This window comes from Paramisgurnus dabryanus, chromosome 16 (assembly GCF_030506205.2).
Source record: "Paramisgurnus dabryanus chromosome 16, PD_genome_1.1, whole genome shotgun sequence".
NCBI lineage: Eukaryota > Metazoa > Chordata > Actinopteri > Cypriniformes > Cobitidae > Paramisgurnus > Paramisgurnus dabryanus.
In genome coordinates, this window is record NC_133352.1 from 19,855,436 (window position 1) to 19,975,604 (window position 120,169).

At 38.0% G+C, this 120,169-nt stretch overlaps 1 protein-coding gene and 1 long non-coding RNA gene across 5 annotated transcripts; one reads left to right on the forward strand and one right to left on the reverse strand.

Moving 5' to 3' along the window:
* Positions 1–203: 203 nt before the first annotated feature.
* Positions 204–114,427, reverse strand: fgf13a (fibroblast growth factor 13a). 4 transcript variants are annotated; one of them, XM_065271883.2, is made up of 7 exons: positions 114,246–114,426; positions 113,831–114,011; positions 61,049–61,216; positions 34,854–34,964; positions 30,129–30,232; positions 6,293–6,491; positions 207–1,941 (listed from the first exon to the last, which is right to left on the reverse strand). In XM_065271883.2, exons 2-7 carry the CDS (start codon positions 113,877–113,879, stop codon positions 1,805–1,807), a joined length of 768 nt encoding a protein of 255 aa, XP_065127955.1. In that variant the 5' UTR covers positions 113,880–114,011; positions 114,246–114,426; the 3' UTR covers positions 207–1,804. The 4 variants fall into 4 exon arrangements, with proteins under 4 accessions (XP_065127956.1, XP_065127958.1, XP_065127957.1 ...); XM_065271885.2 differs by lacking the exon at positions 61,049–61,216 and having other exon boundaries at positions 206–1,941; positions 114,246–114,427; XM_065271884.2 differs by lacking the exons at positions 61,049–61,216; positions 113,831–114,011; positions 114,246–114,426 and adding an exon at positions 37,191–37,928 and having other exon boundaries at positions 204–1,941.
* LOC135752578 (uncharacterized) lies at positions 14,358–16,703 on the forward strand. The gene is made up of 3 exons (XR_010533183.2): positions 14,358–15,500; positions 15,613–15,662; positions 15,977–16,703. It is a non-coding gene; the product is annotated as an uncharacterized lncRNA (long non-coding RNA).
* Positions 114,428–120,169: the final 5,742 nt, after the last annotated feature.

Consider the following 120,169-nt stretch of genomic DNA (forward strand, 5'->3'; position numbering starts at 1 on the left):
TGGCCGAAAATTAAGCTGTATAATTTATTCAGTAATGTAATTTATCCCACTTTCAATTTAAAAGTACATCTGCTAGAACAGGGGTTTCCAACATTTTTGTGAGCAAGTGCTACCACAATGGATAAAACAATCCGCGGGCATCACGTTGGAGACCTCTGTGCTAGACAATAAGAGTTACTGGAGAAATCAATGCACAAATCAAACAAAGCAAGCAGACACATTTTAAAAGTATATCTTAATATAAACATTTTATTCAGTGCATTGTATGTACACAACAAATAAGAAACAACTTGAAGGTACCAGGCAGAGTGCCGGTCAGTACATACATGTTGTTTTTCAGTTTAATCCTGGTAGTTTGGAACACATGATCCAACAAAGAGTTAATACACATAACCTACATCATGCAGCTCTATTCGGCACCTGTCTGCAGTCTTCCATGCAACAGATACTGTATGTTCATCTAACATATGAAAATAACCCAGAATACTAAAGAAGAGAGAAGGACCCCCATAGCATGTATGAAGTTATGTTGCCAGAGGAAAAGAATACATACTGCAGCCTACAATTAAGGTCCTTATTGTACACAACCTGATGCCCTGTACAAGAGATATTTTTCACTTTTACAAAATTTCAGTCAACCTAAAATCCACAGTATCTTTTTTGCTTGCTTGTTGAAATAGAAAATGGTCACCACCGCAAAGTACTTATACACAAAAACAAAAGTCCAGGTGGGACCTCACTGTCATGTCTGCATTAACAGTTTTGACCAAAAGATAACAGACATGGACGGGAAAGGCAAAAAACACGCTCACAGACTAAAGGAACTTGGAGACAAAGGGACACAAAAGATACAGAAGGGGAAGACATTAAACAGCCTTCTCAAATCACAAAAACTGGCTAAAATACTGCCCACCCCTCACAACCCATACCACTTAACCCACTCCAAACCTCTTAATATCTCGCCCATTAAAAATGTACACAAAAACCACCCATCGTGAGTATGTATATATGGTCTGACATCTCGAGGGGAACTCTCGCAGTCTTTGGTGTGCTGGATTTTCAGTCACTCTTTGAACTTCAAAAACACTGATATGAGGGAAGAACAAGAGGAAGAAAAGTAAGGAAAGCTCACAGCTAATTGAATCAATTAGCAAGCAAGACGGATCCACGGCCTCTCAGATCCGAGAGGTTCGACGTCTCTCTTTTCGTGTGAGCAAAATGCAGGCTTTATATTCCAATGCTAGAGAGCACGCCCTCTTAGCGAGTGCACTAGAACGCAGGAGAGCTAGCGCCAGCCCCCCATACACGCTGGGGATGAAGGGGCTTCTCTATCACTTCACACTCAGGAAGCATGGAGGACAGGGGTACGTTTACTGTACCATCGCACCCGAGCAGCTAAACCCTCAGTTACTGCCCTGAATTCTTAACAAATGCATCAGGACCCGCAATGCTAGTCGATGAACCTCGATGATTTAAAGTTAAACCCAAAGACAATTTAGTGCCGACAGCTGAGAGGGACCTGAAAATAAATGTCCCATTGCATCAAAGGCTACAATTTTTGTGTTGCAGAAGGCTATTATAGTGGTGATCTATCGAAAAATCAAACAAGCGAAACAAACCAAAATGAGCTGACTGTAAAGAAGACCAATCAAACGTTACTCTAGTTTGGAAAGTGTCACGTTATGCTATGTTTCTTGTTTTACGTCGTCCTGAACCGCTGAGAGCTTTTGGAGAGAAGTCTGTGTGAAGTCACAAGCATTCAGAGGTTTTGGTGAAGGCGTAAGGTTGGGCCGGGATAGCCGGGCTACGTCGATTCGTTCTGACTCACAGCTTTGCCTCCGTTCAGCATAGCCGAGGCGCTCCGGCTTTTAGTGGGCGTGCCGCTGCCAGAGCGCGAGAATTCGGTCAGGTCGTGCAGAGAGGGCTCCCTGTACATGGCCACTGAAGAACAGAAAGAAAGAAAAAATGTGCGTTCGGTTAGCTGAAGCATCTCACATTTTATGCTAGATGGTAATTGAAAATGGTAATGGGATGCGAATACGCCTCTTTACTTAATGAAAGCCACTGAGGGGAAGTATTAAGCGTAAAGTATAGTCCATTTACACACACACAATACTTGGCGAAGATAACAAGTTATACATTTTGTTGCAGTTGTTGATTTTCACAAGCAGGGTCACATTTCATTTAATATTCCCAAAAATTGCAATAAAATAAGCAAATCTATTACATAGTAAAAGCATCAGCCATTTATTTCTATCTATGTTCATTAGAGACAGAAAATGGCAAGCGTTTTACACTATCACTCCAGAAATCCAATGTGCTAAAATCCTATGTGAAGCCTCAATGTACTAATTGTACGGGCTAGCAACACAAAGACTTCCTTTAACCTCACACAAAGCTTCTTCTGTCTGCAACAGGCAATCGATACAGCACTTAAGTGGAAAGCTCTAGGAATCAATACTTGATGTATCGGTTGTGCAACCGAGTGTTGAGCTTCTCACTAGAGGGATGCAGGAGACTCAACGACTGCCGTCTGTAAAGCTCTTTCTCTGGGATCGGTCATCTACCAACCATCATTAAAATCACATCTTCTCTGCCGATGTGCTATAAATGTGACCGCATTAATAAACAGTAACCACAATTTTAAATGCCACTTCAGAACGTTTTTATCTTATTACAATAATTGTATACAAATGAGTCTGCAATGTTTTATGTTTTAATAGGCTGACTTTAAATGTGTGCCCACTGTAGTCTAAAACTGTTTTGTGAGTTAAGAGTTGGAAGCTGAAGTTATGTTCACAAAGAGCAGACAGTTCTCTAATTGGACCTCAGCTTGAGAATCTCTGTAAGCCGGTGAGCAAACTTTCATTGCAAACTGCGATTTTTCTTTCTTTCACTTTTCATTATGCAACTGCACAGTAGTGCAAAAAGCTAAGCTTGTGACTGATCCAATTCCTGCATTTCTACATAAAAAATATACATGTATTTGAACATAAAATTGTCCAATACCAGTATGGAGCACTTTCAGAAAAAGGTACAAAGGTAGCCTACCTTTTGTCAGAGAGATGGTACCTTTTAAAAAGGTTCAAATATGTAACACCATAATGTACCTCTTCAGGGACCAGCGTGTACAAAATTGTACAATGTACAAAAGTGTACTTTTTGTAAAGGTACCACCTCAGGTGTCAAATTTATACCTTCATCATGTACCTTTTTTCTGAGTGTGGCATTTTTAATAGGCTTTATGGCAAACCAAATCACCACATATGCAAATGATCAGTCAACACCAATGCAGAGTGAAAAAAACACAGGATAAAAAACTGTCTTTTTTCTACGTCACAAGCAAGTCCTAACCTATCACGTTAAAACATATTAGTTTGATTAAGTGGAGGCAGGGGCTAATTTGCATATTTATAACTTTACATATACTAAATACAGGGTTCTCACACCTTAGTTAACTTCAAATTCAAGGACCTTTCAAGGACTTCCAGGTCCAATACCCTTAAATTCCAAGACTAAATGTGGGGACACATTTCAAGTGAGAGCAAGGTTACATCGTGTTAACTTTTAAGATAGACTGTTACAGTTCCTCTAAGAAGGAACTTGCGCAGCGTCACTGCATTGACACTTTGGGGATGACTCCAGGGGTAAGTGCATCTGGATGTGTATATCAAATTCAACCAATGGTGAGGCTTAACAACAAAGACAGGGTGACGCGGGAGCCAGGAAGTATATCGCTATCTGAAATATTGTCAAAGATGGCGTTACAGGGATGCAGGAAGTATGGCAAGGTTACATAACCCGAGACGTTTTTATGTGTCAAACACAACTAATGCAAAAAAGCATTTTGGTATGAATCAACATTCGCTTACAGAATATAAGCATTTAAAGCGAACAGTTTAGCACGTGTGCTTAAAAGGCTAGAATTTTAATGATATTATCCTACACTACACTATTTTTTTTCCAGAAAACTTCATGCATAAAATAGATTTAAGCACTTTCAATGACCTGTATCTATGTATGTATGTTTTCAAAAACGTCCAAGGGCCTTGAATTTTTTCCCTCAGATTCACAAACTTTCAAGGATTTCAAGGAGCCTTGGGAACCCTGTAAATAAGAAAGGTTGTAGAGTTGTATTCAAACTTTTATAAAGAAATTATTTCCAGGTAAAACATTTAAATGTTATTTTGATGCTCAAAGATGAATTTTAAGTAATATAATTATCAACTATGGGGGATTTTAAATTATTCTTCACTATTATTCAATTATATTTTTGCTCTAATAAAAACACATTCTACATACAAAGTTGAAAAGGATGAATCTAAGTGTTTCTGTCATTTATATTACCTGACTAAAACGATAAACCTAACTATAATGGCTCCTGACAATGCTACATCTCTGAATATAGTTTGAACTATGATGCAACACACCCACTGTCTCCTTATTACATTACAAGCACAGATCATCATTATCCTCTCAAATACATTTACAGAGGCTTAAAGCTCAGAGAAGAAAATGTTTTCCAGATACAAACACTTCAAATTAGAATCAAATAAAAAACTAATCTGAGAAAATGAAAAGTGTTATTGCTTTCTGTAAGCTGTACATATTTAGACATTAACTTATTTGCATACCTCAAGTAATTTGATGAGCGACTCCTTTACAAACAAAAGCAAAGCACCGCATGTCACCTCCCTCATTAACAAACAATTCCAATTATGCCTCTTTACTCAATTAAAACTAATAACATTAGTGTTCACATTTAAATAGAGCCATTTTTGACTCCCAGAAATAAATGTAATATTTATGCATAAAGTATGCTGCAACATTCCCATTTCAATGAAGTTCTGTTATCTTCTGCTTTGGGATGGCTCCATTGGTCTGAATGGAAGTTCTGCATTGTGTGCTGTCAAAAGCCCAGATAGTCAGTTTTATCTTTCTGGAGCTTTCTGCTATAGACAAATCCTGCTTAAACTGCCTGATAGTGCTGGCGTCTGCAGCGCTCCTCAAAGACGCCACAGCTCTGTCTACACCTCAACACTTCAGCACACAGGGACCGGTGATTCCCTCAGGCACATACAGAAAACAGGGCATCACACTAAATACAGGTGGAGAGACAGTTTTTCTTTTTTCTTGAGATAATGGAAGTGCAGATTGTGCTCACAGTTCCAGAGCCCATTATCAGAATATTCATAAGGACAGTGCTGCACATCTAATGGAATTTCATTTTCAAGAAGAAAAAAACAAAAACACACAATAACAAGAAGAAATGGCTTTTTGTCATTTCCTGTCCAGTGAATTAAACGCCAGGGCAACTTCTGACAATGAATTTCCATTACCACGGTTTTACATTAAAACCGCTTAACAGAGATTGTGCTCACAAAGAGGATTTTTAAGCCCATAAAATGTTTGAGAGCCAAGCTAGAAACATTCATATTTGCTATTTAAATATGCAGGACTTTTATATGAGTATAGTTTCCATGAATTTTTCAGAATCCTCAGCATTATTTATTTTGAAATTACATTACAATAGTGTAGATCTCATCCCATTTACACTGCAAAAAAATGACTTTCTTACTCAGTATTTTTGTCTTGTTTTCAGTAGAAATAAACCAAGATGTATTTTCTTGCACTGCAAAAAATAAGGTAAGCCAATGGGGTAAGCAAAAAAATCTTGAACTATACTAAATTCTTAAACACTAAATTAAAAAAAAATAATTTACCCCATTGGCAGATTTTTTTTGCTGGTTTTATGCACAAAATCACCTAAATGTGACTTTTTTTGTTGGGCAGTTTTGCTCATTAAGAAAAAGTGTCTTAATTTAAGAATTTTTTTTATATTTTTACTGAAAACAAGACAAAAATACTAAGATTTTTTTTTCTTGAAAATCTTTTTTTGCATGTGTGATGAGCAAAATGACTTTAGTCTAAAATCTAACTTAACTTAAACAAAATTTAAGTGAATTTGTGTTTAAAACAAGCAAAAATATCTGCCAATGGGGTGAGGAATTTATTCTTGAATTAAGTGTTAAAGAAAAAAGTTAACTTCAACTCAGCCCATTGGCAGATATTTTTTTATATTATACTTTTTAATTAGGTCACTTTGCTCATCAAAAAAATACATCATGTTTTAAGAATTTTTAGATATTTCTACTGAAAACAAGACAAAAATACTAAGAAAGAAAGTCATTTTTTGCAGTGTATCATTTGATTCAACTTTCCTATAGCTTTATTTTCATAAAGCTTTAACATCAGTCATGACAAGAAGGTCAGGACAGGTGTGAGGACTCACCTTTCAAAGGCTTGGGAAGGAAGTGTGCAGCAGGTTTGTTCTTCTTCACATGGTTGCCTTTCATGATCTCTCCTTCCTTGTTTAGGCCCAGGTACCAGCCCCTGCCTGACTGCTGCTGCCGATAGATCATGGAGGAGTACGTCACATAGTAGTTCTCAAACACCGACTCTTTAAACTTACACTCTGGTGTGAAGTGTTCCTAGGGAGGAGAGAAATGATACAAGATGAGCACCTTTGATTGGTCAGAAATTTAGAGTACCTTACTTTAAGCAAAGCAGAAAGTAAGTGCACTTATGTTGTTTGTGTAACAGTACAGTGGCAGAAGCAATGTGTGTGTAAGGAGCTCAGATGCAAAGCCGCTAAACGCCACCTCCATACAAAAATGAGATAGTGATATTAAACGAATGCTCTTGGCACGTATTATATGCTCATCAAATACGTTCGCTTTAAATCTGCTTAATCCCAGCCTCAGGACATTCAGAAATACCTCTTTGTTTAAGAATCCACAAAACAACTGATCGCATTCAAACTTGTATCCCTTGTAAGTACTTGGACCTAAATAAATTGGTTAAATACCAATGAAATGACTAAAGTGATATTTGTGAACAAAAGGCATTTTAATTACCGACTAATAAAGTTTCATTGCCATTAACCCTTGTGCATTGTTTAAATTCACTACCCTTTTGTGTTGTTGATGGATGAAAACATCCACTAAATTAAATGGCTGTAAAAATATATAAGATTAATATTTTAATTATAAATCGATTAATCAACTTCATTTCTGCTCAAAACTACCAACTGTGTATACAAAAATTTCATGATTTTAACTCTTTAATTGCCAAGTTCACACATGATGTCACTGATTTGGGGGGGAAACACTAAATTACTAATTTTCATTATAAAAAGTGATTGTGGAGTGTGGACTGGATTTTCTTTGTTTCTACTGTACGTGGCTGTTTTTGCCCCATTGACTTCCATTGTAACGACATTTTAGCACACACAAATGCTGTTAAACTCCACATAACTAAATGTACAAGCCAGAAATTAAGCTCTGTATTTGCACAGGCCTACTAAAGGGTTAATGGTGCCAACATGGTGATCAACAGTAAAAATTACAAATTTTGCCTCTTAGCAAAAGTAAAAACCACCAACAATCAAGAATGCAAGAAACTTTATGATGTCATTGCTTTGCAATCAAAAAAATGTCGTTATAATGAAAGTCAATGGTGCAAAAACAGCCACTAACAATAAATGAGGGAGAAAAAAATAAAATTCTGCATAAAAACTAAAAATGCATCAAAGCAAATATTTTTACTAATCTTTGACATGCCTAAAACTTTATAAAAAATTCAGTCCACAATCACTTTTTATATTGAAAATCAGTCATTTTGTGTTTCTTTTTCTCCGAATCAGTGACATGAACTTAACCATTAAAGAATTAAATCATGGATTTTCTTTAAACATTTTGTAGTTATGATCAGTACGGAGGTTGATTAACAGATTTACAAAGAAAATCACCTTGTACCTTTTTTACAGCAGTTTAATTTAGTAGATGTTTTTATCCACAAACAACATGAAAGGCTAGTAAATTTGCCCAAGGTGTACTGAGATTTTGTAAAATTACAAAGCATTTTCCCAAAATATGTGTCAATATAACATTTTTCACCAAAAATCATTCCATTTGCTGAACACTAAATTTGTGGCCAAATTAAGACAAAAAAAACCCATAGTGGATGAAAACATCCCCAACAACACATAAGGGTTAAAGGGGACAGAGAATGAAAAACCATTTTTACCTTGTCTTTGTTGAATAATGGTAGTCTACCTGCATTCACAAACATACAAAAAGTGCTAGACATGCTAAACATCTCAGTCTCATAGTAATTCCTCTTTTAGAAATGTCAGCCAGAAAACGGCCCAATCTGAAAAACTGATGCTTATGACATCACAGGCATCTAAGGCTACGTTTACATGGAAACGATCTGAAAAGAAACCGCAAAAGTGGTGTTGCGTTATCACTTTTTATTCCGCGTTTATACGAGCATTTTGAGGGGGAAATCTGCGTGCATATGGTGACGCAAAAGTGTGTGATATTCGATGTAGTATGCACTCCAGGCGGCTAGGTGGCAATGTGAAGCACTGACACACAACAACACCAAGTCCGTGAGCCTGCGTACAACCTTCTTCCCGGTTCTCCCAGGTCTCATTCAAAGCCGTCTGGTTTGCCTCCGACGAATTGGCGCATCAACAGTTTCACTGAGGTAATTAATGTGCCTTCTCTGATCAGTAATACTTGCTGTGAATAATTCGTACAACTGCTGGAAAGACTTGTATATTTATCAGAGCTGCTATGGCAACTTGAAGGTCCGACGTATGGAAATAATCTGACATGTTTGTTGTTATTTTCCTGAACTGGCGCATGCCTGTGACGTAAACGCGTGCGCGACGAGAGCCACTGTGAGCAGACTTTTGCGTTTTTACTCTTTAGACGAGAACGCGACGGTAGATCGTTTTTAAGATTTCCACTCTGAAGGGTGGTTTCACTTTTTTGCGTTTTTAAGCCCCCAAAACGTCATCGCCGTGTAAACGAAAGGCACATCCGATAAAATATTTTTACGTTTTTACCCTTGAGCGTTCTCGTGTAAACAGGCCCTAACTGCCACTCTACTTTAAAATAATTGGCTACATTTTTTGAGTGGCAGCAAAGTCAGCCAATCAGTAATGAGATTGCAAGTTAAGCCAGTAGAGGGAGCCAAATAGGTGCAAAACCACTTGTTTAAAATCCCTCACCCTAATAGAGCTATCTGAGAGAGGTTTTTAGGAAGCTTCTAAGGCATTACAGACCCAAACAAAAAAATTTGTCTACATGTCACATCACAGAACAAGGATAAATACCCCGTTCAATCATTCTATATCACCTTTAAAGTGAAATCACTGAAACCTAAACATAACAGCCTGATAAAAAATGCTTATTCACAAGCAAAACAAGTCAGACCAGCCTGATCTCATGGAAATTTATACGTATTTTACCAGTTGGCGAATTCGTATGAACTAAATCGTACAAAAACGTATGACCTGCATAACAAAACAGTAATAAAACCCTGCCCCTAACCCCAATGTCACATGGGCGAAAGCAAAACGTTAAAAAAATTATGAATGTGTTCTTCAGAATAAATACGAATTTATTTGCCATTAAAAATTGCCATTAGATAGCGTTGTTCAGATGCACTTAGAGGGTTTTGCATTTAAACTCATCATGCGATCTCAGACACATCCGGACATACTGAAAGTCATTATATTGAATATTTGTAGTAATTCACAAAAAGAGTTTTCAGCAGTCTTAATTGGTCCCAGTGTACTAAATGGTAGTTTTTGCACCATCCTTTTAAAATCACTACTTATTGACTTTCTTTTCTAATAACCCTTCCTTTTCCTTGCTCGGTCTATTGCACACACTATCTCTCATTAGCACTTCCAAACCAATCTGTGGAGTTGCATAAACATGCTAATAGGTTCAGGTTTGAATCTTTACTAGCTCAGTCTATGGATTCGGCAGTATTGAATGGGTGAGCACTTCATTGAGTCATTATAAAAGCTCGCCTCCCACTGGGCTTGATCCAATATTGACTGTGTGCTTCATTAGGATTTTGCAAACAGTGTAAGTGGGTACGAAGACGAGAGACTGTGCATGCAGTAACTGCAAATGTCATTACTTCACATGTTATCTGGCCAATTGCATTTCAGTAGGTGTCAAACTCATCCGCCTGACCAATAAAGATTTCAAAACAGATCAATGCCTATGCAAAGTCCCAGTAACACATTTTTCCAATGAGCCAGATATTTAATGCTTTTAAACACATATCACTATGAAGGAATGGTTGTACAGTAAAAGTCCTCTTGATTATAACATTTGAATGTTCATACCATATCCATCTCCTTAAACGTGGGAGTGAAGTAAATTCAAACAGAAAGTCATTAGAAGAGGTTAGATTAATATCCACATCGAGCCTTCGGGCCGCTGTTGCAGTAAGAGAACGACTCGGTTAAAATGAATTACAGTACCTCAGGGTCCTGTGGCTGTAATCTTCAGTGTTTGAGTACAGCAAATGATGTGGAAATATTACATAGAGAGCTGTAAATCAAATGATGTGGTTCATCTTAGCCGAGGGAAGAAAGAAACTGTAAATAATCTTTGTGTCATTCGTTACAGATCACTAAAGGAAGAATTACTTCAAAGCTTGATGCAAAGTCCTGAGATTTATTGAGCAAACAGTGCATGAAGCAACAGCAAATTGTTATTTCACACTGCTTCCTGCATGAATTACATAAGTACGCTTGCACATACATGTTTTTTTGTATGAAATGGCAAACATGCATAATGCGTGTCCAAACCGGGCACAATTTAATAAGGCGTAAAGCATGCAACACATTACATCAGTTGCTTGCTTTTTATTTATGTGGGTTTTTTTTGTGGTTGCTTGGTTTTTATTTTGCTATTATCAGTAGCCTGCATTGGGTAGCTATGTGCACACAATAAAATGTGAATGTAAATCTATACACTATGACATAACATTTACATTTTGTCGAATCAACATATACTGTAAATGCTGAATATCATAGCAATTTAAATGCAGAGAATGTCCCTTCATGTGTCCATAAAGTGCTTAGGGTCATCCAACTCGCAACATTAGGTGTACTGTTTTCCGTGCCTTGAACTAAAAGAGGTGCCCAAATCCTTGGCACACAGACCCGAGTCGTCCCCTAACACCCAACTGACTCACGCAGACATTGAACACCCACACATACTAACAGGAACATTCATGATGTCACAGAGAAACCGTGACATGTTTGCACTTCCTTTGGGACAGGCTGTCAGCTCTGTGCCAGGCTACATCTCATAAACACGGAGAGCATGATTGGGAAATGTCAATGTGTTGAATGCACTGACCCTCTGCGGATCTATGGTCAGCTCAGCGAGACAATGGACAGATCTGCGATCGATATACTTCGCATGTGATAAACATCACCAAAATCGATTCACACACACAAGATGGTCAGATGCAACTTTAGCCAGCCTGAGACACCCAGCACAACTTAGCACCAATACAGGAAAACAGTTTGGTTCGAACTTTAAGTAAGGCACCATCTGATTTCATCCATCCATTCGGTTCCAGTCAGAAGAAAACACTTCCTCTCAGACATTCCAGACATCCTGCTCAGTTTAAATAGATTACCATGAAGTTCTCTGCCACTTACACAGCTATTCTGTTGCCACAGACAACTCTTAATGTCTCACATGAAGGTCATAATAATTACCAGCAACTGGGGTACAAAAGCATTACGCAGAAAAGCAGCTGTACTAAAGCCTATCCCATTGCAAATAATTCATCACAATTATGTTAATAGCATAAACAGAAACAAAAGAGCAAAGTGTTGGGAGTGTGAGAGCAGGAAACAGGGTGATGTTATAAGTGGCACATGTGATCCATAAATCATAGTAATGTGATGTTTACAGGGTCGTTGACAAAAACAATTAGTAACATTACTTACGGTAAATGATCATGCATCATGTACATTTTTTTTATGCTAAAATAAAAGGGTTGTCTTTCTCACATTTTAAAATCTAATTTGTCCAAACTCCCACTTCAAACGCCTATTCAACATCATATGTTTACATAGGAGTTTTGCAAGGACACTTGTTACATAATACACAATTAGGATATAGAGTTACTTTAAACTACACAATTAACAATTAATTGAACAATGTAGTCATATGATGTTGTTATTGGTCTATTAAGCATCTATAAAGAAGTGCACTGCATTGCCCCAATAACATTGGTTTATTGAGCAAAGTGCATTTTAAGAGCTCAGATGCAAAAGCCGCATTGTTTGCAGAATCACTTAAACACCACAATGATTTTCAGCAAAGTCCTCTAAGTGCACGGAAAAAGAATTGAATGCTCGACAGCTTGCATACGTTACGGTGCAAGAGGTTTTTTACTGAAAGGAGGTTTACCGAGTATATAAGGAGCCTTTTACCTTTATTCAGAAAAGAAAGTGAAGAGTGACTGGAGACTTTTTAAAGTGGAGAGTTTTGTATGTATTTAGAGGGTTTTGCCTACCAATCAAATTACTAAATGTGACCTTTATGAAAATAAGGTATTTCAATTACTGCTTAATAATATTTTCGTTACCATCAAAGTGAAATTAAAGAGCTCAGATGCAAAAGAAATTGCTTTTGACATGTTTTCTTATAAACAAGCATTTTTTAAATCAGATTTAGGGCGCACTTATACCTAATCCAACTGCAGCGTGCCCAAGCATGACTGCCCCCCCACTCCCCCAGAAGCACAAACTTACACTGTACTTTGACCGATCCGAGTCCGGGCACGCTTTCGTCATTAGGATGAGATTATTTTGAAGAAAACAGGAAGTAAAGTGCTCTCCTAACACTGGAACTCCTCGTAATGTTAAGTCTGTGTCATTTGGGGCACGATGACACACAGCCCTCTCACATGCCTATCATATTGCTTAGTTTATCTGTCGTGTGTGCAGCTCAGACATTTACGTAACCCTGCTGCGCTCATCAAAAGGTTTTTACGAAGGGAGATGAAGGTGAATGATCATGCAATTGATGTATCTCCTTTTAAATCACACTCTGGCATTCGGCACTTCAGCCCAGGTGAGCTGCGCTCGAGCCCACCTCTGCAAGCTGGCCAGGGCTAGATAAACCAAATCACTTGGGTCTGGATTGGTTGAAATAATGTGAGTGCGCCTTTAATGGATTCTGCCAACAAAGCAGCATTTCAGAATGGCCTGAAGCTGGGATTAAGCGGATTTGAAGCTAAAGTATTTGATGAACATATAATACGTGCTGAGAACATTCAGTTAATATTATTATCTAATTTTTGACGGAGGTGGCAATAATCTAAACATAAAAGCCTGATAAAAATTCTCAGTTACAAGAAAAAATATCAGACGGTGATGCTCTTCAATTAAAATTCAGAAATAACGTTTCCCTTTCATCGCTCATTGTACTTTCCCGTATACTACAGAACAATGTGTAATAATGTACTACAGAACTCTTTTACTGAACAGACACAGAAGGAATTGACAAAAGACTAAGATTAAAATGCACAATGAAATCACCCAGAAAAGTTGTACTTGTCTATTGTAACTACTGTCTATTAATATGCAGTCTGAGAGAATGGTAATCTTTGTGCCATTACTATAAACTACAGTACGGCTTCCAGATGAAGGGTGTTAGATGTGCACTGTGGAGAAATGGCAATCGCATTTTCCTAATTGTCTGTTTCATTTTATCACAGACACTGATGAAAATTGCAGCAACCAGTGGCAAGTGCTATAGAACAGTTATCTACTTCAATATATGGCAGAAAGACTTGTAGACACAGGCCACACAATGAGATAAAAAAACGTTGGGCTTTTCTCTGTCTGTACAGTCTCCACCTTATTCCTAAACAATACATTTTCCAATTATTCATACTAGACGTTTATTATCAAGATACAGTCATTGTTTTTGTTAATGCTAATGAAAAAAAAAATTACTGTATCTTGATAAGAAACGTCTGGTAGCCCTAAACGAACAAACTGTTCTACAGAGTGTGTTTCATCCCTAAGTTGTCTCAGACAACTATGCTTGTTGTAGCTTTTCATTGCGTATCAAAATTAAGGTTGTTGCAATTCAAAATCTCACCTCTAGATGCTGCTAAAAACCCATACACATTTAACCCCCTGGGGTCCAAAAACGCGGGGCCGCGTTTTGACGTGTTTTTCCCTTATCATGGCAGAATCAACTTAAAATACTCCATCATTAAAAATCATACACTTACGTACCAGATAGTATATGAATGTTACTTATATAACTGATGGGTAAATATCACTGATACTAAGTAAGGGTATTTCTGTGCACTGTAAAAAGTCATTCTGCAGGCTTGTAGATTTGATGAAATTGAATATGTAAACTTTATTTAATACAATTAATTTCATGTAGTTTGGTAATTTTTTTGTGTTAAAATTCTTTAAAAAAAACTGAAATAAAAACAACTTATTGTTTTTGTGAAGGATTTAGCTATTCTTATTGTGCATCTGCGCATGTAGCGAATACTGAATAAATCCAACGTAATACAAATGAGCTGTTTTAAATTAAAAACCAGTTCAGGTTAATATGCAGGTCGTGAGCGCTGAGCAGACGGATTTAGGAAATATTTCTGTTATTGTGCCAAAAATCAAAGTTTTGAAAGCATTTCAGTCGAGAATGTATGTTTTTTAAACAAGAAAATGCAGTTGGTTCATAAAGATATCGCCTATTTAAGCATTTCCTTCGAGTTTTTGGCGATGGGAGCTCCAGATAATCAACCGGTGCTTAGGGCTCATATATACCGGACAACAGCGCCTCACCTCGGCCAGTCTTGCTGAAAATCACAGTAGTGTTTGTAGTGTTTAAACTGTGGATAAAATTCATTTCGGGTCCATTTAAAAGGCAATCTTTGGTCTTATAAGTATGTAAGCAGTGTTTCTTTGTATAATTTATTTGTAATTCGTAAATATTAATTACAGTAAGGATTAATACGAACTGGGTTTGGACGTAACTTCAGCTTTAGGACCTTAGGAGGTCGCATATCTAGGATGCATTTGTCATCAAGACTGTCTTATTTCAGCATATTAACAAGTTGACTTTTATTCTTAGTTAATCGTAAATTGTTGTAATATGCGTATGACTTGCGAATGTTATACTTAGTTAACTTAAACAAACCAGGCTTAATGGAGAATGCAGTCTGCACAGTCTGAACCTTCGAACTCAGAAACGGGCTGCAATTGGTTGTCCAGCTGTAACTCATTTTAAGTGACAGAAAAACTGACCAATCATATTGTTCATCTGAATGGGTGGGTTCTCTTAATCCACTCGCTCGCTCTGAGGACTTTCGTGTTTTAAAGATAAGTGTGAGTTTACTGCGGTCTTTTTCGGTTTATTTAGTTTCGTGTTAGTTATATACACAAAGTATTCGATTAAAATGTTAATGTAAAACTATTATCCGCTGTAAATTAATTGTGTGTTCAATTGCGAAGTTCGCGTGGCTGACTGAATTGTTTGACAAAGGCGTCTTACTGGAGTTATCTGCTGCCCTCCGAAACTTGAAGCAAAACTGAAGGGAAATGTAACGTTATTCATTTAATTCCACAAAAGGTGAGGAAGATATTCGTTATCTTTTTAAAATGTTTAAGCTTTCTACATAATGTAAAATTAACATTATTAATTTTGCGACCTATTAACTATATTGTACTGCAATTTCCTGCAGGCAACGTGAAACATTGCTGAGGGAGAACTAACGTATATTCATAACAAAAGGTGAGTAATATTATTAAAAATATATATTGTATATATTATATTGTGTATATAGTGTATGTGTTTGTATATACACATGAGTAACTTGGTTAACAAATAAATATGTGACTGCATCCTATGGTGTGACAGAAAAAATGTAGGGAAAAGATTTGCCCTTTTCAAACATGTTTTGATATTATTTGTAATTCTAATGAGAATTTATTATCAGTTTTCTTCAAAACATTTTAATATACAAGTTTAATGTGTTGATTATTTCAGTATTCAGGCTGTATAAATGTATAAAGGTTTTAAGAAATAATTGCTGTTTAATGTTGCAGGATAATGATGAAGAGGCGGGACTTGGGCAGCTTGTGATGGCTGTAATTGTAAAGAATGGATCTTCTAGGAGTGGAAGCCCAAGGGATGCTGGAATTGTTATCGAGGCCTTAAAGTTGTTCCCAGGGCAGGCTTTATCCTCATTGGATTGGATCGTTGCATTGAATCTCCAGTATCCCAGGCATCTTTTCAGGTGTTTCAGAAACTTTTCTTGGAGCTGGATTCTTCAACGTTTATAAACTGATTACAGTACAGTAAGTCTAAACTGCTGTCTGATTTTCTGGGTGTGAATCAATGTAACAGAACACAAACATGGAACCTTTCGACGGGAAATGTGGACAGTTTTCTCTAAAGACTGTAAAATACTTTTTGAAGTTTACACTGTTACAAATACACCATTAAAAATGAGATGCTTTCCTGTTCTTTTGACTGCAATAAAATAAGAATTGATTCATCTTTGTCTGTCATTCTGAAATTAGATATAATACTCATTACTAATAATATTATTAATGGATGATGTTAAATTAAAATAGTATAATTGAATAGTATTTATTGTATAGTGCTAGGTCTTTGTCCTGTATACCCAATATTTTGTTTAAATTTAAATTAATTTCTAATTGCAAATTGCAGTTAACCTATTTGAATGGGTTACTATTAAAGACTTTATGGTATGATTCTAACTCAATTTTTATTTGTTGAATTTAAATAATGATATTGCTTGTAATCTGTTGCCACACTTTTATTGAGTAGATTTGGCATAATATTTTTTATTGTATAGTGCTAGATCTTTGTCTAGTATACCCAATATTTTTGTTTAAATTTTAATAAAATTTTTAATTGCAAATTGCAGTTTGGCTTTTTGAATATGTTAATATTAAAGAGTTTATAGAGTAAATCTAAATCAATTTAGATTTGTTGAATGTAATTAATGATATTGCTTGTAATCTGTTGCCACAATTTTATTGAGTAGATGGGGCATATTATTTTTTACAGTGTGGACAATTTATGCTAACAGCTGTTTATAACTCTCTTAGAGGTCTGCATCTCTCATCAGTACAAAACTATGAAGTGGAAAAACACTTTTTGGACATGGGGCCCTATTTTAACGATCTGAAACGCAAGTGCGAAGCGCAACGCGCAAGTGAGTTTGTGGGCGGATCTTGGGCGCTGTTGCTATTTTCCCAGCGTGAGAAATAACTCTTGCGCCGGGCGCAAATCAATAAGGGGTTGGTCTGAAGTAGGTTCATTATTCATAGGTGTGGTTTGGGCGTAACGTCAAATAAACCAATCAGAACGCTATCCAACATTCCCTTTAAACGCAAGGGCGCAAGTTCCATGGCGGGTTGCTATTATTATGACGGATTTACCAGGCGTACGCCAGGAGCGGTTTAAAGCCGAGGAGACCCACGTTCTTGTAAGAGCAGTCAAAGAAAGAGAAGTTGTTTTGTATGGGGATAGGAGAAACCCGCCCAAATCAGCGTAGGTTAAACAGGCGTGAGAGGAAATAGCCACAGTCTCATCAGCTGCCATCCCCATTGTTGTGCCAGGCGCTAAAATGATGTCAGGAGACGGGGGAATACCAAGCTTGCCAGCATAAATCGGGCACGCCGTGTAACGGGAGGTGGATCTGCCTCAACCCCAAAGTACAAATCAAGTTCATATACATTAAGGTTTCTTATGAAAACATTTTAATTATTATTTACATAAAATAAATGTAATACAGCCACACAACAAACTTATGAAAATATTTTAATCGTTATTTGCATGAGAATTTTTTAACGCAGCCACACAATAAATAAAAACTATCACCACAATGCTCACCACTATGATTCCCCTTATCTCGTGTATTAATATTTTTTAGTGTAACAATGTAGATTAGATAAGCAAAGTGTATGCGCGTTGTGCACGCTATACATTATGGTCAAGCATGCGCCCTTAAAATAGCATAATGAACAACGCGCCACTGACTTTAAACTTTTTTTTTCTGGTCAGTGGCGCAATTGTTTTTTGAAACTGCAAAATAGCATCAGGGATGGTTTGCTCCGGAACACGCCTCTTTTTTTGCGCTGAACCACCCAGGGAGCGCAAGTTCATTCCCTAGTTTGCCGACGTGCTTCTGTGGAGGGAAAAACCCGCTGTGCGCCGGTGCAAAATACGAATGATACATGCGTCACTGACAAAGTCAATTGCGCTGGGTGCAAGATAGGGCCCATAAAGTTATATGGTAACATGAGCCATGTGAAGTTTACAGCTCTGTTGTGTATCAGTTTCTTAGTTTATACAAAGTTTTTAAATTGGGTTTGTTTCCAAATAAACTTAAAATGTCCTACTGACCATCATTTCTATTTTGATTATATTGTTAACTTAATAAACCTCAAACAAACATGTATACATTTGTCCTCAGATTCTTTACTGTAGTTCACTCTCAGATTCCTGCCTAAAGGCTCATTATGCAGCTCATTATGCAAGCCTTTGTTTGCTTGCTGTCAATCAATCCTTCTCGCATACGGCCCCTCTAAACAAAAAGTGTCGTACAATTTCTAAATCAATACATGTCAGGATCCTGTCAGAATCATGTCTTATATTATAGTCTTTGTGGCAGGGTTCTGACAGTATCATGTTTTGTGTGGGAACACGTGGCATCAAGTATTTTTACCCAGCCACGTGTTTCTCTTGTCTTGTCACTTTTTACCCGCTCCCTTACTTGTCATTGATTTCAGCTGTGTCCCTCATTAGTTCTCCCTATTTATTGTCCTTGTGTTTGCTGTTCTGTGCACGTTCGTCTTGTCTTATTCCCTGTCGGTTCCTGTAAGTTTTTGATATATCCAAGTCTTGATCTGTTTATGTGTTGGAAGTTTATTGTTAGTTTTTGTTAAGTTTAGTGTTAGTTTAGTATTGTTTTCCCTTGTCTTGTTTTGCCCCCTCGTGGGTTTTGTTTTTCTGTTTTCCCCGGTTTTGTTAATAAATTCCTTTGTTATTTATGTCTGCATCTGGGTTCGTGTTTTGAGTGTTCCAAACCCTGACAGAACGAACGTGCCAAATTAGAACCCAGCAGACATGCATAGCCGTCTTGCACGGAGAGGTCGGAGCTATCGCCTGGAGTGTGAACCGGGTCCTATCTGGTTTGATCCTCTTGTGTATGGACCCGGGATTAACTCCAGGCAGAACCAGACCAGAACCGCCGAGCCCCGTCCTCTTTCATCTATCCAAGAGGGACGTACCTTGGGAATGTTGGGGCTCGGCGACCCAGAACTTTCTTCTCCGGCTCCAGAGAGCCATTCCCCACCTGTATCCCTTCGAGGGAAGCGTGAGAGGAGGATCTCCTGGGAGTCTTCGTCCGGGGGTCCTCCTCCGACTTGGTTACACCATTACATCCACTCTCTGCTCCACGACCTCGAAGGAAGAAGAGCAGGAGGGGAACTTGTGTCCAGCCGCAGCCAGAATCTGCGCAGCCAGCCCAGCCGCAGCCAGAATCTGCGCAGCCAGCCCAGCCGCAGCCAGAATCTGCGCAGCCAGCCCAGCCGCAGCCAGAATCTGCGCAGCCAGCCCAGCCGCAGCCAGAATCTGCGCAGCCAGCCCAGCCACAGCCAGAATCTGCGCAGCCAGCCCAGCCGCAGCCAGAATCTGCGCAGCCAGCCCAGCCGCAGCCAGAATCTGCGCAGCCAGCCCAGCCGCAGCCAAAATCTGCGCAGCCAGCCCAGCCGCAGCCGTGTGCGCAGCCAGCGCAACCCCAGCCGTGTGCGCAGCCAGCGCAACCCCAGCCAGAATCTGCATCTTCCTGTCATGTCTTTCACAAGTCCTCCACAAGACCTCCCCGGACTCCCTCTGCTTCACCCAGAAAACCAAGGACTTCTTCCTCGCCCAGTCCCACCCCATCTGGACCTCCCCCTGTGAACTTTCTTGTTCCCCCACCCCCCCCTCCCTTGTTTGTTATTTTTATTATCCCACCCCAACCCATTTGTCATTATTGCTTGTTTACCGTTGTTACTATTTGTAATGTTTTCTTGGGTTTTGTCTGTGTGTCAGTCTGTTATGTCCCGTGTTTAGTGTTCCCCTGAGGAGCGTCTGGTAGTCGCTCCTTAAGGGGGGGTACTGTCAGGATCCTGTCAGAATCATGTCTTATATTATAGTCTTTGTGGCAGGGTTCTGACAGTATCATGTTTTGTGTGGGAACACGTGGCATCAAGTGTTTTTACCCAGCCACGTGTTTCTCTTGTCTTGTCACTTTTTACCCGCTCCCTTACTTGTCATTGATTTCAGCTGTGTCCCTCATTAGTTCTCCCTATTTATTGTCCTTGTGTTTGCTGTTCTGTGCACGTTCGTCTTGTCTTATTCCCTGTCGGTTCCTGTAAGTTTTTGATATATCCAAGTCTTGATCTGTTTATGTGTTGGAAGTTTATTGTTAGTTTTTTTTAAGTTTAGTGTTAGTTTAGTATTGTTTTCCCTTGTCTTGTTTTGCCCCCTCGTGGGTTTTGTTTTTCTGTTTTCCCCGGTTTTGTTAATAAATTCCTTTGTTATTTATGTCTGCATCTGGGTTCGTGTTTTGAGTGTTCCAAACCCTGACAAATACATTGTTTTATGTGAATAAGTAGGCAGGGTGATTGTCACATCATTTTAAAGAAAAACTCTAGACTACTAGATTCTGTTTAGGAAAGTCTTGTTAAAACATGTTTAGTATGGGTTTTGTGGACTTATATCAGTGACTTAAAAATTTAGCTTTTTTAAAAACCACGCATAAACATTTTTCTCTCAAAAATACAAACATGTACATACATGTAGCTCATATAATATTTTAGCCCAGTTTGTGCTGAACGCGGTGGTATGAGACACTTGCCATTATTATGTTTTAAAGCAACTGAAAAAATACCAAATGTAAGAGCATGTCAGAACCTCTGAGAGTGTCCCAAAATGGTCAGACCCCAGAGGGTTAATGTCTTTTTACAATAACACTGCATTATGATTAGCGATATAAACCTATTATTTCTTATTATCATCTTTGTTCTACACTATAGGAGATAAAATACAGACCTTGCATGACAATTGGCTAACATGACGAGTGCATGCATAATTACAATAAGTTATGCAGAATTGAACAGAATGTAGTCTCTTCTACCGATGCCTCCATCCTGATTATAATTGTACATGTTTGTGTGTGCCATTGATATTAAATATAAGCAACTAATTCAAAATCCTGCTGATAAATTGGTTTTTACTTGGTTTGCTCTCACTGTCAGGTTTGAATGTTTATGTAGCATTGTTTTATTTATTTTTTGACTGTATAACAAAACAGGCTGGAAGGCAGAGAAAAAAAACAACATACCTCCTGTTCACCCCTCTGATCAGGGGAGATAATTGTTATGTAATATGGACCGAAATATTGGCTATATGAAGCAGATATTGATGTGCTTTGTGCTGAAGTTGATTCTATCTCCAAGTTTAATTGTATCTGCAGTCATACCGTTGCCAGCTCACTGATTCGTATCTGATATCTTTTCCAGGGGAAATCCCGCATTGCCCCTCCCTTTTCCCAAAGGGCTTCCCCTCCCATACAGAGAAGCACAGTGTTTTTATGTTCCTACTAGCTTCATGTGGATAGCGCAGCTTCATGTGGTTTTCGAGTGAAAAAGCAGGAAGCCAATATATACCCTTAACCTTACTCTATCTAATGCTTTTCTCTCTCCTCTCTTTTATATCTTTTTTAACCCCTAAAACAATTTATTTTCTCTCTCATCTCTCCATCTTCTCCATTTCCCCTTTAAGATCCATCTCTTTGGTCTCCGTATATCTCCTCTTCTCTATCATTCCTGGCTTGTTCCATCTATCTCGTTACATCATCCACACACTCCAATTCCATTTAAGAAAAAAAAGAAATAAATGGGAAAACTGACAGAATCCATTCAATTCTTTCTGCTCTCTACAACATAACACCTCTCTAAACCAGGTCGCTTTACTTGCACTTAATCCTACCTTTTGTCTCAACCACCCATGTGTAAAATTTAATTACTGAAGCTCAAGATATCTGAAATGAGAGGTCTGCCTATAAACTAGAGAAGATAATAAGAGCACTATTATTTTTTTCTGCTTTAACATGGACTGCATTTTTAAAGAAAAATATTACTGTATTATTTTGGAAATATTTTGACCCTGTCTGTAAAATCCAGGCTTGAAGGGGACAGAGAATGAAAAACCATTTTTACCATCTCTTTGTTGAATAATTGTAGTCTACCCGGATTCACAAACATACAAAAAGTGCTAGACATGCTAAACATCTCAGTCTCATAGAAATTCCTCTTTTAGAAATGTCAGCCAAACGGCCCAATCTGAAAAACTGATGCTTATGACATCACTGGCATCTCCCTGCCCCTCCACTTTAAAATAATTGGCTACATTTTTAGAGTGGCAGCAAAGTCAGCCAATCAGTAATGAGATTGCAAGTTAAGCCAGTAGGGGGAGCCAAATAGGTGCAAAACCACTTGTTTAAAATCCCCCACCCTAATAGAGCTATCTGAGAGAGGTTTTTAGGAAGCTTCTAAGACATTACAGACCCAAACAAAAACATTTTTGTCTACATGTCACATCACAGAACAAGGATAAATACCCCGTTCAATCATTCTATGTCACCTTTAAGTCTCATCCTGTAACCTAACTGCGATTAGGAGCATTAAAGTTTGATTTCACTCATTGATTTTAATATGTGACATGGCCAAGTATACTCAATCAATATTAAAGATATCAAAGTTATATTTTCACAGAATGTTCTTTGCATATATGATGATTTTAAGATGAAAACATTACTTTAGCTGGACTTTTACAGACTGGGTCACATATTTAAGATTATGTGCTTTTCTAACTTACTACAGTAATTACATAAACGTCCATATTTTAATTGTGTCATGTGTTTATAATGTTTTGAGTTATTTTTATAGCCAAGACTTTTAGGTGTATACCTAAGAAACTGACATATTAACTAGAACATAATGAGCCTCACTGCTTTGCCAATTTTTTTTTCCTCATTCACAAACCACACACATTTCTAAAACAACAATGTACAGAAACTGTACCGTGTGGATTTCCCGCTGCAGAGTGGTCTCTACGGCCCCTGCTGAGAACTACAGTGTCTGTGTACAATCTCTGTGGGGAGTGTTAAATATTGATGCGCCTGTCTCTCCCCGCTCCTAATGACCCACCGCTAAACTGATTTTCAACTTCAAATACACCCACAGAGCTGCTCACAGGACAGCCTGCACGTCGCCTTCATTCTGCATGACTGTTATATGATTAACTGTTCATTTGTAATACGTGATTAAATCATTTTTCCCCATGCACAGATGTTTTAACATGTGATATGTTTACAGATCAGAGCAGTTTGCATTATAATTTAACACGCACACACACACACACGATGACATGGCAGCACATGGCTTTGCATAAAGTATTCTTGAAAAATATAAAAGCATAGAGAGAGAGGAATAGATAGAATATATATTTAATTGGTTCTCGCTCTCCCACTCGCTGTCACACTGACAGATGAATGCATCTGCACTGATATGTGCAGATCTTCTCATGCATGTATTCTGTATTCTTTTTTTTAAACTATACGAAAATATAATCAAGACAGAAGATGATAAGACCTGGTCTATCATATGTGACCCTGGACCAAAAAAACAGTCATAAGTCGCACAGGTATATTTATAGCAATATCCAAAAATACACTTTATGGGTTAACATTATCGATTATCAAAATATCATAAGGATATTAAGTGAAGATCATGTTCCTTAAAGATATTTTGTAAATCTCCTATCGTTAATGTATAAAATATATTTATCATTAGTAATGTGTTGCTTATAAACCATACATCAATGGAAAGCTTATTTATTCAGCTTTCAGATGATGTATACATTGACATTTTTGAGGCATTACCAATGTAATGTTTTAGTTTGATCCAACACTTACTTTACAGTGTATGAATATAACAAAACAATAACCATGAAAACTACAAACAAATAAAGCTCACAGGCAGCAACCCACACCTCAGAACAGAAATACAGTGACCAGCATTAAACCCCTTACACAGTACATCAACACAGTGCCTACTATTCATTGATTGGGGAATTCCCAACACTACTGACGTGCAATTGGCTGGCTGCGGGGTAGCAGCATACTGTCATACTTTGGCAGTGCGTTACTCCATAACAGCAGACAAAAAGAGCCAATAGGGGATCAGAAACCCCCTTAAGCACACAAACATAAAAAGTAGTAGTACAACAATGTACTGTAAAACACGGACACAGAAAACAGAAAAAGGCTTCCGAATGCAATTTGTGTTGACGTCGCACAAATATAGAAGCACACAGCCAGATGAAATGAACAGTATCATTCACTCATAATCATCATCCACTTAAGCTGCCTGAAAGCTCTCCATCAGTAAAAGCAATGTATCGTTTCATCACAAGCTACAGTATACTTGAAAACAACGCCACTCTAAACCCCCCTCATTTACAGTACAACACCACTCATGCACATATAAAATAAAGCAAGTAATTAAGACAATTACAGAGCTTATCATCAGAGAGGATGTGACTACGGATGAAGCTTTTAAAATGAAACTAAATGAATGGTATACTAAAACACCTGTGAGTATTATCCATACTCCAATCTGATGCTTAATACACATCCTCATTGTGCCGTCATTCAGAGTAAAAGTTAAATATATATACGACTTCAGCAGTAACAACATAAACAAACAGCTTTCGTGAAACAAACGTAACTTACGGTAAATTTGCGCAAAGAATCAATAACAACAGAGTCCTTTTAGAGTAGGTTATTTCTGATGACAAGCAAAATAAATAAGTAGATTACCTAAGTTCAAATCATAGCTTAAGCGTATCAAAAACTACACTGAGCTAACATTACTAATGTATACAATGTTAAATACAGTTTTTTCGACAAGATATTTGTTCCAGAGTTTAGTTTAGCCACAAGTCAGACCATAAAACAAACAGAGACCGGATGATAAGTTTTGTCAAGATGCGTAACCGCGACATCGTGTTTGTGTCCGATGAAAGCATCTATAGGCTCTTTTCTTTCACTGTCAAATAAGATGACACAGTTTAACACTGTTACTGTTGTGCAGAACAGAGATTTAATTTAATGAGCATCACAGCTCATATGTTTTAATTACAGACGCAGAGGCACACATCATTAAAATCACTGAGTGGGAACAGAGAACTGCCAGTGAGTATATGCAAAGGTATAAATCCTAAAGTAAGCAATAATGCAAGTTATCGTCTCCAGCGTAAATTTCTTTTCTTAGACTACAACAAACACACAAATTGTAGGCAAAAGTTTACTTCCTGGGTCAGTTGACGTGGACACGATGGTCATAATCATAATCCCGCCCGTTCTAACTCATAGATATGTACACTAGATGTCACCTTGGATACGCAGTTCATTGGACCGAATGCGTCAACTAGAGCCGCCATCTTGAAACAGGGGAGCCCCGCATCACATCATTGTAGGCCATGGTGTAACGGAAATAAAATCACCATAAATCGTCATTAATGCAATTTTCTTGGTTTTCTTTTGGTTCGTTTCAACAGTCAGACATGTATTTAGCATTGAGTCCAAAAAAATTAAGTTTTGTTATTATGAAAATGTCCTTTTTCTAACTATAATGCATAGTGCTAGTAGGCCTAACATCCATATGCAGCACAAAAGTCCAGCATTGTCCATGAATTCAAAGTACAGGCAGAGATAGCAGCTTTACCTAGCTACTTCCTTTATGACAAGGCCCCCTGTTCTAAGATGGCGGCGGTTTTGACGCATGCTTAGAACCCCATGGGGGACATCCAGTGTCTATCCAATTCTTTATCAGTGCACTTAGGTATTACTTAATGTCCTGAGGCTGGAATTTAGGGGATTTGAAGCGAAAGTATTTGGTGAATGTATCCTTCATGCCGAGAGCAGTCAATATCATTATCTTATTTTTGACGGAGGTTGTATTTAGTGACTTTTGTATCTTATATGTATTAACCAATAAAGAAAGTCGTGCCACAGACACAAAAAACTGTTTCTAGAAATTCGTGCTGTGTGACACGAAAAAGAATAAATTTATTTTGTGACTATAACACGACTTGCCGTGAGATAGTGTAGCAACCCACATATATATTTTTTTTATTAAAGTAAAAAATAATATAACAGTTTAGATTTATTTTGGATCTTTTGGTTAAAGATACAGTATTTTTTAGAATAACAAGTGACCCTAAACTTTTGAATAGTACTGTATAGTAGGTAGTAGTAGTGTTTTTATTATTAATGTTAGAATAAATGAGTGAACTGACAATAAATATTATTATAGTAATTTTTAGGCTATTATAGAATTGGTTAATTATTTTATTTTCAACAAAAATTGTGTGTTGTAGCTTGATCTGGAATTGCTGCCTCCAAAAAGCTGCAAATCAATGTGTAATCAAAGCTTATGTAAAAGTTGCTCATTATACTGTAGCTGCCCGCTGGCTTGTTTGTCTTCCACCTGTCTCCAGTGACTGCCCAAAGCTCCCTGAATACAGCAGATGAGATGACAAAAGGTTTGTTGCAGCAAGAATGGCCTAGTTGCTATTTACTGTATAAACTATTCCTCGATCAGGCCAACGGTTTGTTCTTATATGCATACTTCATTAGTCGCATTCTCCTTTGACACCATTCCATAGTTATTCATGAGCAGAATTTCATCATTTTAAGAGTGTGTGAGTGTGTTGAGAGAATGTGCATTTCTCTGCACCCACATTCTCCTGTCACACAGCACAGACTCTGACATTTGTGTTGCAGCAGGAGTACTGCATTATTCAGGTCTCCATGCAGTCAATCAATCAATGATGAAGAGTAAGCTGTCCGTTCAGCACATTTCATGGGATTTATTTTTCCAAATGCTATTAAATATAACAAATTTTTATAAGGATTGCATACATGCAATGAAAATCCAATCCTCTTTTTTCATGAAAAGACTAAGAAGAAACTTCTCTGCAAAGAACTCCTACACAGTCAGCTGGTCATTATCACAAATCTACAGCTTAAAGGTGCAATGTGGGACTTTTAGAGAGATCTCTTTACAGAAATGCAATATAATATACATAACTATATTATTAGTTGTGTATAAAGACCTTTCATAATGAGCTGTATTGATTTTATTACCTCAGAACAGTTTCCCAATCCTGGTCCTCAAGTACCCCCTCCCAGAAAGTTTTAGATGTCTCCTTATTTAACACACCTGATTTAACTCATTAGCTTGTTAGGGAGACATGTCTACCATTCTGGAAGGAGGCTGATGAGTTGAATCAGGTGTTTTAAATAAGTAAACATCTAAAACGTTCTGGTAGGGGGTACTGGAGGACCAGGATTGGAAACACTGCTTAATGCTGAGTTTACACCAACCGCGTTTCAGGCGTCAAAATCGCGTCTACCGCTCGTGGTTTGCCGCTTGAACAGTTTGAATGCATTTGCGCGTGTAGAGCGGAGTAGGGGCGCGGAAAAAGCAAGCATTTGACACGCGTCAGAGGCAAACTCCGCTTCTTGCGGTTGTCTGTTTGCAAGATGACTGATGTTGATTGTGCATTTATCGAGAAAGTTACCAGTTTGTATTTGGTAACCTTACTATGGGGGAAAGTAAACGGTGCGGGTCAATAAATGTCACATGACTCAAAAGTGAAGTGTGTATTACAACTTACCAGGTTGCCCAATGTCCTCACTGACACTCTTCCAAGCGAGGTCCTTTTTATTCCTGTCTCCTCTATAGAAATAAGAACTTGTGTCGTATAGCTCCGGGTGACTGCTTATGGACAATATCAAGTGTTGGTTGAATGAGTGACTTCGGGCGGGGCTGCCACCACAGCAGCAAGCAGGCTCCTGATTGGTTAACGAGGCGCGAAATTCCGCCAAAGTTCAAATTTTTCAACTCAGGCGTCAGCCGCAAATTTGCGTGAACTGCAAAATGCACAAAAAGCACCAACGAACAACAGCTTCACCCGCGAAAGAGGCGGAAACGCGTCTTCCGCGCCGTGCCGAACGCGTCTTCCATGCCGCGGGACCTCCTGAGGCGCGTCAACGCGTCTTCACATTGACTTAACATTGAAATCACTCTCGCTTCACGCCTCTACCACGGTTGGTGTAAACGCAGCATTAGAATGAGCCATTTTATCTACATACACAGCGGGTCCCTTACATGAAGTCGCCGCCATGTTTCTACAGTAGCCCAAAATGGACAAACTCTTATACAAAGCGTGTTTCATCCCTATGTTGTCTCAGACGACGCTGTTTCCTGTTGCTGCTACCGTAGCTTCTCATTGCGTTTTGAAATTGAGGTTGGTTGCAATTTGCAATCTCACCACTAGATGTCGCATTGACCCACATTGCATCTTTAACGGTAATTAAACTAAAATATTTGACACTAGAATGTCAAGTCCACCAAACCAGAATATAATAACAACAATTTATCAACAACCACATCATATAAAAGCCTAATCAAAAAAGCACACCCTTAATAGGGTTGCCGCAGTGACGTAATTTTCCCACCGGTTAATCGGCGTGGCACAAACTCGGTGATCCCGGTATCACCGGATGGGAGGGGCTTATAAATGCGCATGCAGATGTGCACATTTTACTTTCACTTTTGAATTACGCAACTGTTTAAATGCAGCGCTTGCGTAAGCTGCGTTAAATCGCGTATGAATTTGCGTGCAATGCGAGTGCAACAGCTGGTTTACTTAAGTGCTTGAGTCAATGTGCGCAGGTAATTCTCACAGAACCCGCCAGTCCCAAGCAGAGCAACCGGCTACTTATCCATAAAAGCGCTGCTTGAATGATTGGTTTAATATTTTTCTTGATGAAAAACACAACAACAAAACGATCTCGCTAATATCTAACATCATATATGTATATTATAACAAAAACGAGTAAGCACGCGGCTTCTGTCATCATCTGGTCAGTCAGCTCGCCTCGCAAACTCTGACAGAAATAAATGAAATCTGACACTGGCTACTCTGTGACTTGACGCACGTTCAGCTCCGCTAAATTCAGTCAGCAGACACATTCAGTTGTAAGTGTTTGCTCTCTCTAACGAAACTAAATTATTTAATTAGACGAAAATAACAAAACGACGTTGAAAGACGGTGTCGCGGTGGGCAAGTGATCTAACCGGTGAGAGGCTGAAGCACCGGTTATCACCGTTTCACCGACTATCGCGGCAAGCCTAACCCTTAATTAATAAAACTTTTTCAACTTACAGCAATTATAAATATATCACATTGAGCATTTGCTGCTCAAAATGGATGATTTTACAATCAGATACATGCTGGAGGGAAAACTGTACAGCCGTAGTGTCTTATCTATCTGTTGCTGAAGCAAATGATTGGGACTGGTGTCCATTCGCTCAACCCACATACAGTCTTGCCTGCATCACTATAGTAACCAAGACCATTGCCAGAGTGCCGATATTTCGTCTGGTACAGGCAGGCGGAAGGTCAGGTCCATGAGGGGGTGAGGGGGCAAAAGGCGGCCTAACAACAGCCTATAAACAAACAATCTAAACTGTGTGCAGCTGAGGTTATAAAACATCTTGTTGTAAAATGTGTCACAAAATGCAACCACAGCTGTACTTTACTGACAGCGTGCCATATGGAGAGATGGTGTGTGAGGTACCCTCATCTGTTTATGTAGATAAATCTTGGTAATGTCTATGAGATAGTGTGACGCTCTTGTGTTGAGTTTTTTTAGACATGGAGTTTTGTGTGTAAAGTCACATGTTGTGTTGGTGAAGTGTTTAATTAGTGGAGCTCAGGTGTTCGTCTGGACAGAAGAGACAAATCCTGCAGTTTTTTTTACGTGTGAGCGAACGCACGTGCACGGTTGAATGCACATCCTTGGAAAGTACATACCATACATAATACATTCTCCTGGAGGAGCATTGGGATTCAAAAATTTGAAGGTGCACGTACAGTACACTCTTCTGATTACAAACATTGTGTCATGCACACTGTACGCGGGCCATCACGTATGCCTAAAAAGTGGACAATACTTAGGCCTTATCCTCTTGATTCAAATATCAGAAAGGGGGAAATACACATACACAAATGTTTTTATGTACAGAGGCTGTTACTTACTGATGTATACAGGTAGCCCTCACTGTTCATGGCCAGATAGAGTTTGGTCTGAACTCCCTGGATGGCCACCACTCGCAGACCCACTGGGATGAGGTTGAACATGGCTGTAAAGGAAACAAAGGAAAGTCATAATTAGATTTTTGAACGACTTATGTCCAATATATCTATGATATGGCTTTGAGATGGTCTAAGTTCGTTCGGATTGTTCGGGATTGATGTAAACTCGAGTGGTTTGTGACTATAAAAATATTTATACAAAATTAATTTATTTCACTGCATTTTACTTGTTTTTTTAACCCTGGTATAGATTAGATTTCTACGTGAGGCAGCATTTCACCTGCCTAGTCTCTGAAGTGCCACCTCTTTAACATAGTTCCTGTTTCTTTCACACACCACACACACACACACACACACACACTTCTTCTCTCTGTCTCTTTCACACTCTTCTCTCTGTCTCTTTCACACTTTCTCTCTCTCGCTGTTGAACAGAGTAGTGAGTTGTGTGAGGCTCTGTCTGCTTGCTATCACTGGCTGTGCCAACTCGCCTCACACCTTTGTCCCCCTGTCACCATGCAAGGATCTCTTCCATAAGTATCTGAGGAACATAAGCTTTTGTAAAAAGCACAAGCTTTTTGAAAGAAAAACATGTGAATCATTTCACCGGTTATGTAACTATGCTCGATTCTAAAACAAAGGAAATAAACTTGTTAATTAAAAAGTCTGCATCTTATTTTTTTTTTAAAAATCTTCTGTTGTCCTTTAAAGGGACAGTTCACCCACAAATGTAAATGTTGTATTTATTACTCAAGCTGATGTTCTTTGATACCCTCCTAATATTTTTATTGCATGTTGCACCAAATGATATATTTGCTATTGTCAATATAATTTTTTTCATACAGTGGAAGTGAATGGGGACCTGGACAGCTGTTAAAATTCCCTTTTTGGTGCTCCAGTCAAAGTAGTTTGATTAACCCTTTAACACCCTGTTCTCGCACTCTCCAGAAAAAACAGTAGACCATGTAGGCTAATCATAAACATGCAACGTCTTGCTTAAAGGGATAATTCACCCAAAAAATGAAAATTGTTTCCTGATTAACTCTGCCTTAGGTTGTCCAAAACCTGTATGAGTTTCTTTACTTTGTTGAACACAAAGATATTTTGATGAATGACGGTAAGCACACAGTTTACGGTACCCATTGTCTTCCATAGTATTTGTTTCTCCTATGGAAGTTAAATGCAGGGTGCGTGATTTTTGGATTTGGAAAAGGGAGTCGGGCCAACTACCATAACACACTTGTAGCCAATCAGCAGTAAGGGACATGTCTACTTACCGACATCGTTGCCTGGGTTGCGTATGTGTGGGGCAGGTCTATCAAATGAAGGTCCAGATTTTATTGGAGTAGGGGCGTGTTTGTTTAGGTGATTTCAAATATCAACATTGGCTTTAGAGTTCACACACCTTGCCTTTAATGGGTACCATCAACTTTGTGTAACCCATCATTTATCAAAATAACTTTCTTTGTGTTCAACAGAACAAAGAAGCCCATCCAAGTTTAGAACATGAGAGTCAATAATGACAGAATTTTCAATTTTGGGTGAACTATCTCTTGTTTCCTACAGAGAAAAAAGTCCAAAGAGTTTGCCTCGTTCCTTTCTAAATACTAATATTACATCAAGGCTCTTCCTCTCCTCTGAAACCATATGACACCTGCCAGGTCCACCTGCAGAGATCAGGCCTCCTCCTGCTCTGTGCTTCACGGCCGCTGAAGAGGGAAAACACTAAAATTAAAGGTTTCTTGGCACCAAATGCAGGTGATTTAACAATGTTGTAAATATATCTGGGTAACACTTTCAATAAAGGTTTTGTTAACAATAGTAAATGCTTTAGCTAACATAAACTAACAATGAACAATATTTCTACAGCATTTATTATTAATGTTAACTAACTTCATGTTATTTTCAGCATTTACTAATATATTAATAAGATTAAAAGTTGTAACTGTTGACATTAGTTAATGCATGAACTAACACAAATAAATGTACTGGCATTAACAAAGATTAGTAAATGCTGAAAAACTGTAGGCATATTGATCATTGTTAGTTCATGTTAGCTAAGGCATTTACTAATGTTAACAAATACAACCTTACTGTAAAGTGTTACCTATATTTTATGTTAATAGTATTATGTTTTAATATCCTCCCTTTATTGTTTGTGGCACACACAAGAGCGGCACGCATAAACACACACACAGTGATGGCGGACCTCATTTCAGAGGGATTACCAGGGCTTGGCCGGTGGGAGTTGTGGAGAGCAAACTCAATTACTCACACCTACAAGAGCACCTGAGCACAGAATCTGAGAGATCTGAGAAGATCAAGAGGGCAAGATAATCACTGCTGCAAAGAGAGCAATATATCACAACTATCCGTCACAAGACCTTGAATGTAATTCTACAGTATTTAAATCATTTAGCTTATCATTTATCATACACATACAGAAACGCTCCACATAAATCTAATGCTTACTAAAGAATCTAAGATGTTCTACTTCTGGTGCTTGCTTTGAAAAGCATCTTTGCATATCACTTTGAATAATAATTATTTGTTTAATTTAAATGGACATCTTACAGATTACAAGACAAGACAAAAACTGACTGAAAAACACATCAGATCACTTTATAAATGCAAGATTTTGATGGAAAAAAGGCCTCCTGCCAAGATACATTGATTATAATTGAATAAGACTCTAAAACTCTGCAAAAGGAGAAATAATCCAATTTAGCAGGTACACTTGACATTTACTGCGCAGAATGGGTTTTTGTTTTTCCTGCATCACAGTTGAACTTCAAAGACAAGGGTCTATAGTCAAATGTTGTGCTGGACATCATTTAATAAAATGAATTTAAATCCATTTATAGATTTTAGCACTGTAAGACTTATGTCTTCTGTGATTGCAATTAAGAGTATAAGATAGTGACTGTAAATAAGATCAATACCTAAGTCACTCTAGTATCTCCATTGTAGCAGTTCATGTAAACAGACACTAGATTGAATATTACATCAAGCTATGGAATCTGTACGTGAACAAAAACTAAATGATCCTCAGGTTACATGCAAGGCGGATTTACTGTATCTTCATTCCCCTCTGGCAGACTAATGTCAACAAAATACAAATCTTGACATCATATTTTAAAGAAAACAATGACATAACATTAGAAACATTATTACATTACTCGGCACATGATCAGTAGTCCATTGAGCTGCATTTAAAAAGCACTAATGCTGATGAGATAAGCCACAAATCTAGAAAGTAAATAGTACATTGGAGCCGATCCGCATCCCTATCACAACACTCTCTACACACCATCTCTCACAGACACACAAACCAAGAGGAGAGCCAAGAGGACTGCACTGCCGTCGCTATGGAGACAAGGGCACCATGCTCCTAACAATTCTATTTTGGTAGTGTGAGAGATAGAAGCTCCCTGTTTTCCCACTTCTCCTCTCCAGCAACAGCTTTCCATTCTCTCCACAAAATAAGGGATTGAGGTGGGAAAAGCAGGTCAGCTATTATGTAATCTCACTTCTATACAACTAATTCAGCTTTGCAGTCAATCACGCAGGGGGAGAATACGGCGAGAGAGCGAAATGGCAAAATAAACAAGCACATAATTACACAAGAGGTGGCCAATCATCAGTGTCGCAGATCCAATTCCAGATTACCATAACCAAGCGTGTTTACTTTAGTGAAATAAAAATTTTTTTGGTTTCAATTAGTGGGTGTTACTTTAATTATCACAAAATGTATGCATCTAAAAGTTATATTCATTGTTTGCAGTACATGCATTAGTTACAAACGTGCGATAATTTCCACAAATTTGTCTTGTGTTTTTGTCCATGAAGGATTTAGAGACCGATTACAGTTCCAAACGAATTGGATAACAGCACACGTTCAGCTCACGGGCCATGCTTATTTGCTTGATATGAGCATCATCTTGGCCCAATGACTAATTGAATAGAGTCAAGCTAATTTACAGGCCCCAGAATGCCACAGGCACTTAGCGTCAGTGAGATATGACACATATTAAATGAAAACCCTGCCAACCAGCCAGCCGGCTCTGTCCCCACACATAGACACATACACTGGGTAACACTTGCCTACAGACTAAATAATTCACAGCAAGATGACTTCAAAAGCTAATGACACAAAATCATATTTAGTTACCTTTAAGGGTTATTTTTTTCTGACGTAAACGTAAAACATGTTTTTTTGTACTCTGTGTGCTTCTTGACATTTTTGACCAATATAATGAAAAAAGTTTTAAACTTAAGCTATAATTAAGCAATAAGCGAAAAAGAGATATACTCATGGGTAAAGGCTGTTGTTAGGCATGATGGGAAGCCGATATAAGTCCCTTATTGCTTTTATGGAGTTGATCTTGCATAATAAACACATTTTTTTATTGTTTTTTATTGTAATAAAAGTAATTGCAGTCCCTGACATAACCAGCAATGGGTGCTGCACAGTCATGTGTTAATGTATTTGTTGTGCTAGTGTAGAAAGCAGAATTATAATATATACTTCAGAGAAAGAATAGCAACAATAGCTGTCAATTAAAAAATGCAAAGACATATAAAAGCACATTTGTTCCACTCATCTTTTCTTTAAGTTACTTTTGGGAAATGTGGGAATGAGAAACATGGAGCAAGCTCCAGCCCACTTACTGAAACCACTGTCCTCCTCTTTGGTGCCATCAATGGTTCCATCTGCTTGGAGCTGCAAATGAAAGCCCTGTCGACTGTACAGCTTTGTTATGATCCCTTTCAGCTGGGGCTCTGCAAAGGGTGAAACAGAAAAGTGAGATGGTTAAAGAGGTATTGCCACAGTGACAGTGTTACGGGCTTTAAAGCTCCAGGCTTAGCAGAGCTCTGCATGGTCTACAAATTTGAGCTTGCATTAAAAAACAAGAGTTCCGACCACATTGTCAGAGAAACAAGGAGGAAAAACTAAACATGTGTAAACGGCTAACAGAACAACCACATAGCAGATTTTTGACAGATGCATTTTGTAAGCCACTCTTCAATTCATGCAAAATATGTAGATGCTGTCACATTTACAGTAATGCAAATCAAACCTGTGCACAAAGAAGTGCATCTATGTTGAAGGCCGCATCTAAAACAGCTCCCCTGTGCAAAATACCAGATTGCATTAGCAGGTCTGTGGTTAATAGGGCTTAGTGAGTTGGTGGATCCTACTATTAGCACTGATTAACTTTTATTTATCACAGGAGATTAAAAAATATGTGTGGCTGTTAGGTTACATCTAATTTAAATTACAATCATAAGTCATAAGAACGAAAATGCATCTAAATACTTTACTAATAATTTAACTTGAATTCCAATTCAGAATAAACATTTTTTAAATGTCTATAAGCTATGGTGTAGTGTGCAGGTAATGTGCAGTTTGCCTGGCTTAAAGGGAGAGTTCACCCAAAAATGAAAATGTTGCCATCATTTACTCACCTTCACTTTGTTTTAAACCTATATGAGTTTCTTTTCTCTGACGAACACAAAATAAGTTATAATAAGACTTAGTAGGGGAAACGAATACTCACTCTAAAAATGGCGGGGTTATTTTTGACCCATAATGGGTAAATATTGGACAGCACAGGTGCTGGGTTAAAATGACCCAATGTTGGGTTTGACGTATGCAACCATGGGGTATAATAACCCAGCAGTTGGGTTAAAATTAAATAACCCAGCCTTTAGTCAATTTTTAACCCAGCACGTGTTCTGTCCAATATTTACCCATTATTGGTCAAAAATAACCCAGCCATTTTTAGAGTGCTATTGAAGTCAATGGGTACGGTCAACTGTGTGCTCAACATCATTTTCAAAATATCTTCTTTTGTGTTCAACAGAATAAAAATAAACTCATACAGGTTAAGAACAACATGAGAGTGAGTAAATAATGAAAAAATTTTCATTCTTTTTAAAGGATGTGAATGTAAAGTTAATTTATAGAGAAACTCTGTTAGTTTAAAAAATAAACATATCAAATATGGATAAGGAAACATGCTTGAAAAGTTGCCAAATGCACATTATCTCCAAGACAAATCACGTGTTTCTCCGTGTATAACTGCAAGCAGGAACTTAAACATGTGACATGAAAATTTAAGTTTTTATGTAAAAGAAAGACAAACAAACAACAGCCACTTGAAGATCTGCACGCACAAACTTCCACACTTTCACTCAGGTGTCTTGTAAGGATTATGTAAGATGCTCTGAAGAGGGAGATGAGGCTGTGACATGCCTGTACTAAACAAAGTGGTCCTGTATGCATATTGTATGTGTGTGCATCTACAAATGACAAATAATTGAACTTCATAATCTCTAAAAACAAATGCAGAAGCATCTGGTCACCACATCTTGTTTTACGGCAGACACTGATGCATTTTAAAATTCATTCAGAAGACAGCTACTGTAAATGCACGCAGCACATTTTGCTGCAGAATGTACCTGTATGACCCAATATGTGTGACTAAATCCCCAGGGACACATGCAGCTTGCAGGTTATCTGCAGCAATCAAGCCACATTGCTTATTTTACTTTCTATTGTCCCTCTATCTCTCCAGGGATTAAACACACTAGATAGATGATGGTGAGAGTGATCTAAATGTCACAGCATCATCTCTACTGAAAACCACTTTATCAGTAAGGAAGACTGATTAAAAAGTTATATACAGTAATACTAGCTGCGGAAAACGGAAAAGTGCTGTAAAGTTAAATAACTCAGGTTGAATAGTGTGTGAAACTACATCCTGCCTGAATTTCAAAGCCAATAAAACTATAGTAGACTAGTCCATTACAATGTGACATGGTGGACATTGCTAAATACTAAATAATAAAACATCAAATGCAACATACTAGGAAAGTACAGACTCAAATAGTATGAAGATGATGGTTGCAATGATGATGATGATGATGATGAAGATGATGATATTAGAGTTACAATGTCCGTAGTGTTAGGACAAGATCCTAAAAATACAGGTAACATCAGACCTGGACGTCTTCTCCTGCGCTTCTTGGAGCCGAAAAGCTTGACTCTGGAGAAAACACTGAGTCGACTGGGTTTCTCGCATGTTCCTTTGGTTTTATTGGGACTGCTCACGCAGCGGCAGGCGTTTGATTTCTCACGCTCCCTCGCCTGCCTCTTCTGCCGGATCAGGGAGCTGGCGATCGCCGCAGCCATGGCCAGTTTGACGGCGCGACACCCAAAACTTTCAGCGGACACAGTTCCTCACTTCCTCCACAACAGATTTGTCAGGGAAAACTTACACTTAAAAGCTCACATTCAAGTCCTCATTTACTATTAACCGCCATTTGTCGTACGTCAGAAAGACAGAAAACCCACGAAGAGAGTAAACTAATACAGAGTCAAAACAAAATTACGTGGGTAATAGTACACGCATCTCTCAAACGTTGCGGCTATATTCTTCGGAAAGAAAGTAACCCTAAACTGGTTTACAGTAGGCAACATTCAAATGGCTGCGATCTAACCGCGTCTGTAATGCCACTATCTGACCAATAACGTAGAAAATGCTACCCGCGTTTTGCAGCATCCCAAGAAACGGTCGGTCACAGCACACAGGACAGCCGTGTGTGTCAAACACCTGTTAGCGAGCGCAGACTCGCTTTTCAGCGTGCGCGCGCTTTGTGTGAGGGGGTGTGCACGAGACAGTTGATGCTTCAAGTTAATCTCCTTAGTCCATTTGTAATATAGATTACAACTCCAAGTTAATCCAAGATCTTAATATGATGATATTATAACAGTAGCCTAGTAGTCAATTTCCTACTGGGGTATCCTGTAAGAAACGCGTGGCGTTTGTGATCGCTTCTTACACGTAAGACAGGGCGGAGGGTGATGGCTGATGTAAAACAATATCACAAGCCTAGACTACAAGTAATGTGAACAAACCATGTCATTTCAATACTGTAGCAAAGTATAGGCTACAGTTAGCTGCGAAGCTTGGGTCGTGTAAAAAGCGCGGCAAATCAATATATTTTGCAAGGAGACAAATCGATTGCGCTGCATCTTCGCAATGAAGAGTATGGGAGACGACTGCTGTACGCGCAAATGTGAGCGCGGATTTGTGTGGCCGGGTCTTAAATCCTGAAAAGATGTATAAAATGTTGACATTCGTCTGAATATTATTCACCAGTTGTGTTTTATGGGCTATTTCTTTCCAACAACATATAAAGGCTCGCGTGGAAACAACGCAGTTGCGATGTCCTGATTGGACGGGTGTCTGGTTGCCATGGTAGTGATGTTCCTGCATGTGTGGTAAAAACACAACTCTTCTGAATCACTCAAAACAAAAATTAATATGCATGCCATTATGCACTTCTTTACGTTTTTCATGTTTTTATACTTAAACGTTTATAATACATTTTTAATATTTTAATACATTCGTAATACATCACAGTAGACCTACTTAAAAGTATAACAAATATTCTGAAATTAAGGTATTTAAATATTATTACTCATGTAGACTATTATGATTTTTTTAGCCTACTTGACAGGATAAATATTCCTATAAATATAAAAAAGATAGGTTATGCTATTTTTAAAACAAAAGGCTTGTGTTTTGAATTAGATCTATAAACGTGTGTTGCAATTTTAAAATTATTGCGTTTACTGTTGAACAAAAACAAAAAATGCCCCCAACGTTTCAGCCCTACTGCTTTCTGTCCTCCTCATCTAAACATCTCATATTGCTTTACATGTTAGCGCCATCTACCGTAAAATCAGTGAACGAAACAAAAACAAAATCGATCAGACATTTGGACAGGAACCAGATCTGCTTGTAAATGTCTTAAAAACAAGTTGTCCAGATTCCACATACCAGAGGTTAAATGGGGCATAATCATATTCATTCAGTAATACAATGTTACACTTTAAATGAAATATGAAGCACCACCGGCTCTAGCCAAAGGTCTGTAACAGGAATTTTTGGAGTCACTGTTGATTTAGCTAAATAGACTATATTATTTATCCGCAAATGTGATTTATAGCATTACAAAATCCATTTAGGTGACTCGATTAATCAAATCATATTTAATAGAAAGAAATATTTTAACTAGAAATACAAAGAAGATCGTACGAAGGAAGTTAATTGGTAAAACACAAACTAAATAAAGACGACAATAAGGACTATGCGCAGTTTTGACATCAGCATCAGTTGTTCAGCACCACGGACAGCACCGTCAATCAGACCGCCGCCCGTCCTAAACAATGCGCTCCCAGCTTAACTTCCGCCAAAAAAAAAACAAAAAAAAAAAACACATAACCTAGTCATGTACAACAAAAAACAAAAAAACAAGCCAAACGCATTTTAAACATTTCAATAAATAAACATTTCAATAAATAATCTGAACGTTTTCTCAATGTTTACAATTCTGAATAGTTTAAACCATGAAAAGCTATGCCTTACCTGACGTTGATTTTCTAAGAGGAAAAGTCATGTTTAGCAGTTAAAACGCTCTGAAATAATAAAGCTTAAAGCCAGTGATGATTCAATGCGAGCAGAAGGACGTTTTCAAAGTTTTAACCAAAGAAATCCTAATGGAACTGACGAGAGGTCAATCAAGGCGGGGCCAGCAGCATTCAGAAATCATTAATGGGCATTAGTGACTAGCCATTACGACTTTTAAAGCGGTCATTAAAGATTCATTGGCAAGCGCTGTTGATCCGGCAAACACTGGGCGTGTGTTCACTAAACTGCAGAGCTCTGGGTCAAAATTGCAGGGAGCTAATCGAACAGTGTACTTCCTAGTAGAGCAGAGCTTCAGTTCCTCTCAAGTTACAAAGAAACGACTGTAAAGTGATCCTTTAATGCGTCGCGTAAACCAGTTATACCAGACTTTCCATTCTCCACTCAGAATCATCACCGAGCATCTGCAGATACTACAGCAAACAGCAGCAGTGCTTTCATTTCTACTGTTTTTAACGAGTGTGATCCGAGCAGAAAATCACAGATTATTGTAAAAAAAAAAAAAAATGCCTGAAGTCAAAGTATTTTTTATGTGAAATGCTCACCGTAGCTAAATTAATTTCAGCATCAGTTCAATAACATTGAATTCCTCGAACCAACCAAATGTTTTCCTATTTACTGTAAATGTATTAGCTATTTAAAATAGTCAATCCTATAGTTAGACAGATTAAATAAAGTGGTAATAAATAACTTGGCCGTGAATGTCAAGTCAAATAGTGCCCAGTATACCTGTAACAATCAATGCGTTCATGGCTGCAGCAATGAATGTTAAATGAGGCAAAGATCAGCTCAGTCTCTTAAACCTCTTTGGAAGTCAGACTCAGAACCTTGTGACTTTCCACCAAACCTTTATACAGAGTATCAATAAAGACATCTGTCAATTAATGCTACAGCAGATTTTAGTTCAAAAAGTGGCCTATAAAGCATTTTGTAACATTACAAGAATTTGACTACCCACAACGTTTTGCCACATGATGGATGAAACAGGTGACAAATGGTTCAGTTTACTTCCAAACCAGTAAACTGAAGATCTGCAGCACAAAAACACAACTATTTTCCAAACCAGTAAACTCATATAACATTGACTGTTCCTCAAACAAATGTATTAGGCACATTGATTATCTCATTATGGACTGTTTTTTTCCTTACTGCTCTTATTACACTGCAGGTAAGTAATATGGTATGCACAACAAAATCACCAGTGTTAAATGTACACTGCTGGTGTATATATTGGTACTACCAGGTCTGGTACACCAGTGTACAGTTAACACTGGTTATTTTGCTGTGAAAAGTTCTTTGTAAATTGTAAACAAGAGAAAACATAAATCACGGTCCATGAGTAGTTTGACCACTAGATGGAGCAATGCAACTACATTAATGAATCTGTGCCATCTTATCACTTATCACTTTTCAGTGAAGAATATAACCTTACTCAGCTAAACCAAGATAGAAGAGTATTTTTGTAACTTTGAAAAATCTAACTTTAGGTTTACAACTAGCTTTGATATATACACTCTAAATCCTGCTGGGTTATTTTTAACCCAATGCTGGGTAAATATGGGACAGAACATATGTTGGATTATAAATGTGTGTTGTTGCTTGGTTGTTGTTATTATTATATTAATAATCATATAAATAAACTAAATAATCATATAAATCAAACTATTTAATCCTTAGACGCTTTTTGATGTTGTTCCCATCTATGTTTGACTCCTATTATTGGCTTATTTTCTTACAAATATTCCAAACAAACAGAAACTAACTATCTACCAAAATGTAGAATTGTTGAGATCCTAAGAAAATAGATACTGTAGGCTACTTGGTACAGTGGTTCTGAAACTTTTTCAGCGTGCGGCGCCCCTTGTGTACGTGCATTCCTTCGCAGCCCCCCAAAGAAAATTTATGACAAAAACTAGTTCTAAAATGTAACATTTAATTTAAACAAAATATATTAAATTATAAAAAGTAGTGTTGTTGGTTAGTAGGCTTATTTTTTGATTTAATTACACAGAATTCATGATAAATTAATGTATTTTATAAAATGTCATAAAACTGGGGCCCCCCTGGCACCATCTCGCCCCGGCCCCCAGTTTGAGAACCACTGACAAAAGTTGATCTATTAATATTAACAGTTCTTCCACATTTTCACAGCCTTGACCCTAATGTTATTGTCTGACCTTTCACTTTACTTAAAACAAAACAAACAAGATCTGGTGGATTTTTACATTTGATAAGTTTAAGGTTAGGAATAAAGACAGAAAAGACATTGCTGATCTAATATGAACCATGACATACAGACAAAAGGCATCATAATGTCTGATCAGACAGACTAACCAGATTATCTGTGGCAGGAAATGATGGCTCAATGTAATCAGACAATAAGATGGAAGGAATACAGTCAATCATGTATCATTCAGCAGCTCTGATGAAACCATAGAGCAATGATTCACAGGAAGTAGGGGCAGCACTACTCTACTGTACTGAACATGCAAAACCGCACAATAAACTGCTGCTATTACCAGATCTATATGCTTATAACTACATCCTTAGATGGTCCAAAATGCTCCATCTACCTAAAGTTGTACCTTAAATTGATATTTGTTCTGCAAGTTTGAACTACAGAAACAGCCCACATAAAAAAACATGAGAGACATATGCTCCAAAATTAATCCAATTGTTGTGGTGATAAGCATCTCAACAGGATTAATACAACGAAGCATATGCAATACCACATTCACTTACTGTTAATGCTAGTGATGCACCGATGTATCGGCCGCCGATATTTATCGGCTGATTTTTGATGAATTTGAAACCATCTGCATATAGGCAATAGCAGAGAGAAAGGCCGATACTGATTGTTTATTAATTAACTGCATAAAGAAATCCATTATATGTAAAAATTGAGTTAATGTTGTTAATAAAATAAATGCTTAATAGCAAAAACCACCTTTGAAGATTGTCATGCTGTCTTATTATATTTGTTTTAGCTTAATTTGTGCCTCTCTTATTATGTTGGTCAGTTGAATGTTAATAAGATCCAATCCATGTTCAGTAAAAATTATTTGATGCAGAAATAAACTAGCTAATAGACCAACTGTATAGTATTGTATACAAGTGTTTAATATCGGTATCGGCATCGGTCAGAAGTTGTCTGTTTAAATCTATATCGGTATCGGCCCAAAAAATCCTATCGGTGCATCCCTAGTTAATGCTATCATTGGGTTTCACAAACACACACAAAACACAAATACACACTCTTTCACAAGTGATAATGGTGCAAGGTTTGCGAGCTTCCTGCTGACACACACAAGCACACAGATGGTTGTACTGATCCTCTCTTTTGCCTGGGAACACTCAGATATCAGCAACATTCAGCCTTCTCTCCATAAGCCACAAAGCATGACATCATTTCTTAGAGCTGCGCAGAAATCAAGGCTGTGATCTCAATGAATGGCCACTAGATGACGTTGTTGTTCATGGACTTTGAGATGCATAGAGATTGTGCATCTCTACAGATTGATTTGACCTCTGAATTAAAGACACTCATATTTAATCATATTATATAGAAAATCTCAGTGAATCTCTGTGATTGTTGAAAAAAATGTAAGAGTAAAGATGATGTATTTTGTATTATATGACCCCATTAGGAGTTCACAGCATCATGTTGACGCTAAAAACGGGAGGGCCTTCTGCTAAGCGCTGGCCACTAGCGCTGTGGCAATGGCAGCCGTTGTCATGGAGACAATGTCTATATGAGAGAACATGTGTGAGTGAACATGGTAGATGGGGGAGGGAAAGTACAAACCTTAAACCCCATATCCCTCTCTCTCCTCAATAACAAATCATGTACACATCCAGGTTAGCTGTCACATTGAGTCTATTTTGATCCACTGATGTAATAGGTGTTAGACTGAGAAATACAATAAAGAGTAATTGGAAGAAATGAAAGGAAGAGATTGGAAAAATGAAAAAAAAAAAAGCGTGAATGAGAGATGGGAATATTTGTGCTCATTGAAAGAAAATGGGGATAAGATTCATGCAAAGTCAGTGAGTGAAAGACAAAGAGGGAATTAAAACCATTAGGAAGTCTTTTCAACCTAAGTCTATACGAAATGATTATAATACACTTTAATTTGTTTTGCAATTTGCACATGTTAAACAGCAACAATGGGAAAGATAACAGTGCTGAGCAATTATGTACACCATAATGTTAAAACAACCTCAATTATCAGATGCTTGTGTGCTCATAAAAAAACCAGACACATTCTGTCATCAGAACGGGTCAGCAAGAGTCTATAAGCAAAGCTAACCATGGTGATTTTTCTATACATAAATTACACAACAATGTCTATTTTCAATCTGGACCTCTGTGGATTCCAATTACCCTGAAGAAAAACTCAATTTACAATCTCATCTTCAGTGCACTATGAATGGTTATCGTGGGTCATATCTTAAAAAAAAGATGTATGACTAATTTGAGAAATAAGTACTGTCCTTCATCAGTTTTAATGTAGTTGATTTGTTTTTGTGGATTAATTTATAAAGCATTGCATTGGCAGCACATAGGAGATCAAATTCCCATACAACACAATAAATAAAAATACTCTGTCAAATGCATAAAATGTAATTCACGAGTTCGCCCTTACATCTAATCTGATTGCGAACGTAAGCATATTTTGGCGTGCTATCCTGTGGGAGGGCTCCGGATGCGGAGTGAAGCTCGAACTCCGAATCCGGGGTCTGGCCTGAACCCTGAGAACTCCCCCATCCCTGAAGTGGGATAAAAACAGATTAGAGTGGGGAGCTGGGGAGATCTCAGGACTGAGGTAGGTAGGATTCATGTTTATGTAGTGTTTAGGCCGATTACCTTATGAGTAGCACCTGAATAGTTAATAATCTGATCGTACTCCTCCTGAACCTTGTTAATAAAACATATCATATGTAAAAAAAAAGGTTTTCTGACAAGCTGTCATATGATACATGAGTTGCACATACAGGATCTACAAAAAGTAAAGTGTTTACAATGTCATAACAGCATCAAATCTGCCATTTCCTGCATTGAGCGTACATTTATAAAGCTTTTGGAACAGCCGAAAAGCTTGCGCTCTTTGAATATTGGGAGAAGTTTCAATCTGCAGGACCAAATGAGCTGTAAAACCTCACACAGGAGTGGAGCTCTGCGCTAGGGCCCATCTGACCTGAATGAGTAATCTGGGAGTTGCTTTCATTTGTATGAGATCCACAGAACCTGAGAGAGTGAGAGAGCTGTCCCAGGTGATCTTACACACCAAAGAAACAGCAGCCACAGGTTTTGCCGCACACACTTCTGAGACACAGCAGAATCAACCTGAATCATTGCTCATCCCGAGCCTGTTTGTAATTCAACACCGGTAGGGTGGCTTACAGCCAAAGATCAGATGAAAAAATTGATAAACAATAAATATACTTTAAATATGTTTATGTACACCTATAATCTTTTGCGCCGCTAATGCAATGCTTTACCAGTTAAGGTACAGAAATCTGCACTGCAGAAGTTTAGGATGCCATCACGTAGCATCAGGAATGTCTGAGAATGAGGCCATGGATGCCCTGCATAGTGAAGATAGCCCATATTACTGCTGTTTCTGGGTTGCTGGAAGATTGTACCCTACTTCGTCATCATGGGACTAAGTGAGCGAAGATCAAAAAAGACACAGAACACAACAAGTGGCCCAATTAGAAAAAGTTTTAAGAAATTGTAATTCCACCTGTAAAGCAACCTGTAAAGTTTCATAAAAAAACATGGTTGTAAATGAAAATGTATATTGTAAATGTAATTGATTAGTGTGAGCAATTACATCAGAGTATTTACTGCTATAACTAGCTCAATAATGTTTATACAGCACCTCTGCTCTCTGTAAATCCCATTCACAATTTATTAAAGCGCTGTCATCCTGCCAACCTCCAGCACACTGGCCAGCAGCACTAAGTCTATTTCAATAGAAAGTGAACCATTAATGTCATTTGAAGTGAAGAAAGAAATCGGATTTTGCAAACTAGAATGATACCTTGTACAGGCAGATCTCAAATTCTGTCTGATTACAGTATGCATACTTCACATAGTGGTTTATAATGGCACTGCATGTAAGAGGTTATAAAACCACTTATTGCTTTTATATGACCAGCTAACACTTCAAAGACCCTCAGCCTCCAGCCCAGTCAAGTTAATAACCAAGGTGAGAATAAAAATCACTTAATGTCTGCAAACCCCACACACGTTTCCTTTAGGATTTCCTCACGAGCCCCTGAATTACACACTACCTGAGCGTATTAATAACTCATTTTATATTTTCATCCTGGCGGGTCGTGCCAGAGCAGAGGTTGTGTAAGGGGCCGCTGACCTATATCGAATCCCAGTCAGAAAGATATAAATGGAAATGGTTGGAAATGAGGGTCAGATGACCCCACTAATGCTAATTCAAGGGACTGAAAATGAGTTACAAGATAACGGAGAGGAACAAAGCCAGATCTGGGCTTGATGGGCTAGCAAATTACACCGTCTCCCACCTCGGAGGTTACGGCCGTATCACAGCCAGCTGTCATAACTCTGGCCCTCAATAAAACTGATTCTAGAAAGTGTGATGCTAAATTTAGCAACCACAGTGTCATATGCTTCAGAATAGCACTTATGACATCCGCTTTGCTTCTGGTGCAGAAAAACAGACAAGCTGTCTGGTTTGCTAGGTTTCTTCAGATGATCAGTACGCAAAATCCATTACGCGTGACATGCGATTTTTATTTACCATACCGTGCTTCCTCCAGGATGTATCTGATGTCTCTTGGAAGAATTGCATAAAGGCCTGGCATAACTTTCTAGTGATGACTGTCATGACTGCAAACTGACCACCATGGTAACAGGCGTGTATAAAAGGCAGGCTTGCACTTGCCAAAACACTGGCAGGGTTACACCCAACACAAACCTATATAAATACATAAAAAGGGGGCCACAAAGAGCAAAATATGAGCCAGGCTGATAAGGTTGTGAAAGAACTATATGCAAAGAATGAACAAATGTCTCTAGCAAACACCTTTAACCTGGCCTAAGGTAAAACAGCCACGAGCATTTGGGACATCCCAGTAAAAAAATACCTCCTTGCACCGCTCTTAATATGGAGGACTGATTTCCTGTTATGAATCTGAACTGCAGTTGGCTTTGATTTGAGCAGTACAGCTAAAGTAGATCTGACCTTTTGCATTATTAATGGACCTCTTTTTTCCAAACACTTACTGTTTTTTCTACCCAGAAACAAGTATTCAGGACAGATCCTAGGCATGGCAATGCTTCTACACAGTCTGAGATGTCTGCTTGGCATGCTGATGTTCTCAAAACTTTATTTGATTTGTCTTTGTTCTCTCTCACAGACCGTAGCTCAGACTGCAACACCTGCAACATCAGAAACCTTTGGGAGTTTGGTGCAGGCTACAGAGCAGTTCCTGCTTTGCATGAATAAATTGTTGCCTGTTTCTCTTTTCATAACTCTCATCTCACTGTTAAAATGGAAAGGAAGATCCAGAGTGTGAGATGCGATTTGTTGCATTACAGCAACCCAGACAGCAGACGACTCCGGGCCGGATCCACACACTGGATCTGTTCCTGTGTTGTCTGCCGTCTACATGCGCATCTCCTTTCTCTCTTTGGAGAGCCAAGCAAATGCATTATACAAAGCTTTCTTTTATTCCTTCATTCCCTTCTCTTTTCATCTTTTCACATTCTTTCATTTTATTCCACCCTGCGTATTCTGTGATCTGAGCAGAGGCGCGCGCAATGCGAGCTGTCGGAGTATGAGGTCGAAGAGTAAATGGCAATTGAAATTCCTTTGATTTTGCAATTCTGTGCTCTCATCTACTGCCTTATGAAAATACATCCGTCCTTTAGCTGCAAGCAGTCGCATTTCTGAAAGCCAGAATAATAATAATAATAATTCTGACATTAATGAAGCAAGAATAGTAAGACTCTTTGGCAAGACTCTTTCTGGTTTGAGACAGCAATATCTCACAATGTGCACCTTGTGAAGCTCCCGGGTGTATTCTCAGCCTGGTGATGTTTTTGACTTATCGTAATTCTTTTCATGAGTGTGTTTCATTCTCCGTCACCCTCTTGGTAGGGTATGTTTATGCTGAAGTCATGTTTAAGAAATACGACAAAACACTTCAGGGTAAAACCAGGACTAATCACTGTGTTTGGACTAATTTGCGATAATGATGTGAGCAAAACCTTTTATTACATCGCTATTTGTCCAAAAATACATTTTGAAGAATGCCAAACTTGACCAAGTAGAATCAAGCACTTAAACTTAAACGGAAGTCCTGATTTTCCTACCGTGTTGTGAAATATTTTGGACTGAACATAAATATCACGCATGGAAAATAGTGGCCATGGTTTGTGCATTCCACTGTGCTTTGATTGGATATGAAAAAAGTGGGATTTTCATTCAAAAATGGAACTTGCAGCAGACTGACGATTGGAGGGGCGGGGTTAACAAATGCTCCCACCAGAGCCGTTTAGCTGACATCATCAGTGAATGATCGTCACAGGAAAGGACATTTTCAGATTTTAATTGAAGTTTATGAAAGCACATGCATTTTTTTTAAATAATGACCTATACGGATAAATTGTTTATAATGAACTTTAAAAAAAAAAAAAGTCTGATTGGGACTTTATGAAAGCCATATAAAAAGCCCAATCTGATTTTGAAACTATGCTGAGCTCTTGAAATGACTGATGGATAAGCAATTAGGCCCTATCCTTAAGCACATCATTACCACGATTTGGGTATCTTTTGGATAGTAAGCAGCCATCTGATCCAATTTTTAAAACATCTGCTATCACAAGCACTCACTGCAAAAGAAGTCAAGCTCAGCCTGCTTTAATATCAGTAAAGGGTTAAGTCTGGACCATCAAACAAAGCCACAGAGTTGTCCAGTGGTCTCTGCTAATCAGCCAATAAAACACACGGCCACCTCCAGAGAGATAACATTAATCAGACCTTTATCAGTGCTGGCACTGGCAACCATCATCAGCCCTGCTATTTGCATGCGAGTCCTGCGACAGCAGGGTCGCTCGGTTGCTGTGTGTTACATCATTCAAAACATGCGTCTGAACGGTATGACGGCTGATCATTTTCGTTTAAAAAAGACATTTGAAAAAAGGCTGAAAGAGTCCTATGTACGCACACATTTACCAGACAGTTAGCTTAATTTGTAGAGCACTGTCTTCGCAACAAAGGTTGTGGGTTTGATTACCAGAAAACACAGGACTGATAAAGAAATGTCACTTTGGATAATAGCATCTGCCAAATGCATAAATGTTAGTTTATTAAAGTTACTTATTGATTTACCAGCTAGTTTTATAGCAGCCTTCCCAAAGCCAGTCACAACATACTCCTGCTTATGTTATTTCTCCAGAAGCAATTACAGATGACAAGCGACTATACAATTACATTTCTGCAAATGCATGGTCAGGGTGCTTCTGACTCCATGATTGTGTGCATACGATGGGTGGGTGGATGTGTACACTTGAGTTTTGCAGACTCAGCCTCAGGCCCATGTGAGTGTGTGTCATCACTCATGGTCTTCTGTCAGGCACGTGTTCGCTCTCTCCCACTCTCCGGTTGGGCCTGTGTATCCTGATATCGTTCATTCATTCTTCCTCTACACGCTCAATCTTTCACGCACAAATCTGATTTCTGTTTTATAAAACTTCCTTCCTGTGCTCTTGTGCCCTGCATTCTGATTTAAGGGATGCAGTGCAGGCACGGGCAACAAACGTTGTATTAATCAGGTCAAGCTCAACTGGTGGAGCACTGCATTAGCAGCACAAAAGGTCATGGTTTCAATCCCAGTTAAACACAAGGCTACTGATAAAGTGTAATAGGCACTGTTTGTCTTTTCCTGATAAAAGTACCTAGCTAATATCTGGCTAAACCTGCTTCCATGTTTCAAAACACATATACTGACTTTAAGCTGGATTTATAGCAGGATATTAAAAGCAATGAAACAGAGAGCATATTCATCCATTAAACCAAACACATACTACAAGACTAAAGCCCATCACCAGTTACATAAGTATGCAACTAGTCCGTATAGAAGTCCCAGATGTAGCCACCTCACAGCCCATTCCCATTACTAATCCCTATCACTCGGCTAGCATACTTTAGTCTCCCTGTAGTCAAAAAGTTTAAAAGTTTTTTTAAAGTTTTACATGTCACAGTAATTTCTTCATGCTTTAAAACTGCTTGATTGTAACTACACCCTTGCCCATTTGGTACACACAGATCTATGAATATGTGAATTAGTCGCCTCAACTCAATCACACAGCTCGAACCATAGATATAATATGTAAATAGATGCTACATTTGGCGGTTTAGATACATAACTTCTAAGTTTGGTTTTCACACAATGTATATGTGAACTAGGGCTGAACGATACATCGAATTTTCATCGTCATTGCGATATGAACTCACGCGATAAACACATCGCAACAGACAGCCTTGACGCGATGAATGAAGGGAAAATGGTAAGCGCATGTAATAAACGTTTGACCTATAACGTTTAGTCCTGAACACATGGTTTGCGTGTTCATGCTATTAGCCCAATCAGGGGAACCCCCAAGTCACCTACGCTCAGATTGATTTGTGAGGTGTCAGTTGCGACGCTGTGCCTGTTAGCAAAAACGATGGCGGAGGAAGGAGAGAAGAGTGAGGAAAATGTGTTGTCAGACGAAGATCTTGTGGTGAAAAGGAACAGCACTTCAGCTATATCATGGAATTATTTTGGATTTAGGAGAGATGACGCCGCAAACACAGGTACTGTGGAGGCGGTGATTCACATATTGCGTCTATTGCGCGCTCAAGTTCATTATTTCAAATGTATGTGCGCTCTGGAAGCGCCACGGACGCGACTCGAACACGGTCGCGACTCGCATACGGTCGCGACTCGCACACAGTCGCGACTCGCACACGGTCGCGACTCGCACACGGTGCAACGCGCTCGTTTTTTCCAGGTATTTCAAAAACATTTTAACTTTTCAGAATGACACAAGCGCAGCGTGCAGGTCATGTGACAATAACCTACGTGTCTAGCGTTTTCCACGCTTTTTTAGGCGCGACATGTGAATGGCCCCTAAAACATGAAAAAATATAAAAAATTATTGCAACTCACATCGTCATCGCAACATTAAACAATGTCATCGCACATCGCAACTTTTCCTCACATCATGCAGCCCTAATGTGAACTGTGCATTTGCAGCACTAATCTTTAGGGGGTGTGCACACCAAAGCTTTTAAACGCAACTGAAAATGCCAGGCGGACGCCTTTGGTTGCTATGATACTTCTGCTTTGTTTCTCAGTTGTTGAACAATTTGCCGGTTGGTTGTTGTGATATTTGTCCCGCCCCTCCTCCACTGTAAATCAGTGCTGCCAATTTACCAGTAAGAGAGGTTATAAGATTACCAGTTATTTACTGGTAAGTGCTATGTGTGAACAAAAAATATAGGATTACCGGCATTTAGAACGGACGACTTCAGACTGCGCTGACAGCTTCGGGCCAATCATAACTTTTTTATACAGATGAAGCGTTTACCCCCACACTGTTTACGGACGTTTCCACACACATGCTGCTTAAAAGTCGAGCACACCTGAAGTTAACATCCACATTTCTTTACCAAAGTAGTTTAAAACAGCTTACCATCTATTTGCCGAATTGCCTTAGCACATTCTCTGTGAAGCCTAATGTGCAAACGCAGGTTCCGTTTGACGTCGCCGAACACAATGTTGTTTGGTCACGAGCAACTTCGCGACCATCAGCATTTGCCATAGATGTGAAAGCAACAAAAAATGGACCGTGGATATCATTGGTTACAAATTGTAAACACTGAGCTCGCCAGCCGTGCACCACAGCTAACTTCCGCTTTCTCTCCGAGTTTTCCTGTATTTTTATACTGATGTGTGAATGATGTCTTACTGGTAATTCATGGTAATTTACCAGAATTACTGTGTGAAAGAGGCTATTGACAAGCTGAGCTATTCACCCAAAGTTGAATATTGTTCAACTCTCGGCTCTGAGTGCTGAAAAAACGCTGAACGGCGGCGCTCACTGTGGACAAAATCCGCCAGCTGCTGGCTTTTTTGAAAAGCGCCACACTTCTATTGGAAACAACTGAAAACATACGGCGGTGTAAATGCTTTGGTGTGCACGCTACCCAAGCGTTAATGTTAACAGGTTACCGCACTCACCCTGCATGTGTGAGCATCACAGACGCAGAGCTGAAGTTGCAGTGCTCTAATTGTTTCAGCGCCAAGTCTAGGAGGCATCTATACATAACATCTATAACCCGAACCACTGATTCACGCGTTCAACTGTGTTGATTTGATTGGTTACATTTTTGTGACAATGTAAATCAAGTCGATTTTAATCTGCGGAAATGAGGCTGTCTCCAATTTTATAGACAAAATACTCAGCAATGGTAAGTACAAAAAACAAAGTCAAACTGTTAAGAAATAATCATAATGGTTGAAAACAATTCCAGAGAAATTTAGACAGCATGTGCCACCTTTCTCCATAAAGCCCATGGAGATGGCCTAGCATTGGATAGTAGGTCAGTATCCTTGTACATATCTTCCTGATATGCCTTGCAATAGTTTATTTCTATCCTCTTTTCACTGCATCTGGGTCTATGTCTCAGAACACTGCCTTACCCCCTCTTCCCAGTCACTTAAGGATTAGCTATAAATAGCTCCACGCCTGGAGTGGTTAAATACTGGCCCATTGAGAGGGGTTATTGCTTAAACCTACAGCAGTGCACACACTTTATCACAGAGTACAACAGGCACTGTGTATGGATGTGGTACGTTAAGAGGTCTCTGCTTGTCACAAACATAAATTTATCCTTTGTCTAAGCATAGCCTATATTTTCTATCTGACAGTGTATTTTAACCAATGAGCTATAAAAGCAAGGCGAAAAGTTCATTTGTTTAAAAATGAGGGCAGTGTAAATATAACTAACGCAGAAATGGGATTATGGTACACATCACAGTCTTATTCTCGGTCAGATGCTAACAGGCCAAGAAAACATTTACAATCCTTAAATAACTGTAGACTTGTAGTATTGTACACTTTAGCATTAGACCATGTGGCTTAAAGAAATAGTTCACCCAAAATTTTTTTACTCACTCTCATGTTACAAATACATTTCTTTGTTTTGATGAATACAAAGGAAAATATTTTGAGGAATTCTTATAAATACCATTCTTATATAATCAAAGACAAATGCTTCTAAGATTATATTTTATATCATGTTGGCGAGTATGAAAGTAAAAGTCTTGCTGGCAGACATTAATGCTGTTTTTCTATCCAGTCTAACAGTCAGATCTTTACCAGCACTGGCAGCAGAGACGATGCTTCAAATTGGTTGTCTGTGTGAATCAGTGCCGACAAGACCACAGCCTGCATTATCCTCTATGGGAAAAGCTTAGGAGTCTTACGTAATTGCCCCTTGCCATTTTGTCCTACAAGCCCATGGGACAGGACCATCACACGGCGAGGGCACACAGTTCAACTCACCGCTGTTTGCATTTGCACTCAGCATTCATGTGCCGCCCCATCCTTTACAGTTCTGACAGAAGGTAATGAAACTTTCCTGCCATTTCCCTGGAAATGGGGGCATCACCCAGCTGTAAAGTGGCACAGCTTTGACAAGAGCACAAATGACTTTTAAATGTGAGCTGAGTGCTCAGCTATTGATCTCCACTCTGACGGGGTGAAACATTTCCATTCAGTGCACCTGATGCTGGAAAAGCACCTGACCAGGTTTCAGCATCCCAGGTCTTTTTTTTGGGAGCTGTTCGCTGAGAGAGTGGGACAGCAGTTGCCCACACCTTCTCTGCTCTACTGAGCAGTAGGAATAGAGAATGTGTGAAACAGGTTGATGAACGATGTAAAGAGGTGAGATTGTGTGGGGAGATGACTCATAACTACCCGTCTAAACAGGCAGCTGGAATACACTTGTGTGGGCGAGTGGAAAAGACCAAGCGTGTGTGGGGAATCAGGCAAACTGGGATCCTGGTGCTGAGGCAGACCTTTCCTGCGTTTTTTCTTACCATTCACACATTTGCTGTTCTTTAACAAATACTCATACAGCATTTTTATCGCAGTGCATCAGAGCCTCACCTGAGGCTTACTGGACCAAAAGCAACATCATGTTAGAATTTCAAAACACAAACAGGGGAGTCTATTTGAGGACAAAGGTTATATGAGTCTAAAGATAGTTTAGTTCTTGAGGGCTTAATGCAGTGTGTGTGATACCGCCTCACAGTGGGTCAATGACATGACATGCATATTTGGGGGCATTATGTATAATAAAAAAAAAACTTAAAACATGTATTTTAAAAAATAACATTGATGACATGTGTCACTTTAGTCTATAAAACCTATTTAGTTTAAATTTTCAGTATTTTGAAAAATAAACACTAACTTTTGCTTTGGTATCTCAAACTTGTAGAATTTGAGCAAATGTCCATACAAATGATCAGTTTAAGGCAAAAAATTGTGTTCAAATTATTAAAATTTAAATGATTCTTAGGCTTATTTTATGTCCGAAACCTTTCCTATAAACACATTTCACAAATATCAGTAACTGTAGGGAAGTAAGGAGGGTAACTGAAAAACTATTGTCCAACAATGTGGATGTTTTTAAATGTCAAGGTAGTACAAACTCAATCGTGAGCTTTTTATTAAGCAGTTAACATGTATAAAGATCATCCATCGAAACCCATGTGGTCTTTATGGCTGAATTAAAAGTTGGTAGATTTCTCTCAAATACTGAAAAAATAGCCACTTTAAAGTAATGAATATGCTGGTACACTTTCTATGTCAGGTGGTACAACCAATGTCAAAATAGGAAAAAATGCAATTTTATCAAACACATTGTGTTTAAAAAGTATTTTCATGAATTTGATATCACAGGCAAGTTTCCAAGCAAATATCTGTTAAAGGTAAATTCACTGCAGTGGTCAGATGGTGCAACCAGAAGGTCAAGGGTAATAATTTAGCTAATAATTTTAGTTTTAATAAATACAAGCTAAGGTTGTCTGTAATTGTTATTATAATTCTGTTTTAAATTATTGTTCTTAAATTTATAATTCTCAAATGATCGGTTTATGGTAAAGTTGTTTTACAGTTTTAAACTATTTCAGGAATATAATTTTAAATGTCACTATCAAATAAACAACTATCAACATGACACAGTGAACACATTAAAATTTATCTGCCAAATAGACAGTGTCTGGTTATACAACATGACATTTATTTAACTGGAAATATCACAATAAACTATTGTGAAAAAAATCATTAAAATGTACTGAAATGTTGCTCAATAAAAAAAACTTTTTGAATGCATTGTTCCTGAATCATTATTTAAAAAAATACAGTAAGCATTAAATTTTTTATATTTTAAAAATACGTTTTTAGGAGCATGTTTTAACCCTCATACATCCAGTATTCTTAAGGTTCTTGTAAAAATAATGGTAACACTTTATTTTACGGTGTCTTTGTTACACATGATACATGGTAATTATAATAGTAATAACAGTTAATTATGCATAATTACATGCAACTAACCCTAAACCAAACCCTGATCCTAACCCCAACCCTATAGTAAGTACATGTTGTTAATGATTATTACTTGGTACTTAAATGTATAATTACACTGTAACAGTGATACCGTAAAATTAAGTGTGACCAAATAAACTCATGGTTTACTTATGTATTAACTAATAATTTGGTTTTCACTGGTTTATGTTCAGGGTTGAGAATATGAAATATGATATAATTTTTATAAGGTATGAACACACAATAGAAGTCTGTGATATCCTCGTACTATTGTAACACTGTACAGTGATACAGAACAAACTGTATGTGTGCCAGTAGCCTGTCACAATGTGATTTGTAAACACTGTCAAAGTGCTGACTGCACATCCCTGTCTAGCTGTTTACACTTCAGATAACGTACAGTACACACTATGGAGTAATCCTTCGTCACTGAATACAGATTAGAAATCTGAAACTGTTGTATAACTGAACGGTTTTAATGAAAATCTGGTATGCAATCTTACTCAATTTGACTAAAACTAAGCCAGGTAAGTTTTGTACACTGTGAGTGTCATGATGGCATCTTAACATAGGCCATACAAGGTCTTAGATGTTTAGAGGAAAAGAAAAAGAGTTGCATCTGTTCTGTGTGTAAAAGCCACTTTAAATAAATCCATGAGAAATGGTGGCCTGATGGTTCGGGAATGTGTGCTGTGTCTTGGGACTAAAACAGGTTCTGAGATGACAATCTTGTTTATTACAGTGCGCTATTAACCAAGGTAATTTGGCTCCAAAGAGACTGTCTCTCCAATGACTTTACTGTGAGTTATTTCAGATGAAAAGCCAAAAGGGAAGTTACTCTGATCAGTGTGTGTATTTTCAGGCGTGAGGTCAACTAAAGGATAATTACCTTGTCTGTTAGAAAAGAGGTTGCAGGTTTAGTCCCAGAAGAAACAGAGTCAACACTATTATGTTGCTTCAGTGGGACTTTCAGTCCTTACTGTATGTGTACTTAAAGGAATAGTTCACCCAAATATGAAAATTCTCTTATAATTGTGTAAACATTTTTAATTTCTGGTGCATTTCCGAATATCTCACGTAGCTAGTGCTGAGCCTGGTTATGTGCCATTCCGATGTGATATTCCCACGGTTCCACCTAAATTAATCCCCCAATGACTCTCACCAATTTGCATAACCATGACTTATTCATGCCTGTTCTATTCACACAACTACTTGCATAAAATTATTGAGCCTGATCCTAAAAATCCAATGCAAAAAGAGTCCAGTTTGTAAGTGTGGTTAGTGTTGAAAGTGTTGAGTTGAGTTGTTTGAAAGCAGCAGGTGAAATGAGAATCAGGGGTCAGCTGTAATGTAATTTCAGAGCTCACCACTCTTACTAATGCTGTTTACACAGGTGGGAGAGTGAGTGAAGGTGCAAAGTACTTTATTGTGATATACTGTAAACAAGCGAGCCATCATTTTAAATTCTACTACGCAGAGTTACACTACAGAAGTAGCCCTGATGTTTACCAATTATACATGCATTATGTTAAAGCATTTGATAAAAACTGGCATAAAAATGCACTTGACTGTATAACTGGATAATGGTGAGGTATGCTCATACTGTATAAAGTAGAGAGAAATAGGAAAATGACAACAAGAACAAGTAGCACATTTCCTGGTAAGCATATTATGCTTTTCATTCATAAAATACCACTTTTTTAACTGTAACATAACCTAAATTGTTGATAACATAGTGGCTTTATATTGGCTTTTCAGTAAAAAATAACTATATTTGAGTTTCACTGTGATTTCAAAATACTGATACCGTGTTTTAATCTGGATAATTTTCAACAAACCGCTTAGCCTTGGTGAGGACATTTCATCACTTGAGAAAGTTTAAAAAAAGTCCTCCATGAAAGTCTGGCCTATAAAGAGCTTTGAACACTTGTGCTATTTAGGATAAATACAGAAAGTCCAACTTGTTCTCAACTATTGATTAAATATGAGAAAGAAACAGGGCTCTTGGGCACATTCCATCATTTACGCTTTAAAATTGAGAAAGACAGAGTTAAAACAAAATAGAAAGAGCAGACAGGTTAAGACAGAGAACAGACAAAGTGGGGGATGAATTTTGATAAGAGAGAGTCAAAAAGGTAAAGGATGTTGAGAGCATGCAGCCTGACGACAGAGGAAGAGAGAGGTTGTGAGTGTTGGACAGTAAGGGGCTGATCACACCAAAGCGATTATGGTAGTTGCAGGCCCCTTTTTTTAAATGATTTTCTGTGGGCAGTGTGCATTATGCGTGCAGTTTATGCATTTTTTGCTTTTGAAGAAGCGCTGAGAGCAGAAAAGCACCCAACGTCATTCATGTCTTTCCATTGTCCAATCGAATGAGGTGAGAGACCGGCCTTTCCTTGTGGTGACGGAAGTTTACAGTAATTTGGAACACTGGGACTCCATTCACTCTCTCCTGCGTGTTCACCCTTACAAAAAGTAACCACAAAATAACCATGGTTTTGACAACCATGGTTTTCAAAAACCATAATTAAACCATGGTTAGTGTAGTAAAACCATGGTTTTGCTCATAGTAATCAATACACCAAAAAACTATGGTTACTACACTTTTACCACAATAAAACCATGGTTAATTTTCGTAAGGATATGCACCTCTCAACCTCGATCAATGTCAGAGCAAGCGCCCTATTTTCAAAGTTTCGGCTAATTTGACAGTTAACAGCAAAAGGGCGTTCACGCTTCAATATTTGATTGACAAGACACCTGACTCCATGGTTGCATAGCAATATAAAAAGAGTTGCCACACTGCTCTTTTTTAAAGTGACAAAAAAGTCAATGCGATGCGCCTTGCATTTCCAAGCGCTTAAAACACCTTTGGTGTGATTGGCCTTTAAAGGGATAGTTCGGCCAAAAACGATATTAAACCCATGATTTACTCACCCCCAAGCTGTCCGAGTTGCATATGTCCATCGTTTTTCAGACAAACACATTTTCGGATATTTTAGAAAATATTTTAGATCTTTCAGTTGATTAAATGTAATGTTACGGGGTCCACCCATAGTCCACGACCTTCAAGTCCAAAAAAAGTCCAGGATGATTAACAAAGGTCTTCTGAGGGTAATCCGTGCGGTGTTGTTGTAGAAATATATATATTTAAAGTTTTATTAACGTAATTAACTACCTTCCGGTAGCGCCGCCATCTTAGACTCCTCTGTATTCAGGAGAGAGTATTAGCGTAGTGTACGCACTTTTCTTAGTGACGTCTGACAAATTCGGAAGGCGGGGGCACAGAGAGTAGCCTCCGTAGGCTGTGTAAGCTCTCATCCTGAATGCGGACGCGACTAAGATGGCGGCGTTACCGGAAGGTATTTATTTACGTTAATAAAACTTTAAATATGTATATTTCTACAACAACACCGCACGGATTACCCTCAGAAGACCTTTGTTTATCATCCTGGACTTTTTTTGGACTTGAAGGTCGTGGACTATGGGTGGACCCCGTAACATTACATTTAATCAACTGAAAGATCTAAAACATTTTCTAAAATATCCGAAAATGTGTTTGTATGAAAAACGATGGACATATGCAACTCGGACAGCTTGGGGGTGAGTAAATCATGGGTTTAATATCGTTTTTGGCCGAACTATCCCTTTAAGACAGAGAACATGGGGGAGAGAGAGAGAGAGAGAAAGAGAGAGAGAGAGAGAGAGAGAGAGAGAGAGAGAGAGAGAGAAAGGGTGAGTCTGGTCCTGATGGACTTTTGAAGCAATAGAGATTTGTATTACAGACAGCAGTATTAATCCGAGTTGTGTGTGTGTGTTTCCCAATTCTGGTGAGGAAATTTGTTTTTTTTTAGGAATAAACATCAGTATTCCAGCTTGTATATACACTGATCGACTTTTCATTGTATTTTTATAGTAACTTACTGGCAGCACTTTCGCTTACTGTAGCTTAGTTATCTTAGGTCATGGGTACGATTTCCAGGGAACACATGTATAGTTTGAATGCAATGTAAGTTGCTTTGGAAAAAGCAAAAAATGTAAATTATGACAAAATATTACATTTCTAGGTGAACTATTCCTTTAACCTTGATTAAATCCTTTCATAAGAAACCTATGATTTTCAAATTCAGTCACGTCCACGCAGAGCTTCAGTGAGACTGAATAATAGATCTGTGGTTATTCAGTTTCTCCTTTATCAGCCTTTTCCTCTTCCTATATTCACACTCTTGTCCTGTTGTTTGCCGCATGATCCCGACAAATTAAATGTACTGCACAAACACTTAAGAAATCAAACATGTAGAGCTTTCCTGGACCTCAGAGACACAGTACAACTCTATATCACCCTGAAATGAGCTTGTAATGACCATGAAAATAAACCATTACTGAATAATTGATTAGCCACATGTTTGTCAGCAGCGATGGCATTGTAACTATGACAACTAAATTATCCATCAATCTAGAGCTGCATTCCAGTGATGCATGAACAATCCATGTGTCATCTAACAAAGTGACTGATGAACACTTCTGTGTGTTTAACTTTATTTATGAGGTGACTTCTGATGGCTTACCCAATGATCTGACAGCCTGCAATGACAAACACTTTTAAAGTCACACTTATTCTTAGCACCCTAAAGAGCACTAAAAAAACCAACATAAAGACAATACAGCAACATGCAGGACTCCATAAAGACGTCCTGTGTGTAGACATCAGCAAAACCCATGCATCCATAAGAGGCAGAAATATCAGGGAAAGAGCCAATAACCTTTTGTGCCCTGTAAAAGAGGCCTGGTGTGTTTGTGTTTCTGGAGGTAGGAAATAGATACAGTATGAAATTTGTGTAAGGCGAGGGAGGGATAAAAGGGGAGGAGCTTATGGGAAGGGTCAAATGGAAGGGGTTATATAGAGATATGATTTCTTTTTATACTCATTTAAGGAAAAGAATGACTTTCTTATTGATTTTACTCAGTTTTATGTTGAAAACAAAATATAGCAGCATCCATCCATACACTGGTAAAATTGTAAATAAATGGTCTCAAGCTGTCACTGGATCAGTACCCCTTCAAAAAGTTCCTAAAATGTAATTTTTAGGTACATATGAGTATACATTTGGTACCAATATGGTACCTTTTACTTTGAGGTATTAAAATGTACCTTTGAGTTACTAATATATACTTTCTGGTACCAATATGTACTTCTGGGGTACTAAAAATTACCTATTTAGGTGTTAAGTTGTACTTTTTGAAAGGGTACCGCTCAAGTGACAACTAGGGACCATTTTTGTTATTGTTTCTGTAGTAAAACATTAATTTGGGAAGGATATTAACCTTTTGTGTATATGTGTGTCACTTTAAAGTCAGCTAAAATCTGTGTTAGGCTCTACTCCGTAATTTTGAGATAATAATTGGTCAATACAGCACTAAAAAACCATAAGGTCTGCATTCAATACAGAAAAAAATATTTCAGAGAGACGCCACACTTCAATACATAACAGAAGGATAGCCTGTCCTTAGGGTATTCATCATTGCAGGCAATTTATGCAGTTTATACACACACACACACACACACACACACACACACACACACACACACACACACACACACACACAGGCTCACAAACAAAGACACACAAAAGCCAGATGCTTTAAAGAAAAGGCAAAAACAAGAAGTTGAAATGAAACTTAAAAATAAGAAAGAGACCGCATCAGCAATGCACACAAACCTTCGGACTCTGAGCTCTCTTTGAGGACGACTTGCTTCAGTGGACAGCAGAAGATTTCGTGACACTTAGCACGAAACGGGGAGCCTTTCCCCCTTATATCCGCAGAATGGATGGAATCCTGCCGCAACATAATGTACTCCTGGGTACCTGGGGCAGCGTCATCCTGGACTGCGGTCAGGCCATAACAAAATGAACGAAGGATTAGAAAGGGAGAGAGAGCGCTCAAAGCAACAGAAATATTTCAACACAATGAGAGAAATATGCAAAGTAAAGAAACATAAGCATAAATAACAACAACAAGGTCATAATAAGCAACAACAGTAATAAGATTAGCAGAACACATGTAATAGTTCATAGATGAAAGCTGAATAAGAAAGAGAAGGAGAGGCCGATACTGGGGCTGGGTGATATATACATGTGTTCAATTTACAATGAATATTGTGGTTTTATTGGGACTTTTAACTGGCCATTAAATTTTTAAAGAGATCGGCACTTAACTTTTGGTTAAGACAGAGATTTCTGTTCCCCTATAAAACAATTCAAATTGCCAAAAAATCAATACAATTTTAAAAGGTCTGTTTAAAAAGCATTTTAAGTAAACACATACAGATATGTGTCAAATACTCCCCAAAAAAATCTGAAAAGCAACAATATGTTATTTGTTTTGTAATCTATATCACCCATCCCTAATACACGTCACAAATGATTGAAAACTATATAACAGCAGAAAACTGGGCTGTAGGGTAGTAAACTCTGTAAACAACTATAATCCAGTATTTCAGAGGGTAATGACCATTGTCAACTGTGTGTATAGACAAAATACCCATGCAAATATACTTTATTGGATTAAGGCATATCAGCGAACATTCCTAAATGTTTTCATTTTTGGTAAAGTCATGCATCATTTCCAGCAAGGCATCTTTGCATCTCAACATGCATAGAGGAAGCAGATCAAATTGTATTTTAACAGTACAGTATATTTACATACAACATGCACATAGTGTATGAACAGCTGTCATTGTTCCGATAATAAGCCAACCGTTTCTACACCTTTCTGAAGGTACTGACATTGTAAAAGCAATGCCTATTTGACCACTGAAATTTAAAGTGTAGGCTGATGCTCACTGTATTAATTCAAGCTCGCACTGTACAATAAAGCTTGCACTGTGTACTTTTCTCTGAGATATAACATTATTATAGCTCCAAACTTCTGTTTTAAAGTCTATTTTTGCCTTAATCGTGATTTGAGGCCAAACTGGTATTGTAACTCTTACAGCACCCTGCTATTATCGTTCTCTTTCTCACACGTTAATAAAGACAAAAACCTAATAAAAAGGAACACAATGTAATTTGACCTTACTTTTAACTTCCCTGGCTCTCACAGAAACACTCTGAGAGATCACTTTGACTGCCACTGTCTATTTTAAGCCATGACACGTTTTATATTGGAGTCTGGAGTGAGTTTTTAAGGTCCTAGTCCAACAACGTTTATAAATGGTTACCCTCATAAACTTAAATTAAAATGGGCAGAATATTTAGTGCTAGAAGAGTTTTTTTACGATGTGGCGCAACACAATGTGACAAAGCGTGATGGAGAGTGCATGGCCAGGTCACTAGAAGCCTGATGGATGTGCTGAAGCTCCATCTTTTCCATCAGCCGTGGCTTCAAAATGAGCTGTCAGTCCTGTGGCCTGATGTGAGATGATCTATAGCTCATGGTTCTGCCACCATATCAGCTGTGAGTGATCTATGTCCCTGTCCATGGTGCTGAGAGTCAATCCCTGACACTCCAGAGAGGAGATGAATGAGTTGAAGGGTTTAATGATGCAAGGTATACAACCTTCCCATGTATCACCTCACCACCTCTGTCCCTGGAGTGAAGGTACTGAGCGCCACAAGTCAGATGCAAATGCACCCTTAATCAAGAAAAGCAATAAAAATCAAGAACTGAATGATTTGTGATCACGTGATCCGTAATTACCCAAAACTGTACATGGGTTACAGATACGCTGGATGTTCAGAACAGTTCATTAGCAATGGCCTCAATCTACAAAGATTTCAAGGACAGTAGTGACGCCATCACCAGCAAAGATGTCAGACCTAAATTATGATCCTGCTGCAGTTCACATTTAACACAGTTAAGGTATCAAAGTTCAGAGACTGATTTAGGGGTGGACTGTCTCAAATAAAAGAGGGTCAGAACCAGTTTTGATCACCCATTTTGCATGAAATGTCAGTGTGATAAAACGAATAAAAGAACGTTGCCATTTTAAGCACAGCCCTGCGGGAGCATGTGCTTAAAATATCAGCACTTGAAATATCACTTGTATCTGAGTCAAGACTACTTTTCGGATAAGAAAATGGATGACACATTTTTATTGCTGTGTCACTGTGAAACTTCAGGAGTGAAGGTGAAATTGAGCTTTTCTTACCACTAAATGAAATTGAAATAAAATGTATTTTATTCTCTTCTTAGACTCATGCTGGTAAACTTTATGGAAGGGAAAACTAAGTATGAGTTCTTCATAATTATCTGCATGATCTTATTTAATTTAAAACTAAATTTAAACACCCAAATGAAAATTCTGTCATTATTTACTTATGTATTTACTTTTATATTGAATTAGACGAGGCATATTTTTTAAATTAACTAAAAGGAATAGTCAATTTTCTTAAAAGAAAAATCCAGATAATTTACTCACCGCCATGTCATCCAAAATGTTGATGTCTTTTTTTGTTCAGTCGAGAAGAAATTATGTTTTTTTAGGAAAACATTGCAGGATTTTTCTTATTTTAATGGACTTTAATGGACACCAACACTTAACACTTAACTCAACACGTAACAGTTTTTTTCAACGTAGTTTCAAAGGACTATAAACGATCCCAAACGAGGCATAAGGGTCTTATCTAGCAAAACGATTGTCATCTTTGACAAGAAAAATAACAAATATACACTTTTAAACCACGTTTTCTCGTCTAGATCCGGTCCAGCACGACCTAACATAAATGCGTAGTGACGTAGGGAGGTCACGTGTTACATATATAAAACGCACATTTGCGGACCATTGTAAACAATAAACTGACACAAAGACATTAATTATTATCAGTTGACATACAACAACGTAGGAACGGTCCTCTTCCAACACACTTGTAAACACTGGGGCGGAGTTTTGCGTTCGTCCTCTGTGACCTCTTGACGTCATGACGTATTGCGTGAAGTAACGCTGACGCTTTCAGGACTGGATCTAGATGAGAAATTGTGGTTTAAAAGTTTATATTTGTTATTTTTCTTGTCAAAAATGACAATCGTTTTGCTAGATAAGACCCTTATGCCTCGTTTGGGATCGTGTATAGTCCTTTGAAACTACGTTGAAAAAAACTGTTAAGTGTTGAGTTAAGTGTTAATTGTTCGTGTCCATTAAAGTCCATTAAAATGAGAAAAATCCTGCACTGTTTTCCTCAAAAAACATAATTTCTTCTCGACTGAACAAAGAAAGACATCAACATTTTGGATGACATGGTGGTGAGTAAATTATCTGGATTTTTCTTTTAAGAAAATGGAATATTCCTTTAAGAATATATAACCAGCTTCTGTATTTTTCATGCTAGATGCTACATTATGCAAAAATGACCTTTTTTAGCCTATAAGTTTCTGCTTTAATAATATAATGCACAGTGGCGGCTTGGGACTGCTCATCCGAGGGGCGCTAATTCAAAATAAGTGTTCGGAGTGTCATGTGTGTTGCTTGCGTTTTCAAAATATGTGTTTGTTGCGTCATGTGAACCATGTGCATCACATGTTTTGTCAAAATAAGTGCCTGCTGCAGACGCGTCAAAAGACACTCATGTTGAAAAAATACATCTAAGACACTCCCTTAACAGTAAACTCTGATTATGCATGAGATTATGCGAGTATCTGGTAAACGAGAGTGTTTCTTTTATCATAAACCCTTTAGACGCGTCTGCAGCAGGCACTTATTTTAACAAGACACGTGATGCACACAGGATCACTCGACGCGCAGAACACATATTTTGAAAAAGGAACCATACACATGACGGGCTACATACATGTTGTGACGAACTTCGCATTGAGCGCCCTTGAAAAAAGAAGTCACCGGCCGCCACTGATAATGCATACTTTTTCACCATAACAACTCTGTATCATCTAAGCAACACCAAACTCCCTCTAAACACATCAACACAAGAGCATGTAACAGTTTCATCTCACACCCCTCTTTATCACTCCCACCTCGATCTCAAATCAGTCCATTTAACGACACAGACCACCTGATGCCTCCCTCCCACATCAGGAAAACACAGATGACGCACAGGCCGTGCCTGAATCTCCCCATGCCTCATACAGCCCTTCTCATCCCCATTTAACCAGTGACTCATGGCTAATCAGAGTCTACTGAATAGAGGCTTTTACAGTATGACCCCCACCATCTCCTCTGGCAAATGGGTGGAAAAGTGAGCTAACATCACTTGCCCGTATGTGGAAGACACTGTGCCGTGCATATGAAGTCAAGGATGCTCTCAAATATCAGTGACAGAAGACAAATCCCTGTTGAGTGCTGCATTATTAGCTGATATTTAAATGTAACTGTAAAGTAGTTCTGTCACACCTTCATGATTCATGTTACACCTCCAGCAGGGGCGTAGTTTGTAGGGGGATGTAGCCCCCCAATATTCAAATCCGTCAGTTACAACCCCCCCCCAATATTTCAACATGAAAATCACAGTAGATCAAATGAAAAATTTGTAGAATTTGTTTGTTTAGTAACAACAATTTCCTAATCAAATATGAGTTTGTCATCATAAATCAGACAAAAAAAATACTACCCCTCCATTGAACCGATTGGTGACGCACAATAAATAGACCTTGACGTCAAAATCCAACGTTGGACCTTGACGTCGGATCAACGTTGGACCTTGACGTCGGATCAACGTTGGACCTTGACGTCGGGTCAACGTTGGACCTTGACGTCGGATCAACCTTGGACCTTGACGTCGGATCAACGTTGGACCTTGACGTCGGTTCAACGTTGGACCTTGACTTCGGATCAGCGTTGGACCTTGACGTCGGATCAACGTTGGACCTTGACGTCGGATCAACGTTGGATCTTGACGTCGGATCAACTTTGGACCTTGACGTCGGACCAACGTTGGACCTTGACGTCTACGTCGGATCAGGCTTCACGTAAAAATGGAAACAAGCATGAAGATGCAACAGTGACCAAGTAACAAGTACACCAGTAGTCATTTAGAGAACAACAGCATCAAGTTCTTACTGTACTTTACCACAACCCGAGAAAGATTCAACCTTGTAACTAAAAATACTAATAAAAGGACAGTTAATAATGTCAGTTCTCTACCAGCAAGCCACGCAGTTAACTCACTGTAATAGATACAGCTCTGTATATTCACTCAGCAAAACATAAAAAACGGGTTTCCAATGTGTGACTTAACAAGGTTGGGTGTTTAGATCAGCCCTTTTTCCTTCAAGGCTTAAACATTAATTTAGATTTAGAGATAGATCTAATTTAAATGCAAGCATAAAAGTGCATATGCCTTTACAGTGTGACCTTACGTCTGCCCACATTAATTTATCATCATGAGTCACCTTGGCTTACAGCTTTTATATAAACACCCACCCTCAGGCTTTAATGAATATAATGGGATGGCAGGTTTGCTTACTTGTGTATTTAGGGAGTTTAAACATAAAATGCTGTTTAATAAAATTGATGTTGTATATATGCTAACAGGTCTCAATATGTCTTTTAAAATTAATTATAACAATTTAATTAGTCTAGTTATACACTAAATACATTGTTCTTTAGGATATTTCCACCTCAAAACCATAAATAATGTCTGGATTAAGTAAACTTAAACATTCATTAAAATATTTAAAGTAATGATTTAACCGGCACCATTCCAAACATTATTTCTGTGTTGAAGTGGGAAATATCCTAAATCCGAGTCTGGAATGCAGCATTAGTCACAACTCAAGCTTTAAAGGTCGACAGGATCAAACGCTGAGGTGGACAAAATCTTTCTATTGCCCAGAGACTGTGTGACATGACGTCTGACCATAAATCACTCTACTGACACTATCACACGTCTTTAAAAATCAGACAAAGACCAGCTTAGACCAACATGAATAGTGTTGTTTTGGATACGTCACTGGTTATTATTAGCTTACAGCCATTGTCTAAAAAGGCCATTAAAAGCATCTAATGTCTTCACAAATCATGGACTGCAGGACAATCTCCACCAAAGTAACAAATTATTACCATCTTTCATTCATACATTGCAGAGCTTGTACAGAACACAAACACACAGAGACACTGAGTGCTGCAGACTGTGCAGAGTTGGCTGCTATACCCCCTGTGTTGGGGTGCATTTACAGATGGCATAGCCTGAAGAAACCACACTGACTGACTGCTCTCTACCTCAACTTCACATTCAGCAAGACTCCTCTTCACAGGAAAGTCTGATAGAGTACAATACCGTTCTCGCTGTCTGTTCAACTGTGTGTGTGCGTGCACGTGTGTGTAGGTAGAGCGTAGAACGTATTCCCCTCTGGCTGAAAACCTGCCGACCTGCTCTCAGATTTAAGGTAACAACATAAACACAGGGCTTTTTGTGCATGGCTGCACACATTTCATGGAACAGCCTGACACAGCTGTGCTTCTGTCAACCTAACACACATCATAAAGAAAGCAACAGCCCACTAAAAACATGAGCAGCAAACATTAACCTTATGTAGAAGTGTAGATATAGGCCTCAGACACACTGCAAAATTTCGGGAGTGACAACCGCATGTAAATGCGGGAGTGAATCCCCTAAATGTTTGTTTCATGTCTGTACGGAACAAGACTCACTCCCAAAAATGTGATGATTGACAAAGAGTGCTTATCAGCTTTTCCCAAAATAATTTAACAGCGTTATGTTTTGCAATAAACCTCCGTCTTGGCATTGTGTATTGTACGCATTTGTGAGGCTGCTTCACAGCGCAGTGTCTTGCAGTGTTGCCAGGTCCTCGTCTTTTTTGTACTCCTATACTGTTTTGGCGCTTAATCGATCAAGTTTTTGTTGTTATTAAAGTGTGAAGATTCCTGTTCCATTATTTTGATCTTTGAGGTAAAGCAATTGGATGTATTCCGGTTTATTATTGGATTTTTCTTGTTAGCTGTTTTTTCTTGCAAGATCTGGCAACACTAGTCAGCAAACGCTCGTGCCTCTGTAATTTTCTGGACCGCGCATACAGAAGACTTTTCCCCTTCTAGGCATTTATTTTTCAGAAGAAAGACCTGTCATGTCCATGATGCACATTTAAACACTTTATTAACTACAAGTTGTTCAGTTCAGTTATGTACACACTATGCAGAGTTTTGTCACTACCTGTATTTCGCAGGAGTTAATTCGGTTGTAGAATGCGGGTGGCAGTCCCGTAAGTTACTAAACTGTGTGTGTGTACAGAACAGGATTAAGCATTAAAAGGTGAAGTGACAACCGAATTAATATGCAGTGTGTACGGGACCATATTATTATTAGCGTAAAGTATTAGTACTGTATCAGTATTTAACTAAAAGTACCTTAACCCCTTTGAGTTAAAGTAAAACAACTGTTCACATTACACTCTCTGAATTTTTTTTTTACAAAAGCAGTCATTGTGGTGGTACCCTTTCAAAAAGTACGGGTTTGTACCTAAAGAGTGCATATTAGTACCTCAAAAGTACATGCCGGTATGTATTGGTTCCAAATGTGTGTTTTTCATGATGCAGAAACTTTGTAAGCAACCTCACAACCTGATTAATCTCATGTGGTGAAGATAATACAACCTCAATGTTAGTACAAATCTCAGAGGTTAAGGACTACACAATCCTATTGAAAGGTTAAATGTAAAACCATATTAATGGCATTATAAGATAAAAACCCACTAGAGCTGCACACACAAAAAAAAAACAGCAGATGGATTGCTGCCCATATCCTGCTCGTATACTGAAGAACAATTCAGATATTTCATACTAAACAAAAACAATTCACAAACAATTGTTCCCTAAAAAAACTATTGCCTTTATTTGAATGAATATGCATTTTTATTCATTTATTAATGCCATTCCAGCATCAATTACTATATTCATGGTGAGAAGTGGCTAATCTAACAAAGTCAATCCACACAAGATGATCTATACACAAGTTCGGGGAAAGGGCAATTTGGCATCTCCAATTCACATACCTGCGTGTTTGTGGGCTATGGGGGGAAACTGGAGTATGAAACTGGGGTATCCGAAATAAACCAACGCTGACACAGGAGGAACATGCAAACTTCACAAGACCTCCCGACCCAGCAGAGGGTCAAACCGAGGACCTTCTTGCTGTGGGGCAACAGTGCTAAATATGAATTATCAGAGATGTGAGTGAAGCCAATGCTTACTTCCAACCTCATCTCTATTTTTACCTGCATTAAACCACAGGAAGTCTTTAATCAGACACTTCCCAGTGTTGCTCTCAGCAGAACGCTGGAATAATTAAACATTAAACTGTATTTGATATGGTTGTGTCTGAGATTCAGAGCAGGTGAATGAAACACTGAGATCATATGCAAGAAATCTGGCTTCAAATTGTATACTGCTTAAAAATGTCTTGATGTTGCATTAGTTGCATTGTATTATTTGCAACCTGTAACCATACTATATTTTGGTCCTGACGCAGTAGATAAGAACAACTTCACTAGTTAATTATTGAGACGTTTTGCTGAAGATAACGCTAATGCATGTAAAGTTTACTAGTTACTAATAACGCACTTACATTTTAGTAACATCAAACATTACATTGCAAGTAAACACAGCTTGCAATTGTAATGAGTTTCCATAAAGACTTTGTTTTCTCTGTGTGTGTGAACTCTAGCATGTGCAGAGCTGATGAGATTCCTCTGTGTGTTTCTCCCAGTCAGAGCTGAGTCATACGCATTAATGAAACTTCAGCGTGTCCTCCTTTCACAAGCCGAGAGGAAAGACTCAAACGATCAGGTGTAAATCACAAGGGTCCTTCAGACGGTTCTGACACGGCACTCTGACAGGTCCTTACAGTGGTGCCATTGACTGAACACCTCAGGATATTTTGAGTCTTTCTTCTCAGGTGAATGAGAGACTCTGTTTTCTCCATCTCTCTCTCTCATACACCACCCCTGGCACTAAAGCTGAGAGCAAACAGATGCAAGAATTAAGTAGGATTAATGTTTTGCATTATATTTACTGCAGCTAACAGCTGACAGAAGCTAATGAAATTCAGCACAATACTGGGTCAGTCGGAGTCTGATTAATATTTTCATTATGCCAATTTAAGAGATCAAAACATGACATCATGCAAAATATGGATGAATATGTTGTTTATAAATCTGGAGAAGATTTTAGGGATGCATTTCTCTATTTTGTCAGGTAACCTAAAATTGTGCATCATTTCATTACATTAATGCATTTGGCAGATGCATTTATACGAAGCAACAAGTGCATTCAGGGTATACGTTTCATTGGTATGTGTGCTTCCAATGTGGGCTAACAAGGCAACAATGTACAGTACCAACTAGCAAGAGGAACATCTACAATAATCTACATTTGAAACTAGAAATCTTTTAATATCAATCCAAACAATTTGTTCTCATTTTTATATTTAATAAAACATTTTATGAGGTACATCTTAGAGACAGTTAAGACTTTAATGAAACATAAATGAGACCTCCATTAATTTTCCTGAGCCAGGCTGTAAAGAGATCTTATTCCTCAGAGCCTTTTTCAGCTTAATCTGATTGTTTTTTCCTTTTTTATTCCCAACACATAGAGAAAAATCTAACTAAAAGTCCAAATGACAAATAAATGCAGTTGTCCCTTAAGTCGAAACTTAACCGTTCCCATAATGCACTACCTTTGTCTTCTTTTCTATCCATCTGCTCATGGTTTCCTCCTACTTTTAAGAGGCTTTCCTCAAAATCTTATGCGACTCTGTGCTGAAAATGTGGGATTTATCACAACCTCCACACACAGTCAGTAACCATCTACCCAGGGCCGGCGTCAAGGGGGGACATTCGCGGGCAGTGCCCCCCAAACAGGTTGTTTTATGAATTAAAATAGACCAGTTTCTCTGATTGGATGTATTGCCGCGTCTCACCCGTCTTACGTCTTTAGCATATTTGTGACTTAATACTAGCAACGTGTTTTTTTGCGGCATTTTATGGATTGTGTAAAATATGGATATTAGAACATTTAGAACAAACCAGCACGCCTGCTTCATCTGACTTCATGCAAACACAGACTAGAGGTTAGAGGTCGGGGTGGAATTTACATATCTACAGGACACTGTTTTAAGGAAGTTTAATGTTTGTACACGCCGTCTTCAGCTATTTTAACCTGATAGCCTGCGCGAGGACGTGGATGTACTGAAGAGCTATTTATTTACATAATTTAAATTACTGTTAGTTTAAATGTACTTACATTAAACAACTATACATCATTAAAAAGGTTTTTGATATAAGATTTAGTTTTTGACCTTTATTTTAATCTGAGAATCCTAGTAACAGTAATTTCTTCATTTTTGTCAGGCGTTATGAAAATGAAAAACGGTACATACCTTTAATTTGAAATATAACCCTCAGCCGCACTCATTGATAAAAATACTCCTCCGTGATCGTCATGAAAGCACTCGATAAAACAACATCCATCGGGGCTTTTAATTCAAAGTATGCATATTTGGAGAAATATTACTTCAATTTTATATGTTTATTTCAAATTTCTGCAGGGGGGGGGTAATATTTCACCCATTTTTATTCCAAACATGGCGATATGAGCAAGCTGAAGTCTGCAGTCATTCACACTCAGTTTGTTTCATTCATACGTGAAGCCGGAGGGCGCTAAAGTCTGAAACTCTCAATATGAAAACTTTCATAGAATAAGACGTTAGAGCTCAGCTCAGCTATCAGACGTGAACTTGAACAGTGACGTGCAACGATCGATCGCTGTTTTTATAATAACATGCAAATAAAGATGTTTTGATGTTTTAAAACCATGGAGACAATAAACACGATTAAAATTATATATATGGTTTGTCTGTATTTTTAACGCTATGTCTGTTATTTTCATAACAGTACTGTATATTATAATGCTATGCTAATCGAGCAAAGCTAACAGCATAAATAACATAAAATTGTTTATTTTCGGTCTTATTTTATGATTCAAAGCCACATCAGATCACGCATGATTGTTTAGGCACTCGACTTTTGATGTTATAATGTGAGTTTTATTATAAATGCTTTTATTTGTAGTGTTTTGATGGTATGCTAAGCTAACGTACTAGCTGTTCTGTAAACATCTGCTGTCTGGAGATATGAGATATGTGTTTCTAGGAATAATTTTGACTGGTAAAGCTTCTTTAAGGTAAGTTTCTTTTTGTAAGAAAGGACTTTAATAAAAAGAAAGTGAATTGAGACAAAAGGAGGAAATAAAACACTAAATAGAAATTATGAGCAATTATTAATAATAATAATAAAATAAACATTTAGACAGCCATATCCCGGATTAAAAGTTGTTAATGACTCATCCGGATGCTTATTTAATGAGTCTGTTTTAAACCCGGAGCAATAGGACAATAAACTGAAAGGATGTTGTGAGATATAAATAAACAAACATTAGCTTAGCATTTTTGCTGTTTTCTCTAAATAAATTTACCTGACATGGGTCTAAAAAACATTTCATAAAATACAGAGTTTTAGAGGTATCATCTTCAGATTTAAAACAGAACATGGTCAGACCTGTGGCTTTATCTGCAGAGCATTTCTAGATTGCTCCAAGGCCAATTTCATTTAGATTTTCATAACAATATTTCATACATGTTTGGTGGAGTTAATAAAAAAGTATAATTTAAGCTCTCTATAACAACTTTTTTCATTTTAACAGTAACTAATGTTCACCTCTTAATAAACTTCCAAGTGTCTGCTTTCAAATGAGACCAAACTTATGCTTTTAGTGCAAAGACTTCATAAACTGTATCTATTTTAGTTTGGCTATGACAGTTTTTGTGGGGGGGTTCGGAAAATGGAAAGAGGGCTAACAAAAGGTAAGTTAGCGTTGTTTTAAATTACATAAGCTTAAATGTGAAGTGTGGCTATAGACCGTTAACAACATTAAGACGTGATTATGGTAAAGTGGCTTTTTTAAAGCTAGGATGCGGTGTGCGCTGCGTTATGAAACGCTGTCAATAAGGACATCAGTACAAAGTGTGTTTAAGTTTGTTTGTCAAATAGATACAGCATGTAAAAAATTTTAAAAGTATTATAGCAAAAACTTGGATAAACCAGTATGGCTAATAATGTAACAGTACTGTAAATAAAGAAATGCACAGTCAATTTCTTGCAGTCATTTCAGCAACATTCAATGTCAGGCCTCTAGAGTCTGTGAGAACAGTTAAACAGACTTCATGTATAAAGAAGAAAAAACTCACAGGCTGCATCCGAAACCACCTACTTCCATACTACAGTATATAGTAGGCGAAAAGCAGTGGGCAAGGCGAGTAGTACGTCCAAATTCATAGTAGTATTTCAAAAACAGTAGGCGAAAAGTACCTGGTTGACCTACTATTTCAGGCAAGATCCCGAAGTTTTCTTTCGATGGACCCTTTACTATCCCATGAGCCCCCGGGAGAGGAGTTAACCAATGAAGAACAAGAAAGGAATGCGTGCGTTTTTTTTTTATTCAAAAATGTCCAAAAGCGGTAACAACTCTGTTTAAATGTAAATACATATATATTAAATGGCTGTCTGTTTTACATCATTCCAGTATCGACTAACAACATGGCGGGGATGTTGTACGTCCGAATTAATTCATACTATAGACCGTTTCAGCAGTAACAACATAAACAAGCGGCTGTCGCGGTCCGCACGTAACTTCCGGGAAGCTCCGCTAAGAATAAACAACAACAAAGTTCTTTAAACGTAGTTTATTTATATAACAAGAAAAAAAACAACACATAGATTACCTAGGAAACCAAAATATTTGTTATTTTCGAGGAGGCATTTGTTCAAGATCTTTAGCAACTAGTCAGACCATTAAAAAAACGAAACCGGAAGTAAAGTTCGGATCCAGACGTGTAACACGTGCGTCCGATGAAACCGTTTATACATATTCATACAAAATGACATAATTTTTTTGTCATACAGCATATAACAGAGTAAACAAAACTTGAAAGATTTATTATCATTCGTCATAACATTCTTCCTTACATTAGAGGAATATTTCAAATGTGCTGGAATATGACGTTATAAAAACACCAACTGGATACTTCATCTTATTTACTTACATGCCAAAGACAACTCACATTTGGTACTTGGGGATCATTAACCTTTTATTTTTGTACTGCAAAGCACACCCTATGCCATAGCCTGATGCGTACCCCCACAAAAAAGTAAAAACGCACCAATTCTATTCAGAACGAAGCGCTGTGATTTGTCTCTGCAATCTGCAATATATAGCATGTCATTTTCTCATACAATTACCACCTGCAACGGTAAAACTAAAGACGGACCAAGCTAAGGAGCAATATTTAACAACTCAAGCTGTAACAAAAGTCTATTTGCAGCCATCATTGGTGATGGTTACTCGATAACATCCCCTTCGACACCGCCTAATAGCGAGCTGCATGTCGACACGAACAACACCGCAGATGTGTAAATGAAAACTAAGATGTAGCCTACTGTGTAAAGGGAATAGCATAGATCATATGCACAAGTATAAATCAGGCTTTATAATCTGCATTAAATGTCATTTAACATGAATCCATTTAATCTAGATATCTGTTCTGAGTTGTGCGGTTGAAACAAGACACTTAAAGATTACATTATTACTAAAAGATTTATACCCTATGAAACTGTATAGTCCCAGGGGACACAAGGCACTTCCAACATAAATTTTATATGTATACTCTCACTCGCTAAAATCTTCTTTGCTATTTCTGGATGAAACTCAATATACTACTTCCACGGAGTGCATGTTTGCTGCTCTTAAAACACCAATATCCTGTGTTTGCTTTTTGTGGCAAATCTCGCATTAATAAGGAATAAACAAGCCACTACAAAGTTTCTCCTCTTGCTGTATAAGATTTTAACAAAGGAATATGTGTTTCTGCTTTATAATGTCAGTTTGGTTTGCTTTTCCATCTTTTGCAAGCTGAGAGACCGAGCTGAGAGACTAGAATCTATCGTGTCAGGAGGTAACAGAGAGTAAATGGATATTGAAATGTACAAAGAGAAGTTTAGGAGAAAATTGATTTCCTGCCGCAAAGGAGGTAATGAGTTAACATCTCCTATTGTCGCCTGAGATCCACATACACCAAAGTTTTCCAAAGAACCATGAGTCTCCTGATCCGAACCATTTGACCGCAAGCAATCCTGTACACAACAATGGTCGGCTCTATCTGAAGGCGCAGTTTGCACGCATAAAACGACAGCAGTGTTTCACAAGCAGGCAGTTGTTGCTTCCCAGAGGCCATGAAATCTTGCTAACTTAAAGTTCTGTCTCATTGTGCCGGGAAATAAGCTCATGTTGAGGTCTTACACTTGAAGTACACACAGACTAGAGAGTACAAGTGTTCGTTCATGTGACTCACTCCATAGAGCATCGCGTTGACTGCAGAAAGGTCATGGATTTGGTTTCCAGGGAACATCATACTACTATAATGTATGATCTAAATGCTTTTTAAGTCCATTTAGACAAAAGCGTTTGCCAAATGTATTGTAACACACATTCACAGTTTTATTGGGCGTTTTTGCGGACAATATTAAAAAGTGTTTTCTTTTACGGTTACACGAACATACAATGTATGCCAAATTTCAAATTGAAAAGCAAAGTCCATTTGCAATTAAATTTCCCATGTCTTTCAAGTTATGACCTTGCCATATTTTAATCTCTATTGTAATTAACCTTTGCTGTTTCAATTCCTCTGGCGTCGCATACAGAGCCTGCCAAAACTCAAATGAAATCGCAATCCTCTTTCCATTTGCGTTTCCAATGCCTGCAAATAAGCTTGTCAATCAAAGTGTTGGGGGTGGGATTATGTTATAGGGCATGTTTGTATTTGGATGTGACGTCATTTACAGTTGACCACATTGTACGTTCTTTTTTACACCCAGTAGTAGAAAATGCACTTGCAAATACAATTTGAAATTCCTTTTTAATATTCCTTAAATAAAATGCCAAAGATATGGTTAGGCTATAATTAGATTTTGCATACAGTTGCTGGGTTTCCATCGAAACGTAAAGCGTATCTTTTTAAAATGTGCAAAAAAAAGAGAAAAACAAACAAATATAAATTACTGTAGGTTGCGTTTCCATCAGGTTGTTTGAACGAATGACGATGGTATTGGTAACCTAGTAATCACAGTCAATAAAACAAGGCACGCTTTGAAAATGGAGACAGGAGTGCATTTAGTTACGATTTGGCAAGTTATGAAATTTACTAGCAGTTTAGCTTGTAACTGCTAAACTAAATGCTGTGCATAGAAAAAGAAATGCAGCATTTTTGATGAAGGCACTAGCAGCAAGGGCATTGCAATGACATTGAGCTGATACAACTAGACAATCAGTCAAATGAGTTTAATGTTCGCTACATCAGAATTTATTCGGCAAATGCTCTCTCTCTCTCATTATTCGCATTTACACTCAAAAAAAACATCAAGGGTACGTTAAAACCTTTTTGCAAATAAAATTATTTTTATTTGAAAATTGGCTTTTCCATCACTCGTTTCTTATGTGGTACTTCAAAATGCGCATAAAATCAGTGTGATGGAAACCCAGCTAGTATGATGGTGTCTCAGGCCCAAGAAGAATGTTCATCTACAAACAGGTCCTATAAAAATAAATTGTATGTGATAACAAACCATGTGGGTGGCCTACACAAAGCACCCAAACGGTAACACGTTCATAAATCTCTGCTTCTGTAAAGCTTGTGTTTTTCAGACACATTGCATTTCATTGGCTGTGCTAGAGCCACAAAACGAAATCAGCCAGAGGACAACAGAGCTTCCCTGCAGTCACACCGAGTCATAAAGGCTGTAATAAAAGGCAAGCAGTGGAAAACAAACACGGCAGGGCATAGTTGCCTCAGATATTGTAGCCTTGTGTTTATTGCCTTCATGAAAGCCCTGCCATTCTTTCTCACTCTCTGCATATTATCATCTATACAGCTGTTACCTAAGTAATATTTCACCCATTGATAAAAATTCTGTGATCTTATGAGCAAAATGAGGGTGTATAAAAATGACACTTTTGGATGAGCAATCATGTTCCTCCTCAAGACTGGTGCTTTGAATAAACACACAAACTGCATAAACTGAAACATAGAGCTGCCTAATGATTAGTCGCGACTTATCGTTTGTAGAATAATTTTTTTTTGTTTACATATTAAATATATGTGTAATGTATATAATAATTGTGTATATATAAATGCACACACATGCATGTATATATTTAAGAAATATTTGCATTTGTATAAACATTTGTGACTCGTCACGGAAACCAGTGACACAAGTCGGCAGCACAAGTTTAGAGAAAATGAGAAACAAAGTTTTTTTTCTCAAAATTTTTGATTTTCAATTTATTGCAGAATCTGTTAGTTGAGATCACGAAGAAGCCTCTCCATGTTTGAGATTGCAGTTTTTGTACATTTAAAAGCGTACATTTTGCAGTTGAAATCGGCATGTTTTTCCGGAGATTCTAGCGTGCAGCGGGGGCGTCATTGTATATTTACATACTGGATAAGCTTGTGTTTTCGCCCCCGCCCCCAAAGGGAACAGCGTGACTACTAAATAAGGATAGTTCGCCCAAAAATGAAAGTAATATCATTAATGACTCACCCATATGTCGTTCTAAACTAAGAAGACCTCCGTTCATCTTCGTAACACAGTTTAAGATGTTTTGGCGTTAGATTTAGTCCGAGAGCTTTCTGTCTCCTCCATTGAAAATCTATGTACGGTTTCCATGTCCAGAAAGGTAATAAAAACATCATCAAAGTAGTCAATGTGACATCAGTGGGTCAGCTTGAATGTGTTGAAGCATCGAAATACATTTTGGTCCAAAAATAGCAAGAATTACGACTTTATTCAGCATTGTCTTCTCTTCCAGCTCTGTTGTGAACCGCGTGAAGTCACGTGATTGTAGTGACGCGGCTGCCCTGTCCCTCAAACATGTTTGCTAAGTTTTTTTTGTTTTTTTCAAATTTATAACGTGCGTTGACCCCAGGTACTGACTTTATGCGGCGCCGCAGTCGGATGACGTCAAAGTAACGTGAGAGCTCTTCAAGAAATCTTACGGAGTAGTTTAATTTCGACTCGTTCTCGTGGTACTTTGACGTCACCTGTCTCTTAGTTCTTCCAGCGCAGCATGAAGTCAAACACACACACAAAACGTCACACAGAGATCGTTGAATTCTTTATATAATTGGCTACATGTTTTGTCTATCAATATTTTCCATGAAGTAATTGGCTGATGGAGGAACGAGCGAGCGATTGGTAACATCTCTAAATAACGTCACGTTTTCGACGGCGCTGTTTGGATTACCTATTATACTACCGCCCTATTTTAAATTCAAACTTTGAAGGCGGGTTCATGTGTTTAACAGAACGTAAATTACCGGAGTGTAATGGCATATACCCTTACTTGTTACAATGTAAATAGTCCTCAGATTGTATATTATATTATTTTACCAGAAGTTTATGCAAAATCTGATGTAAACAATAGACTCAATAGTTATTTCATGGATTATACGCATTTGTGGACAAAACTGGTCATTGGATGATTCACACATCTGAAACAGACTGGATTCGACTTGTGATCCCCACAAAGGTAAAAAGTTCTGTTTATTTTTGCATGTTGTCATTCGGACTTCTGTCATAAAATACTACATATGATGCTAGAACATCTGTATCTCAAAACGGCTTTACAGGGGGTATGGCTTAGCTAAATGAGATGTAAATGAGCCCTATTGTCTCTCCAGGTAGGGAAAAGTGTTAACTCTTCTTTCTCAAATTTCTCGACATTCTCTTTCTTGAATGTGTTGTATTCAAATGGCCACAACTTCTCCAAATCAGTTTCAGAATCTGTGAATAACTCAGAATGCCCCAGATCCGACTTGTGTCACTACTTTCCGTGACTGGTCACATTTGTATATTTACATATCATTTATATCATATATAAATATAAATATTTATTATATCATCTTTTTTCCTTAAAAATATACATACATGTGGTTGTATTTATATAATATTTGTTGATGTACTGTGTATAATAATTATGTAAAAAAAATATTCTGAAAACGAATAGTCGTGTTTTGGATAAGACAAAATTAAAAGCAAAATAAAAAATAAAAAATATTTCATTATAGCATAGCAGATATTTTAAACAGGTATTTTTTATCCTTTTCTTTTGGTTGTTTCAGTAGTAAAGAATCACTGCCATTGAGATGAATTGAAGGACTAACAGATACTGTAGCTTCCCTCAGGTATTATAGATTTCTTGCTTGGGGCTGCCTCCGGTGTCAAGTGAATGGGGTCAAATTGCCCACAGGGTTTGTCAGTGTGACCGGCATCGCCAAGAGACTTTCTGCTGGCCAGACCTTTGCATAACAGTGGCTGAAGTATCAATGATTGAATATTGTTCAAAATACACTTGCCACTCCAAAGCTATAAAGTCTAAACATTTCAACCCAGCAGGTCTAAAACTCAAACCTTAATACAGCACAACCTGCAACAGAGAAGGTTCACCTTAGGGCAACCATCTGACCTTTTGCTTTTCTTCCATTTGCAGGTTTTGGTAATGGGTTTTGCGGCAGCTATTGATTAACCGTCTGGGTGGCATTAATCCGGAGCAGGAATATAAATAAAACATAGGGCTTTGTGTTGTGTCCAACTCTTTGAGTTGAACAACTCCCATTTCAAACTAGGGCTCTAGAGAAATAAAGAAATGAGATAATGATCCCTTTCATACACCATCTTACTTTCATAACCTGTGTGAAGAGTTAAGTAACAAAATCTGTCACATCCAGAATAAATTCTTCCATTTCATCATACAAACCTTTCACCCATTAGAAAGATAAGTGATAGCAATTATAGTGTGATATTTCAGATGAAACAGCGAAATTTGCTATTTGTCAGTAATGTGAAGACACCTTAAAAGCCCTAAAATAAATCTACAAACTTTGTTCTCATCATGGCAACCCTATTCTGTCAAACACTCTAAACTTTTTTTAAATGACTAAGTGAGATAGGGGCAGACAAACACACTCATTCTTCAGTTTATGAACAATCTGATGACGAATTCATCTTTCAAAACTAATAAAAGTGAAACAATAGGGCAAAAAAAAAAAAATTTAAAGGGATTATTCTAATTAACACAAAATAAGAAATTTTAAGAAATAAGAAAATAATACAATGGAAGTCAAAAGGTCACTACTGCTCATCGGAAAGATCAAAACCGTACCGAAGCATAAATAAACTGCAGTGCTATTCGCAAAGGTACAGATGGGGGAAGAAAGACATATTCATGCACAATGTCCTCCTTTAGATGTGACCTTCAGGTCCAGCATCAGCTGTGTTCTGGTACAGTAGGGGCTGATGGTTGGAATAGCTTCATGAATAATTCGTGTTGACAGAAAAGGTGGCCTGGGAGAAGAGCACAGCCTCAGCTCAGCACGGCACAGATTGCCAGACACTATGCTGTTCAATACAAGACTACTGAAATAATGATTACTGACTCCCAAGTCAGCAAAAACAAGCTTAAGACCAATGATACGGAGACGGAGTTGCACGAGATCTGCAGGATAGATTTGTAAGCTTGCTGGACCTTTGTCTTCTATTATGAATGCTGTTCAAATCTGTGATATCTCAGTAAAATAAAGGAGATTGTACAGACACAGGGAGATTGGAGGACATAAAAATAAGAGAACATCACACATTTAAGACAGGGAGTGTCATAAGTATGCAAAACAATATTTCTGAATGACCTGAGGTCGGGATTAAACATTCGGTTAGTATCATTGTCTAATTTTTGACAGAGGTGGTTTAGAGGATTTTGCATCTGAGCTGCTCAACTATAGCTGTAAATAGTTTTAACAGTAAACTCTACATAAGGGTAAAATCAGGTGTACAAAAAGGCCTAAATTTCCTCAAAAAGCAATTTATTCTGTTATCTGTTATATACTGTCTTCTTTAATTTGATAAACTGTGCTTTATACGTGACCTATACAGCTTTTTACGACCTTGACTGCTCAAAGCATCGTCGTGGGAACTGTTGCCAAGACATATTTGACAGGAATATAAAGCCCTAACCCAATAATCTTAAAAAACTGTCTTCTCGCAGTTTCTGCACAGATATCCAGCTGCCATAATCCAGTCACACTGATTTAAAGCCAAGCTAAGTTAAAGGTGAACAGATTGTGTTCCGCCTAAAAAAGTCAAGTGGCCGACGGCTTAACATCAGGGATATCGGAGAGGTCAAATGGGGAGAGTTTGTGTGAAAGTGAACACCTGCTGGCAAAAGACCTGAGAGCTCAGCGTCTGCGCTAACTGTGAGAAACTGGGAATTGACACCCCGCCTGTACCGACAAACTTCTTAAGAAGTCTCTAGAACAAACTGTCACCCAACACCAAAGCCAGGGAGATATTTATGAGAGAATCTATTATAGTCACGCATAAATAAATAATCAGTTTAAATAATCAACACTGTTAAAAATAAATCTGTTTAAAATAAACACATTAAAAAGATTTGTCTTTTAACCTTCTGATAAAAAATATAATTTACAAGAAAACATGTCAGATGCACCGGGATTTGCATCTGAGGTCTTTATATAGATAGAAAAGGGTCCCTGAGCAAAATCTGTTATGATGACATCACAGAGAGCAGCTGTCTGAAGCGATCAATATCCATTTAATGAAGAGGAAATGCATCAATTCTTTAATAAATTGCTACATCACGGGGATTTGCCGGAGTTTCCGGCGGATGACTGTAGAGCAGGCTACAGTATATGGAGAAGCTTACATTTACACTGATGAATGAAGAAAAAGAGGAATAATGACTACAGGTTTTTTCTCTGTAAGATTGGAGTCAGAGAAAGAAATATGCTTTTCACACGGCGCTTAACCCCGGGTTATTTTCGTTCTAAACCCTGCTTTAAACCTTAAGCGTTTCACACTTGCAATTTTGAAACGAGATTATCCTTGAAAATAATCTAGGGTTATAAAACCCTGCTCTGAAAACCCTGCATTGCGGTGCCAAACGCATGCAGTGTGAAACAAAGCAGGGTTATGCCGGTTATGACTCGATGCTTAGCAACAGACAGTCAGTCAGAAACTGAAGGGCAGGTACCTGAACTAAAAACACACAAATTGGAGTAGAAATGACATTCAAGGATGCTTAAAACAGCAAGAGAGATTTACATTGCGACCTGTTGTGTCACTGATGTAGAACTTAACGGAAGCACAAGACAAGCAGTTATTTAAAGGGGACATTTCACAAGACTTTAAGATGTAAAATAAATCTTTGGTGTCCCCAGAGTATGTATGTGAAGTTTTAGCTTAAAATACCAAAAAGATAATTTATCATTGCATGTTAAAATTGCCACTTTTTTTTACTTGAGTTTTTGTGTGTGTCCTTTTAAATGCAAATGAGCTGACCTCTGCACTAAAGACAGTGGCGTGGTTGGATAGTGCAGATTAAGGGGCGGTATTATCCGCTTCTGACATCACAAGGGGAGCCAAATTTCAATGACCTATTTTTTACATGCTTGCAGTGAATGATTTACCAAAACACAAATTTATCAATTTTTAATTGTCCATTAACAATCCCCAAACAATTGATTATTCCTCAAATTTCTTGTCTTTGTCCGATACAGGCTTAAATATAAGGTCTGTTTGACACACACACGGCTATTCTAAAGACCTGCTCTAACAAACAGCCAATCAGAGCAGAGATCAACATTATTATTCATGACCCTTTCAAATAAGGTCATAATAGACAAATTCATTCTAAGGGCAAATGTAAAACCGTCTCTGGATATTTTTTGCACTTAATTAAGCCACATACCTTCTATATAGATATCAGTGAACAATTTGACATATTATTTCAATGCATTCTTTGGCACCTTTAAAGAACAATTTCTGTCATACATTTTTATAATCAAGAACCTTTTTGACCTTAAAGAACCTTTTGTGAAACAGAAAGGTTTTTTAGATGTTACAGGTGCTTTTAAGAACCATTTAGACAGAAAAGTTTCTTCTTTGCCATCGTGAGGCACCTTTATTTTTAAGAGTGTATGCGGCTCTGCGTCATCTTAATGCCCTTTTTGCTTGATGGAAACGCACCTAATTCGCATGTGTTATTTTTTTAATGAAACCTTAATGCATGATCAATTTTGTGACCCCATACCCACAAGTCTAAATGTTGCACCACAGAATTCAGCTTCCCTGGAAGTATCCTATTGTTTTTAATAGATGGGCTGTGGTGGGCAATATTATAGCCCCCCGTGAGGATACATCTAGTGTCATTTTAGACTGCTACAAAGTAATGACTCATTGCACTGGGAGAAAACTGAATCAAGAGGAAAGCACATAGCTCATCTTTCATGCGGTCGCCTCCGCCTTACACACTGAAACCTGGAGATCACTCAGAGTTTCACATGCTGTGGGATTCAGCTTCAGTCATATCCTACAAATATTCAAGGTACTGTTTTGAGTATTAAAATAGTTGGCCGTTAACATCATCGCTCCTGTAATAACATCCCTGCCCTTTTGGTTATCGAGCAATGAGATACAAATTAAATGAAATAGCAACACATTCTTTGAGTCAGATGTCAATGCAAACAACACATTACATTTACAGTAATAGCAAATCATTAGCTGTTTGTAAAGGTAAAGTGTGTAATTTCTGCATCACTAGTGGCATGAAACAGAATGGCTAAAGAAAATGCTCCTTGGTTAAAACAAAAAGGTAGCCCTGACCCAAAGATAAATGATTGGTCTAGACAGGTATTTAAATCCATGTTTTAAAGGTGCCAGCATCATGCTCTTCAGTAAATCAAAAAAGTGTACAAATAATTTAATAATGTTCATATGTCTCACATTAAACTGGAAGAGCTAGAAGCTTTTTAACATTGACAAATTATACACTTAAACTCTATAACGGTGACATTTCAAAATAATCAAATCAGCCTGAAGCAGATGAACATGATAAATGAATGTGATTAAAATGAAGCCCACTCACATGACATGAATATCAGTCTGATCACTGGCCTAGAATAACCTGTTTAAGTTCATGTAGAGCGCTACCACAATGCTAACACCTCATGACAAGATGTGTCTGGTAGTTAACACTACAACTAATGTTTTTAACAGTACTTTCCAATGCTCAAAGCACTTTACAACAAAGAAATACTGTATTACAGACAGATTTACTGTTTTATATTGTACCTATGCCGTAGCCTCTGTCGTTAGGCTATGCGTCAGTTTTCATTTATACTTCTGCGTCATTGTTCATGTCAACTTGGAACTACACATGAAGATTGTGAATAGTAGGCAATGTTCACGAGCATGTTACAGTATAAAGGCAAAAGCTGAAGAATGAACAGCTTGTTGTGTACGTTGTTGGAGAAGCATCAGCAGTGATAGAGGTAAATACAGAGCGAGTCAAGTAAACCTCCTCAACTTGGTCCATCTTTGTTTTTATGGTTACAAGCGGAAATGCGTATCAGGAAACGCAATGCAGTGAAGAGGTCCTAGTGCTTGCAGTCCACCTACAATAGACATTTTGTTATATTTTTGGAGAGGTGCGGGTAAGATATATGGTGTAGGGTACACATCTATGCATAGGTTACCCTGTACACTCAACGTACTTGTACTTAAGTCAGCAAGAGAAGTCATCAAAAAGATACAAAAGTTGTCACTGGGACGGTACCTCTTCTAAAAGACCTAATACAGGTATGTACACTTTTGAGACAAATATGTAAATCTGAGGTACCAATATGCACCTTTTAGTTCAAAAGTGTATTTATTGAAAAGGTACCGGCCCAGTGACTTTTGTACGTTTTTGTACCTTTTTTAGTGCTGTGTTCAAAATATCGATACGACGATACATCGTCATGGACGCCTGCCGATGCGCGCATCGATACAGCACCTTCGGTATCGATTCGGATGTACTTTTGAAAGTAACGTGACGAATTGCTGTTGATCCGTGATCCATATGGAAAGGACGCATGTGTCCCGCGGAGTACGTAGAGTTAAAGGTGGCGGGGTATACTTTCACTTTGCGTGTCTGTCTTGCTGGCGCACGTGTCTGCATAGTGAGCCGCGTACTCGCGCTCTCTCTGTCTCGCGCGCGCGCGCACTAAAGTCAGTGAGTTCAGTATGAAAGCGCAGATATCTTAGCCTATACTACTGCAAAGGGTTTTATTAGCCATGCTCTTATAAAACAGTACTAATGTATTTGAGAAGAAACACGACAAAGATTTGCATGTGAAAAGTGTATGTCTAGAGAAGAGAGACAGAGCTACTTCAAACTATAACTGTCACATTAATAATCTGATTTCTATTAAATAGTATTAAGCCTGACTGAATATCATATATTCATAGATGTAGAATAATGAGAGACAAGAGTAAGGCACCATCTTTGTAAAACTGCTTTTAAAAAAACATAAGTTAGGTACTAACTCTGGGATTTTAAATATTTCTAATAGCTAATAAATGAATGGCAAAAACACAACTGTTACAACACTGCTTATTCAATGTACAATAAACAAATAATAATAAAAATAATAATAATAATGTTACTAAATTCTGAACAAAAATGTAATTCAAAATAGTCTTGTATCGTGATGCGCATCGTATCGGGACCCTTGTATCGGGATACGTATCGTATCGGGGAATTGTTGGCGATACACAGCCTAACCTTTTTCTGAGAGTGTATGGGTGAACTAAACAATCCACCAGTATAAAGACCACTAAAAGAATTAGAGCTAATAAAACAAAGTAAGTCCCAGTGCTACAGTTTCTTGTCCCAGTAAAGGTCATGAGACTAAAGCTTTGTCATTTAAGGTTTCACACCGTGAATTCTTTGCTTCAAAGGTGTGACAAAAACTTTTCTGACGCAAGGCCAAAATCATACTCTGTGTAAACCTTCAAATCTTCTGCCTTCAGGTAAACAATCATATATTGTGGATAGAGCTTAAATTCTAAACTTAACCCCACATCAAACAACAAACCAGCCAAAACAACAGAACGGGTTGGTCAGCAAGCAATCGTCCATTAATCAAACCCATCTCCAGTCCCTGTCCTGTATGATACACATGGCTGGACTCTCACAGATCTGAAAATGCAAGAGAAAACTGGCAAGGTCTTTTCACGTGACTCCCGCCTCTGGCGCAGACGGTGCAGGGAGGCATTAAATTGTTTTTCAGCCACTTGTTTCCCCGCCTTTCCCTCCAGATGTATGTCAAGGTTTTACATCACTACCCTTATTAATGTCAGTGCTCTGAACTCGAGGTCACCTGAGGAGGATGCACGCAGTCAGAGAGAGAAAGAGAGAGCAGCAGACAATATTGCTTGAAACAAATACTACACATGATCCAAAAAAAGGGATTTGTATTCTGTAAGCAAAATTATTAAATGAATGGCATGGCAATTGACTGATTGAGTTATGTAATGAGACAGGAATGCACAATTTTTTTGTGACTGTGTGATTGTCAAGGTGATGAAATGCACGATTTCACCTGGATTAAGGTGTTGCAAGCACATTTTTTATATAAATTGCTTAAACAGTTTTTGTGTAAACAGACAGCATGATCTCATGGGAATTTGCAATAATTTTTCCAGATGGCTAATTCATACGCTGTCAAAAAAACTGGTCGGAAAATGGTCCCTAGCTGTCACTGGGGCAGTGCCCTTTCAAAAAGTGGCATAAAATGTGCCATTTAATATATGTCCTTTTAAAGGGGTACTGACCCAGTGACAGCTTTGGACCACTTTTTGACTATTTTTTCTGACAGTGTATAATTTTGCCAGAAAATTAATTGTACAAAAAGGAAAATTGATTAGAAAAAAGCATACTAAAACACAAGTTTATATAAACTAATTCATAAAAATTAACCACCTTGTAAAATAGTAATGAATTGCCATGAAAAAAATATTTTAGCATTAGCTGAAAACCTGACGTGTATTCTGGTTTCATTACTTTGTTAATTTCATAGTTTAAGAAATTTGCTTAATGCTTTTACCTACCTACTGTTAGCTTGGTTTAAAACTTCTTAACAATCCCCAAAATGTAACAGATTTTCCTCAAAAATCAGCACTCAGTTAATGTTAGAAAAGTCCATTTGGGCTTAATCTTGAGTCGGCATTGATTAATGCTCATGGCCAGGCAGACAGGCCCTTAAAAAGAGAGATTGCTTGATGAGAACTCAGGTTGTGCGGCTTCAGCGAGCACATCACTTCAGTAGCAGCCTATAAGGCACCTCAGTTTGTCTCATAATTTCTCAGCTGTCAGCCAAAAGCAGCCAAGCCTTTGCAGAAAGCAGGAATGAGCGGCAACGAAAAAAAATAATCAAATTAACAGCCATCAGCATGCTACCTCCTCATTCCTGTCGTACCTCTCAGCTTCTGACCTCTGACCCCCCTCATAAACATGCATAGCGACATCCTATGTCTGAGACCCAATGACCTAAGGTCACAATCAGCAGCTGTTTACTAATGTTCGCACATTCTTACTGTAAAATGCTTCACACATTGACCTGCCCCACCTTGAGCCACATTACATATTTTTAACATACAGTATGAGGAGCTTAGATACAAAATCTGCTAAATGCTGCCTCAGTCAAAAATTAGATAATAATGTTATCTGAATGCTTATGGCATGTATTATATTATATTCAGCAAATATTTTCGCTTTAAATTCACTTAATCCCAACCTTAGACCATTCAGCAATACCAATTCGCTGAAGTGCACTTAGAGGGTTTTGCATCTGAGCTCTTCATATGCAAACAACTTCTACATCCCATATAATGTACTATAAGTGGAGCCTGTGATACAGTCTTTACCACTAGACACAAATAAAAATCGGAAGTGGAATGACAATATCCTCTGGCTTTGATATTCTTAGTGTTGAAGATAAACCGGAAAAATGAGAAATGCAAATTGCATGGAGATATTGGGAAAAAAGTACTGAAATGAAGATGCCAGTGAGTGGTACATCACAGCAGATGACATGCAGCTTTAACAGTTGTCATCCATGAATTTGATTTTCAAGCAAACATTTTTAATGCATCTGCAATGGAGGATTTGTGTCCTTTACAGGAGCTTCAATGCAACCAGCACCCTGTATGCTCACCACTTTTCACACTGCAAAATAATGCCAAACTCAAAGGCTTAGTAGATTTAAGGAAGAATACACTGAGCATAAAGGTTTAGCTTATACAGATTTATGCTGTATAGAGAATGTGATTACCAAAGAATACCAACAAATGCAAAATATAGTCAATGCTGATATGATCACTCATACTGTATTTATACACTCAATTAAAGGATTATTAGGAACACCTGTTCAGTTTCTCATTATTGCAATAATCTAATCAACCAATTACATGGCAGTTGCTTCAATGCATTTAGGGGTGTGGTCCTGGTCAAGACAATCTCCTGAACTCCAAACTGAATGTCAGAATGGGAAAAAAGGGTGATTTAAGCAATTTTGAGCGTGGCATGATTGTTGGTGCCAGACGGACCGGTCTGAGTATTTCACAATCTGCTCAGTTACTGGGATTTTCATGCACAACCCTTTCTAGGGTTTACAAAGAATGGTGTGAACAGGGAAAAACATCCTGTATGCGGCAGTCCTGTGGGGGCGAAAATGGCTTGTTGATGCTAGAGGTCAGAGGAGAATGGGCCAAGTGAATAGAAGCTTCAAGCTTATAGAAGAGCAACTTTGACTGAAATAACCACTCATTGCAACCGAGGTATGCAGCAAAGCATTTGTGAAGCCACAACACGCCCAACCTTGAGGCGGATGGGCTACAACAGCAGAAGACCCCACCGGGTACGACTCATCTACATTACAAATAGGAAAAAGAGGCTACAGTTTGCACAAGCTCACCAAAATTGGACAGTTGAAGACTGGAAAAATGTTGCCTGGTCTGATGAAGCAAAAAATCTGCCAATGGGGAAAGCAAATTTTTCTTGAATTTAATGTTTAAGAAAAAGGTTCAAGATTTTTTTTGTTTAACCCATTGGCAGATTTTTTTGCCTGTCTTATTCACAAAATCACTTATATTTTGGTCTAAAAACTAGACGTATTTTCTTGGGTAGTTTTGCTCATCAAGAAAAAGGATCTTAATTTAAGAATTTTTAGATATTTTTACTGAAAACAAGACAAAAATACTGAGAACAGTTTATTCAGGTTTGGCATATGATGTTGGCATTGTTTAAGCATTGTTTAAGTTTCTCCCAATGACAATTTTTCTAATTTTATTACTAAATAGTGAGAGTGGATGGCAAGCATTGGAAAGACAGTTCAGATTAAATGGTTAAGTTGATTTTAGCTCTTTAGTGGTTGTTCACTTTTATTTGCTTATAGACAAAGATAAATTCCCACATATCTGCAATGCCTTTGATTATTTTATCAACTTATCTGATGGCACACACACACACATGCACACACACACACACACACACACACACACACGCACACACACAGACAAGAAGTGCCTAATCATATGCATATTCCACATTTTATCATAAGTGTTTTAATGCAGTGACTTGCAATGGTCTTGGTCTTGTCTTGGTCTCGGCCTGTCTTGGTCTTGGTCATGACTAGGTCTCGGTTTAGGTGGTCTTGACTACAACACTAGTGTGGGGATTGTTTTCTTGGCACACTTTAGACCCCTTTAGTGCCAATTGGGCATCGTTTAAATGCCATGGCTTACCTGATCATTGTTTCTGACCAACCCTTTATGACCACCATGTACTCATCCTCTCATGGCTACTTTCAGCAGGATAATGCACCATGTCACAAAGCTTGAATCATTTCAAATTGTTTTTTTCAACATGACAATGAGTTCACTGTACTAAATGGGGCCCACAGTCACCAGATCTCAACCCAATAGAGCATCTTTGGGATGTGGTGGAATGGGAGCTTCGTGTCCTGGATGTGCATCCCACAAATCTCCATCAACTGCAAGATGCTATCCTATCAATATGGGCCAACATTTCTAAAGAATGCTTTCAGCACCTTGTTGAATCAATGTCACGTAGAATTAAAGCATTTCTGAAGGCGAAAGAGGGTCAAACACAGTATTAGTTTGGTGTTCCTAATAATCCTTTAGGTGAGTGTATAACTTACATCTACATTTCAACACCTTAATTAAATAAATTTTTTATCATTTGTGCCTTCAGACAGCAAACATATCTGTCTCCTATAAGGATACACCTAAAGCATGCCCATGATGCCATAAAATGCTGAGCGTTAAAAATGAGAACTGAGAATTTTGAAATTAAGCATTTGTCTGAATTAACTTCAGCAATGCTCATCACTATGCCCTCACAGTCCAGCTAAAGGACAAATGGAGGTTATGTAACATGCAGATGAGACACTTAGAGGATCATAAACCTCACATCATCTTTATTTAAAAGAAAATGTAACATAATGTTCATGTAATAGTTACTGTAGCTTCCATATTTAGATCTTAGCTCATGAGTAATGCAGCAGCGAGATTATAGGTGTGATTAACATCAGCTCACCTGCATTAAAAGCACAGTAAGTTACATTGACTGAAACCTCTGACCCCTAAACATCTGCCACAAAGGTTTATCAAGCATTAAGTTCAAATCAGACATGATTTTCAAGAGATTACAGCATCTAATTGGTGATACAGAAGTGGAGGGGTTCAAGAAGAGACATTTCCAGAGATGTCTATTGAAGACACCCACAGGGTCCGTGGTATTCTTAGAATAAGCAGCCATGACAACCTCATAACTGTTATAATCAACTTAAGGCTCTTCAGAGATTAAATTAGAGATGGCATCAGTGTACAACAACCTCTTTGCATGCAGCAGAGCACCGCAGTGTGTCTGTGAACCTCTGGAGGTCAATTCCAGTACAGCAAGCAAGATGATGCATTTGATATACACTGATGGGAGAATTCACTGAGAATACATTTCATACACTGATAACTTTGTTTATTTGCACATACAGTGTTATTTTAGCACCCCATTTATGAAATGAATTATGCATATCAAATAATACTGAAAAGGCGCCATTTTTAAATAAGCTTTAACGCAGTGTAGGTTGGAGAAGACTACTTACAAATACAGCATACTTGTTGAAAAATAACACATCTGTCCAATGAATTCATCCCAAAGAAAGAAAGAAAGAAAGAAAAATTCACATACACACAACCATGCCTTCAAAAAAGATCTGCGTTTATACAGATCCGCGAAAGTTAGTATTATGCATGCCAGTAGATAATGACGTTACTTTGTTAAAAAAAACAACACTACCAAATTCATATGCAGTGTCATCTCATACGAAGACATAAATACAAATTATCAGGATGGCAAAGCATCAAGCAGTTGTGTTTAGATAGACGATAAGGTCAGTTTTTTACTACAGGTTACCCTGGACTATAATGCAGCAAAATATGGTAAATAAACTCAACCTTGACCTGTAGGCCATCATTGTTGGTTGGATTAGGGCCGATTCACACCGGCTGCGTGGCGTGTCCGTTTTTATTTAGGCTCCCATGTTAGCAGGTTTGACCGTGCACACCGCCTGCATGACATGCACGTCTCAGACGCGGCCCGAGCTGCACCGAAAACGCATGCATGCTAGGAATGGGACGACGCCTATTTTTCACACCACACGCAAGCGTCTTGGAAGCGTCAGGTAAGTTTATCAATAGGAAACATACATAGGCCAGCAGCGCCGCGTAAGAAACGCTTCTGGTAAGCAAGGGCATAGAAAACACCACGTCTCTTTATCATAAACGGTTTTAATGCGTGTGCAGCAGGCACTTATTTTAACAAAACACGTGATGCACATAGGATCACTCGACGCGCAGAACACATATTTTGAATTTGCGCCCCTCGGATGAGCAGTCAAGAGCTGCCACGTCTATGTATTTCTTTAAATAGGTGTGATGTCTGCCTGCCACCTCATGACTTTGGCTTCCCACAGTATTACGGCCCATCAACTATCTGCAGCCTCATAAACTGACATGCCGCTTTAATGATGACCTCAATGTTACCTCATATCTCTGTTCTCATGTGGTTACACTTGACAATGTTCATTGTAAATACTGGTGCTGACTGGTGGGTCTGTAAATCAGGTACATTTTATAGCCTCGACCCCTCAGTATACTGTAGGTTCAACTGGTCAGCATGGTCCAGTTAACACATTGGCTAGTACTATGTTCTGGCTCCAGCATATAAATCACAAATATTTCATTATACTATAGTAGATGTTTGCCATTGATGCTTTTCTTTGGAATTTGCATATACAATGTGGGAAATGATTAGAAACAGCATTATTTATTTACCACATACAGTCAAAAAATATGCAAATCAAAGGTAACTGGAAACGGATTGTTGTGTAATATCTAAAGCAACATGTGTTGTGTTTCTCTTCAGGACACTTGCATGCGTGCCTGCCAGCTGCAGTGTGTACACAGGGTCTGCTATCTGAAAAGACAGCTCACACACACTCTCTCTATCTCTCCTTCTGTCTCACATGCACACAACAATGATTAAGAGTGCACAAAACACAAAGAGAGCAGATCAAACACATTCAGTGTTTACACAAGCAGTTATGCAAAGTACTGACTAGATGACACAGTGCGCACTCTCATCTGCAACCAACAAACCCATCTGAACACCAGGCTATGACAGAAAATGAAAAGAAATTAATGAATCCAAGAAATTAAATATTTTTACCATCCCCTTTAAGTTTTGTTGGGTGGCCACCAGTTATGATGGTTGTTACTGTTAGTATTTGTTGCTGAAATGTCAGAGTCTCCACAATAGAATTAGAAGAACTCTTCGGTCAGCTCAAAGCCATTGAGTTAAGAAATGCTGAGGAGCGGCAGAAGAGGCTTAAGGTCAGCTCTTAAAGATACGTCTTCACTAAGCTCTCCTCGTTTTGACACAACACTCTCTGTATAATCCATCAGATGAAGCCTCATTAAAGCCTCAATTATCTTCACGAGACAGCTCTGTTCATTTATAAATATTAAACTCCCTTGACATTTAGGCTTTAAAAGAAATAACCAGAAATGCACTTGCTTAAAGGAACAGAACCCCCCCAAACAACGTAGTCTTGTAATTTTTTTCTCTCATTTTGTTTAAACCTGTATGACTTTCTTCTGTGAAACACCGGAAAAAATAAATAAAGAACACATAGATAATTCTTTTCCATGCTATTATAAAGTAATGATGCTCCGTAAAAAAAGTTTTAACAATTTAATAATGCAAGTCAATTCAACTTACTTTAAGTTTTGACTTTTTAAAGTAACAAAAAATATATGTTGATATGATATAATTTTTTACAGTCTAAGTAACCCATATAACTTTTGTGCTAGACTTCAAGTCTTTTGAAGTTTTATGAAAGTAGGTTTGAAGTGAAAAAAAAAAACTGACAAAATGTGACCTTACCGAGGGGCAACCTTCCGATCCCTCTGATGAAACAATACGGAAGTGACTTAAACTGCAATTTATTGACGGGCCGCTAGAGACTGGCTCTAAAAGGGAGTCAATTCCCATAGACCTCCATGTTAAAATGGCCACCTTTACAGTAGAAAATTTACAGCCTGGTACAAAAATTATTTTTGGTCTATAGAGCTAATTTTGCTCTTCATGACAACTGTGAGGGGGGTGAATTGTTTTGTAACTCCTCTGTTTATTAACTCTTTCACCGCCAGCGTTTTTAAAAAAAGTTGCCAGCCAGCGCCAGCGTTTTTCATGATTTTCACCAAAGTTTAATGCCTTCCAGAAAATGTTCTTCTTTAAATATATAAACATACAATATACCAAATGAAAGAACAGACCCTCTGCTTTCAAACAAAAAAAAACCGTTTCATCCTACCTTTAGTGGTTCTTTTGCAATCAGCTTTTGAATATGGGTAGGTTTTTGCAAAAACACCATATTTTGAGCAAAAAGCAAAAATAATTCCATTTTTGTGACGGAATTTTCATAGAGATCCCATTCAGAGCGATCTTTAAAACAGACACGGACATGCAGAAGCTTGCCATAGGGCAATACTTCCGGTTTTAAAAAGTTGCGGAAGGGCGCCACCTGGTGGATAATAGCGGTATTGCGGAAAGACGGAAAATCTCGTCATTGGCGGGGAAGCGTTTTCTCTTAATTGACGAGATATCTCGTCAATGGCGGGGAAAGAGTTAAATTAAGCCTTAAAGTTCTGTACAATTAAGGGTGTGGCCACTTGAGTAAGGTGTGAACTGCCACTGCTGTCACTAGAATTGAGCTGGCGATGGCAGGCACTGCCTACTTTAAGCTTTAAAAAAGCTCTTTACAAACCTAAGGGTGACGTCACGGACACTACGTCCATATTTTTTTTACAGTCTATGGACCTTACCTGTAAAATGCAATCTATAATTTTAGTCAAAGTCATACTACATAATGTGTCTTTGAAAATATAACCTTGATATCTTTAATATTGATAGAATAAGGCCATGTCAAAGATATGTGAAATTAATGTGACATCAATAATAAAATCAAACTTTGGTGCTCCAAATCTTATACTTAAATTATAAAACTTTAGCCTGGTTTTCACAAGCAGGGTCACAAATGATAAATTATTAAAGGTATAGCGGAAGATTTTCTTTTTCCGGTTGGATCATCAAGACTATTGGTCATCCCGGTTGTCAATCATTCTGATGATATGTTGACGTAAGGCCGTCGTATGTGTTCGTCCCTAGGTTTGCTTTTTGCACATGCGCACTTTCACTTGGTTTGTTAACACAGCACAGAATTAAGTGTTCAGATGAACAAACTTACCATAAAAAAGCGAGTGGCCCGACAGACGTTATTACTGCCCCATTTGTCCACGACACTGTTGTCATGTGGTTTTTACGTCAGTAAAGGCGGTAACAAAGGGTAACGTAGATATTAACGTAATTTACAGGAGACTGCACTGCCCCGTGTCACTGTTTAGGGCAGAAATGTTCTGATAATTTACAAGTAGTTGAAAACATTATAGATATTGTTTGTAATCAGCTGAACAAAATATATAACACCAGACTTGTGGTTTTTGGATATTTTACTGCAAATATCTTACAAATTGTACCTTTAAATGTAAACATCAAGTAGTTTTGCCATCAAACAAACAAATGCCAAACCATTCTGACAGTGACAGACATGATGTTCAATGTTGCTCTAAAAAATTCTCCTCACTCTGATGCAGCACGTCGCCCTTCAGCCCAGAGTCTCTTACCATGAATCATCCAGCAATCACACTTTACTCAAACACACTTATTCCTCCCCCATAAATCTGCTCTTGCAAAGACCTCAAGAAACCATAGTACGCAAGGTGACCTCAGCAAGACTTCTGGCACAGAGGTTCTCCAGCGATCTTCCAGCGTGGCATGGAAAAAGCTCAACATCTCATTAGCACATGGAAGTAGGTGGAGATAATGCATTTCAAAAGACAAACAACTTAATTAACTTCATCTCTGAATAGTGGAGAACATGCAGCCTAGTGCGTAACAGTAGCAATTGTGTAATTACGGCCTGCTCAAATTTCAGCTCTCACTTCTTCTCAGGGGGAGACATAATTAAACCCACCTCTATGAAACATGTACATCATCATTACAAATGCCTACAAGGCTTTTGGTCACTACTGTAAAGCCATCATTAGATAGATTACCAGAACTATCTATAGGGGAAATGAATCATTTATTAAAGGGAAAACAAATTACAAGGTGACCTTTGACATAACAATCCATTCCATAGAGGGATGAAATCTCAGAGGTTATGACGCGAGTGTATAGTGCAACAAACACATACACGTATCACACGTTCACAGTCACATACAACAGATGTTATGAAAGATGTTATGAAAAAGACACATGAGTATGTTAGCTGCATGGCATGCCATCACTCTCCCTCTCTCTCCGTGTGCTGTACTGCCAGCGCCCGAGGTTTCATTGACTGCAGTGAGCACGTGCAAAAAGTCATCAATTTCTCTGCAGGCTGAAAAAATAACCTTTCCCGCTCAATCCCGACCCGCACACCAGCCACTGAATAAATCATAACCCCTTCGTCTCTGCATAAGTGATCCTGTATTGCCTCACTACATCTACATGTCATAGGCTGACATTCATGCTAAGCTAAAGTCTTGTTCAAGGGGGATACAATTAAGACAAGAATGCGCTAAAACAGTAGCCTGTCAGGGCGATTAGTGTAATGTCCGGTCTGTTAAAATAGGCCAAGTCACCTGGAGAGCCAGAACTGGTGTGAAGGCAGCGTAAAGCCATGGGCGAAATAAGAGCCTGAATCGGTTATAAATATAGAAGAGTGTGCCAGGGCCAAAGAGTGCGACTCTTACTGTGTGCCAGGACAGGATGAGAACATACACATGGAGCGTAGCAAAGCGGAAAGGCAGCAAAATGGCCATCTGTCCCTAGAGCAAGGCAAACACAGATTTGATCTACATGTGCATCTATGAGATGATATGCATGTTAGTCCAGATTCACATTCAGATTTCCCTTAAAGGCGGGGAGCACTGAAAGCCAATGTTGACATTTGAAATCACCTAAACAAACACGCCGTACCCCAATAGAATCTGGACCTACTTTTGATAGACCTGCCCCACACATAAGCAACCCAGGCAACAATGTCGGTTAGTAGACATGACCCTTACTGCTGATTGGCTACAAGTGTGTTTTGGTACTCAGCCCGACTCCCTTTCCCAAAGTGTTTTACGAGTTCGCCTCACTGACAATTGGGACTGCTGATATGCGTGTTTGGCGTGCTGTCCCGGGGCAAGAGTTTCCGAGCCGGGGAAATACCCCGGAGTTCGGAACGCTTGTCCCTTGACCGGGGAAGGAGCCCCAGACCTGGGTTAACCCCCCGGTTGCTGAGCTAAATGTACATAGTGAGGTGAAGGGGTGGATGTGGGTTGCAATAATTCCGGAGAATGAGGGTAAGGAGTCTTGATTATTTATAGAGTTGGTGCCGAGTTGTTATGGTGATTAGTAATCGAGAGCCAGCCGTGTTAATTGCCCGATCGGCTCCCCAAAACCTTGTTTATAAAACATAATTTCTCAAAAATCGTGCACCCCTCCTTTAAATAAAAAAAATAAAAAAAATTGAGTTTACTTCAAAACATCAAAACCATTGTCACTGCTAGTCATTAAAGGGCTAGTTTCCCCAAAAATAAAAATGCTGTCATTATTTACAAACCTGTTTAAATGTCTTTGTTTTGATGAAAACGAAGCAAGATATTTTGAGGAATAATTGCAAACTGATCAGAGACCCCACTGATTCCATAGTTTTCTTTTTTCCTACTTTGAAAGTCAATGGGGCCTCGGTTTAGTTACAAACATTCCTCCAAATATATTCCCTCGTGTTCATCAGAACAAAGAAATGTATACAGGTTAGTAACAACATTAGTGTAAGTAAATGATAAAAGTATTTAAATGTTTAGGTGCTAGGAACTATCCCTTTAATTGCACCAAATTGTTTTACCTCAACAGTCATGTGACTTTTTACTCACAAGTAGTATTTTCAAATTGTAAATGAAAATACATCCAACAAAAGCACGCCCATTATCCAAAAACTCCCATACATCAAAAAAGTTTTAATGCTCACATGAAGTAGTTTTTCGATCAAATAGAAAAAGGTATATATTGAAAAAATTGCAATGAAAACGTGAAAATGTTTTTTTTTACAGGTCACTTGACACGTACAAGTCACACGATTATTCTTTAAAGATGCTAAATTGTGCAATACAACCTTGTAGAAACACCCCCTATGTGGCCACTCCCAAGTGTGAGGGGCTTTCCTTGCCATTAATGCTTTGATAACATTCCTGCATCTCCTTCGATTAAAAATAACACTGTGTTTTCGAATTAAAAAAATTCCTCTTGCAGTAAGTCCTTCCAAAAGTCATGATGCTGGATGTTGGTAGAATAACATTTCGCAGCCAACTTACTAGCCATTAGGTGCTTTCCACTTAATATGGAGCCACATAGACCAACAGTTGGATGACATCGAAGTACTGCATGATTTGAGAGCAAACTGCTCCATATGATTTCTCTAATCACTCTAGCGGTATGTTGATGTCATCCGCCTAATCTAAGGACTTCATTACTTTAATCCCCTTAAAAGAGTTCAAATGCTTATAGTGGCGTGTGTGTGTATTGGTATGTGTGGTTTACGAAGACAAATGTGTATAATAGCACAGAAACATGGTTTACGAGGAGGACACTTCCTGTGCCCTGGTAAACCAAATGGCTTAAATACTTAATAAATGGTGTATTTTTATGAATTAAAAATGAAAAAAGTTTTCTATAAGAGGTCAAAAATCATTACGTCAATGGGAACAAGTGTATACAAGTATGTGTGTGTGTGTGTGTGTGTGTGTGTTCCTGGTAATTATCACGTTGTGGGGACCAATTGTCCCCACAAAGATAGGAATACCAGTGTTTTTGTGACCTTGTGGGGACATTTTGATGTCCCCATGAGGAAACAAGCTTATAAATCAAACATGATGATGTTTATTGAAAATCTAAGGTACAAGAAAGGTTTTTGTGATGGTTGGGGTTAGGGAATGGGGCAGATAAGGGGAATAGAATATACAGTTTGTATGGTATAAAATGCATTACGTCTATGGAATGTCCCCACAAAACATGGAAACCAGAATGTGTGCGTGTGTGTGTGTGTGTGTGTGTGTGTGTGTGTGTGTGTGTGTGCGCGTGTGCGTGTGTGTGTGTGTTTGTATTGAGTTGGTGGGATGTTAATGAGGAGCTTCAATACTGTCAGGTGGAGTCCTGTGGTGTGGCTTCACTGCTTTGACACTGGAGGAGGTCTTTAGTCATTAAACGCCAAACAGACTTAGACCAACACTGGCATTTCACAACACAATGTACTGGGACTGTACAAACAACAGTTTAACACCCTTCTCCTTCTGTGTCATTTCATTATCTGTATATAGTACAAAATGTGCTAAAACGTGATGAATGTGCTAAAGTGTTCCACTAAAAGATGTGCAGACAGTGATAGCAGAAAAAGATGGGAAATGGAAGTTCTTGTTTTAGATTAAAGCAACATGGACTGTTAATTTTAAATAAAACAAAACAATGTATCCAATCCCCCACATTGACAAGATTTTCTGACATCATCCAGGATTGAGAGAGAGAAATGAGTCGAGAGATCTTGAACATAGCAAATGCGCAATTACGTGGATGCCTGGGAGGTTAACACATTGCTTTGAAAGCTCCATTGCTTCTGTGACATAAGTTGCCTCACTCAACTAGTACTACAAATGTATACACATACAGTAGGTGAACCTAACCACTTCATATCATATTTACTTCACCAGTGCCAAACACTTTTCATTTGAAGGGAGGTGTCAGAGACAGCTGTCAGAGGTTGCTTTTGGACATCCGTGACGTTTAGCCCAGAAGGATTGAGGTAATGGATTTCATGACATAAATAAACGAAGACAAGATCTGATGTAAATGCAAACACAGTTTCGAAGACACTACTACTACAAACAGCAGGAAACAATAACGAAGCACGGTTCTTCCTTTTTTTAAGGTCAAAAAACGTAACATCCAATGTCGTTTATTCACATCAGATTTTGGAAATATGCAAATCGGGAAATGTCAACAACACAACAAAATTTCTGTGCATTCTGCAAAGTGCAATTGCCCATCTGGCAGGTTTTGGAGGTGCCAGTGAACTACTGCGATCTGGCATACAGTACTGTGCTGGCATCACTTCACATTACATCCCAAGCCCATTTGCATCAGTTGTTAAAAATGCTGAAAGTGCGTCTTTCTACACAGCAAGTCTATATATATATAGCCAGTCATAACTCTTCATCATTTTTCATCATCTGATAAATCACTGCTGCCATGACTGCTTGAAAACATACACTATTTAGATAGCGTTTACATTGATTAATTGCATTTACCCCATGGTTCTGCAGGCATCAATGGCGCAACGTGAATTGCATCACACAAACAGTGCAAAGGTCTATAAATAAGGCAAAATCTAAAACATACCTAATTTATACAAAAATGCAAGACAGATAGTGTGACTTACAACCTGGTTAAACCAGATTAGCTAAAAAAAAAAAAAACGCAGATTGTTCCACCGAACAGCAGCACACAACTATTTAGTGAATCGTGACACAGACTTCATTGATTTCTGTCTGTCCAACTTCTTCATGCTTACATGCACTCCAGCATTTCAAATGCTGCACTTCATTACAAGCAAATGGGCCTGACTTAATGACATCAGCTGGCCCTGTGTCTGTCATTGGCTATTCACTGACATGCGTCTAAACGTTAATGACAGTCACAGCATCTTTTACAAATATAGAATCTGTTTTGTGCCTGATTTAAGTTTGCTTTGCTTTTCTGAATTCACAGGTGCCTGGTTGGTCACTGGCACAGTTTAGTCAGAGCGGTAAGTGATTTCTATGAGAGATTTACAGATGACAGAGCAGAAAAATTCAGTTTTGCAGTGGCTCTTCTGATAGAGCTTTGATCTATTAAAAGCTAGTGCTTTGGAGGGGCTAAGAAAGCCTAAGTATATGACATTTCTTATCCTAAAACCACATTAGATTTTTAAATTACATTTATGCATTTGACAGAAATGTATCCATCCAAAGTGACTTACAGTGCATTACAAGGTATACATTTTATTATCAGCATGTGTGTTCCCTGAGATAACTAACTTCAGTGTAACCAACTTTCAAAGTTTTAATTTGAGCATCTAGGAAAATATGAACAATTGCATATGTGATATTGAGTTGATACTAATATAAAAAGAATTTAAATGACTGGACAGATGATGTTTTCCTTAAATGATGTCTGATGCTTGATGCAGCATATTTAAAAGTCTGCAAAGACAAATGAGACTTAAAGAGCACCTATGTCATTGCTAAAAAAACAACAGTATTTTGTGTATTTGGTGTAATACAATGTGTTTGCGTAGTTTATGGTTAAAAAACACATCATTTTCCACATACCGTACATTTTTGTAGCTCCAGATATACTGTCTTCCTGAAACGCACTGATTTTGTACAAAACTCAACAATTTGAAAAGCGATGTGTCCTTGATTGGCCAGCTAATCTGTACAATGTGATTGGCCTGAATACCTCTGACATCACCTGGAAATGTGACGCTCCTTACCATGTTTAAAAGATTCGCTCACAATGCAATGCTAACAGGAGTCAACTTAGGCCCTGTTTACATGAGAACACTCGAGGGTGAAAACGTACAAATATTTTATCGGATGTGCCTTTCATTTACACGGCGACTGTGTTTTTGGGGCTTAAAAACGCAAAAAAGTGAAACCACCCTCCAGAGTGGAAATCTTGAAAACGCTCTACTGTCGCGTTCCCATCTAAAGGGTGAAAACGCAAAAGTCTGCTCATGGTGGCTCTCATCACGTACACATTTACTTCACAGGCATGCACCATTTCAGGAAAATAACAACAAACATGTGGGATTATTTCCATACGTCGGACCTTCAAGTTGCCATAGCAGCTCTGATAAATATACAAGAGTCTTTCCAGCAGTTGTACGAAATATTCACAGCTAGTATTTCTGATCAGAGAAGTTGCATTAATTACCTCTTTTAAATTGTTGATGAGCCAATTTGTCAGAGGCAAACCAGACGATTTGGACGAGACCTGGGAGAACAAGGAAGAAGGTTGTATGCAGGCGCGTAGAGTTGGTGTAGCCGCCTGGAGTGCATACTATATAGAATATTCCACACTTTTCCGTCCCCGTATGCACGCAGATTTCCCCCCAAAATGCTCATATAAACGCAGAATAAAAAGTGATAATGCAACGCCACTTTTGCATTTTCACTTCAGATCGTTTCCGTGTTAACGTAGCCTTACAGGCTGAGTCCGAAGAAGGAAGAATTATGATAATGTCAGTCTTGTCTACGTCAACATGCCCAGGAAGTAAACTGTCGCCTACAATCCGTGTGTTTGTTGTAGTCCAAAAAAGAGAGGAATTTACGTTGGAAACAATAACTTTCACCGTCATCGTTTACTTTGGGGTTTGTACCTTTTGCATATTGTTAACATGTACTTAGACTACTTACACACACTAACACACCAAAGAAATGTAAAATCATGAATCGGACAATAGGTGCTCTTTAATAATAATACTGCTTAAAGGGATAGTTCGGCCAAAAATGATATTAAACCCATGATTTACTCACCCCCAAGCTGTCTGAGTAGCATATGTCCACATTTTCGGATATTTTAGAAAATGTTTTAGATCTTTCAGTTGATTAAATGTAATGTTACGGGGTCCACGACCTTCAAGTCCAAAAAAGGTGCGTCCATCCTTTACAAATTAAATCCAAACGGCTCCAGGATGATAAACAATGGTCTTCTGAGGGTAATCTGCGCGGTGTTGTTGTAGAAATATCCATATTTAAAACTTTATTAACGTAAATACCTTCCGGTAGCGCCGCCATCTTAGACTCCTCTGTATTCAGGAGAGAGTATTAGCGTAGTGTACGCACTTTTCTTAGTGACGTATGACAAATTCGGAGGGCGGGGGCACAGAGCAGCAGCAGAGTAGCCTCCGTAGGCTGCGTAAGCTCTCATCCTGAATGCGGACGCAACTAAGATGGTGGCGCTACCGGAAGGTAGTTATTTACGTTAATAAAGTTTTAAATATGGATATTTCTACAACAACACCGCGCGGATTACCCTCAGAAGACCTTTGTTTATCATCCTGGAGCCGTTTGGATTTAATTTGTGAAGGATGGATGCACTTTTTTTGGACTTGAAGGTCGTGGACCCCGTAACATTACATTTAATCAACTGAAGGATCTAAAACATTTTCTAAAATATCCAAAAATGTGTTTGTCTGAAAAACGATGGACATATGCAACTCGGACAGCTTGGGGGTGAGTAAATCATGGGTTTAATATCATTTTTGGCCGAACTATCCCTTTAAGGGAAAAGGTTTTCCTAGTCACATAATACCAAGTTTGTATCTACAATGTTTATGTCTGTTTACCCATAAATATTCTCTAAAAATATTTCATAAATTCATTGAAAAATATGACAGGTGTGACATCTCTCAGCTCTCTTGATCTGTCACACGAGGAAAGCAGAGTCTCTGACAGTTTGCTCACTACTTACTTCTGGTTTGTTGCCTTGGCTCTCTTTTAATGTGCGGTATATGAATCCTTCCCCTGCGTGTGTGCTTTTGACACTAAAGCACACACCAAATATCCATCACTGCCGTGTGCGAAATCAGCTTTAGGGAACAATGGCGAAGCTATTTTCAGCCGTAGTCATTCTCATAATGTTTTACTTTGATTCTTCGAATCTAGGCAAACTCAAGGTCCTCTTACAGATAAAAACATGCTTGGAGATATGAGAAAATGCCATTGAACGCAAGCCACAAACACACACTGTCACACATATGGTACATGTGCACACTAAGCCTGAAGGCGGCAGGTTATTATTTAAATGTTTGAGAAATTATGTAAACAACAACCCCTGAGCCCATGAGTTCTCATCACTCATCTAAACATCATTACTGCACATCATTACATTATCTGGTGGGTTCTAAATGACTTGGAGAGGAACTAAAATTAGATGAATCCGCATCCCTGGTTAAACCTGAAATAAACTTCTGAAAGAAAGACTAAAAGACAAATATTCGGTGGAAGAAATGCTGACAAAACAATTACTCTGCCAAAAGATCTCCGACCTGTCCGAATATCTGTATGATCAGTATGATGATGATGAGTCTAATCCTACACAGATGAGCACATCCCCAAGTGAAACAGCTAAATTGACCGCATGACCCCAGAGATCAATGTGGTCAATAGCGTTAATTCAGAGCTGCATGCGAAAAGGACATGCGTTCATTTTGTGAGACATAGCACCATTAGTCACATCCACAATCTGTTAACTAATCTTTTTTCAGAGTAGGATGGTGAGAGATAAACTGTATAGAGAGATATCTCTCTTGAATAAACATAAATTCAGATCACATACTGTAGCCTACATTTTTTTGTGTATTTTTTTTGTTTTCTGTGTTTTTTACAAACTAGAAATCCAAGCAGAAGCGCAGCACTTTTAGCTCTACAGAAGTGCTTAATTAAGATTTCTTGAAGCGTTATTTGAAGTAGTGCCAGACACTTGCAGTGTAAATTTAGTTAGTGTTTGCTTTAGCCAGAGCAGTGTCAAACTGTGGACTAATGGACACTTTGTAAAATCACTCACGTTTGCCCAATCATTGATCCTGAAACATTTGTAAAGACAGACACAGAGCGATTCGACAGACTGCTTGTAGTACAGCGATGACTGGCTGTTGTTCAATTCTTCATTAATATAATCAGATACCACAACCTGATGATAACCCTGCCATTTCTGAAAAGGGTCCCAATTTGTGTCTCACAGGCTGATTAAATTTCTGCATTTTTTTAAGAGTTGTCCATAGCAATACAGTTGGTGAGCTCAGAAATCCTTGATGCAGCCCTAACCCTAACCATACTGAACCTGTAAGGTTATGGCACTTTTCAATTGCCTACACTCTAAAAATGGCTGGGTTATTTTTGACCCATAATGGGTAAATATTGGACAGAACACGTGCTGGGTTAAAAATTTACCCAATGCTGGGTTATTTTAACCCAACTGCTGGGTTATTATACCCCATGGTTGCATAAAAATAACCCAGCATTGGGTCATTTTTAACCCAGCACGGGGTATTGATGATTCTCAGTGACCAATCAGTGATCAACAAGTGTTTTCACGTCACGTTTTGGTATCAGCTCGGGTCGCTTGGAACCCTGACCGAGGTGGTACTAAAAAAGTATCGGATACTACGTACTGCACCCAGTAGGGGTGTCGGACTGGGGGTAAAACCAGTACTGATTACCAGGGCCCCAAGAGGAGAGGGGGCCCTTGAAAAGTCTGAAATATACTTTATTTCACCTATATATTTTCATTCCCTAATCAAATTTTATAATGAATGTCAGATGAAATGTAAAGTTAATCTATTGTACATTTTGTATAAAAAACTAAAGTCTTACGGTCCCACCCCTTGCTAATTTGGTTATAGACTACATGCAATTTGAGGTGAAAGGCTTAATAAATAAACTGTATACTAACAATGCTGTTTGCATACAAAACACATTATAATAGCCTAATTTGAAACATGTTTAATTTTTAATGAATAGGCCGGCCATTCCCAAACTGTGGTCCATGGACCACTAGTGGTCCGTGAGGGTACTGCAGGTGGTCAGTGTAAAGGCAAAATAAAATATAAAATAATAATTTTTTTTAAGAATATGTTTTAAGAATCTGTTGTACTGATGTGATGACCAGTTATAGTTTTAGGAAGCCTATTTAGAGGTGCAGATAAATTCAGGACTTTTCTTGATTACAAATAGTGGTCCACACACACACAAAGTTTGTAAAACCCCTGGAATAGGCTATATCATCTAATAATAGGATTAATAGCAATAATAGGCTTGTTTGGTTATCATACAGTTTGTTCATGTAGTGATTAGAAAACTAAAATGGAAAAAAGAGGGGGCCCATCAGCACTGCCTACGCGTAGGGCCCGGGAAAGCCCCTCCCCAGTGGAAAAGCCCCCAAAAGTATGCTGACCCTACCCAAACCAAACTGTGGGGTACTATGCATTGGAAAAGCGCCATTAGACATATGACGTCAAGTGAGACCTTGTGTATAAATTATTGTCCCTCAACAATGCTATTCTCAAGAAACATTCTACATCTCCTGAAGGACAGTTGGAATTTATATACTGTCTATTGTATCGACCAAGCTGTAAATTTGCCACCTTTAATTTGCTCATGATCTGACCAATGTGCTCATTGGAAAAGGCTGTAACAGGTGACACATAAAAAAACAGCGACTCAGCGTTAGGTCAAAAAGGAAAGAACCCAACCTGTTGGGTTGTATTTTAACCTATGCTGGATAGTTTCAACCCAAATTGCTGGGATGTTTTAACCAATTGTTGGGTCAAATATAAACATTTTCTGGGTTAGTTCAACTCAGTGGCTGGGTTAACCCAGCCTTTTTAGACTGTATTTGCTTTAACAAATATCTTACTGAACTTCCAACTTTTAAATAGCCTACACAGATTTGATGGGACACATCTTCGTCCTTTAGCTCAGGCTCACACTTTAAAGAAAGGGTAATCGTGCTGTTAAAGGTGTGAGACCTCAAGTCATCTGTGAATTAACCGTGTGACCTTATTTTGCACTAGCCTTACCCTAGAAACTTTCAGCAAGTCCCTTTGCCTGTTGACCCTTATACAACTGGGATTTACCAATTAAAGCATAGATTAAAGCAAGATTCAAATTATTGACCCAATGCACAAAGTACACCCATGGGAACTGACAGCACAAACAGTACTGCGATAGTAGTTTCAGCATTCCAACCACCTGATGTCCAAATGGCATGTTGTCTCAAATGGCTTCTTGTCACATATATCACATCAGCACCAACTGGATTTAGTTAGTTTCATTTGGGTGTAGCAGATTTGTAAATGACACTACTGGCACTTACATGCAGTTGCTCAAAATGCATTCTCCGGCTGAGATAAACAGGTTTAAAAAGTGGCCGGTGGATTAGGCAAGCATGGTTGTTATCTGCATATTAGCCTATACAAAATTATAATTACTTGATTTCTTACAAATGGCAAGAAGGGACACAAAAGTTAGCAAATACATCAACTGTCAATCACAGTTTGTGAAACTTGACCGCCAATTCATAAACAACTTGTCTTATGTTGGCTTTGCTGCAGAAAATTAAATCCCATTAAATGGGGCAACGTTCAGGCTCAGGGGAAGTGTAATTAAACACAACACAATCTCCACAGCAGCCTGTGGGATTGAACAACTAACTCAAGGCTTCACTGACACGGGCATATAAATCAACAGGGTGCTGTGATGGTTTTTGGACGGCTGCTCCTCCTGCTATACTCTGGTTCAAAATGTCACATGTGCCACGACCACTGAGGCAGAACATCAGTGCGGCTGACATGGATCACTGGACACTGTGTAACAAACAGCAAGCATTACAGTAATTATCCACTTACTGTTTCTGGAACCGTACTGCTTATAGTAACAGTAAGGTCCATACTCAGTATGAGGAGTTTTTTTTCTAGAAGGCAGTAGTCTTTTTGACCTATTTCCCTTGAGATGCATTATAAATATTTTTGCAGCTGTGCATGACCTGGTTATAATCGATTGCATGCTGTTGGATTTCTAGGTACGTGTGTGGTTTTTCTACCGACTACCATTACCACATTCCCAGGGAGGTTTCGACTCGCTTAGAGTCTCACAATAAAAGCGATTTCATTCAACCATACAGTGACATGGTTTTGTGTAGACCTGAAATGGTGTTTAGGGCTAAGAAACAAAGATACAGAATGGGTATGACAGCGTATGCACCACTATGATTTCCATCTAATAAACTTTAATGCTAAAATTACTTAATGTCATGCACTTTGTCATAAGTAAACAAAATATGATACATTTCTTGTGACAAGTAATTTGTACAGTATGTTCATACTTAAAGGGATACTTCAGCCAAATATCAAAATTATCCCATGATTCACTCACCCTCAAGCAATCTGAGAGGCATGTACATCATCTTTCATATGAGCACGCGGAGTAATTTTAGTAAATGTCCTTGCTCTTCCAAGCTTTATAATGGTTGGAAAGACTTGTGTGAGTCCAACATGGCGTCGTTACCGGAAGATAGTTATTACAGTTTTAAATATACATATGTTTCTTACAAAATCACACCAATTAACCGCAAAAGACCTTTATTTACCCGTTGGAACCGTGTGAATTACTTCTGTGAAGGATGGATGCACTTTTTTAGCCTTTATAGTCAGAAGTTGTTCCCTGATCCCTGTTTTCTTCCATTATAAGCCTGGAAAAGCAAGGACTTTACTAAAATAACTACAAATGCATTAGTTGAAAGATGATTAACCTATGTATCCCGGATTGCTTGAGGGTCTCACAAATGGCATGAGACCTGTGTAAATTAATTAAAATCTGTGTAAATTAATAAAAATAAAAACACTAACAAACTCTCAATTTTAATGAGATTCTGGGCTCTATTTTAACGGTCTAAGCGCATTGTCTAAAGCGCACAGCGCAACGTCTAAATGGGCGTGTCCGAATCCACTTTTGCTAATTTAATGACGGGAAAAATGGTTTGTGCGCCGAGCGCATGGTCGAAAAGGGTTGGTTCTTTTTTTTAATGAGTAATGGGAGTATTTTGGGCATAACGTGCAATAAACCAATGAGAGTCTCAGCTCTCATCCCCTTTTAAAGCCAGTTGCGTTGGCGCTATGTCTAATCCCTATTTAGATGACGGATTTTGTAAACTGAAAAACTAAGCGGAAGAAGAAGATCCCCAGTTTAAGATTAATGTTAAATAATTGTGTTGTTTTTCACTTGTATTGAAATTGTGTTTTTTTATTAAAACCTTTAAAATCTGTTTTCTTTTAGTCATGGAAGTAAAAAAGCAGGCTTTTAATTGCTTTAAATGTATGGCTATCCAATATCATCAAAAAATTATTTACAAGTATGTTAGAAAAGGTTTGTACTCTAAAAATACTTTATTTGTAACAAACAGGAGATAAAGAATTTACAAACGGCTCTCTGCACGTTTCAGCACTTGGACAGCGTCAGTTTTTACTTAAAAATGTTTCTCATCCCACCATATCCACAGGTACAGAGTCATTATATACAATTATATACAATAAAAAAAATATTATTATGCAGATGAAGCAGCTCTTTGTGCCTTGTAACGTCTCATAATTGGTCATAATGAATAATTTCAATAATTTAAATTATTTTGAATAATTTAAAATTTCATATTTAAAAGCGTTTTTGTACTGATGCGCATTTACTGTATGTATGTGATAAGCAAACCCGCATTGTCATCCCGTTTATAGGCGCATATTACTAATTCGCTCTTTAAATAACAAAAAACATATTGCGCAATTGACTTTAGACTTTAGACCAGGTTTTTGTTGGTCAATGGCGTAGTCTATTTTAGTTGCCTCAAAATAGCAACGCGCCAACAATGCGCCTGAACACACCTCGTTTTCAGACCAGAACGCCCATGGGCGCAAAAGGGGGCGCAAATGCATTTGCTATTTAAACAACGTGGCGCTAAACGTGAAAATGATAATTGCGCAGGGTGGAAACTAGCAAAAGACACTTGCGTCGCGCTTTGCGCTGCATTGCGCCGGGTGTAAGATAGAGCCCGTTAGGTCAGATTAAAAGCATATATGAGGTTTCTATAAACAACAGCATTATTTTATTGTTGCTCCTGTAGAATGTAGTATGCGACATATAATAACAGTACAATATACTCTTAAAAAGGTGCTAAATAGTACTAAAAGCTCGTAAGCATAGGGGAACCATTTTTAGCGCTACAGAGCACCTATATAGCACCTCTGTAGAGCCATAAACTGTGCTAAAGCATGACTGTAGCTCCACTTATGTTACAACATAGCACAGTATGGTGCTACACAGGTTCTACATACTGTATGTGATGTTTAGCACAAAAAATGGTTCCCCTATGATTATGAGAATATAAGAGCTATTTAGCACCATTAAATAGTGTCCACAGTCAGTGCACAATCTATCCATGTTCCATATATAATATACATAATATCTTTTTATCATCAAAATGCACAGAAATGCATTTCCAAATCACAAACAATTCCACTCAGACCTGTAATCCAAAATCCTGACACATAATCCCACACCTACACAAAATATGTTTCCTAAATCAAGCCATTAGTGTAATGAAAGAATCCCACGACACAAATAACTGGATCAGGTCTAATTGATTAAGTTATGACTATGATCAGGACTGGTTATAAACATGCTGATTTTAGAGATTAGACTCAAAAGTTAATAACGCTTCACTGTACTGATGTAAGAAAGCAAATTTACTGTACAATACTCTGAACATTGCTATAAATCAAGGGTTTTAATAATCGAGAGGCTGAATATTTCCAGTTTAGATTGTAGTAGGGCCATGCGCACAATACAGTAAGACTGATTGGGTTTTAATCCCCATAAATGCATTGCTGCATAAATCCCATTACAGCCATCATAGGCACTAATTTCAGCAGACAAAATGTTAAAATTTCAGCACAATGGCCCACTTGGGGTAACTTGCTTTCTCTCTCCCTGTGTCATTACTTTCTAATCAATTGCTTACTGTTATAATTAAACTTTTTTGTTAACCCAATACAACAGATAAATTATTCCAATTAATTTGAATCACTTGAAATTACTGAAAACTACCTATAAAGACAAACAACAAATGATAAAAAAATCAATGGAAAGAGTTGAAAAAATAAGACACACAGGCACAGAAAGTGAGGGAGTGACAATAAATAGGAGTTATGGGAACAATGTGGTTGTGACCTTCTGATATGAGCAATAATTTGTAAACTGACATGGACCTAAGAAGGTAGCTTATATCACTTCAGAAGAGCTCTCTGGATTAATCCTCCACACACATCACTTCAGCTTTTGAGATTTTAAGGTCACACAATTTAATTAATATAAATCACCACCAGGCATCTTTGTGCTTCTTTAGTCTTGACTGTAATATAAATCTGACTGCTTGAATATTACTTTCACAATCAATGTTTATTCCACTATAACTCAACAAAAACAGTCATGTCTACAATTACACTACTTTAGGCAAACTGCCAAAACATAGCGAGGCACTTGAAATTTCATTACTGCTCTCGTGTACAAACAAAAGCAAGATTCGCTTTTTTTGTGTGTATCTAGAGGCTGCTGTTGTGACAAACCGTAGGGTCTTATGAGGAAATGGGGAACTGGTCAGCGCATCAGAACTGCTTTCAGCAGGCAGGCTGTCATTGATGAGGTGAAGGAAAGAGCTATAAAGACAGGCCCGCAACATTTCCAAACATTTTAAAGCGCAAGGCAGCAATGCAGAGTGACAGATCTCTAATGCAGATGGCGTTTTTCCTCTAGGGCTGCATGCTGTGATTTCTGTCAGTGGTAAGGAAGCTACAGACTAAAACATGTAGCGCTGTCCCAAATCACACGGTCCCTAGACAGCCTTTACAAAGCACTTACATACCAACTATACAACCACTCATGCAATCCAGATGTTACAATCTCCAAAGATCAAAAAATTATTCTGGCGGATTTATGTGCACTGCAAGTGCAACCTGTATAAGTGAATTACATTATCAAAATAATATCCTTTATTAAACAAGACTTACTTCAGTGCATAAATCTGATTGAACATACAAGGCAGTTTCCGGGACAGAGTCTATATTAATCCAGAACTAGGCCTTAGGACATTTAAGTAGTTTTTACAAACAAACCTTACAAAAAAATAAGTAACACAAGGAAAGTGTTGTGTTTCAAATTTGCGGATTGTGAAATTATATTGCTCGCCCCACCCTGTGGGTGAAATGTAGATGGCAACAGCAAAACAACAAGTGCACAGCATAAACCCAATCCGAAAATTCCATTACACACAAGCCATACTGAGCTATTTAATTGACTCAAGGTCCAGCAGATCAAGGGAGTGTGTTTATTTTTCACCTCCAGTCGCACCGTGAGAGGATTTGGATGCTGCAGCAGTGGGAAAGCCGCTGTGCCAAAATGATTAGAGCAGGTGTCAGTGCGGGGCACAAAAAAGTGGCTGCTTTGTGATAAATGGCGCTTCTCTAAATTATGCTTTGGATGCCTGTTGGTTTGGCAATGCATCTGGGCTGCAAGAAAGTACCAAAGACTTGTCCAAGGCCTGTGGCATTCATCCTCAGGCTAATTAGACTGTGCTGTAGTCATATGCCCTTTATGAGTATTCATCAGCATCAGTCTAAGTAACAGTGCCATGGGCTATTTACAGAGAAATATTTATGAACACACATATCCTAATACACAATGTCACAATGTTTCTGAAACTGTTACATTAATTTGCTCAATTTTCACTTTTGCTACTTTAGTTAGAGAGCGTGAGGAATGTGTTGCATGCCAGACTCAAATCTACACTTGATTGTATTTCAAGTATTTTGCCCAGTAGATATTTTAGTACGATGTTATACTGTATCTGACAAAAAACACTGTTTCTATTTTAAGTAATAATCTCTTTAAGACTCGTACTTTACTGCTCAGTGAGAAGAGATGTTGTGAACTGATTTGTTTGGGTGTAGTGTTTAGGATTTCTTAACATTCAGAGCTTAGATAAACAGACATTTTCACATATGTGAAATTACTGGTAACTATCTTTGAAGATTCGCAATAATAATAAAGTTAATGAAATCTTGACAGTTTTAATGATATAAGGGCAGTCGCTGCATGTTTCTTACAATAACTCAAAACAAATAACAACATCAAAGCCATGCTGAGTGAATGAGTCATGTACAATGTGTTGAATGGAAACAAAAAGACCCTTGCTGCTATTCAAAAAACATATTAGTTGTGTATTTATTATAAACAAACAAATACAAATAAAACTACAAAATGATCTGCTGACTTTTTACACTAAGTTTTTTTTTATGTGAGCCTCCATGATTTTCATTATTTGATCATAATAAATATAAAAAGATAAAGAAGTTATTGATCAACTTTGTTTCTCAGTAACTACCATGTTATAACAGTAAAGCTATACATTACTTAAATCAATAACCTCACACTTGACGATCTATATGGCAAAAGGTCAACTAATCATATCATCAAAATACTGCATTTTTCTTATATTATGTATAAGTAAGATTACCTAATATCAATTTTGGTTATTTGTCAGTCTTTGCTACACTGTGAACTATCATGTTAGGTTTCTGCAATCGGAACAACGAACCACAGCACATTCATGTCGTTATAAACCGCAATAAAAACACCTGAACAGCATGCACATCAATTTATCCCACGGAGGTTTCTTTGGCAACCCCGTATCCCCCTTGTCTCCATGGCAATGGTTGGCCAGTTTACTGTACATCCCGACCAAGACATGCAGTAGCTCAGTTTTACGCAATAGGTCATTTGCGCAATAGCTACCCAAACAAACGATTAAGCGTCATCATCGTTGCAAATGTAATACATATTTATGATCTAGCTGGTTACGCGCAAAAAAACAACAACATAAAACAGGCATTTCATTCAATAATCAAGCAGTTGCATTCGTTTAATTGCCATCAGGCGAGATAAAGCGACAGCCAAATCATTCATCTCTGCAAAATAGACTGAATGCAATGTGCTCCTCTCCTTTTTATTACATTTTATTTTTGGCACAGCTACTGTAATAATGATTTGTATCTTTATCTCCTCATAAACAATTGTCCTCGGCGTTTGTCCAATTTTTAATAACTGTTTTTATTTTCCCAGAATAGTGGGAGAACAATGCAACGAGTGGGAGATGAATGAGCTCACGGTCGCTTTAAACCTGTAATGTACGGTCGAGGCGTTCAAGACTCGCTTCCTACCCTTTGAAGCATCCTTATCTTCTTTGGGCTTCGCCACTTTCCCGCTCATAGATCCCAGTTTGGATGTATAGATCCCGATTTAGACTAAAACCCGAAATCCTTCAGTCGTGTAGGCTACACACTCGTTTACGAAATCCTTGGCGAATCCAAAACAAAGGTGCCAGGTGACGAGATAAGACCTCTGCAAGAAACCAATAGTAAATAAACAACAAGTACATTTTCTGACAGGAAAGTGGTTGTTCCAGTACCTTCTATTGATATTTATTAGCACCACAGACGCAAATCCAGGTAAACATAGACAACAGTGGTCGAGTTTACAAAGCGCGTGGCAGTAACAAGTCCAATGTCAGAAAGAATGAAACGCAGCCGCAGACCATCACGTTTGTGGTCTTTGTTATCAAGAAGGTTATCTTACCTTATCTCTTCCACGTTGCCTCCCACATTAATGCACATTGATATAGAGAAACGGCCCCAGCGTGAAGCTCGAGGTGCTCGGATGAAAATAAACCTCACGAATGAAGCAAGCGGCAAGCGCGAGAACAAAAAGCGCGAGGCAAAGGAGAGGGGGTTCCACCGAGTGTCAAGTCGACGTCAGCAGTGACACAGTACAAGCTGTGTAGCGCTCATAAAACCTGAGGAAACACCTGATGAAAACCGAGATTTCCAACCTGTAGTCTAGCGCCAAACGAAGAAACTTGATGTAAAACGCACAGTAAACCAAACAGGGCAAAACCGTTGCGTTCACACAACAGGTACAAAAATGTAGGCTAATACAAAGAAACTGACCAATGCAATGGTTCTGCTCTCTGTGGTCAAACTCGAGAGTGTAATGATTTATTTCTCAGTTTTTGATAGATATCAAACCATAATAGTTCACTTTGAAACACTGACTTGCTATGCCAATGTAATGTCAATAAGGACTAACAATCACAAAAAATGGATCCATACTTTCTATTTTTAGTAGTAGCTGGATGCCTTCAAAATGTTTGTCTCCAGCATAGAAACTACAGACTGCTGACCTCTTAGATAGTCCATGAATCTTGAAAATCTATGGCGAAGACGTGTGAGGGACTGGGTTTAAAAGAATTATGTTCTGCCACTATATTTTAAAAAATGGTGTTTGCTTCCACAAAAAGTGGTATGGCATTTTAAGATTGCGATCTCCAAAGTCACCCTGATGAGTTCAAGAAGATGGAAAGCAGGAAAACGAGGTTATCCAAGACATTAAAGCGGTTAAAGTGTTTTGTGTGAGCACACCATGTCTTTTAGGTTTGCAGTTTGTCAGACAAGAACTCACATCCCAGCACGGAGAAGCTGGAGGCCATTCTAGTCTCCCTTTGCCCTTCACTATTCCTGTGATGCACAAATATCACGGCTAAAGTGCAGAGTCTGTCAAGTCTACAGCCCAAACATCGTTCTTCAATTTAATGCAGATTTGTCAATATTTGCTAAATCCATTCAGTAGCAAAAGGTCATGTGGGTCAGTGTGTTCCTGATCAATAAAGTATAGGGTCACAAGGAGAATGATTTCCTGTGAAATTATCGCACTATTCACTATATCACTTTATCAGTTCTGGTTAATGGACTAAATCTGTCTTACTAACAAGACAGTTTACAGAGTAACATTATCATCAAAACGCATGTTAAAATATATTATGTCAAGTTGCATTAAAAATGGACAGCAAAAGAATCCACATCATTAAGATCATGTTTAATTGTATAACATTTTAATACATTTATTGTCGATAATTCTAGTTGCATCATATAAATGTTCCTTGTGCTTTTATTCAATTGACTATAGGCCTGATCTTGGTTGATGAAGGAGTGTTAAATGGCATAAACGATTTGTTAGGTCTATATTGATTAGTAGTCGGCTGATTTAGTCGGTTTTTTAATGACTGATTTAGAACACTATAGTTGTAATGACAGCAAATGTAAAAATGCTTGGTTATAAAAGAACGAATACAGCCATTGGGTTCAATCAAAAAGTGGATCAGGAAATATGCCATCTGAAAAGAGCTACAGAGCAGACAGTTTTTAGGACCTTGAGGGATTGTCCTTAAAATACTTTTCTGGGTCAGGAGAAAAGTGTTTTAGGAATAAAGAGCATGGAAGTGATTTATGAAGCAATGTTATGCTGAGGTTTTAGTTAGAAGCTGTTTTTAGTATATATCAATACTGAATGGGATGCTCTGGACGAGACTGATAAGCGAGTAATTAATTTTTTGTTAGACCTTCATATTGACAGCATGCATATAAGGTTGGTTGTTTTGTGGCTGACTTTGCAGTAGTTAATAGAGTAATCTAAAAAAAAAAAACCTCAATTCTCCCATGTCTGTTTGCTGTATCAGCAAACAGTATAGTGTTGCATGTGGGGAACATATGCCAGCAAAGACAGGTCTCAGTGAGGTCAGCAGACTGTTAGAAGAACTGAGGTCAAAGGTCCTTGACCTGATAAGACAATTCTGTCACTTCCTCAACCTAAAATTGAAACAATTGACCTCACTGGGATTTGTGCTGTATATTCAACCCAAAGTGTCAACACTCAAATTACTGTTACTGGAGATGGGTAAATTCTGATTGATTAACAAATAAATAAAAACCTAATTTACATAATCTATTTACATTAATTTTGATTATATTGTATATTCCTTTTTCTGCCATCTCTAAAGACTGTAAAAGTATTTTTTGAAGTTTACACGGTTTCAAATATACACCATCAAAAAGAATATGCTTTCCTGCTCTTTTGACTGATTCTGAAATCAGACGAAATTAATAATACTTAATAATATAATATTAAACACTCAATATTATTAAATTATTATTAAATATATATAATTGAGTAGCATTTATTAGTATGGTGCTAGTTCTTTTACCAATATTTTAGTTTAAATTTACTTACTTTTTAATATGCAATTTGCAGTTTATCTTTTTGAATTGGTTATAAGGATATTATTGAGTAAATCTAACTAAATTTTTATTTGTTCAATTTCATTAATAATCCATTACTTGTAATCTATCTGTTGCCACAATTTTATTGAGTAGATATGCCGTATTATTTTTTACAGTGACTGTTTCTTTGTTTTACTTTTTTTCTAAATTCCAAAACCTGTTCATTTTCAATCTCTGTTTCTATTGCGGCCTGCAGTGCCCTGTTTAACATTCTGTGGGTATACAACAAGCTTCATAGCAGCTCTGTCCTGAAGTCTTTGTAGCTGTGATTAGTTAACTGTAACTGAAGAGCTCTGCCCTGACTCATCCCCAGAAGACTACCCAAATACTGAGCTGCGCATAGGGCTTGGAAAAATGATGGAAAGCAAACCAAAGCAAAGAAACCGCCTCTGTTATATAGTTTAGTGTTGTGATATTTACAAGGCATAATGTGAATTTGTTCTTTATAATAAATGAACAAAATATTTATATTTGTATTGTTTTGGTATTAGATAAATCCTTGGGAACATTCTGTACTAGTAAAATGTTAACCTCCTCAACTCTCATTTACACGCTGTCATGTCATTCAAAACCTGCATGACTTTCCTCTGACAAACTGAACTGAGAGTTTTTAAGATATTCCTTGCTATTCCCTTGTGCACGACACACTTACTTTGAACAAAATTTGGAAAATAAATGCAAAAAGTAATCAATTGCAACAGTCCACATTTATTTAATCACAATCTAAAATGTAACTTGCCAACATTTGACTTATTTCAATGCTGACACATTATTATTTCTCATCTGAGTCAGTAGCATGACACGACACTTCCTCCTTTACTGTTCTCAAATTGGCACCCTTAGGGCAAAGGACATCTCCACTGCACCTGCCCTGTAATCTTCACACCTCAGTTTCTAGCCATTCAATTACATGAAAAACAAAGAAATAACTTGAGAAGCACTCAAAATAATAGGTGCAAAAAATATTTTACTACAGAAATGATCCTGCACAATACTGAAGGAAAATCTCATATAATTTGCTTAAAAAATGTGATATATGTGATAATGCATGACTTTTGGTGCATGGCAGGGTGCATGATTTTTTAAAAAACACTTTGGAAAATGGAAGTCGGGCCGAGTACCAAAACACAGTTGTAGCCAATCAGCAGTAAGGGGCGTGTCTACTAACTGACATCTTGCATGGGTTGAGTATGTGTGGGGCAGGTCTATCAAACGTAGGTCCAGATTCTATTGGGGTAGGGGTGTGTTTGTTTAGGTGATTTCAAATGTCAACATTGGCTTTCAGAGAACATGCACCCCACCTTTAAGTTTGTAAAATCAAATTAAATAATATTAAACAATATATATAATTATTTCTCAGTTTTTTTATTAGAATACAACCAGAAAATACAAGAAATTTGTTAGTATAAACAACAGTATAAAAGTATAAGCTGAAGTGTCAACCCAGATAGCATGCAAACGATTGAAACAATGTTAAAAACAGTTGATTTGTCAATGTTAACTGCATTGAATCAACATCATGTTTGCACCCTCCATTAATATTGAAAAAATATTGAATTTTCAACAAACCACCATTATCGTGATCAGTGTTTGCTTTAGTTGAGTCCTTGACTCTTGACATTCACTAAGTTAAATCTTTCTTTTCTTCTACTCGTTTGTGTAGAAACGCATGTGCATTGGAAAAGAAAGATGTGTTTCAAAGTTAAGTTGAAATTGATTGCTTTTATTGAAGATGTCAAGATAATATAAATTAACCTGCTTTACATGACTACGTTGATCCATTTTTTTGTAAATCCACTGTGACAAGATAAGCAGAAAAACTGCTGACACATTCAGATATCATTACTCATCCTACAAATCTCAATAATGGTGACAATCATCAAACAAATTCAGATAAAACAATTAACAATGCATTGCAGCATGAAGCTTTCTTTTGTTGATCGTCACCATTGATGAGATTCATAGACCGATTCATGATGTCAGAGAAAGATTCAGTAGTTTAACCTTCTAAATGTGAATGTGTTTTTATAATACTCTAAACAACAGACCTGACACTGTTTTCAACTAGTACTATAATATAAATTTTTTGCACAACTTTAACACTATTTCATTAATATTATTTAGGTATATCTACAAGTATTAACCTACTTAATAATATTATATCTTTGTTTTCTTTGCAATAGCAGATGTATTTTAAAACACTGCTTCAACAGCCAAAGAAAACTTAACATTAAAACACAAGAGTCAAGGGCCCCACTAAAGCAAACACTGATCACGATAATGGTGATTTGTTGAAATTTCAATATTGTTTTCAATATTAATGGAGGTTGCAAACCTGATATTGATTCAATGGTATTAACATTGACAAATCAACGATTTTTAACATTGTTTCAATGGTTGCATGCTATCTGGGCAAGTATTTAGGGTAAACTCCCCTTCCACTTGAGCAATAGCAGGCAACTGCAGGAACTCTTAAACCTAAATGAAATTAAACTTCTAATTCTAATTGAATGACATCATGACCTCAGTCTCCTTAAAAAAAGCTCAAGATGTGTTTAGTGCCAAAAGAGGTCAAGAGAGGCAAACCCTTTTTCACACAGGACCATCTAGTTTTGGATTTTGTTTTCCCTTAATAATAAAAACCTTCATTTAAAAACTGCATGTTGTGTTTCCCTGTGTTATCTAACTAATATTTAAATTTGTTTATAAACATTAAACTTTTTCACACCACTGTATATCATGAGGCAGAGCATATACAGTAGATATTTCTTGTCAACGTCTTACTAAATATCAAACAGATTGTTCAAATGTCAGCTGCTTTGGGCCAGTCTAAAGTGGCACAGAGGGGCGGTCGAAATGAAACATTACCCTTACAGGCTCACAGAACGACTGTGATAATTAACAGAGGTGCACTCTCACAAATACCAGATTAATGTCAATTGCTACATCCATTTATAACTGTGCCCACAGAGCGCAAATATTCGGTGTAATTTAATGATTAAAGGAAGACATATGTTAGAGCTAACAGCACTATTCACCTTTCAAAAACAAATAGGACATTTCTGTTGTGACACGTCTAAAGGAAGTTCTTCAGGCATTATTCAACACATTGATATACTTGCATCAGAACTTAACATATTTACATGATTATCCATAATAAATAAAAGATCAGAGACTTATTTTATTCATACAACACATTGTATGGCCTATATTAGAACATCCAGAACAAATAATTCAATTCAATGAGCAGGATTCTCTGATGAATGAATACAGGTAGAGGCGACCATGTGTACCTTCCTCTTCACATGTAACAATCAAGACTTAGCCTTTTAGTCCTGCAAAGTTTTTTCTTATAAATAATATGCTATGTAATTTGCATAAATCATA

Coding starts and splice junctions, on each gene's coding strand:
- fgf13a (XM_065271883.2), bottom strand. CDS start 113,879: ATGAGCGGGAAAGTGGCGAAGCCCAAAGAAGATAAGGATGCTTCAAAG. Junction 61,217..113,830: donor AGATAAGGATGCTTCAAAGG/GTAGGAAGCGAG, acceptor GCCTGACCGCAG/TCCAGGATGACGCTGCCCCA. Junction 30,233..34,853: donor AGAGGAGGACAGTGGTTTCA/GTAAGTGGGCTG, acceptor TTTCCTTTACAG/CCATGTTCAACCTCATCCCA.